We start from the raw sequence: 144179 nt of genomic DNA, 5'->3' as shown, positions 1-144179 counted from the left end.
CCTTACTATACATGGTCGTTTAAAAAAAAAAAGGCCTTACTATACATAGTCGTTAAAAAAAAAAAAAAAACGCCTTACTATACATGGTCGTTTAAAAAAAAAACAAAAAAAAACGCCTTACTATACATGGTCGTTTAAAAAAATGCCTTACTATACATGGTCGTTTAAAAAAATGCCTTACTATACATGGTCGTTTAAAAAAAAAAAAAAACGCCTTACTATACATGGTCGTTTAAAAAAATGCCTTACTATACATGGTCGTTTAAAAAAAATGCCTTACTATACATGGTCGTTTAAAAAAAATGCCTTACTATACATGGTCGTTTAAAAAAAATGCCTTACTAAACATGGTCCTTTAAAAAAAAAAAAAAAAAAAAAACACGCCTTACTATACATGGTCGTTTAAAAAAAAAAAAACGCCTTACTATACATGGTCGTTTAAAAAAAAAACAAAAAAAACGCCTTACTATACATGGTCGTTTAAAAAAATGCCTTACTATACATGGTCGTTTAAAAAAAATGCCTTACTATACATGGTCGTTTTTTGGGGGAGAAAAAAATGCCTTACTATACATGGTCGTTTTTTTGGGGAGAAAAAAAATGCCTTATACATGGTCTTTTTTTTTTGGAAAAAAAAATGCCTTACTATACATGGTCGTTTTTTTGGGAGAAAAACAATGGCTTACTATACATGGTCATTTTTTTGGGAGAAAAAAAATGCCTTACTATACATGCTCGTTTTTTTGGGGAGAAAAAAATGCCTTACTCTACATGGTCGTTTTTTTTAGGAGCAAAAAAAACGCCTTACTATACATGCTCGTTTTTTTAGGGGCAAAAAAAACGCCTTACTATACATGGTCGTTTTTTAGGGAGAAAAAAATGCCTTACTATACATGGTCGTTTTTTTGGGAGAAAAAAAATGCATTACTATACATGGTCGTTTTTTAGGGAGAAAAAAATGCCTTAGTATACATGGTCGTTTTTTTGGGAGAAAAAAAAAAAAGCCTTACTATACATGGTCGTTTTTTTGGGAGAAAAAAAACGCCTTACTATACATGGTCGTTTAAAAAAAAAAAAAAAACGCCTTACTATACATGGTCGTTTAAAAAAAAAAAAAACGCCTTACTATACATGGTCGTTTAAAAAATAAAAAGATGCCTTACTATACATGGTCGTTTAAACAAAAAACAAAACAAAACCAAAAACGCCTTACTGTACATGGTCGTTAAAAAAAAAAAAAAAGCCTTACTATACATGGTCGTTTAAAAAAATAAAAAGATGCCTTACTATACATGGTCGTTTATAAAAAAAAAAAAAAAAAAACAAAAAAACGCCTTACTGTACATGGTTGTTTAAAAAAAAAAAAGATGTCTTACTAAACATGGTCCTTTAAAAAAAAAAAAAAAAAAAAAAAAAAAACACGCCTTACTATACATGGTAGTTTTAAAAAAATGCCTTACTACACATGGTCGTTTAAAAAAAAAAAAAGAAAACGCCTTACTATACATGGTCGTTTAAAAAAAAAAACACGCCTAACTATACATGGTTGTTTAAAAAAAAAAAAAAAAAAGATGCCTTACTATACATGGTCGTTTAAAAAAAAATGCCTTACTGTACATGGTCGTTAAAAAAAAAAAAAACGCCTTACTATACATGGTCGTTTAAAAAAAAAACCTGCCTTACTACACATGGTCGTTTAAAAAAAAAAAAAAAACGCCTTACTATACATGGTCGTTTAAAAAAAAAAAAAAAAAAAAAAAAAAAAAAACGCCTTACTACACATGGTCGTTTAAAAAAAAAAAAAAAAACACCTTACTATACATGGTCGTTTAAAAAAAAATGCCTTACTGTACATGGTCGTTAAAAAAAAAAAAAACGCCTTACTATACATGGTCGTTTAAAAAAAAAAACACGCCTAACTATACATGGTTGTTTAAAAAAAAAAAAAAAAAAGATGCCTTACTATACATGGTCGTTTAAAAAAAAATGCCTTACTGTACATGGTCGTTAAAAAAAAAAAAAAACGCCTTACTATACATGGTCGTTTAAAAAAAAAACCTGCCTTACTACACATGGTCGTTTAAAAAAAAAAAAAAAACGCCTTACTATACATGGTCGTTTAAAAAAAAAAAAAAAAAAAAAAAAAACGCCTTACTACACATGGTCGTTTAAAAAAAAAAAAAAAAACACCTTACTATACATGGTCATTTAAAAAATAAAAAGATGCCTTACTAAACATGGTCCTTTAAAAAAAAAAAAAAAAAAAAAAACACGCCTTACTATACATGGTAGTTTTAAAAAAATGCCTTACTATACATGGTCGTTCAAAAAAAAAACCCGCCTTACTATACATGGTCGTTTTAAAAAAACAAAAAAAAAACAAACAAAAAAACGCCTTACTATACATGGTCGTTTAAAAAATAAAAAGATGCCTTACTAAACATGGTCCTTTAAAAAAACAAAAAAAACAAAACCACGCCTTACTATACATGGTCGTTCAAAAAAACCCAAAAAAAACCGCCTTACTATACATGGTTGTTTAAAAAAAAAAAACGCCTTACTATACATGGTCGTTTAAAAAATAAAAAGATGCCTTACTATACATGTTCGTTTAAACAAAAAACAAAACAAAACAAAAAACGCCTTACTGTACATGGTCGTTAAAAAAAAAAAAGCCTTACTATACATGGTCGTTTAAAAAAAACAAAAAAAAACGCCTTACTATACATGGTCGTTTAAAAAAAAAAAAGGCCTTACTATACATAGTCGTTTAAAAAAAAAAAAAACGCCTTACTACACATGGTCGTTTAAAAAAAACAAAAAACGCCTTACTATACATGGTCGTTTAAAAAAAAAAAAAACGCCTTACTATACATGGTCGTTGAAAAAAAAAAAAACGCCTTACTATACATGATCGTTTAAAAAATAAAAAGATGCCTTACTATACATGGTCGTTTAAACAAAAAACAAAACAAAACAAAAAACGCCTTACTGTACATGGTCGTTAAAAAAAAAAAAAAGCCTTACTATACATGGTCGTTTAAAAAAATAAAAAGATGCCTTACTATACATGGTCGTTTAAAAAAAAAACAAAAAACAAAAAAAAAACGCCTTACTGTACATGGTTGTTTAAAAAAAAAAAAAAGATGTCTTACTAAACATGGTCCTTTAAAAAAAAAAAAAAAAAAAAAACACGCCTTACTATACATGGTCGTTTAAAAAAAAAACACGCCTAACTATACATGGTTGTTTAAAAAAAAAAAAAAAAAGATGCCTTACTATACATGGTCGTTTAAAAAAAAATGCCTTACTGTACATGGTCGTTAAAAAAAAAAAAAAACGCCTTACTATACATGGTCGTTTAAAAAAAAACCTGCCTTACTACACATGGTCGTTTAAAAAAAAAAAAAAAAAACGCCTTACTACATGGTCGTTTAAAAAAAAAAAAAAAAAAAAAAAAAAAAAAAAAAAAACGCCTTACTACACATGGTCGTTTAAAAAAAAAAAAAAAACGCCTTACTATACATGGTCGTTTAAAAAATAAAAAGATGCCTTACTAAACATGGTCCTTTAAAAAAAAAACAAAAAAAAAACCACGCCTTACTATACATGGTAGTTTTAAAAAAATGCCTTACTATACATGGTCGTTCAAAAAAAAAAACGCCTTACTATACATGGTCGTTTAAAAAAAAAAAAAAAAAAAAAAAAAAAAAAAAAAAACGCCTTACTATACATGGTCGTTTAAAAAATAAAAAGATGCCTTACTAAACATGGTCCTTTAAAAAAACAAAAAAAACAAAACCCCGCCTTACTATACATGGTAGTTTAAAAAAAATGCCTTACTATACATGGTCGTTCAAAAAAAAACAAAAAAAAACGCCTTACTATACATGGTTGTTTAAAAAAAAAAACGCCTTACTATACATGGTCGTTTAAAAAATAAAATGATGCCTTACTATACATGGTCGTTTAAACAAAAAACAAAACAAAACAAAAAACGCCTTACTGTAGATGGTCGTTAAAAAAAAAAAAAGCCTTACTATACATGGTCGTTTAAAAAAATACAAAGATGCCTTACTATACATGGTCGTTTAAAAAAAAAACAACAAAAAAAAACAAAAAACAAAACGCCTTACTGTACATGGTTGTTTAAAAAAAAAAGATGCCTTACTAAACATGGTCCTTTAAAAAAAAAAAAAAAAAAAAAAAACACGCCTTACTATACATGGTAGTTTAAAAAAAACCGACTTACTATACATGGTTGTTTAAAAAAAAAAAACCGCCTTACTATACATGGTTGTTTAAAAAAAAAAAAAAAAGATGCCTTACTATACATCCATCCATCCATCCATTTTCTTGACCGCTTATTCCTCACAAGGGTCGCGGGGGCTGCTGGTGCCTATCTCAGCTGGCTCTGGGCAGTAGGCGGGGGACACCCTGGACTGGTTGCCAACCAATCGCAGGGTACACAGAGACGAACAACCATACACACTCACACGCACCCTTACTATACATGGTCGTTTTAAAAAAAAAAACGCCTGAATATACATGGTCGTTTAAAAAAAACAAAAAAAAACGCCTTACTATACATGGTCGTTTAAAAAAAAAAAAGGCCTTACTATACATAGTCGTTTAAAAAAAAAAAAAACGCCTTACTATACATGGTCGTTTAAAAAAAAAAAAAAACACGCCTTACTATACATGGTTGTTTAAAAAAAAAAAAAAGATGCCTTACTATACATGGTCGTTTAAAAAAAAAGCCTTATTATACATGGTCGTTTAAAAAAAAAAAAAAAGCCTTACTATACATGGTCGTTTAAAAAAAAACAAAAAAAACCGCCTTACTATACATGGTCGTTTAAAAAAATGCCTTACTATACATGGTCGTTTAAAAAAATGCCTTACTATACATGGTCGTTTAAAAAAATGCCTTACTATACATGGTCGTTTAAAAAAAATGCCTTACTAAACATGGTCCTTTAAAAAAACAAAAACAAAAAAAAACACGCCTTACTATACATGGTTGTTTAAAAAAAAAAAAAAGATGCCTTACTATACATGGTCGTTTAAAAAAAACAAAAAAAAAACGCCTTACTATACATGGTCGTTTAAAAAAATGCCTTACTATACATGGTCATTTAAAATAAATGCCTTACTATACATGGTCGTTTTTTTGGGGAGAAAAAAATGCCTTACTATACATGGTCGTTTTTTTTGGGAGAAAAAAAATGCCTTATACATGGTCTTTTTTTTTGGGAAAAAAAAATGCCTTACTATACATGGTCGTTTTTTTGGGAGAAAAACAATGGCTTACTATACATGGTCATTTTTTTGGGAGAAAAAAAATGCCTTACTATACATGCTCGTTTTTTTGGGGAGAAAAAAATGCCTTACTATACATGGTCGTTTTTTTTAGGAGCAAAAAAAAACGCCTTACTATACATGCTCGTTTTTTTAGGGGCAAAAAAAACGCCTTACTATACATGGTCGTTTTTTAGGGAGAAAAAAATGCCTTACTATACATGGTCGTTTTTTTGGGAGAAAAAAATGCCTTAGTATACATGGTCGTTTTTTTGGGAGAAAAAAAAAAAAGCCTTACTATACATGGTCGTTTTTTTGGGAGAAAAAAAATGCCTTACTATACATGGTCGTTTTTTGGGGAGAAAAAAAATGCCTTACTATACATGGTCATTTTTTTAGGAGAAAAAAAAAGCCTTACTATACATGGGTGTTTTTTTGGGAGAGAAAAAAATGCCTTACTATACATGGTCGTTTTTTTGGGAGAAAAAAATGCCTTACTATACATGGGTGTTTTTTTGGGAGAGAAAAAAATGCCTTACTATACATGGTCGTTTTTTTGGGAGAAAAAAAATGCCTTACTATACATGGTCGTTTTTTTTGGGAGAAAAAAATGCCTTACTATACATGGTCGTTTAAAAAAAAAAACGCCTGACTATACATGGTCGTTTAAAAAAAAAAAAAAAAACGCCTTACTATACATGGTCGTTTAAAAAAAAAAAAGGCCTTACTATACATAGTCGTTTAAAAAAAAAAAAAAAACGCCTTACTATACATGGTCGTTTAAAAAAAAAAAAGAAACACGCCTTACTATACATGGTTGTTTAAAAAAAAAAAAAAAGATGCCTTACTATACATGGTCGTTTAAAAAAAAAAGCCTTACTATACATGGTCGTTTTTTTGGGAGAAAAAAAACGCCTTACTATACATGGTCGTTTAAAAAAAAAAAAAAACGCCTTACTATACATGGTTGTTTAAAAAAAAAAAACGCCTTACTATACATGGTCGTTTAAAAAATAAAATGATGCCTTACTATACATGGTCGTTTAAACAAAAAACAAAACAAAACAAAAAACGCCTTATTGTACATGGTCGTTAAAAAAAAAAAAAGCCTTACTATACATGGTCGTTTAAAAAAATACAAAGATGCCTTACTATACATGGTCGTTTAAAAAAAAAAAACAACAAAAAAAAACAAAAAACAAAACGCCTTACTGTACATGGTTGTTTAAAAAAAAAAGATGCCTTACTAAACATGGTCCTTTAAAAAAAAAAAAAAAAAAAAAAAACACGCCTTACTATACATGGTAGTTTAAAAAAAAACAAAAAAAAAAACGACTTACTATACATGGTCGTTTAAAAAAAAAAAAAAACGCCTTACTATACATGGTTGTTAAAAAAAAAAAAAAAAAAAGATGCCTTACTATACATGGTCGTTTTAAAAAAAAAAAACGCCTGAATATACATGGTCGTTTAAAAAAAACAAAAAAAAACGCCTTACTATACATGGTCGTTTAAAAAAAAAAAAGGCCTTACTATACATAGTCGTTTAAAAAAAAAAAAAACGCCTTACTATACATGGTCGTTTAAAAAAAAAAAAAAAAACACGCCTTACTATACATGGTTGTTTAAAAAAAAAAAAAGATGCCTTACTATACATGGTCGTTTAAAAAAATGCCTTACTATACATGGTCGTTTAAAAAAATGCCTTACTATACATGGTCGTTTAAAAAAATGCCTTACTATACATGGTCGTTTAAAAAAAATGCCTTACTAAACATGGTCCTTTAAAAAAAAAAAAAAAAAAAAAACACGCCTTACTATACATGGTTGTTTAAAAAAAAAAAAAAAGATGCCTTACTATACATGGTCGTTTAAAAAAAACAAAAAAAAAACGCCTTACTATACATGGTCGTTTTTTAGGGAGAAAAAAATGCCTTACTATACATGGTCGTTTTTTTGGGAGAAAAAAATGCCTTAGTATACATGGTCGTTTTTTTGGGAGAAAAAAAAAAAAGCCTTACTATACATGGTCGTTTTTTTGGGAGAAAAAAAATGCCTTACTATACATGGTCGTTTTTTGGGGAGAAAAAAAATGCCTTACTATACATGGTCGTTTTTTTAGGAGAAAAAAAAAGCCTTACTATACATGGGTGTTTTTTTGGGAGAGAAAAAAATGCCTTACTATACATGGTCGTTTAAAAAAAAAAAAAAAAAAAAAAACACGCCTTACTATACATGGTTGTTTAAAAAAAATGCCTTACTGTACATGGTCGTTAAAAAAAAAAAAACGCCTTACTATACATGGTCGTTTAAAAAAAAAAACATGCCTAACTATACATGGTTGTTTAAAAAAAAAAAAAAAAAGATGCCTTACTATACATGGTCGTTTAAAAAAAAATGCCTTACTGTACATGGTCGTTAAAAAAAAAAAAAAAACGCCTTACTATACATGGTCGTTTAAAAAAAAAACCTGCCTTACTACACATGGTCGTTTAAAAAAAAAAAAAAAAACGCCTTACTATACATGGTCGTTTAAAAAAAAAAAAAAAACACACAAAAAAAACACAAAAAAAAAACGCCTTACTACACATGGTCGTTTAAAAAAAAAAAAAAAACGCCTTACTATACATGGTCGTTTAAAAAATAAAAAGATGCCTTACTAAACATGGTCCTTTAAAAAAAAACAACAAAAAAAACCACGCCTTACTATACATGGTAGTTTTAAAAAAATGCCTTACTATACATGGTCGTTCAAAAAAAAAAAACGCCTTACTATACATGGTCGTTTAAAAAAAAAAAAAGCCTTACTATACATGGTTGTTTAAAAAAAAAAAAGATGTCTTACTAAACATGGTCCTTTAAAAAAAAAAAAAAAAAAAAAAAACACGCCTTACTATACATGGTAGTTTTAAAAAAATGCCTTACTATACACATGGTCGTTTAAAAAAAAAAAAGAAAACGCCTTACTATACATGGTTGTTTAAAAAAAATGCCTTACTGTACATGGTCGTTAAAAAAAAAAAAAACGCCTTACTATACATGGTCGTTTAAAAAAAAAAACACGCCTAACTATACATGGTTGTTTAAAAAAAAAAAAAAAAAGATGCCTTACTATACATGGTCGTTTAAAAAAAAATGCCTTACTGTACATGGTCGTTAAAAAAAAAACCTGCCTTACTACACATGGTCGTTTAAAAAAAAAAAAAAAAACGCCTTACTACATGGTCGTTTAAAAAAAAAAAAAAAAAAAAAAAAAAAAACGCCTTACTACACATGGTCGTTTAAAAAAAAAAAAAAAAACGCCTTACTATACATGGTCGTTTAAAAAAAAAAAAAAAAAAAAAAAACACGCCTTACTACACATGGTCGTTTAAAAAAAAAAAAAAAACGCCTTACTATACATGGTCGTTTAAAAAATAAAAAGATGCCTTACTAAACATGGTCCTTTAAAAAAAAACAACAAAAAAAACCACGCCTTACTATACATGGTAGTTTTAAAAAAATGCCTTACTATACATGGTCGTTCAAAAAAAAAAACGCCTTACTATACATGGTCGTTTAAAAAAAAACAAAAAAAAAAAAAAAAAACGCCTTACTATACATGGTCGTACAAAAAAAAACGCCTTACTATACATGGTCGTTTAAAAAATAAAATGATGCCTTACTATACATGGTCGTTTAAACAAAAAACAAAACAAAACAAAAAACGCCTTATTGTACATGGTCGTTAAAAAAAAAAAAAGCCTTACTATACATGGTCGTTTAAAAAAATAGATAGATGCCTTACTATACATGGTCGTTTAAAAAAAAAAAAACAACAAAAAAAAACAAAAAAAAAACGCCTTACTGTACATGGTTGTTTAAAAAAAAAAGATGCCTTACTACACATGGTCGTTTAAAAAAAAAAAAAAAAACGCCTTACTATACATGGTCGTTTAAAAAAAAAAAAAAAAACGCCTTACTATACATGGTCGTTTAAAAAAAAAAAAAAAACACAAAAAAAAAACACAAAAAAAAAACGCCTTACTACACATGGTCGTTTAAAAAAAAAAAAAAAACGCCTTACTATACATGGTCGTTTAAAAAATAAAAAGATGCCTTACTAAACATGGTCCTTTAAAAAAAAAAAAAAAAAAAAAAAAAAACCACGCCTTACTATACATGGTAGTTTTAAAAAAATGCCTTACTATACATGGTCGTTCAAAAAAAAAAAACGCCTTACTATACATGGTCGTTTAAAAAAAAAAAAAGCCTTACTATACATGGTCGTTTAAAAAAATAAAAAGATGCCTTACTATACATGGTCGTTTAAAAAAACAAAAAAAAACAAAAAAAAAACCGCCTTACTGTACATGGTTGTTTAAAAAAAAAAAAGATGTCTTACTAAACATGGTCCTTTAAAAAAAAAAAAAAAAAAAAAAACACGCCTTACTATACATGGTAGTTTTAAAAAAATGCCTTACTACACATGGTCGTTTAAAAAAAAAAAAGAAAACGCCTTACTATACATGGTTGTTTAAAAAAAAGATGCCTTACTATACATGGTCGTTTAAAAAAAAAAGCCTTACTATACATGGTCGTTTTTTTGGGAGAAAAAAAACGCCTTACTATACATGGTCGTTTAAAAAAAAAAAAAAACGCCTTACTATACATGGTTGTTTAAAAAAAAAAAACGCCTTACTATACATGGTCGTTTAAAAAATAAAATGATGCCTTACTATACATGGTCGTTTAAACAAAAAACAAAACAAAACAAAAAACGCCTTATTGTACATGGTCGTTAAAAAAAAAAAAAGCCTTACTATACATGGTCGTTTAAAAAAATACAAAGATGCCTTACTATACATGGTCGTTTAAAAAAAAAAACAACAAAAAAAAACAAAAAACAAAACGCCTTACTGTACATGGTTGTTTAAAAAAAAAAAGATGCCTTACTAAACATGGTCCTTTAAAAAAAAAAAAAAAAAAAAAAACACGCCTTACTATACATGGTAGTTTAAAAAAAAACAAAAAAAAAAACGACTTACTATACATGGTCGTTTAAAAAAAAAAAAAACGCCTTACTATACATGGTTGTTAAAAAAAAAAAAAAAAAAAGATGCCTTACTATACATGGTCGTTTTAAAAAAAAAAAACGCCTGAATATACATGGTCGTTTAAAAAAAACAAAAAAAAACGCATTACTATACATGGTCGTTTAAAAAAAAAAAAGGCCTTACTATACATAGTCGTTTAAAAAAAAAAAAAACGCCTTACTATACATGGTCGTTTAAAAAAAAAAAAAAAAACACGCCTTACTATACATGGTTGTTTAAAAAAAAAAAAAGATGCCTTACTATACATGGTCGTTTAAAAAAATGCCTTACTATACATGGTCGTTTAAAAAAATGCCTTACTATACATGGTCGTTTAAAAAAATGCCTTACTATACATGGTCGTTTAAAAAAAATGCCTTACTAAACATGGTCCTTTAAAAAAAAAAAAAAAAAAAAAACACGCCTTACTATACATGGTTGTTTAAAAAAAAAAAAAAGATGCCTTACTATACATGGTCGTTTAAAAAAAACAAAAAAAAAACGCCTTACTATACATGGTCGTTTTTTAGGGAGAAAAAAATGCCTTACTATACATGGTCGTTTTTTTGGGAGAAAAAAATGCCTTAGTATACATGGTCGTTTTTTTGGGAGAAAAAAAAAAAAGCCTTACTATACATGGTCGTTTTTTTGGGAGAAAAAAAATGCCTTACTATACATGGTCGTTTTTTGGGGAGAAAAAAAATGCCTTACTATACATGGTCGTTTTTTTAGGAGAAAAAAAAAGCCTTACTATACATGGGTGTTTTTTTGGGAGAGAAAAAAATGCCTTACTATACATGGTCGTTTAAAAAAAAAAAAAAAAAAAAAAACACGCCTTACTATACATGGTTGTTTAAAAAAAATGCCTTACTGTACATGGTCGTTAAAAAAAAAAAAACGCCTTACTATACATGGTCGTTTAAAAAAAAAAACATGCCTAACTATACATGGTTGTTTAAAAAAAAAAAAAAAAAGATGCCTTACTATACATGGTCGTTTAAAAAAAAATGCCTTACTGTACATGGTCGTTAAAAAAAAAAAAAAAACGCCTTACTATACATGGTCGTTTAAAAAAAAAACCTGCCTTACTACACATGGTCGTTTAAAAAAAAAAAAAAAAACGCCTTACTATACATGGTCGTTTAAAAAAAAAAAAAAACACAAAAAAAAAACACAAAAAAAAAACGCCTTACTACACATGGTCGTTTAAAAAAAAAAAAAAAAACGCCTTACTATACATGGTCGTTTAAAAAATAAAAAGATGCCTTACTAAACATGGTCCTTTAAAAAAAAACAACAAAAAAAACCACGCCTTACTATACATGGTAGTTTTAAAAAAATGCCTTACTATACATGGTCGTTCAAAAAAAAAAAACGCCTTACTATACATGGTCGTTTAAAAAAAAAAAAAGCCTTACTATACATGGTTGTTTAAAAAAAAAAAAGATGTCTTACTAAACATGGTCCTTTAAAAAAAAAAAAAAAAAAAAAAAACACGCCTTACTATACATGGTAGTTTTAAAAAAATGCCTTACTATACACATGGTCGTTTAAAAAAAAAAAAGAAAACGCCTTACTATACATGGTTGTTTAAAAAAAATGCCTTACTGTACATGGTCGTTAAAAAAAAAAAAAACGCCTTACTATACATGGTCGTTTAAAAAAAAAAACACGCCTAACTATACATGGTTGTTTAAAAAAAAAAAAAAAAAGATGCCTTACTATACATGGTCGTTTAAAAAAAAATGCCTTACTGTACATGGTCGTTAAAAAAAAAAAAAAACGCCTTACTATACATGGTCGTTTAAAAAAAAACCTGCCTTACTACACATGGTCGTTTAAAAAAAAAAAAAAAAACGCCTTACTACATGGTCGTTTAAAAAAAAAAAAAAAAAAAAAAAAAAAAAACGCCTTACTACACATGGTCGTTTAAAAAAAAAAACAAAAAACGCCTTACTATACATGGTCGTTTAAAAAAAAAAAAAAAAAAAAAAAAAAACGCCTTACTACACATGGTCGTTTAAAAAAAGAAAAAAAACGCCTTACTATACATGGTCGTTTAAAAAATAAAAAGATGCCTTACTAAACATGGTCCTTTAAAAAAAAACAACAAAAAAAACCACGCCTTACTATACATGGTAGTTTTAAAAAAATGCCTTACTATACATGGTCGTTCAAAAAAAAAAACGCCTTACTATACATGGTCGTTTAAAAAAAAAAAAAAAAAAACAAAAAAAACGCCTTACTATACATGGTCGTACAAAAAAAAACGGCTTACTATACATGGTCGTTTAAAAAATAAAATGATGCCTTACTATACATGGTCGTTTAAACAAAAAACAAAACAAAACAAAAAACGCCTTATTGTACATGGTCGTTAAAAAAAAAAAAAGCCTTACTATACATGGTCATTTAAAAAAATAGATAGATGCCTTACTATACATGGTCGTTTAAAAAAAAAAAAACAACAAAAAAAAACAAAAAAAAAACGCCTTACTGTACATGGTTGTTTAAAAAAAAAAGATGCCTTACTACACATGGTCGTTTAAAAAAAAAAAAAAAAACGCCTTACTATACATGGTCGTTTAAAAAAAAAAAAAAAACGCCTTACTATACATGGTCGTTTAAAAAAAAAAAAAAAACACAAAAAAAAAACACAAAAAAAAAACGCCTTACTACACATGGTCGTTTAAAAAAAAAAAAAAAACGCCTTACTATACATGGTCGTTTAAAAAATAAAAAGATGCCTTACTAAACATGGTCCTTTAAAAAAAAAAAAAAAAAAAAACCACGCCTTACTATACATGGTAGTTTTAAAAAAATGCCTTACTATACATGGTCGTTCAAAAAAAAAAAAACGCCTTACTATACATGGTCGTTTAAAAAAAAAAAAAGCCTTACTATACATGGTCGTTTAAAAAAATAAAAAGATGCCTTACTATACATGGTCGTTTAAAAAAACAAAAAAAAACAAAAAAAAAACCGCCTTACTGTACATGGTTGTTTAAAAAAAAAAAGATGTCTTACTAAACATGGTCCTTTAAAAAAAAAAAAAAAAAAAAAAACACGCCTTACTATACATGGTAGTTTTAAAAAAATGCCTTACTACACATGGTCGTTTAAAAAAAAAAAAAGAAAACGCCTTACTATACATGGTTGTTTAAAAAAAATGCCTTACTGTACATGGTCGTTAAAAAAAAAAAAAACGCCTTACTATACATGGTCGTTTAAAAAAAAAAAACACGCCTAACTATACATGGTTGTTTAAAAAAAAAAAAAAAAGATGCCTTACTATACATGGTCGTTTAAAAAAAAATGCCTTACTGTACATGGTCGTTAAAAAAAAAAAAAAACGCCTTACTATACATGGTCGTTTAAAAAAAAACCTGCCTTACTACACATGGTCGTTTAAAAAAAAAAAAAAAAACGCCTTACTACATGGTCGTTTAAAAAAAAAAAAAAAAAAAAAACGCCTTACTACACATGGTCGTTTAAAAAAAAAAAAAAAACGCCTTACTATACATGGTCGTTTAAAAAATAAAAAGATGCCTTACTAAACATGGTCCTTTAAAAAAAAAAACAAAAAAAAAAACACGCCTTACTATACATGGTAGTTTTTAAAAAATGCCTTACTATACATGGTCGTTCAAAAAAAAAAACGCCTTACTATACATGGTCATTTTTTTTGGGAGAAAAAAAATGCCTTATACATGGTCTTTTTTTTGGGGAAAAAAAAATGCCTTACTATACATGGTCGTTTTTTTGGGGAGAAAAAAATGCCTTACTATACATGGTCGTTTTTTTTGGGAGAAAAAAAATGCCTTATACATGGTCTTTTTTTTGGGGAAAAAAAAATGCCTTACTATACATGGTCGTTTTTTTTGGGAGAAAAACAATGGCTTACTATACATGGTCATTTTTTTGGGAGAAAAAAAATGCCTTACTATACATGCTCGTTTTTTTGGGGAGAAAAAAATGCCTTACTATACATGGTCGTTTTTTTTAGGAGCAAAAAAAAACGCCTTACTATACATGGTCGTTTTTTAGGGAGAAAAAAATGCCTTACTATACATGGTCGTTTTTTTGGGAGAAAAAAATGCCTTAGTATACATGGTCGTTTTTTTGGGAGAAAAAAAAAAAGCCTTACTATACATGGTCGTTTTTTTGGGAGAAAAAAAATGCCTTACTATACATGGTCGTTTTTTGGGGAGAAAAAAAATGCCTTACTATACATGGTCATTTTTTTAGGAGAAAAAAAAAAGCCTTACTATACATGGGTGTTTTTTTGGGAGAGAAAAAAATGCCTTACTATACATGGTCGTTTTTTTGGGAGAAAAAAATGCCTTACTATACATGGTCGTTTTTTTGGGAGAAAAAAATGCCTTACTATACATGGGTGTTTTTTTGGGAGAGAAAAAAATGCCTTACTATACATGGTCGTTTTTTTGGGAGAAAAAAAATGCCTTACTATACATGGTCGTTTTTTTTGGGAGAAAAAAATGCCTTACTATACATGGTCGTTTAAAAAAAAAAACGCCTGACTATACATGGTCGTTTAAAAAAAAAAAAAAAAAACGCCTTACTATACATGGTCGTTTAAAAAAAAAAAAAAAAGGCCTTACTATACATAGTCGTTAAAAAAAAAAAAAAACGCCTTACTATACATGGTCGTTTAAAAAAAAAAAAGAAACACGCCTTACTATACATGGTTGTTTAAAAAAAAAAAAAAAGATGCCTTACTATACATGGTCGTTTAAAAAAAAAAGCCTTACTATACATGGTCGTTTTTTTGGGAGAAAAAAAACGCCTTACTATACATGGTCGTTTAAAAAAAAAAAAAAACGCCTTACTATACATGGTCGTTTAAAAAAAAAAAAAACGCCTTACTATACATGGTCGTTTAAAAAATAAAATGATGCCTTACTATACATGGTCGTTTAAACAAAAAACAAAACAAAACAAAAAACGCCTTACTGTACATGGTCGTTAAAAAAAAAAAAATCCTTACTATACATGGTCGTTTAAAAAAATACAAAGATGCCTTACTATACATGGTCGTTTAAAAAAAAAAAACAACAAAAAAAAACAAAACGCCTTACTGTACATGGTTGTTTAAAAAAAAAAAGATGCCTTACTAAACATGGTCCTTTAAAAAAAAAAACAAAAAAAAAAACCACGCCTTACTATACATGGTAGTTTAAAAAAAAACAAAAAAAAAACGACTTACTATACATGGTCGTTTAAAAAAAAAAACGCCTTACTATACATGGTTGTTTAAAAAAAAAAAAAAAAGATGCCTTACTATACATGGTCGTTTTAAAAAAAAAACGCCTGAATATACATGGTCGTTTAAAAAAAAAAAAGGCCTTACTATACATAGTCGTTTAAAAAAAAAAAAAACGCCTTACTATACATGGTCGTTTAAAAAAAAAAAAAAAACACGCCTTACTATACATGGTTGTTTAAAAAAAAAAAAAAGATGCCTTACTATACATGGTCGTTTAAAAAAAAAGCTTTATTATACATGGTCGTTTAAAAAAAAAAAAAAAAGCCTTACTATACATGGTCGTTTAAAAAAAAACAAAAAAAAACGCCTTACTATACATGGTCGTTTAAAAAAATGCCTTACTATACATGGTCGTTTAAAAAAATGCCTTACTATACATGGTCGTTTAAAAAAATGCCTTACTATACATGGTCGTTTAAAAAAAATGCCTTACTAAACATGGTCCTTTAAAAAAACAAAAACAAAAAAAAACACGCCTTACTATACATGGTTGTTTAAAAAAAAAAAAAGATGCCTTACTATACATGGTCGTTTAAAAAAAACAAAAAAAAAAACGCCTTACTATATATGGTCGTTTAAAAAAATGCCTTACTATACATGGTCATTTAAAAAAAATGCCTTACTATACATGGTCGTTTTTTTGGGGAGAAAAAAATGCCTTACTATACATGGTCGTTTTTTTTGGGAGAAAAAAAATGCCTTATACATGGTCTTTTTTTTTTGGGAAAAAAAAATGCCTTACTATACATGGTCGTTTTTTTTGGGAGAAAAACAATGGCTTACTATACATGGTCATTTTTTTGGGAGAAAAAAAATGCCTTAGTATACATGGTCGTTTTTTTGGGAGAAAAAAAAAAAAGCCTTACTATACATGGTCGTTTTTTTGGGAGAAAAAAAATGCCTTACTATACATGGTCGTTTTTTGGGGAGAAAAAAAATGCCTTACTATACATGGTCATTTTTTTAGGAGAAAAAAAAAGCCTTACTATACATGGGTGTTTTTTTGGGAGAGAAAAAAATGCCTTACTATACATGGTCGTTTTTTTGGGAGAAAAAAAATGCCTTACTATACATGGTCGTTTTTTTGGGAGAAAAAAATGCCTTACTATACATGGTCGTTTTTTTGGGAGAAAAAAATGCCTTACTATACATGGGTGTTTTTTTGGGAGAGAAAAAAATGCCTTACTATACATGGTCGTTTTTTTGGGAGAAAAAAAATGCCTTACTATACATGGTCGTTTTTTTTGGGAGAAAAAAATGCCTTACTATACATGGTCGTTTAAAAAAAAAAACGCCTGACTATACATGGTCGTTTAAAAAAAAACAAAAAAAACGCCTTACTATACATGGTCGTTAAAAAAAAAAAAAAGGCCTTACTATACATAGTCGTTTAAAAAAAAAAAAAACGCCTTACTATACATGGTCGTTTAAAAAAAAAAAAGAAACACGCCTTACTATACATGGTTGTTTAAAAAAAAAAAAAAAGATGCCTTACTATACATGGTCGTTTAAAAAAAAAAGCCTTATTATACATGGTCGTTTAAAAAAAAACAAAAACGCCTTACTATACATGGTCGTTTAAAAAAAACAAAAAAAAAACGCCTTACTATACATGGTCGTTTAAAAAAATGCCTTACTATACATGGTCGTTTAAAAAAAATGCCTTACTAAACATGGTCCTTTAAAAAAACAAAAACAAAAAAAAACACGCCTTACTATACATGGTCGTTTAAAAAAAAATGCCTTATTATACATGGTCGTTTAAAAAAAAAAAAACGCCTTACTATACATGGTCGTTTAAAAAAAAACCAAAAAAAACGCCTTACTATACATGGTCGTTTAAAAAAAATGCCTTACTATACATGGTCGTTTAAAAAAAATGCCTTACTATACATGGTCGTTTTTTGGGGGAGAAAACAATGCCTTACTATACATGGTCGTTTTTTTGGGGAGAAAAAAAATGCCTTATACATGGTCTTTTTTTTGGGGAAAAAAAAATGCCTTACTATACATGGTCGTTTTTTTGGGAGAAAAACAATGGCTTACTATACATGGTAATTTTTTTGGGAGAAAAAAAATGCCTTACTATACATGCTCGTTTTTTTGGGGAGAAAAAAATGCCTTACTCTACATGGTCGTTTTTTTTAGGAGCAAAAAAAACGCCTTACTATACATGCTCGTTTTTTTAGGGGCAAAAAAAACGCCTTACTATACATGGTCGTTTTTTAGGGAGAAAAAAATGCCTTACTATACATGGTCGTTTTTTTGGGAGAAAAAAAATGCATTACTATACATGGTCGTTTTTTAGGGAGAAAAAAATGCCTTAGTATACATGGTCGTTTTTTTGGGAGAAAAAAAAAAAAGCCTTACTATACATGGTCGTTTTTTTGGGAGAAAAAAAACGCCTTACTATACATGGTCGTTTAAAAAAAAAAAAAAAACGCCTTACTATACATGGTCGTTTAAAAAAAAAAAAAACGCCTTACTATACATGGTCGTTTAAAAAATAAAAAGATGCCTTACTATACATGGTCGTTTAAACAAAAAACAAAACAAAACAAAAAACGCCTTACTGTACATGGTCGTTAAAAAAAAAAAAAGCCTTACTATACATGGTCGTTTAAAAAAATAAAAAGATGCCTTACTATACATGGTCGTTTAAAAAAAAAAAAAAAAAAAAAAAAAAACGCCTTACTGTACATGGTTGTTTAAAAAAAAAAAAGATGTCTTACTAAACATGGTCCTTTAAAAAAAAAAAAAAAAAAAAAAAAACACGCCTTACTATACATGGTAGTTTTAAAAAAATGCCTTACTACACATGGTCGTTTAAAAAAAAAAAAAAGAAAACGCCTTACTATACATGGTCGTTTAAAAAAAAAAACACGCCTAACTATACATGGTTGTTTAAAAAAAAAAAAAAAAAAGATGCCTTACTATACATGGTCGTTTAAAAAAAAAAAAAAAACGCCTTACTATACATGGTCGTTTAAAAAAAAAAAAAAAAACGCCTTACTACACATGGTCGTTTAAAAAAAAAACAAAAAAAACGCCTTACTATACATGGTCGTTTAAAAAATAAAAAGATGCCTTACTAAACATGGTCCTTTAAAAAAAAACAAAACAAAACAAAAAACGCCTTACTGTACATGGTCGTTAAAAAAAAAAAAAAACCTTACTATACATGGTCGTTTAAAAAAATAAAAAGATGCCTTACTATACATGGTCGTTTAAAAAACAAAAAAAAAAAAAAAAAAAAAAAAAAAAAAAAAAAAAAACGCCTTACTGTACATGGTTGTTTAAAAAAAAAAAAAAGATGTCTTACTAAACATGGTCCTTTAAAAAAAAAAAAAAAAAAAAACACGCCTTACTATACATGGTAGTTTTAAAAAAATGCCTTACTACACATGGTCGTTTAAAAAAAAAAAAAGAAAACGCCTTACTATACATGGTTGTTTAAAAAAAATGCCTTACTGTACATGGTCGTTAAAAAAAAAAAAAACGCCTTACTATACATGGTCGTTTAAAAAAAAAACACGCCTAACTATACATGGTTGTTTAAAAAACAAACAAAAAAGATGCCTTACTATACATGGTCGTTTAAAAGAAAATGCCTTACTGTACATGGTCGTTAAAAAAAAAAAAAAAACGCCTTACTATACATGGTCGTTTAAAAAAAAAACCTGCCTTACTACACATGGTCGTTTAAAAAAACAAAAAAAAAACAAAAAAAAAAAACGCCTTACTACACATGGTCGTTTAAAAAAAAAAAAAAAACGCCTTACTATACATGGTCGTTTAAAAAATAAAAAGATGCCTTACTAAACATGGTCCTTTAAAAAAAAACAACAAAAAAAACCACGCCTTACTATACATGGTAGTTTTAAAAAAATGCCTTACTATACATGGTCGTTCAAAAAAAAAAAACGCCTTACTATACATGGTCGTTTAAAAAAAAAACAAAAAAAAAAAAAAAAACGCCTTACTATACATGGTCGTTTAAAAAATAAAAAGATGCCTTACTAAACATGGTCCTTTAAAAAAACAAAAAAAACAAAACCACGCCTTACTATACATGGTAGTTTATAAAAAATGCCTTACTATACATGGTCGTACAAAAAAAAACGCCTTACTATACATGGTTGTTTAAAAAAAAAAAACGCCTTACTATACATGGTCGTTTAAAAAATAAAATGATGCCTTACTATACATGGTCGTTTAAACAAAAAACAAAACAAAACAAAAAACGCCTTACTGTACATGGTCGTTAAAAAAAAAAAAAGCCTTACTATACATGGTCGTTTAAAAAAATACAAAGATGCCTTACTATACATGGTCGTTTAAAAAAAAAAAACAACAAAAAACAAAAAAAAACAAAACGCCTTACTGTACATGGTTGTTTAAAAAAAAAAGATGCCTTACTAGACATGGTCCTTTAAAAAAAAAAAAAAAAAAAAAAACCACGCCTTACTATACATGGTAGTTTAAAAAAAAAAAAAAAAAAAACGACTTACTATACATGGTCGTTTAAAAAACAAAAAACGCCTTACTATACATGGTTGTTAAAAAAAAAAAAAAAAGATGCCTTACTATACATGGTCGTTTTAAAAAAAAAAAACGCCTGAATATACATGGTCGTTTAAAAAAAACAAAAAAAAAACGCCTTACTATACATGGTCGTTTAAAAAAAAAAAAGGCCTTACTATACATAGTCGTTTAAAAAAAAAAAAACGCCTTACTATACATGGTTGTTTAAAAAAAAAAAAGATGCCTTACTATACATGGTCGTTTAAAAAAAAAAGCCTTATTATACATGGTCGTTTAAAAAAAAAAAAAAAAGCCTTACTATACATGGTCGTTTAAAAAAAAAACAAAAAAAAAACGCCTTACTATACATGGTCGTTTAAAAAAATGCCTTACTATACATGGTCGTTTAAAAAAATGCCTTACTATACATGGTCGTTTAAAAAAATGCCTTACTATACATGGTCGTTTAAAAAAAATGCCTTACTAAACATGGTCCTTTAAAAAAAAAAAAAAAAAAAAACACGCCTTACTATACATGGTTGTTTAAAAAAAAAAAAAAGATGCCTTACTATACATGGTCGTTTAAAAAAAACAAAAAAAAAACGCCTTACTATACATGGTCGTTTAAAAAAATGCCTTACTATACATGGTCATTTAAAAAAAATGCCTTACTATACATGGTCGTTTTTTTGGGGAGAAAAAAATGCCTTACTATACATGGTCGTTTTTTTGGGAGAAAAAAAATGCCTTATACATGGTCTTTTTTTTGGGGAAAAAAAAATGCCTTACTATACATGGTCGTTTTTTTGGGGGAAAAACAATGGCTTACTATACATGGTCATTTTTTTGGGAGAAAAAAAATGCCTTACTATACATGCTCGTTTTTTTGGGGAGAAAAAAATGCCTTACTATACATGGTCGTTTTTTTTAGGAGCAAAAAAAACGCCTTACTATACATGCTCGTTTTTTTAGGGGCAAAAAAAACGCCTTACTATACATGGTCGTTTTTTAGGGAGAAAAAAATGCCTTACTATACATGGTCGTTTTTTTGGGAGAAAAAAATGCCTTAGTATACATGGTCGTTTTTTTGGGAGAAAAAAAAAAAAGCCTTACTATACATGGTCGTTTTTTTGGGAGAAAAAAAATGCCTTACTATACATGGTCGTTTTTTGGGGAGAAAAAAAATGCCTTACTATACATGGTCGTTTTTTTAGGAGAAAAAAAAAGCCTTACTATACATGGGTGTTTTTTTGGGAGAGAAAAAAATGCCTTACTATACATGGTCGTTTAAAAAAAACAAACAAAAAAAAAACACGCCTTACTATACATGGTAGTTTTAAAAAAATGCCTTACTACACATGGTCGTTTAAAAAAAAAAAAGAAAACGCCTTACTATACATGGTTGTTTAAAAAAAATGCCTTACTGTACATGGTCGTTAAAAAAAAAAAAAAACGCCTTACTATACATGGTCGTTTAAAAAAAAAAACATGCCTAACTATACATGGTTGTTTAAAAAAAAAAAAAAAAGATGCCTTACTATACATGGTCGTTTAAACAAAAAACAAAACAAAAAAAAAGGCCTTACTATACATGGTCGTTTAAAAAAAAAAAAAGAAACACGCCTTACTATACATGGTTGTTAAAAAAAAAAAAGATGCCTTACTATACATGGTCGTTTAAAAAAAAAAGCCTTACTATACATGGTCGTTTTTTTGGGAGAAAAAAAACGCCTTACTATACATGGTCGTTTAAAAAAAAAAAAAAACGCCTTACTATACATGGTCGTTTAAAAAAAAAAAAAACGCCTTACTATACATGGTCGTTTAAAAAATAAAATGATGCCTTACTATACATGGTCGTTTAAACAAAAAACAAAACAAAACAAAAAACGCCTTACCGTACATGGTCGTTAAAAAAAAAAAAAAGCCTTACTATACATGGTCGTTTAAAAAAATACAAAGATGCCTTACTATACATGGTCGTTTAAAAAAAAAAAAAACAACAAAAAAAAACAAAAAACAAAACGCCTTACTTTACATGGTTGTTTAAAAAAAAAAGATGCCTTACTAAACATGGTCCTTTAAAAAAACAAAAACAAAAAAAAAACACGCCTTACTATACATGGTAGTTTAAAAAAAAACAAAAAAAAAACGACTTACTATACATGGTCGTTTAAAAAAAAAAAAACGCCTTACTATACATGGTTGTTTAAAAAAAAAAAAAAGATGCCTTACTATACATGGTCGTTTTAAAAAAAAAAACGCCTTACTATACATGGTTGTTTAAAAAAAAAAAAGATGCCTTACTATACATGGTCGTTTAAAAAAAAAGCCTTATTATACATGGTCGTTTAAAAAAAAAAAAACGCCTTACTATACATGGTTGTTTAAAAAAAAAAAAGATGCCTTACTATACATGGTCGTTTAAAAAAAAAAGCCTTATTATACATGGTCGTTTAAAAAAAAAAAAAAAAGCCTTACTATACATGGTCGTTTAAAAAAAAACAAAAAAAAAACGCCTTACTATACATGGTCGTTTAAAAAAATGCCTTACTATACATGGTCGTTTAAAAAAATGCCTTACTATACATGGTCGTTTAAAAAAATGCCTTACTATACATGGTCGTTTAAAAAAAATGCCTTACTAAACATGGTCCTTTAAAAAAAAAAAAAAAAAAAACACGCCTTACTATACATGGTTGTTTAAAAAAAAAAAAAAGATGCCTTACTATACATGGTCGTTTAAAAAAAACAAAAAAAAAACGCCTTACTATACATGGTCGTTTAAAAAAATGCCTTACTATACATGGTCATTTAAAAAAATGCCTTACTATACATGGTCGTTTTTTTGGGGAGAAAAAAATGCCTTACTATACATGGTCGTTTTTTTGGGAGAAAAAAAATGCCTTATACATGGTCTTTTTTTTGGGGAAAAAAAAATGCCTTACTATACATGGTCGTTTTTTTGGGGGAAAAACAATGGCTTACTATACATGGTCATTTTTTTGGGAGAAAAAAAATGCCTTACTATACATGCTCGTTTTTTTGGGGAGAAAAAAATGCCTTACTATACATGGTCGTTTTTTTTAGGAGCAAAAAAAACGCCTTACTATACATGTTCGTTTTTTTAGGGGCAAAAAAAACGCCTTACTATACATGGTCGTTTTTTAGGGAGAAAAAAATGCCTTACTATACATTGTCGTTTTTTTGGGAGAAAAAAATGCCTTAGTATACATGGTCGTTTTTTTGGGAGAAAAAAAAAAAAGCCTTACTATACATGGTCGTTTTTTTGGGAGAAAAAAAATGCCTTACTATACATGGTCGTTTTTTGGGGAGAAAAAAAATGCCTTACTATACATGGTCGTTTTTTTAGGAGAAAAAAAAAGCCTTACTATACATGGGTGTTTTTTTGGGAGAGAAAAAAATGCCTTACTATACATGGTCGTTTAAAAAAAACAAACAAAAAAAAAACACGCCTTACTATACATGGTAGTTTTAAAAAAATGCCTTACTACACATGGTCGTTTAAAAAAAAAAAAGAAAACGCCTTACTATACATGGTTGTTTAAAAAAAATGCCTTACTGTACATGGTCGTTAAAAAAAAAAAAAAACGCCTTACTATACATGGTCGTTTAAAAAAAAAAAACATGCCTAACTATACATGGTTGTTTAAAAAAAAAAAAAAAAGATGCCTTACTATACATGGTCGTTTAAACAAAAAACAAAACAAAAAAAAAGGCCTTACTATACATGGTCGTTTAAAAAAAAAAAAAGAAACACGCCTTACTATACATGGTTGTTAAAAAAAAAAAAGATGCCTTACTATACATGGTCGTTTAAAAAAAAAAGCCTTACTATACATGGTCGTTTTTTTGGGAGAAAAAAAACGCCTTACTATACATGGTCGTTTAAAAAAAAAAAAAAACGCCTTACTATACATGGTCGTTTAAAAAAAAAAAAAACGCCTTACTATACATGGTCGTTTAAAAAATAAAATGATGCCTTACTATACATGGTCGTTTAAACAAAAAACAAAACAAAACAAAAAACGCCTTACCGTACATGGTCGTTAAAAAAAAAAAAAAAGCCTTACTATACATGGTCGTTTAAAAAAATACAAAGATGCCTTACTATACATGGTCGTTTAAAAAAAAAAAAAACAACAAAAAAAAACAAAAAACAAAACGCCTTACTTTACATGGTTGTTTAAAAAAAAAAGATGCCTTACTAAACATGGTCCTTTAAAAAAACAAAAACAAAAAAAAACCACGCCTTACTATACATGGTAGTTTAAAAAAAAACAAAAAAAAAACGACTTACTATACATGGTCGTTTAAAAAAAAAAAAACGCCTTACTATACATGGTTGTTTAAAAAAAAAAAAAAAGATGCCTTACTATACATGGTCGTTTTAAAAAAAAAAACGCCTGAATATACATGGTCGTTAAAAAAAAACAAAAAAAAACGCCTTACTATACATGGTCGTTTAAAAAAAAAAAAGGCCTTACTATACATAGTCGTTTAAAAAAAAAAAACACGCCTTACTATACATGGTTGTTTAAAAAAAAAAAAAGATGCCTTACTATACATGGTCGTTTAAAAAAAAAAGCCTTATTATACATGGTCGTTTAAAAAAAAAAAAAAAGCCTTACTATACATGGTCGTTTAAAAAACAAACAAAAAAAAACGCCTTACTATACATGGTCGTTTAAAAAAATGCCTTACTATACATGGTCGTTTAAAAAAATGCCTTACTATACATGGTCGTTTAAAAAAATGCCTTACTATACATGGTCGTTTAAAAAAATGGCTTACTAAACATGGTCCTTTAAAAAAACAAAAACAAAAAAAAACACGCCTTACTATACATGGTTGTTTAAAAAAAAAAAAAAGATGCCTTACTATACATGGTCGTTTAAAAAAAACAAAAAAAAACGCCTTACTATATATGGTCGTTTAAAAAAATGCCTTACTATACATGGTCATTTAAAAAAAATGCCTTACTATACATGGTCGTTTTTTTGGGGAGAAAAAAATGCCTTACTATACATGGTCGTTTTTTTTGGGAGAAAAAAAATGCCTTATACATGGTCTTTTTTTTGGGGAAAAAAAAATGCCTTACTATACATGGTCGTTTTTTTGGGGAGAAAAACAATGGCTTACTATACATGGTCATTTTTTTGGGAGAAAAAAAATGCCTTACTATACATGCTCGTTTTTTTGGGGAGAAAAAAATGCCTTACTATACATGGTCGTTTTTTTTAGGAGCAAAAAAAACGCCTTACTATACATGCTCGTTTTTTTAGGGGCAAAAAAAACGCCTTACTATACATGGTCGTTTTTTAGGGAGAAAAAAATGCCTTACTATACATGGTCGTTTTTTTGGGAGAAAAAAATGCCTTAGTATACATGGTCGTTTTTTTTGGGAGAAAAAAAAAAAAGCCTTACTATACATGGTCGTTTTTTTGGGAGAAAAAAAATGCCTTACTATACATGGTCGTTTTTTGGGGAGAAAAAAAATGCCTTACTATACATGGTCATTTTTTTTAGGAGAAAAAAAAAGCCTTACTATACATGGGTGTTTTTTTGGGAGAGAAAAAAATGCCTTACTATACATGGTCGTTTTTTTGGGAGAAAAAAAATGCCTTACTATACATGGTCGTTTTTTTGGGAGAAAAAAATGCCTTACTATACATGGTCGTTTTTTTGGGAGAAAAAAATGCCTTACTATACATGGGTGTTTTTTTGGGAGAGAAAAAAATGCCTTACTATACATGGTCGTTTTTTTTGGGAGAAAAAAAATGCCTTACTATACATGGTCGTTTTTTTTGGGAGAAAAAAATGCCTTACTATACATGGTCGTTTAAAAAAAAAAACGCCTGACTATACATGGTCGTTTAAAAAAAAAACAAAAAAACGCCTTACTATACATGGTCGTTTAAAAAAAAAAAGGCCTTACTATACATAGTCGTTTAAAAAAAAAAAAAAAACGCCTTACTATACATGGTCGTTTAAAAAAAAAAAAAGAAACACGCCTTACTATACATGGTTGTTTAAAAAAAAAAAAAAGATGCCTTACTATACATGGTCGTTTAAAAAAAAAAGCCTTATTATACATGGTCGTTTAAAAAAAAAAAAAAAACGCCTTACTATACATGGTCGTTTAAAAAAAAAAAAAAAAAAACACCTTACTATACATGGTCGTTTAAAAAAATGCCTTACTATACATGGTCGTTTAAAAAAAATGCCTTACTAAACATGGTCCTTTAAAAAAACAAAAACAAAAAAAAACACGCCTTACTATACATGGTCGTTTAAAAAAAAATGCCTTACTATACATGGTCGTTTAAAAAAAAAAACGCCTGACTATACATGGTCGTTTAAAAAAAACAAAAAAAAACGCCTTACTATACATGGTCGTTTAAAAAAAAAAAGGCCTTACTATACATAGTCGTTTAAAAAAAAACAAAAAACGCCTTACTATACATGGTCGTTTAAAAAAAAAAAAGAAACACGCCTTACTATACATGGTTGTTTAAAAAAAAAAAAAAAGATGCCTTACTATACATGGTCGTTTAAAAAAAAAAGCCTTATTATACATGGTCGTTTAAAAAAAAAAAAAACGCCTTACTATACATGGTCGTTTAAAAAAAACAAAAAAAAAACGCCTTACTATACATGGTCGTTTAAAAAAATGCCTTACTATACATGGTCGTTTAAAAAAAATGCCTTACTAAACATGGTCCTTTAAAAAAAAAAAAAAAAAAAAAAAACACGCCTTACTATACATGGTCGTTTAAAAAAAAATGCCTTATTATACATGGTCGTTTAAAAAAAAAAAAACGCCTTACTATACATGGTCGTTTAAAAAAAAACCAAAAAAAACGCCTTACTATACATGGTCGTTTAAAAAAATGCCTTACTATACATGGTCGTTTAAAAAAAATGCCTTACTATACATGGTCGTTTTTTGGGGGAGAAAACAATGCCTTACTATACATGGTCGTTTTTTTGGGGAGAAAAAAAATGCCTTATACATGGTCTTTTTTTTGGGGAAAAAAAAATGCCTTACTATACATGGTCGTTTTTTTGGGAGAAAAACAATGGCTTACTATACATGGTCATTTTTTGGGGAGAAAAAAAATGCCTTACTATACATGCTCGTTTTTTTGGGGAGAAAAAAATGCCTTACTCTACATGGTCGTTTTTTTTAGGAGCAAAAAAAAACGCCTTACTATACATGCTCGTTTTTTTAGGGGCAAAAAAAACGCCTTACTATACATGGTCGTTTTTTAGGGAGAAAAAAATGCCTTACTATACATGGTCGTTTTTTTGGGAGAAAAAAAATGCATTACTATACATGGTCGTTTTTTAGGGAGAAAAAAATGACTTAGTATACATGGTCGTTTTTTTGGGAGAAAAAAAAAAAAGCCTTACTATACATGGTCGTTTTTTTGGGAGAAAAAAAACGCCTTACTATACATGGTCGTTTAAAAAAAAAAAAAAACGCCTTACTATACATGGTCGTTTAAAAAAAAAAAAACGCCTTACTATACATGGTCGTTTAAAAAATAAAAAGATGCCTTACTATACATGGTCGTTTAAAAAAACAAAAAAAAAAAACAAAAAAAAACGCCTTACTGTACATGGTTGTTTAAAAAAAAAAAAAGATGTCTTACTAAACATGGTCCTTTAAAAAAAAAAAAAAAAAACACGCCTTACTATACATGGTAGTTTTAAAAAAAATGCCTTACTACACATGGTCGTTTAAAAAAAAAAAAAGAAAACGCCTTACTATACATGGTCGTTTAAAAAAAAAAACACGCCTAACTATACATGGTTGTTTAAAAAAAAAAAAAAAAGATGCCTTACTATACATGGTCGTTTAAAAAAAAATGCCTTACTGTACATGGTCGTTAAAAAAAAAAAAAACGCCTTACTATACATGGTCGTTTAAAAAAAAAAAAAAAAAACGCCTTACTACACATGGTCGTTTAAAAAAAAAAAAAAAAAAACGCCTTACTATACATGGTCGTTTAAAAAAAAAAAACGCCTTACTATACATGGTCGTTTAAAAAAAAATGCCTTACTGTACATGGTCGTTAAAAAAAAAAAAACGCCTTACTATACATGGTCGTTTAAAAAAAAAAAGAAAAACGCCTTACTATACATGGTCGTTTAAAAAAAAAAAACGCCTTACTATACATGGTCGTTTAAAAAAAAATGCCTTACTGTACATGGTCGTTAAAAAAAAAAAAAACGCCTTACTATACATGGTCGTTTAAAAAAAAAATGCCTTACTGTACATGGTCGTTAAAAAAAAAAAAAACGCCTTACTATACATGGTCGTTTAAAAAAAAAAAACGCCTTACTATACATGGTCGTTTAAAAAAAAATGCCTTACTGTACATGGTCGTTAAAAAAAAAAAAAACGCCTTACTATACATGGTCGTTTAAAAAAAAAAAAAAAACGCCTTACTATACATGGTCGTTTAAAAAAAAAAAAAAAAAACGCCTTACTACACATGGTCGTTTAAAAAAAAAAAAAAAAAACGCCTTACTATACATGGTCGTTTAAAAAAAAAAAACGCCTTACTATACATGGTCGTTTAAAAAAAAATGCCTTATTGTACATGGTCGTTAAAAAAAAAAAAACGCCTTACTATACATGGTCGTTTAAAAAAAAAAAGAAAAACGCCTTACTATACATGGTCGTTTAAAAAAAAAAAACGCCTTACTATACATGGTCGTTTAAAAAAAAATGCCTTACTGTACATGGTCGTTAAAAAAAAACAAAACGCCTTACTAAACATGGTCCTTTAAAAAAAAAAAAAAAAAAAAACACGCCTTACTATACATGGTAGTTTTAAAAAAATGCCTTACTATACATGGTCGTTCAAAAAAAAACCCGCCTTACTATACATGGTCGTTTTAAAAAAACAAAAAAACAAAAAACAAAAAAACGCCTTACTATACATGGTCGTTTAAAAAATAAAAAGATGCCTTACTAAACATGGTCCTTTAAAAAAACAAAAAAAACAAAACCACGCCTTACTATACATGGTAGTTTTAAAAAAATGCCTTACTATACATGGTCGTTCAAAAAAAAACCAAAAAAACCGCCTTACTATACATGGTTGTTTAAAAAAAAAAAACGCCTTACTATACATGGTCGTTTAAAAAATAAAAAGATGCCTTACTATACATGGTCGTTTAAACAAAAAACAAAACAAAACAAAAAACGCCTTACTGTACATGGTCGTTAAAAAAAAAAAAAAGCCTTACTATACATGGTCGTTTAAAAAAAACAAAAAAAAAGGCCTTACTATACATGGTCGTTTAAAAAAAAAAAAAGGCCTTACTATACATAGTCGTTTAAAAAAAAAAAAAGCGCCTTACTACACATGGTCGTTTAAAAAAAAAAAAAAACGCCTTACTATACATGGTCGTTTAAAAAAAAAAAAAACGCCTTACTATACATGGTCGTTTAAAAAAAAAAAAACGCCTTACTATACATGGTCGTTTAAAAAATAAAAAGATGCCTTACTATACATGGTCGTTTAAAAAAAAAACAAAAAACAAAAAAAAAACGCCTTACTGTACATGGTTGTTTAAAAAAAAAAAAAAAGATGTCTTACTAAACATGGTCCTTTAAAAAAAAAAAAAAAAAAAAAAACACGCCTTACTATACATGGTAGTTTTAAAAAAATGCCTTACTACACATGGTCGTTTAAAAAAAAGAAAAGAAAACGCCTTACTATACATGGTTGTTTAAAAAAAATGCCTTACTGTACATGGTCGTTAAAAAAAAAAAAAAACGCCTTAATATACATGGTCGTTTAAAAAAAAAACACGCCTAACTATACATGGTTGTTTAAAAAAAAAAAAAAAAAAGATGCCTTACTATACATGGTCGTTTAAAAAAAAATGCCTTACTGTACATGGTCGTTAAAAAAAAAAAAAAACGCCTTACTATACATGGTCGTATAAAAAAAAAAAACCTGCCTTACTACACATGGTCGTTTAAAAAAAAACAAAAAACGCCTTACTATACATGGTCGTTTAAAAAAAAAAAAAAAAACGCCTTACTACACATGGTCGTTTAAAAAAAACAAAAAAACGCCTTACTATACATGGTCGTTTAAAAAAAACAAAAAAACGCCTTACTAAACATGGTCCTTTAAAAAAAAACAACAAAAAAAACCACGCCTTACTATACATGGTAGTTTTAAAAAAATGCCTTACTATACATGGTCGTTCAAAAAAAAAAAACGCCTTACTATACATGGTCGTTTAAAAAAAAACAAAAAACAAAAAAAAAACGCCTTACTATACATGGTCGTTTAAAAAATAAAAAGATGCCTTACTAAACATGGTCCTTTAAAAAAACAAAAAAAACAAAACCACGCCTTACTATACATGGTAGTTTAAAAAAAATGCCTTACTATACATGGTCGTTAAAAAAAAAACAAAAAAAAACGCCTTACTATACATGGTTGTTTAAAAAAAAAAACGCCTTACTATACATGGTCGTTTAAAAAATAAAATGATGCCTTACTATACATGGTCGTTTAAACAAAAAACAAAACAAAACAAAAAACGCCTTACTGTACATGGTCGTTAAAAAAAAAAAAAAGCCTTACTATACATGGTCGTTTAAAAAAATACAAAGATGCCTTACTATACATGGTCGTTTAAAAAAAAAAAATAACAAAAAAAAACAAAAAACAAAACGCCTTACTGTACATGGTTGTTTAAAAAAAAAAGATGCCTTACTAAACATGGTCCTTTAAAAAAAAAAAAAAAACAAAAAAACCACGCCTTACTATACATGGTAGTTTAAAAAAAAACAAAAAAAAAACGACTTACTATACATGGTCGTTTAAAAAAAAAAAAACGCCTTACTATACATGGTTGTTTAAAAAAAAAAAAAAGATGCCTTACTATACATGGTCATTTAAAAAAAAAAACCGCCTGAATATACATGGTCGTTTAAAAAAAACAAAAAAAAACGCCTTACTATACATGGTCGTTTAAAAAAAAAAAAACGCCTTACTATACATGGTCGTTTAAAAAAAAAAAAAAAACACGCCTTACTATACATGGTTGTTTAAAAAAAAAAAAAGATGCCTTACTATACATGGTCGTTTAAAAAAAAAAGCCTTATTATACATGGTCGTTTAAAAAAAAAAAAAAAAGCCTTACTATACATGGTCGTTTAAAAAAAAACAAAAAAAAAACGCCTTACTATACATGGTCGTTTAAAAAAATGCCTTACTATACATGGTCGTTTAAAAAAATGCCTTACTATACATGGTCGTTTAAAAAAATGCCTTACTATACATGGTCGTTTAAAAAAATGCCTTACTATACATGGTCGTTTAAAAAAAATGCCTTACTAAACATGGTCCTTTAAAAAAAAAAAAAAAAAAAACACGCCTTACTATACATGGTTGTTTAAAAAAAAAAAAAAAGATGCCTTACTATACATGGTCGTTTAAAAAAAACAAAAAAAAAACGCCTTACTATACATGGTCGTTTAAAAAAATGCCTTACTATACATGGTCATTTAAAAAAAATGCCTTACTATACATGGTCGTTTTTTTGGGGAGAAAAAAATGCCTTACTATACATGGTCGTTTTTTTGGGAGAAAAAAAATGCCTTATACATGGTCTTTTTTTTTGGGAAAAAAAAATGCCTTACTATACATGGTCGTTTTTTTGGGGGAAAAACAATGGCTTACTATACATGGTCATTTTTTTGGGAGAAAAAAAATGCCTTACTATACATGCTCGTTTTTTTGGGGAGAAAAAAATGCCTTACTATACATGGTCGTTTTTTTTAGGAGCAAAAAAAACGCCTTACTATACATGGTCGTTTAAAAAAAAAAAAAAAAAACGCCTTACTACACATGGTCGTTTAAAAAAAAAAAAAAAAAAACGCCTTACTATACATGGTCGTTTAAAAAAAAAAAACGCCTTACTATACATGGTCGTTTAAAAAAAAATGCCTTACTGTACATGGTCGTTAAAAAAAAAAAAAACGCCTTACTATACATGGTCGTTTAAAAAAAAAAAGAAAAACGCCTTACTATACATGGTCGTTTAAAAAAAAAAAACGCCTTACTATACATGGTCGTTTAAAAAAAAATGCCTTACTGTACATGGTCGTTAAAAAAAAAAAAAAAACGCCTTACTATACATGGTCGTTTAAAAAAAAAATGCCTTACTGTACATGGTCGTTAAAAAAAAAAAAAACGCCTTACTATACATGGTCGTTTAAAAAAAAAAAACGCCTTACTATACATGGTCGTTTAAAAAAAAATGCCTTACTGTACATGGTCGTTAAAAAAAAAAAAAACGCCTTACTATACATGGTCGTTTAAAAAAAAAAAAAAAACGCCTTACTATACATGGTCGTTTAAAAAAAAAAAAAAAAAACGCCTTACTACACATGGTCGTTTAAAAAAAAAAAAAAAAAACGCCTTACGATACATGGTCGTTTAAAAAAAAAAAACGCCTTACTATACATGGTCGTTTAAAAAAAAATGCCTTACTGTACATGGTCGTTAAAAAAAAAAAAAACGCCTTACTATACATGGTCGTTTAAAAAAAAAAAGAAAAACGCCTTACTATACATGGTCGTTTAAAAAAAAAAAACGCCTTACTATACATGGTCGTTTAAAAAAAAATGCCTTACTGTACATGGTCGTTAAAAAAAAAAAAAACGCCTTACTAAACATGGTCCTTTAAAAAAAAAAAAAAAAAAAAACACGCCTTACTATACATGGTAGTTTTAAAAAAATGCCTTACTATACATGGTCGTTCAAAAAAAAACCCGCCTTACTATACATGGTCGTTTTAAAAAAACAAAAAAAACAAAAAACAAAAAAACGCCTTACTATACATGGTCGTTTAAAAAATAAAAAGATGCCTTACTAAACATGGTCCTTTAAAAAAACAAAAAAAACAAAACCACGCCTTACTATACATGGTAGTTTTAAAAAAATGCCTTACTATACATGGTCGTTCAAAAAAAACCCAAAAAAACCGCCTTACTATACATGGTTGTTTAAAAAAAAAAAACGCCTTACTATACATGGTCGTTTAAAAAATAAAAAGATGCCTTACTATACATGGTCGTTTAAACAAAAAACAAAACAAAACAAAAAACGCCTTACTGTACATGGTCGTTAAAAAAAAAAAAAAGCCTTACTATACATGGTCGTTTAAAAAAAACAAAAAAAAAGGCCTTACTATACATGGTCGTTTAAAAAAAAAAAAGGCCTTACTATACATAGTCGTTTAAAAAAAAAAAAAGCGCCTTACTACACATGGTCGTTTAAAAAAAAAAAAAAACGGCTTACTATACATGGTCGTTTAAAAAAAAAAAAAACGCCTTACTATACATGGTCGTTTAAAAAAAAAAAAACGCCTTACTATACATGGTCGTTTAAAAAAAAAACAAAAAACAAAAAAAAAACGCCTTACTGTACATGGTTGTTTAAAAAAAAAAAAAAAGATGTCTTACTAAACATGGTCCTTTAAAAAAAACAAAAAAAAAAAAAACACGCCTTACTATACATGGTAGTTTTAAAAAAATGCCTTACTACACATGGTCGTTTAAAAAAAAGAAAAGAAAACGCCTTACTATACATGGTTGTTTAAAAAAAATGCCTTACTGTACATGGTCGTTAAAAAAAAAAAAAAACGCCTTACTATACATGGTCGTTTAAAAAAAAAACACGCCTAACTATACATGGTTGTTTAAAAAAAAAAAAAAAAAAGATGCCTTACTATACATGGTCGTTTAAAAAAAAATGCCTTACTGTACATGGTCGTTAAAAAAAAAAAAAAACGCCTTACTATACATGGTCGTATAAAAAAAAAAAACCTGCCTTACTACACATGGTCGTTTAAAAAAAAACAAAAAACGCCTTACTATACATGGTCGTTTAAAAAAAAACAAAAAAACGCCTTACTACACATGGTCGTTTAAAAAAAACAAAAAAACGCCTTACTATACATGGTCGTTTAAAAAAAAAAAAAAGATGCCTTACTAAACATGGTCCTTTAAAAAAAAACAACAAAAAAAACCACGCCTTACTATACATGGTAGTTTTAAAAAAATGCCTTACTATACATGGTCGTTCAAAAAAAAAAAACGCCTTACTATACATGGTCGTTTAAAAAAAAACAAAAAACAAAAAAAAAACGCCTTACTATACATGGCCGTTTAAAAAATAAAAAGATGCCTTACTAAACATGGTCCTTTAAAAAAACAAAAAAAACAAAACCACGCCTTACTATACATGGTAGTTTAAAAAAAATGCCTTACTATACATGGTCGTTAAAAAAAAAACAAAAAAAAACGCCTTACTATACATGGTTGTTTAAAAAAAAAAACGCCTTACTATACATGGTCGTTTAAAAAATAAAATGATGCCTTACTATACATGGTCGTTTAAACAAAAAACAAAACAAAACAAAAAACGCCTTACTGTACATGGTCGTTAAAAAAAAAAAAAAGCCTTACTATACATGGTCGTTTAAAAAAATACAAAGATGCCTTACTATACATGGTCGTTTAAAAAAAAAAAATAACAAAAAAAAACAAAAAACAAAACGCCTTACTGTACATGGTTGTTTAAAAAAAAAAGATGCCTTACTAAACATGGTCCTTTAAAAAAAAAACAAAAACAAAAAAACCACGCCTTACTATACATGGTAGTTTAAAAAAAAACAAAAAAAAAACGACTTACTATACATGGTCGTTTAAAAAAAAAAAAACGCCTTACTATACATGGTTGTTTAAAAAAAAAAAAAAAAAGATGCCTTACTATACATGGTCATTTAAAAAAAAAAAACGCCTGAATATACATGGTCGTTTAAAAAAAACAAAAAAAAACGCCTTACTATACATGGTCGTTTAAAAAAAAAAAAACGCCTTACTATACATGGTCGTTTAAAAAAAAAAAAAAACACGCCTTACTATACATGGTTGTTTAAAAAAAAAAAAAGATGCCTTACTATACATGGTCGTTTAAAAAAAAAAGCCTTATTATACATGGTCGTTTAAAAAAAAAAAAAAAAGCCTTACTATACATGGTCGTTTAAAAAAAAAACAAAAAAAAAACGCCTTACTATACATGGTCGTTTAAAAAAATGCCTTACTATACATGGTCGTTTAAAAAAATGCCTTACTATACATGGTCGTTTAAAAAAATGCCTTACTATACATGGTCGTTTAAAAAAATGCCTTACTATACATGGTCGTTTAAAAAAAATGCCTTACTAAACATGGTCCTTTAAAAAAACAAAAAAAAAAAAACACGCCTTACTATACATGGTTGTTTAAAAAAAAAAAAAAAGATGCCTTACTATACATGGTCATTTAAAAAAAAAACCCGCCTGAATATACATGGTCGTTTAAAAAAAACAAAAAAAAACGCCTTACTATACATGGTCGTTTAAAAAAAAAAAAGGCCTTACTATACATAGTCGTTTAAAAAAAAAAAAAACGCCTTACTATACATGGTCGTTTAAAAAAAAAAAAAAACACGCCTTACTATACATGGTTGTTTAAAAAAAAAAAAAGATGCCTTACTTTACATGGTCGTTTAAAAAAAAAAGCCTTATTATACATGGTCGTTTAAAAAAAAAAAAAAAAGCCTTACTATACATGGTCGTTTAAAAAAAAACAAAAAAAAAACGCCTTACTATACATGGTCGTTTAAAAAAATGCCTTACTATACATGGTCGTTTAAAAAAATGCCTTACTATACATGGTCGTTTAAAAAAATGCCTTACTATACATGGTCGTTTAAAAAAAATGCCTTACTAAACATGGTCCTTTAAAAAAACAAAAAAAAAAAAACACGCCTTACTATACATGGTTGTTTAAAAAAAAAAAAAAAGATGCCTTACTATACATGGTCGTTTAAAAAAAACAAAAAAAAAACGCCTTACTATACATGGTCATTTAAAAAAATGCCTTACTATACATGGTCATTTAAAAAAAATGCCTTACTATACATGGTCGTTTTTTTGGGGAGAAAAAAATGCCTTACTATACATGGTCGTTTTTTTGGGAGAAAAAAAATGCCTTATACATGGTCTTTTTTTTTGGGAAAAAAAAATGCCTTACTATACATGGTCGTTTTTTTGGGGGAAAAACAATGGCTTACGAAACATGGTCATTTTTTTGGGAGAAAAAAAATGCCTTACTATACATGCTCGTTTTTTTGGGGAGAAAAAAATGCCTTACTATACATGGTCGTTTTTTTTAGGAGCAAAAAAAACGCCTTACTATACATGCTCGTTTTTTTAGGGGCAAAAAAAACGCCTTACTATACATGGTCGTTTTTTAGGGAGAAAAAAATGCCTTACTATACATGGTCGTTTTTTTGGGAGAAAAAAATGCCTTAGTATACATGGTCGTTTTTTTGGGAGAAAAAAAAAAAAGCCTTACTATACATGGTCGTTTTTTTGGGAGAAAAAAAATGCCTTACTATACATGGTCGTTTTTTGGGGAGAAAAAAAATGCCTTACTATACATGGTCGTTTTTTTAGGAGAAAAAAAAAGCCTTACTATACATGGGGGTTTTTTTGGGAGAGAAAAAAATGCCTTACTATACATGGTCGTTTAAAAAAAACAAAAAAAAAAAAAACACGCCTTACTATACATGGTAGTTTTAAAAAAATGCCTTACTACACATGGTCGTTTAAAAAAAAAAAAGAAAACGCCTTACTATACATGGTTGTTTAAAAAAAATGCCTTACTGTACATGGTCGTTAAAAAAAAAAAAAACGCCTAACTATACATGGTCGTTTAAAAAAAAAAACACGCCTAACTATACATGGTTGTTTAAAAAAAAAAAAAAAAGATGCCTTACTATACATGGTCGTTTAAAAAAAAATGCCTTACTGTACATGGTCGTTAAAAAAAAAAAAAAAACGCCTTACTATACATGGTCGTTTAAAAAAAAAACCTGCCTTACTACACATGGTCGTTTAAAAAAAAAAAAAAAAACGCCTTACTATACATGGTCGTTTAAAAAAAAAAAAAAAACACAAAAAAAAAACGCCTTACTACACATGGTCGTTTAAAAAAAAAAAAAAAACGCCTTACTATACATGGTCGTTTAAAAAATAAAAAGATGCCTTACTAAACATGGTCCTTTAAAAAAAAAAAACAAAAAAAACCACGCCTTACTATACATGGTAGTTTTTAAAAAATGCCTTACTATACATGGTCGTTCAAAAAAAAAAAACGCCTTACTATACATGGTCGTTTAAAAAAAAAAAAACAAACAAAAAAAAAACGCCTTACTATACATGGTCGTTTAAAAAATAAAAAGATGCCTTACTAAACATGGTCCTTTAAAAAAAAAAACAAAAAAAAAAAAACGCCTTACTATACATGGTCGTTTAAAAAATAAAAAGATGCCTTACTAAACATGGTCCTTTAAAAAAAAATAACAAAAAAAACCACGCCTTACTATACATGGTAGTTTTAAAAAAATGCCTTACTATACATGGTCGTTCAAAAAAAAAAAAACGCCTTACTATACATGGTTGTTTTAAAAAAAAAAAAAAAGATCCCTTACTATGGTCGTTTTAAAAAAAAAAACGCCTGAATATACATGGTCGTTTAAAAAAAAAAAAAAAACGCCTTACTATACATGGTCGTTAAAAAAAAAAAAAGGCCTTACTATACATAGTCGTTTAAAAAAAAAAAACGCCTTACTATACATGGTCGTTTAAAAAAAAAAAAAAAAACACGCCTTACTATACATGGTTGTTTAAAAAAAAAAAAAAAGATGCCTTACTATACATGGTCGTTTAAAAAAAAAAGCCTTATTATACATGGTCGTTTAAAAAAAAAAAAAAAGCCTTACTATACATGGTCGTTTAAAAAAAAACAAAAAAAAAACGCCTTACTATACATGGTCGTTTAAAAAAATGCCTTACTATACATGGTCGTTTAAAAAAATGCCTTACTATACATGGTCGTTTAAAAAAAATGCCTTACTAAACATGGTCCTTTAAAAAAACAAAAACAAAAAAAAACACGCCTTACTATACATGGTTGTTTAAAAAAAAAAAAAGATGCCTTACTATACATGGTCGTTTAAAAAAAAATGCCTTATTATACATGGTCGTTTAAAAAAAAAAAAACGCCTTACTATACATGGTCGTTTAAAAAAAACAAAAAAAAAACGCCTTACTATACATGGTCGTTTAAAAAAATGCCTTAGTATACATGGTCGTTTTTTTGGGAGAAAAAAAAACAAAGCCTTACTATACATGGTCGTTTTTTTGGGAGAAAAAAAATGCCTTACTATACATGGTCGTTTTTTGGGGAGAAAAAAAATGCCTTACTATACATGGTCGTTTTTTTAGGAGAAAAAAAAAGCCTTACTATACATGGGTGTTTTTTTGGGAGAGAAAAAAATGCCTTACTATACATGGTCGTTTAAAAAAAAAAAAAAAAAAAAAAAAAAAACACGCCTTACTATACATGGTAGTTTTAAAAAAATGCCTTACTACACATGGTCGTTTAAAAAAAAAAAAGAAAACGCCTTACTATACATGGTTGTTTAAAAAAAATGCCTTACTGTACATGGTCGTTAAAAAAAAAAAAAACGCCTTACTATACATGGTCGTTTAAAAAAAAAAACACGCCTAACTATACATGGTTGTTTAAAAAAAAAACAAAAAAGATGCCTTACTATACATGGTCGTTTAAAAAAAAATGCCTTACTGTACATGGTCGTTAAAAAAAAAAAAAAATACGCCTTACTATACATGGTCGTTTAAAAAAAAAACCTGCCTTACTACACATGGTCGTTTAAAAAAAAAAAAAAAAACGCCTTACTATACATGGTCGTTTAAAAAAAAACAAAAAACGCCTTACTATACATGGTCGTTTAAAAAATAAAAAGATGCCTTACAAAACATGGTCCTTTAAAAAAAAACAACAAAAAAAACCACGCCTTACTATACATGGTAGTTTTAAAAAAATGCCTTACTATACATGGTCGTTCAAAAAAAAAAAACGCCTTACTATACATGGTCGTTTAAAAAAAAAAAAAAAAACGCCTTACTATACATGGTCGTTTAAAAAATAAAAAGATGCCTTACTAAACATGGTCCTTTAAAAAAACAAAAAAAACAAAACCACGCCTTACTATACATGGTAGTTTAAAAAAAATGCCTTACTATACATGGTCGTTCAAAAAAAACCCCAAAAAAACGCCTTACTATACATGGTTGTTTAAAAAAAAAAAACGCCTTACTATACATGGTCGTTTAAAAAATAAAATGATGCCTTACTATACATGGTCGTTTAAACAAAAAACAAAACAAAAAAAAACGCCTTACTATACATGGTCGTTAAAAAAAAAAAAAGCCTTACTATACATGGTCGTTTAAAAAAATACAAAGATGCCTTACTATACATGGTCGTTTAAAAAAAAAAAAAAAAAAAAAAAAAAAAAACGCCTTACTGTACATGGTTGTTTAAAAAAAAAAGATGCCTTACTAAACATGGTCCTTTAAAAAAAATAAATAAATAAAAAACCACGCCTTACTATACATGGTCGTTTAAAAACAAAAAACGCCTTACTATACATGGTCGTTTAAAAAATAAAAAGATGCCTTACAAAACATGGTCCTTTAAAAAAAAACAACAAAAAAAACCACGCCTTACTATACATGGTAGTTTTAAAAAAATGCCTTACTATACATGGTCGTTCAAAAAAAAAAAACGCCTTACTATACATGGTCGTTTAAAAAAAAAAAAAAAAAACGCCTTACTATACATGGTCGTTTAAAAAATAAAAAGATGCCTTACTAAACATGGTCCTTTAAAAAAACAAAAAAAACAAAACCACGCCTTACTATACATGGTAGTTTAAAAAAAATGCCTTACTATACATGGTCGTTCAAAAAAACCCCCAAAAAAACGCCTTACTATACATGGTTGTTTAAAAAAAAAAAACGCCTTACTATACATGGTCGTTTAAAAAATAAAATGATGCCTTACTATACATGGTCGTTTAAACAAAAAACAAAACAAAAAAAAACGCCTTACTATACATGGTCGTTAAAAAAAAAAAAAGCCTTACTATACATGGTCGTTTAAAAAAATACAAAGATGCCTTACTATACATGGTCGTTTAAAAAAAAAAAAAAAAAAAAAAAAAAAAAAAAACGCCTTACTGTACATGGTTGTTTAAAAAAAAAAGATGCCTTACTAAACATGGTCCTTTAAAAAAAATAAATAAATAAAAAACCACGCCTTACTATACATGGTCGTTTAAAAAAAAAAAACGCCTTACTATACATAGTCGTTTAAAAAAAAAAAAACGCCTTACTATACATGGTCGTTTAAAAAAAAAAAAAAAAACACGCCTTACTATACATGGTTGTTTAAAAAAAAAAAAGAAACACGCCTTACTATACATGGTTGTTTAAAAAAAAAAAAAAAGATGCCTTACTATACATGGTCGTTTAAAAAAAAAAGCCTTATTATACATGGTCGTTTAAAAAAAAAAAAAACGCCTTACTATACATGGTCGTTTAAAAAAAATGCCTTACTATACATGGTCGTTTAAAAAAAATGCCTTACTATACATGGTCGTTTAAAAAAAATGCCTTACTATACATGGTCGTTTAAAAAAAATGCCTTACTATACATGGTCGTTTAAAAAAAAATGCCGTATTATACATGGTCGTTTAAAAAAAAAAAAACGCCTTACTATACATGGTCGTTTAAAAAAAAAAAAAAAAAAACGGCTTACTATACATGGTCGTTTAAAAAAATGCCTTACTATACATGGTCGTTTTTTTGGGGAGAAAAAAATGCCTTACTATACATGGTCGTTTTTTTTGGGAGAAAAAAAATGCCTTATACATGGTCTTTTTTTTTGGGGAAAAAAAATGCCTTACTATACATGGTCGTTTTTTTGGGAGAAAAACAATGGCTTACTATACATGGTCATTTTTTTGGGAGAAAAAAAATGCCTTACTATACATGCTCGTTTTTTTGGGGAGAAAAAAATGCCTTACTATACATGGTCGTTTTTTTTAGGAGCAAAAAAAACGCCTTACTATACATGCTCGTTTTTTTAGGGGCAAAAAAAAACGCCTTACTATACATGGTCGTTTTTTAGGGAGAAAAAAATGCCTTACTATACATGGTCGTTTTTTTGGGAGAAAAAAATGCCTTAGTATACATGGTCGTTTTTTTGGGAGAAAAAAAAAAAAGCCTTACTATACATGGTCGTTTTTTGGGGAGAAAAAAAATGCCTTACTATACATGGTCGTTTTTTTAGGAGAAAAAAAATGCCTTATACATGGTCTTTTTTTTTTGGGAAAAAAAATGCCTTACTATACATGGTCGTTTTTTTGGGAGAAAAACAATGGCTTACTATACATGGTCATTTTTTTGGGAGAAAAAAAATGCCTTACTATACATGCTCGTTTTTTTGGGGAGAAAAAAATGCCTTACTATACATGGTCGTTTTTTTTAGGAGCAAAAAAAACGCCTTACTATACATGCTCGTTTTTTTAGGGGCAAAAAAAAACGCCTTACTATACATGGTCGTTTTTTAGGGAGAAAAAAATGCCTTACTATACATGGTCGTTTTTTTGGGAGAAAAAAATGCCTTAGTATACATGGTCGTTTTTTTGGGAGAAAAAAAATGCCTTACTATACATGGTCGTTTTTTGGGGAGAAAAAAAATGCCTTACTATACATGGTCGTTTTTTTAGGAGAAAAAAAAAAGCCTTACTATACATGGGTGTTTTTTTGGGAGAGAAAAAAATGCCTTACTATACATGGTCGTTTTTTTGGGAGAAAAAAAATGCCTTACTATACATGGTCGTTTTTTTGGGAGAAAAAAATGCCTTACTATACATGGTCGTTTTTTTGGGAGAAAAAAATGCCTTACTATACATGGTCGTTTTTTGGGGAGAAAAAAATGCCTTACTATACATGGGTGTTTTTTTGGGAGAGAAAAAAATGCCTTACTATACATGGTCGTTTTTTTGGGAGAAAAAAAATGCCTTACTATTCATGGTCGTTTTTTTTGGGAGAAAAAAATGCCTTACTATACATGGTCGTTTAAAAAAAAAAACGCCTGACTATACATGGTCGTTTAAAAAAAAAAAAAAAAAAACGCCTTACTATACATGGTCGTTTAAAAAAAAAAAGGCCTTACTATACATAGTCGTTTAAAAAAAAAAAAACGCCTTACTATACATGGTCGTTTAAAAAAAAAAAGAAACACGCCTTACTATACATGGTTGTTTAAAAAAAAAACCTGCCTTGCTACACATGGTCGTTTAAAAAAAAAAAAAAAAACGCCTTACTATACATGGTCGTTTAAAAAAAAAAAAAAACGCCTTACTATACATGGTCGTTTTTTAGGGAGAAAAAAATGCCTTACTATACATGCTCGTTTTTTTAGGGGCAAAAAAAAACGCCTTACTATACATGGTCGTTTTTTAGGGAGAAAAAAATGCCTTACTATACATGGTCGTTTTTTTGGGAGAAAAAAATGCCTTAGTATACATGGTCGTTTTTTTGGGAGAAAAAAAAAAAGCCTTACTATACATGGTCGTTTTTTTGGGAGAAAAAAAATGCCTTACTATACATGGTCGTTTTTTGGGGAGAAAAAAAATGCCTTACTATACATGGTCGTTTTTTTAGGAGAAAAAAAAAAGCCTTACTATACATGGGTGTTTTTTTGGGAGAGAAAAAAATGCCTTACTATACATGGTCGTTTTTTTGGGAGAAAAAAAATGCCTTACTATACATGGTCGTTTTTTTGGGAGAAAAAAATGCCTTACTATACATGGTCGTTTTTTTGGGAGAAAAAAATGCCTTACTATACATGGTCGTTTTTTGGGGAGAAAAAAATGCCTTACTATACATGGGTGTTTTTTTGGGAGAGAAAAAAATGCCTTACTATACATGGTCGTTTTTTTGGGAGAAAAAAAATGCCTTACTATACATGGTCGTTTTTTTTGGGAGAAAAAAATGCCTTACTATACATGGTCGTTTAAAAAAAAAAACGCCTGACTATACATGGTCGTTTAAAAAAAAAAAAAAAAAACGCCTTACTATACATGGTCGTTCAAAAAAAAAAAGGCCTTCCTATACATAGTCGTTTAAAAAAAAAAAAACGCCTTACTATACATGGTCGTTTAAAAAAAAAAAGAAACACGCCTTACTATACATGGTTGTTTAAAAAAAAAAAAAAAGATGCCTTACTATACATGGTCGTTTAAAAAAAAAGCCTTATTATACATGGTCGTTTAAAAAAAAAAAAAAACGCCTTACTATACATGGTCGTTTAAAAAAAACAAAAAAAAAACGCCTTACTATACATGGTCGTTTAAAAAAAATGCCTTACTATACATGGTCGTTTAAAAAAAATGCCTTACTATACATGGTCGTTTAAAAAAAATGCCTTACTATACATGGTCGTTTAAAAAAAATGCCTTACTAAACATGGTCCTTTAAAAAAACAAAAACAAAAAAAAACACGCCTTACTATACATGGTCGTTTAAAAAAAAAAGCCTTATTATACATGGTCGTTTAAAAAAAAAAAAACGCCTTACTATACATGGTCGTTTAAAAAAAAACAAAAAAAAAACACCTTACTATACATGGTCGTTTAAAAAAATGCCTTACTATACATGGTCGTTTAAAAAAAATGCCTTACTATACATGGTCATTTAAAAAAAATGCCTTACTATACATGGTCGTTTTTTGGGGGAGAAAAAAATGCCTTACTATACATGGTCGTTTTTTTGGGGAGAAAAAAAATGCCTTATACATGGTCTTTTTTTTGGGGAAAAAAAAATGCCTTACCATACATGGTCGTTTTTTTGGGAGAAAAACAATGGCTTACTATACATGGTCATTTTTTTGGGAGAAAAAAAATGCCTTACTATACATGCTCGTTTTTTTGGGGAGAAAAAAATGCCTTACTCTACATGGTCGTTTTTTTAGGAGCAAAAAAAACGCCTTACTATACATGCTCTTTTTTCTAGGGGCAAAAAAAACGCCTTACTATACATGGTCGTTTTTTAGGGAGAAAAAAATGCCTTACTATACATGGTCGTTTTTTTGGGAGAAAAAAAATGCATTACTATACATGGTCGTTTTTTCGGGAGAAAAAAATGCCTTAGTATACATGGTCGTTTTTTTGGGAGAAAAAAAAAAAGCCTTACTATACATGGTCGTTTTTTTGGGAGAAAAAAAACGCCTTACTATACATGGTCGTTTAAAAAAAAAAAAAACGCCTTACTATACATGGTCGTTTAAAAAAAAAAAAAACGCCTTACTATACATGGTCGTTTAAAAAAAACAAAAAAAAAACGCCTTACTATACATGGTCGTTTAAAAAAAATGCCTTACTATACATGGTCGTTTAAAAAAAATGCCTTACTATACATGGTCGTTTAAAAAAAATGCCTTACTATACATGGTCGTTTAAAAAAAATGCCTTACTAAACATGGTCCTTTAAAAAAACAAAAACAAAAAAAAACACGCCTTACTATACATGGTCGTTTAAAAAAAAAAGCCTTATTATACATGGTCGTTTAAAAAAAAAAAAACGCCTTACTATACATGGTCGTTTAAAAAAAAAAAAAAAAAAAACACCTTACTATACATGGTCGTTTAAAAAAATGCCTTACTATACATGGTCGTTTAAAAAAAATGCCTTACTATACATGGTCATTTAAAAAAAATGCCTTACTATACATGGTCGTTTTTTGGGGGAGAAAAAAATGCCTTACTATACATGGTCGTTTTTTTGGGGAGAAAAAAAATGCCTTATACATGGTCTTTTTTTTGGGGAAAAAAAAATGCCTTACCATACATGGTCGTTTTTTTGGGAGAAAAACAATGGCTTACTATACATGGTCATTTTTTTGGGAGAAAAAAAATGCCTTACTATACATGCTCGTTTTTTTGGGGAGAAAAAAATGCCTTACTCTACATGGTCGTTTTTTTAGGAGCAAAAAAAACGCCTTACTATACATGCTCTTTTTTCTAGGGGCAAAAAAAACGCCTTACTATACATGGTCGTTTTTTAGGGAGAAAAAAATGCCTTACTATACATGGTCGTTTTTTTGGGAGAAAAAAAATGCATTACTATACATGGTCGTTTTTTCGGGAGAAAAAAATGCCTTAGTATACATGGTCGTTTTTTTGGGAGAAAAAAAAAAAGCCTTACTATACATGGTCGTTTTTTTGGGAGAAAAAAAACGCCTTACTATACATGGTCGTTTAAAAAAAAAAAAAACGCCTTACTATACATGGTCGTTTAAAAAAAAAAAAAACGCCTTACTATACATGGTCGTTTAAAAAATAAAAAGATGCCTTACTATACATGGTCGTTTAAACAAAAAACAAAACAAAACAAAAAACGCCTTACTGTACATGGTCGTTAAAAAAAAAAAAAGCCTTACTATACATGGTCGTTTAAAAAAATAAAAAGATGCCTTACTATACATGGTCGTTTAAAAAAAAAAAAAAAAAAAAAAAAAAAAAAACGCTTACTGTACATGGTTGTTTAAAAAAAAAAAAAGATGTCTTACTAAACATGGTCCTTTAAAAAAAAAAAAAAAAAAAAACACGCCTTACTATACATGGTAGTTTTAAAAAAATGCCTTACTACACATGGTCGTTTAAAAAAAAAAAAAGAAAACGCCTTACTATACATGGTTGTTTAAAAAAAATGCCTTACTGTACATGGTCGTTAAAAAAAAAAAAAACGCCTTACTATACATGGTCGTTTAAAAAAAAAAACACGCCTAACTATACATGGTTGTTTAAAAAAAAAAAAAAAAAGATGCCTTACTATACATGGTCGTTTAAAAAAAAATGCCTTACTGTACATGGTCGTTAAAAAAAAAAAAAAAACGCCTTACTATACATGGTCGTTTAAAAAAAAAACCTGCCTTACTACACATGGTCGTTTAAAAAAAAAAAAAAAAACGCCTTACTATACATGGTCGTTAAAAAAAAAAAAACGCCTTACTACACATGGTCGTTTAAAAAAAACAAAAAAACGCCTTACTATACATGGTCGTTTAAAAAATAAAAAGATGCCTTACTAAACATGGTCCTTTAAAAAAAAAAACAACAAAAAAAACCACGCCTTACTATACATGGTAGTTTTAAAAAAATGCCTTACTATACATGGTCGTTCAAAAAAAAAACCGCCTTACTATACATGGTCGTTTTAAAAAAACAAAAAAAAAACAAACAAAAAAACGCCTTACTATACATGGTCGTTTAAAAAATAAAAAGATGCCTTACTAAACATGGTCCTTTAAAAAAACAAAAAAAACAAAACCACGCCTTACTATACATGGTAGTTTAAAAAAAATGCCTTACTATACATGGTCGTTCAAAAAAAAACAAAAAAAAACGCCTTACTATACATGGTTGTTTAAAAAAAAAAAACGCCTTACTATACATGGTCGTGTAAAAAATAAAAAGATGCCTTACTATACATGGTCGTTTAAACAAAAAACAAAACAAAACAAAAAACGCCTTACTGTACATGGTCGTTAAAAAAAAAAAAGCCTTACTATACATGGTCGTTTAAAAAAATAAAAAGATGCCTTACTATACATGGTCGTTTAAAAAAAAAAAAAAAACAAAAAAAAAAAACGCCTTACTGTACATGGTTGTTTAAAAAAAAAAAAGATGTCTTACTAAACATGGTCCTTTAAAAAAAAAAAACAAAAAAAAAAACACGCCTTACTATACATGGTAGTTTTAAAAAAATGCCTTACTACACATGGTCGTTTAAAAAAAAAAAAGAAAACGCCTTACTATACATGGTTGTTTAAAAAAATGCCTTACTGTACATGGTCGTTAAAAAAAAAAAAAACGCCTAACTATACATGGTTGTTTAAAAAAAAAAAAAAAGATGCCTTACTATACATGGTCGTTTAAAAAAAAATGCCTTACTGTACATGGTCGTTAAAAAAAAAAAAAAAACGCCTTACTATACATGGTCGTTTAAAAAAAAAACCTGCCTTACTACACATGGTCGTTTAAAAAAAAACAAAAAAACGCCTTACTATACATGGTCGTTTAAAAAAAAACAAAAAACAAAAAAAAAAAACGCCTTGCTACACATGGTCGTTAAAAAAAATAAAATAAAAACGCCTTACTATACATGGTCGTTTAAAAAATAAAAAGATGCCTTACTAAACATGGTCCTTTAAAAAAAAACAACAAAAAAAACCACGCCTTACTATACATGGTAGTTTTAAAAAAATGCCTTACTATACATGGTCGTTCAAAAAAAAACCCGCCTTACTATACATGGTCGTTTTAAAAAAACAAACCAAAAAAAAAAAAAAAACGCCTTACTATATATGGTCGTTTAAAAAATAAAAAGATGCCTTACTAAACATGGTCCTTTAAAAAAACAAAAAAAACAAAACCACGCCTTACTATACATGGTAGTTTTAAAAAAATGCCTTACTATACATGGTCATTCAAAAAAAAACAAAAAAAAACGCCTTACTATACATGGTTGTTTAAAAAAAAAAACCGCCTTACTATACATGGTCGTTTAAAAAATAAAAAGATGCCTTACTATACATGGTCGTTTAAACAAAAAACAAAACAAAACAAAAAACGCCTTACTGTACATGGTCGTTAAAAAAAAAAAAAAGCCTTACTATACATGGTCGTTTAAAAAAATACAAAGATGCCTTACCATACATGGTCCTTTAAAAACAAAAAAAAACAAAAAAACACGCCTTACTATACATGGTAGTTTAAAAAAAAACAAAAAAAAAACGACTTACTATACATGGTCGTTTTAAAAAAAAAAACGCCTTACTATACATGGTTTTTAAAAAAAAAAAAAAAAAAGATGCCTTACTATACATGGTCGTTTTAAAAAAAAAAACGCCTGAATATACATGGTCGTTTAAAAAAAAACAAAAAAAAACGCCTTACTATACATGGTCGTTTAAAAAAAAAAAGGCCTTACTATACATAGTCGTTTAAAAAAAAAAAAAAACGCCTTACTATACATGGTCGTTTAAAAAAAAAAAAAAAAACACGCCTTACTATACATGGTTGTTTAAAAAAAAAAAAAAGATGCCTTACTATACATGGTCGTTTAAAAAAAAAAGCCTTATTAAACATGGTCGTTTAAAAAAAAAAAAAAAAGCCTTACTATACATGGTCGTTTAAAAAAAAACAAAAAAAAAACGCCTTACTATACATGGTCGTTTAAAAAAATGCCTTACTATACATGGCCGTTTAAAAAAATGCCTTACTATACATGGTCGTTTAAAAAAATGCCTTACTATACATGGTCGTTTAAAAAAAATGCCTTACTAAACATGGTCCTTTAAAAAAACAAAAACAAAAAAAAAACACGCCTTACTATACATGGTTGTTTAAAAAAAAAAAAAAAGATGCCTTACTATACATAGTCGTTTAAAAAAAATGCCTTACTAAACATGGTCCTTTAAAAAAAAAAAAAAAAAAAAAAACACGCCTTACTATACATGGTCGTTTAAAAAAAATGCCTTATTATATATGGTCGTTTAAAAAAAAAAAAACGCCTTACTATACATGGTCGTTTAAAAAAAAACAAAAAAAAACGCCTTACTATACATGGTCGTTTAAAAAAATGCCTTACTATACATGGTCATTTAAAAAAAATGCCTTACTATACATGGTCGTTTTTTTGGGGAGAAAAAAATGCCTTACTATACATGGTCGTTTTTTTTGGGAGAAAAAAAATGCCTTATACATGGTCTTTTTTTTTGGGAAAAAAAAATGCCTTACTATACATGGTCGTTTTTTTGGGAGAAAAACAATGGCTTACTATACATGGTCATTTTTTTGGGAGAAAAAAAATGCCTTACTATACATGCTCGTTTTTTTGGGGAGAAAAAAATGCCTTACTATACATGGTCGTTTTTTTTAGGAGCAAAAAAAACGCCTTACTATACATGCTCGTTTTTTTAGGGGCAAAAAAAACGCCTTACTATACATGGTCGTTTTTTAGGGAGAAAAAAATGCCTTACTATACATGGTCGTTTTTTTGGGAGAAAAAAATGCCTTAGTATACATGGTCGTTTTTTTGGGAGAAAAAAAAAAAAGCCTTACTATACATGGTCGTTTTTTTGGGAGAAAAAAAATGCCTTACTATACATGGTCATTTTTTGGGGAGAAAAAAAATGCCTTACTATACATGGTCGTTTTTTTAGGAGAAAAAAAAAGCCTTACTATACATGGTCATTTTTTGGGGAGAAAAAAAATGCCTTACTATACATGGTCGTTTTTTTGGGAGAAAAAAATGCCTTACTATACATGGTCGTTTTTTTGGGAGAAAACAATGCCTTACTATACATGGGTGTTTTTTTGGGAGAGAAAAAAATGCCTTACTATACATGGTCGTTTTTTTGGGAGAAAAAAAATGCCTTACTATACATGGTCGTTTTTTTTGGGAGAAAAAAATGCCTTACTATACATGGTCGTTTAAAAAAAAAAACGCCTGACTATACATGGTCGTTTAAAAAAAAACAAAAAAAAACGCCTTACTATACATGGTCGTTTAAAAAAAAAAAGGCCTTACTATACATAGTCGTTTAAAAAAAAACAAAAAACGCCTTACTATACATGGTCGTTTAAAAAAAAAAAAGAAACACGCCTTACTATACATGGTTGTTTAAAAAAAAAAAAAAGATGCCTTACTATACATGGTCGTTTAAAAAAAAAAGCCTTATTATACATGGTCGTTTAAAAAAAAAAAAAAAACGCCTTACTATACATGGTCGTTTAAAAAAAACAAAAAAAAACGCCTTACTATACATGGTCGTTTAAAAAAATGCCTTACTATACATGGTCGTTTTAAAAAAATGCCTTACTATACATGGTCGTTTAAAAAAAAATGCCTTACTATACATGGTCGTTTAAAAAAAAATGCCTTACTAAACATGGTCCTTTAAAAAAACAAAAACAAAAAAAAACGCCTTACTATACATGGTCGTTTAAAAAAAAAACCAAAAAAAACGCCTTACTATACATGGTCGTTTAAAAAAATGCCTTACTATACATGGTCGTTTAAAAAAAAAAAAAAGATACGCCTTACTATACATGGTCGTTTAAAAAAAAAAAGGCCTTACTAGACATAGTCGTTTAAAAAAAAAAAAAAAACGCCTTACTATACATGGTCGTTTAAAAAAAAAAAAGAAACACGCCTTACTATACATGGTTGTTTAAAAAAAAAAAAAAAGATGCCTTACTATACATGGTCGTTTAAAAAAAAAAGCCTTATTATACATGGTCGTTTAAAAAAAAAAAAAAACGCCTTACTATACATGGTCGTTTAAAAAAAACAAAAAAAAACGCCTTACTATACATGGTCGTTTAAAAAAATGCCTTACTATACATGGTCGTTTAAAAAAAATGCCTTACTATACATGGTCGTTTAAAAAAAAATGCCTTACTATACATGGTCGTTTAAAAAAAATGCCTTACTAAACATGGTCCTTTAAAAAAACAAAAACAAAAAAAAACGCCTTACTATACATGGTCGTTTAAAAAAAAACCCCAAAAAAACGCCTTACTATACATGGTCGTTTAAAAAAATGCCTTACTATACATGGTCGTTTAAAAAAAATGCCTTACTATACATGGTCATTTAAAAAAAATGCCTTACTATACAAGGTCGTTTTTTGGGGGAGAAAAAAATGCCTTACTATACATGGTCGTTTTTTTGGGGAGAAAAAAAATGACTTATACATGGTCTTTTTTTTGGGGAAAAAAAAATGCCTTACTATACATGGTCGTTTTTTTGGGAGAAAAACAATGGCTTACTATACATGGTCATTTTTTTGGGAGAAAAAAAATGCCTTACTATACATGCTCGTTTTTTTGGGGAGAAAAAAATGCCTTACTCTACATGGTCGTTTTTTTTAGGAGCAAAAAAACGCCTTACTATACATGCTCGTTTTTTTAGGGGCAAAAAAAACGCCTTACTATACATGGTCGTTTTTTAGGGAGAAAAAAATGCCTTACTATACATGGTCGTTTTTTTGGGAGAAAAAAAATGCATTACTATACATGGTCGTTTTTTAGGGAGAAAAAAATGCCTTAGTATACATGGTCGTTTTTTTTGGGAGAAAAAAAAAAAGGCCTTACTATACATGGTCGTTTTTTTGGGAGAAAAAAAATGCCTTGCTATACATGGTCGTTTTTTTGGGAGAAAAAAAATGCCTTACTATACATGGTCGTTTTTTTAGGAGAAAAAAAAAGCCTTACTATACATGGTCATTTTTTTGGGAGAAAAAAAATGCCTTACTATACATGGTCGTTTTTTTGGGAGAAAAAAAATGCCTTACTATACATGGTCGTTTTTTTGGGAGAAAAAAATGCCTTACTATTCATGGGTGTTTTTTTGGGAGAGAAAAAAATGCCTTACTATACATGGTCGTTTTTTTGGGAGAAAAAAAATGCCTTACTATACATGGTCGTTTTTTTGGGAGAAAAAAATGCCTTACTATACATGGTCGTTTTTTTGGGAGAAAAAAATGCCTTACTATACATGGGTGTTTTTTTGGGAGAGAAAAAAATGCCTTACTATACATGGTCGTTTTTTTGGGAGAAAAAAATGCCTTACTATACATGGGTGTTTTTTTGGGAGAGAAAAAAATGCCTTACTATACATGGTCGTTTTTTTGGGAGAAAAAAAATGCCTTACTATACATGGTCGTTTTTTTTGGGAGAAAAAAATGCCTTACTATACATGGTCGTTTAAAAAAAAAAACGCCTGACTATACATGGTCGTTTAAAAAAAAAAAAACGCCTTACTATACATGGTCGTTTAAAAAAAAAAAAGGCCTTACTATACATGGTCGTTTAAAAAAAAAAACGCCTGACTATACATGGTCGTTTAAAAAAAAAAAAACGCCTTACTATACATGGTCGTTTAAAAAAAAAAAAGGCCTTACTATACATGGTCGTTTAAAAAAAAAAAAAAAACATGCCTTACTATACATGGTTGTTTAAAAAAAAAAAAAAAAGATGCCTTACTATACATGGTCGTTTAAAAAAAAAAGCCTTATTATACATGGTCGTTTAAAAAAAAAAAAAACGCCTTACTATACATGGTCGTTTAAAAAAAACAAAAAAAACCCGCCTTACTATACATGGTCGTTTAAAAAAATGCCTTACTAAACATGGTCCTTTAAAAAAACAAAAACAAAAAAAAACACGCCTTACTATGCATGGTCGTTTTTTTTAGGAGCAAAAAAACGCCTTACTATACATGCTCGTTTTTTTAGGGGCAAAAAAAACGCCTTACTATACATGGTCGTTTTTTAGGGAGAAAAAAATGCCTTACTATACATGGTCGTTTTTTTGGGAGAAAAAAAATGCATTACTATACATGGTCGTTTTTTAGGGAGAAAAAAATGCCTTAGTATACATGGTCGTTTTTTTTGGGAGAAAAAAAAAAAGCCTTACTATACATGGTCGTTTTTTTGGGAGAAAAAAAATGCCTTGCTATACATGGTCGTTTTTTTGGGAGAAAAAAAATGCCTTACTATACATGGTCGTTTTTTTAGGAGAAAAAAAAAGCCTTACTATACATGGTCGTTTTTTTGGGAGAAAAAAAATGCCTTACTATACATGGTCGTTTTTTTGGGAGAAAAAAAATGCCTTACTATACATGGTCGTTTTTTTGGGAGAAAAAAATGCCTTACTATACATGGTCGTTTTTTTGGGAGAAAAAAATGCCTTACTATACATGGTCGTTTTTTTGGGAGACAAAAATGCCTTACTATACATGGTCGTTTTTTTGGGAGAAAAAAATGCCTTACTATACATGGGTGTTTTTTTGGGAGAGAAAAAAATGCCTTACTATACATGGTCGTTTTTTTGGGAGAAAAAAATGCCTTACTATACATGGGTGTTTTTTTGGGAGAGAAAAAAATGCCTTACTATACATGGTCGTTTTTTTGGGAGAAAAAAAATGCCTTACTATACATGGTCGTTTTTTTTGGGAGAAAAAAATAATGCCTTACTATACATGGTCGTTTAAAAAAAAAAACGCCTGACTATACATGGTCGTTTAAAAAAAAAAAAGGCCTTACTATACATAGTCGTTTAAAAAAAAAAAAAACGCCTTACTATACATGGTCGTTTAAAAAAAACAAAAAAACATGCCTTACTATACATGGTTGTTTAAAAAAAAAAAAAAAAGATGCCTTACTATACATGGTCGTTTAAAAAAAAAAGCCTTATTATACATGGTCGTTTAAAAAAAAACAAAAAACGCCTTACTATACATGGTCGTTTAAAAAAAAAAAAAAAAAAAACACCTTACTATACATGGTCGTTTAAAAAAATGCCTTACTATACATGGTCGTTTAAAAAAATGCCTTACTATACATGGTCATTTAAAAAAAATGCCTTACTATACATGGTCGTTTTTTGGGGGAGAAAAAAATGCCTTACTATACATGGTCGTTTTTTTGGGGAGAAAAAAAATGCCTTATACATGGTCTTTTTTTTGGGGAAAAAAAAATGCCTTACTATACATGGTCGTTTTTTTGGGAGAAAAACAATGGCTTACTATACATGGTCATTTTTTTGGGAGAAAAAAAATGCCTTACTATACATGCTCGTTTTTTTGGGGAGAAAAAAATGCCTTACTCTACATGGTCGTTTTTTTAGGAGCAAAAAAAACGCCTTACTATACATGCTCTTTTTTCTAGGGGCAAAAAAAACGCCTTACTATACATGGTCGTTTTTTAGGGAGAAAAAAATGCCTTACTATACATGGTCGTTTTTTTGGGAGAAAAAAAATGCATTACTATACATGGTCGTTTTTTCGGGAGAAAAAAATGCCTTAGTATACATGGTCGTTTTTTTGGGAGAAAAAAAAAAAGCCTTACTATACATGGTCGTTTTTTGGGGAGAAAAAAAACGCCTTACTATACATGGTCGTTTAAAAAAAAAAAAAAACGCCTTACTATACATGGTCGTTTAAAAAAAAAAAAAAAACGCCTTACTATACATGGTCGTTTAAAAAATAAAAAGATGCCTTACTATACATGGTCGTTTAAACAAAAAACAAAACAAAACAAAAAACGCCTTACTGTACATGGTCGTTAAAAAAAAAAAAAAGCCTTACTATACATGGTCGTTTAAAAAAATAAAAAGATGCCTTACTATACATGGTCGTTTAAAAAAAAAAACGCCTTACTGTACATGGTTGTTTAAAAAAAAAAAAAGATGTCTTACTAAACATGGTCCTTTAAAAAAAAAAAAAAAAAAAAAAACACGCCTTACTATACATGGTAGTTTTAAAAAAATGCCTTACTACACATGGTCGTTTAAAAAAAAAAAAAGAAAACGCCTTACTATACATGGTTGTTTAAAAAAAATGCCTTACTGTACATGGTCGTTAAAAAAAAAAAAAAACGCCTTACTATACATGGTCGTTTAAAAAAAAAAACACGCCTAACTATACATGGTTGTTTAAAAAAAAAAAAAAAAAAAGATGCCTTACTATACATGGTCGTTTAAAAAAAAATGCCTTACTGTACATGGTCGTTAAAAAAAAAAAAAAAACGCCTTACTATACATGGTCGTTTAAAAAATAAAAAGATGCCTTACTAAACATGGTCCTTTAAAAAAAAAACAACAAAAAAAACCACGCCTTACTATACATGGTAGTTTTAAAAAAATGCCTTACTATACATGGTCGTTCAAAAAAAAAACCGCCTTACTATACATGGTCGTTTTAAAAAAACAAAAAAAAAACAAAAAAAAAACGCCTTACTATACATGGTCGTTTAAAAAATAAAAAGATGCCTTACTAAACATGGTCCTTTAAAAAAACAAAAAAAACAAAACCACGCCTTACTATACATGGTAGTTTAAAAAAAATGCCTTACTATACATGGTCGTTCAAAAAAAAACAAAAAAAAACGCCTTACTATACATGGTTGTTTAAAAAAAAAAAACGCCTTACTATACATGGTCGTTTAAAAAATAAAAAGATGCCTTACTATACATGGTCGTTTAAACAAAAAACAAAACAAAACAAAAAACGCCTTACTGTACATGGTCGTTAAAAAAAAAAAAGCCTTACTATACATGGTCGTTTAAAAAAATACAAAGATGCCTTACTATACATGGTCGTTTAAAAAAAAAAAAAAAACAAAAAAAAAAAACGCCTTACTGTACATGGTTGTTTAAAAAAAAAAAAGATGTCTTACTAAACATGGTCCTTTAAAAAAAAAAACAAAAAAAAAAACACGCCTTACTATACATGGTAGTTTTAAAAAAATGCCTTACTACACATGGTCGTTTAAAAAAAAAAAAGAAAACGCCTTACTATACATGGTTGTTTAAAAAAAATGCCTTACTGTACATGGTCGTTAAAAAAAAACAAAACGCCTAACTATACATGGTTGTTTAAAAAAAAAAAAAAAAGATGCCTTACTATACATGGTCGTTTAAAAAAAAATGCCTTACTGTACATGGTCGTTAAAAAAAAAAAAAAAACGCCTTACTATACATGGTCGTTTAAAAAAAAAACCTGCCTTACTACACATGGTCGTTTAAAAAAAAAAAAAAAACGCCTTACTACACATGGTCGTTAAAAAAAAAAAAAAAAAACGCCTTACTATACATGGTCGTTTAAAAAATAAAAAGATGCCTTACTAAACATGGTCCTTTAAAAAAAAACAACAAAAAAAACCACGCCTTACTATACATGGTAGTTTTAAAAAAATGCCTTACTATACATGGTCGTTCAAAAAAAAACCCGCCTTACTATACATGGTCGTTTTAAAAAAACAAACAAACAAAAAAAAAAACAACGCCTTACTATATATGGTCGTTTAAAAAATAAAAAGATGCCTTACTAAACATGGTCCTTTAAAAAAACAAAAAAAACAAAACCACGCCTTACTATACATGGTAGTTTTAAAAAAATGCCTTACTATACATGGTCATTCAAAAAAAAACAAAAAAAAACGCCTTACTATACATGGTTGTTTAAAAAAAAAAAACGCCTTACTATACATGGTCGTTTAAAAAATAAAAAGATGCCTTACTATACATGGTCGTTTAAACAAAAAACAAAACAAAACAAAAAACGCCTTACTGTACATGGTCGTTAAAAAAAAAAAAAGCCTTACTATACATGGTTGTTTAAAAAAATACAAAGATGCCTTACCATACATGGTCCTTTAAAAACAAAAAAAAACAAAAAAACACGCCTTACTATACATGGTTGTTTAAAAAAAAAAAAAAAAAAGATGCCTTACTATACATGGTCGTTTTAAAAAAAAAAAAACGCCTGAATATACATGGTCGTTTAAAAAAAAAAAAAAAAAACGCCTTACTATACATGGTCGTTTAAAAAAAAAAAGGCCTTACTATACATAGTCGTTTAAAAAAAAAAAAAAACGCCTTACTATACATGGTCGTTTAAAAAAAAAAAAAAAAAACACGCCTTACTATACATGGTTGTTTAAAAAAAAAAAAAAGATGCCTTACTATACATGGTCGTTTAAAAAAAAAAGCCTTATTATACATGGTCGTTTAAAAAAAAAAGCCTTATTATACATGGTCGTTTAAAAAAAAACGCCTTACTATTCATGGTCGTTTAAAAAAATGCCTTACTATACATGGTCGTTTAAAAAAATGCCTTACTATACATGGTCGTTTAAAAAAATGCCTTACTATACATGGTCGTTTAAAAAAAATGCCTTACTAAACATGGTCCTTTAAAAAAACAAAAACAAAAAAAAAACACGCCTTACTATACATGGTTGTTTAAAAAAAAAAAAAAAGATGCCTTACTATACATAGTCGTTTAAAAAAAATGCCTTACTAAACATGGTCCTTTAAAAAAAAACAAAAAAAAAAAAACACGCCTTACTATACATGGTCGTTTAAAAAAAATGCCTTATTATATATGGTCGTTTAAAAAAAAAAAAACGCCTTACTATACATGGTCGTTTAAAAAAAAACAAAAAAAAACGCCTTACTATACATGGTCGTTTAAAAAAATGCCTTACTATACATGGTCATTTAAAAAAAATGCCTTACTATACATGGTCGTTTTTTTGGGGAGAAAAAAATGCCTTACTATACATGGTCGTTTTTTTTGGGAGAAAAAAAATGCCTTATACATGGTTTTTTTTTTGGGAAAAAAAAATGCCTTACTATACATGGTCGTTTTTTTGGGAGAAAAACAATGGCTTACTATACATGGTCATTTTTTTGGGAGAAAAAAAATGCCTTACTATACATGCTCGTTTTTTGGGGGAGAAATAAATGCCTTACTATACATGGTCGTTTTTTTTAGGAGCAAAAAAAACGCCTTACTATACATGCTCGTTTTTTTAGGGGCAAAAAAAACGCCTTACTATACATGGTCGTTTTTTAGGGAGAAAAAAATGCCTTACTATACATGGTCGTTTTTTTGGGAGAAAAAAATGCCTTAGTATACATGGTCGTTTTTTTGGGAGAAAAAAAAAAAAGCCTTACTATACATGGTCGTTTTTTTGGGAGAAAAAAAATGCCTTACTATACATGGTCATTTTTTGGGGAGAAAAAAAATGCCTTACTATACATGGTCGTTTTTTTAGGAGAAAAAAAAAGCCTTACTATACATGGTCATTTTTTGGGGAGAAAAAAAATGCCTTACTATACATGGTCGTTTTTTTGGGAGAAAAAAATGCCTTACTATACATGGTCGTTTTTTTGGGAGAAAACAATGCCTTACTATACATGGGTGTTTTTTTGGGAGAGAAAAAAATGCCTTACTATACATGGTCGTTTTTTTTGGGAGAAAAAAATGCCTTACTATACATGGTCGTTTAAAAAAAAAAACGCCTGACTATACATGGTCGTTTAAAAAAAAACAAAAAAAAACGCCTTACTATACATGGTCGTTTAAAAAAAAAAAAGGCCTTACTATACATAGTCGTTTAAAAAAAAACAAAAAACGCCTTACTATACATGGTCGTTAAAAAAAAAAAAAGAAACACGCCTTACTATACATGGTTGTTTAAAAAAAAAAAAAAAAGATGCCTTACTATACATGGTCGTTTAAAAAAAAAAGCCTTATTATACATGGTCGTTTAAAAAAAAAAAAAAACGCCTTACTATACATGGTCGTTTAAAAAAAACAAAAAAAAACGCCTTACTATACATGGTCGTTTAAAAAAATGCCTTACTATACATGGTCGTTTAAAAAAAATGCCTTACTATACATGGTCGTTTAAAAAAAAATGCCTTACTATACATGGTCGTTTAAAAAAAATGCCTTACTAAACATGGTCCTTTAAAAAAACAAAAACAAAAAAAAACGCCTTACTATACATGGTCGTTTAAAAAACCCCCCAAAAAAAACGCCTTACTATACATGGTCGTTTAAAAAAATGCCTTACTATACATGGTCGTTTAAAAAAAATGCCTTACTATACATGGTCATTTAAAAAAAATGCCTTACTATACATGGTCGTTTTTTGGGGGAGAAAAAAATGCCTTACTATACATGGTCGTTTTTTTGGGGAGAAAAAAAATGACTTATACATGGTCTTTTTTTGGGGGAAAAAAAAATGCCTTACTATACATGGTCGTTTTTTGGGGAGAAAAACAATGGCTTACTATACATGGTCATTTTTTTGGGAGAAAAAAAATGCCTTACTATACATGCTCGTTTTTTTGGGGAGAAAAAAATGCCTTACTCTACATGGTCGTTTTTTTTAGGAGCAAAAAAACGCCTTACTATACATGCTCGTTTTTTTAGGGGCAAAAAAAACGCCTTACTATACATGGTCGTTTTTTAGGGAGAAAAAAATGCCTTACTATACATGGTCGTTTTTTTGGGAGAAAAAAAATGCATTACTATACATGGTCGTTTTTTAGGGAGAAAAAAATGCCTTAGTATACATGGTTGTTTTTTTGGGGAGAAAAAAAAAAAGCCTTACTATACATGGTCGTTTTTTTGGGAGAAAAAAAATGCCTTGCTATACATGGTCGTTTTTTTGGGAGAAAAAAAATGCCTTACTATACATGGTCGTTTTTTTAGGAGAAAAAAAAGCCTTACTATACATGGTCGTTTTTTTGGGAGAAAAAAAATGCCTTACTATACATGGTCGTTTTTTTGGGAGAAAAAAAAATGCCTTACTATACATGGTCGTTTTTTTGGGAGAAAAAAATGCCTTACTATTCATGGGTGTTTTTTTGGGAGAGAAAAAAATGCCTTACTATACATGGTCGTTTTTTTGGGAGAAAAAAAATGCCTTACTATACATGGTCGTTTTTTTGGGAGAAAAAAATGCCTTACTATACATGGTCGTTTTTTTGGGAGAAAAAAATGCCTTACTATACATGGGTGTTTTTTTGGGAGAGAAAAAAATGCCTTACTATACATGGTCGTTTTTTTGGGAGAAAAAAATGCCTTACTATACATGGTCGTTTTTTTTGGGAGAAAAAAATGCCTTACTATACATGGTTGTTTATTTTGGGAGAGAAAAATAATGCCTTACTATACATGGTCGTTTAAAAAAAAAAACGCCTGACTATACATGGTCGTTTAAAAAAAAAAAAACGCCTTACTATACATGGTCGTTTAAAAAAAAAAAAAGGCCTTACTATACATAGTCGTTTAAAAAAAAAAAAAACGCCTTACTATACATGGTCGTTTAAAAAAAAAAAAAAAACATGCCTTACTATACATGGTTGTTTAAAAAAAAAAAAAAAGATGCCTTACTATACATGGTCGTTTAAAAAAAAAAGCCTTATTATACATGGTCGTTTAAAAAAAAAAAAAAACGCCTTACTATACATGGTCGTTTTAAAAAAAACAAAAAAAAACCGCCTTACTATACATGGTCGTTTAAAAAAATGCCTTACTATACATGGTCGTTTAAAAAAAATGCCTTACTATACATGGTCGTTTAAAAAAAATGCCTTACTATACATGGTCGTTTAAAAGAAATGCCTTACTAAACATGGTCATTTAAAAAAAATGCCTTACTATACATGGTCGTTTTTTGGGGGAGAAAAAAATGCCTTACTATACATGGTCGTTTTTTTGGGGAGAAAAAAAATGCCTTATACATGGTCTTTTTTTTTTGGGAAAAAAAATGCCTTTCTATACATGGTCGTTTTTTTGGGAGAAAAAAATGCCTTACTATACATGGTCGTTTAAAAAAAAATGCCTTATTATACATGGTCGTTTAAAAAAAAAAAACGCCTTACTATACATGGTCGTGTAAAAAAAAACAAAAAAAAACGCCTTACTATACATGGTCGTTTAAAAAAATGCCTTACTATACATGGTCGTTTAAAAAAAATGCCTTACTATACATGGTCGTTTTTTGGGGGAGAAAAAAATGCCTTACTATACATGGTCGTTTTTTTGGGGAGAAAAAAAATGCCTTATACATGGTCTTTTTTTTGGGAAAAAAAATGCCTTTCTATACATGGTCGTTTTTTTGGGAGAAAAAAATGCCTTACTATACATGGTCGTTTTTTTGGGAGAAAAAAAATGCCTTACTATACATGGTCGTTTTTTTGGGAGAAAAAAAATGCCTTACTATACATGGTCGTTTTTTTAGGAGAAAAAAAAAAGCCTTACTATACATGGTCGTTTTTTTGGGAGAAAAAAAATGCCTTACTATACATGGTCGTTTTTTTGGGAGAAAAAAAATGCCTTACTATACATGGTCGTTTTTTTGGGAGAAAAAAATGCCTTACTATTCATGGGTGTTTTTTTGGGAGAGAAAAAAATGCCTTACTATACATGGTCGTTTTTTTGGGAGAAAAAAAATGCCTTACTATACATGGTCGTTTTTTTGGGAGAAAAAAATGCCTTACTATACATGGTCGTTTTTTTGGGAGAAAAAAATGCCTTACTATACATGGGTGTTTTTTTGGGAGAGAAAAAAATGCCTTACTATACATGGTCGTTTTTTTGGGAGAAAAAAATGCCTTACTATACATGGTCGTTTTTTTTGGGAGAAAAAAATGCCTTACTATACATGGTCGTTTTTTTTGGGAGAGAAAAATAATGCCTTACTATACATGGTCGTTTTTTTGGGAGAAAAAAAAAATGCCTTACTATACATGGTCGTTTTTTTGGGAGAAAAAAATGCCTGACTATACATGGTCTTTTTTTCGGAGAGAAAAAAATGCCTTACTATACATGGTCGGTTTTTTTGGGAGAAAAAAATGCCTTACTATACATGGTCTTTTTTTGGGGGGGAGAAAAAAAATGCCTTACTATACATGGTCGTTTTTTTGGGAGAAAAAAATGCCTTACTCTACATGGTCGTTTTTTTTAGGAGCAAAAAAACGCCTTACTATACATGCTCGTTTTTTTAGGGGCAAAAAAAACGCCTTACTATACATGGTCGTTTTTTAGGGAGAAAAAAATGCCTTACTATACATGGTCGTTTTTTTGGGAGAAAAAAAATGCATTACTATACATGGTCGTTTTTTAGGGAGAAAAAAATGCCTTAGTATACATGGTTGTTTTTTTGGGGAGAAAAAAAAAAAGCCTTACTATACATGGTCGTTTTTTTGGGAGAAAAAAAATGCCTTGCTATACATGGTCGTTTTTTTGGGAGAAAAAAAATGCCTTACTATACATGGTCGTTTTTTTAGGAGAAAAAAAAGCCTTACTATACATGGTCGTTTTTTTGGGAGAAAAAAAATGCCTTACTATACATGGTCGTTTTTTTGGGAGAAAAAAACGCCTTACTATACATGGTCGTTTTTTAGGGAGAAAAAAATGCCTTACTATACATGGTCGTTTTTTTGGGAGAAAAAAAATGCATTACTATACATGGTCGTTTTTTAGGGAGAAAAAAATGCCTTAGTATACATGGTTGTTTTTTTGGGGAGAAAAAAAAAAAGCCTTACTATACATGGTCGTTTTTTTGGGAGAAAAACAATGGCTTACTATACATGGTCATTTTTTTGGGAGAAAAAAAATGCCTTACTATACATGCTCGTTTTTTTGGGGAGAAAAAAATGCCTTACTCTACATGGTCGTTTTTTTTTAGGAGCAAAAAAACGCCTTACTATACATGCTCGTTTTTTTAGGGGCAAAAAAAACGCCTTACTATACATGGTCGTTTTTTAGGGAGAAAAAAATGCCTTACTATACATGGTCGTTTTTTTGGGAGAAAAAAAATGCATTACTATACATGGTCGTTTTTTAGGGAGAAAAAAATGCCTTAGTATACATGGTTGTTTTTTTGGGGAGAAAAAAAAAAAGCCTTACTATACATGGTCGTTTTTTTGGGAGAAAAAAAATGCCTTGCTATACATGGTCGTTTTTTTGGGAGAAAAAAAATGCCTTACTATACATGGTCGTTTTTTTAGGAGAAAAAAAAGCCTTACTATACATGGTCGTTTTTTTGGGAGAAAAAAAATGCCTTACTATACATGGTCGTTTTTTTGGGAGAAAAAAAAATGCCTTACTATACATGGTCGTTTTTTTGGGAGAAAAAAATGCCTTACTATTCATGGGTGTTTTTTTGGGAGAGAAAAAAATGCCTTACTATACATGGTCGTTTTTTTGGGAGAAAAAAAATGCCTTACTATACATGGTCGTTTTTTTGGGAGAAAAAAATGCCTTACTATACATGGTCGTTTTTTTGGGAGAAAAAAATGCCTTACTATACATGGGTGTTTTTTTGGGAGAGAAAAAAATGCCTTACTATACATGGTCGTTTTTTTGGGAGAAAAAAATGCCTTACTATACATGGTCGTTTTTTTTGGGAGAAAAAAATGCCTTACTATACATGGTTGTTTATTTTGGGAGAGAAAAATAATGCCTTACTATACATGGTCGTTTAAAAAAAAAAACGCCTGACTATACATGGTCGTTTAAAAAAAAAAAAACGCCTTACTATACATGGTCGTTTAAAAAAAAAAAAAGGCCTTACTATACATAGTCGTTTAAAAAAAAAAAAAACGCCTTACTATACATGGTCGTTTAAAAAAAAAAAAAAAACATGCCTTACTATACATGGTTGTTTAAAAAAAAAAAAAAAGATGCCTTACTATACATGGTCGTTTAAAAAAAAAAGCCTTATTATACATGGTCGTTTAAAAAAAAAAAAAAACGCCTTACTATACATGGTCGTTTTAAAAAAAACAAAAAAAACCCGCCTTACTATACATGGTCGTTTAAAAAATGCCTTACTATACATGGTCGTTTAAAAAAAATGCCTTACTATACATGGTCGTTTAAAAAAAATGCCTTACTATACATGGTCGTTTAAAAGAAATGCCTTACTAAACATGGTCATTTAAAAAAAATGCCTTACTATACATGGTCGTTTTTTGGGGGAGAAAAAAATGCCTTACTATACATGGTCGTTTTTTTGGGGAGAAAAAAAATGCCTTATACATGGTCTTTTTTTTTGGGAAAAAAAAATGCCTTTCTATACATGGTCGTTTTTTTGGGAGAAAAAAATGCCTTACTATACATGGTCGTTTAAAAAAAAATGCCTTATTATACATGGTCGTTTAAAAAAAAAAAACGCCTTACTATACATGGTCGTGTAAAAAAAAACAAAAAAAAACGCCTTACTATACATGGTCGTTTAAAAAAATGCCTTACTATACATGGTCGTTTAAAAAAAATGCCTTACTATACATGGTCGTTTTTTGGGGGAGAAAAAAATGCCTTACTATACATGGTCGTTTTTTTGGGGAGAAAAAAAATGCCTTATACATGGTCTTTTTTTTTGGGAAAAAAAATGCCTTTCTATACATGGTCGTTTTTTTGGGAGAAAAAAATGCCTTACTATACATGGTCGTTTTTTTTTGGGAGAAAAAAAATGCCTTACTATACATGGTCGTTTTTTTGGGAGAAAAAAAATGCCTTACTATACATGGTCGTTTTTTTAGGAGAAAAAAAAAAGCCTTACTATACATGGTCGTTTTTTTGGGAGAAAAAAAATGCCTTACTATACATGGTCGTTTTTTTGGGAGAAAAAAAATGCCTTACTATACATGGTCGTTTTTTTGGGAGAAAAAAATGCCTTACTATTCATGGGTGTTTTTTTGGGAGAGAAAAAAATGCCTTACTATACATGGTCGTTTTTTTGGGAGAAAAAAAATGCCTTACTATACATGGTCGTTTTTTTGGGAGAAAAAAATGCCTTACTATACATGGTCGTTTTTTTGGGAGAAAAAAATGCCTTACTATACATGGGTGTTTTTTTGGGAGAGAAAAAAATGCCTTACTATACATGGTCGTTTTTTTGGGAGAAAAAAATGCCTTACTATACATGGTCGTTTTTTTTGGGAGAAAAAAATGCCTTACTATACATGGTCGTTTTTTTTGGGAGAGAAAAATAATGCCTTACTATACATGGTCGTTTTTTTGGGAGAAAAAAAAAATGCCTTACTATACATGGTCGTTTTTTTTGGGAGAAAAAAATGCCTGACTATACATGGTCTTTTTTTCGGAGAGAAAAAAATGCCTTACTATACATGGTCGTTTTTTTTGGGAGAAAAAAATGCCTTACTATACATGGTCTTTTTTTGGGGGGGAGAAAAAAAATGCCTTACTATACATGGTCGTTTTTTTGGGAGAAAAAAATGCCTTACTCTACATGGTCGTTTTTTTTAGGAGCAAAAAAACGCCTTACTATACATGCTCGTTTTTTTAGGGGCAAAAAAAACGCCTTACTATACATGGTCGTTTTTTAGGGAGAAAAAAATGCCTTACTATACATGGTCGTTTTTTTGGGAGAAAAAAAATGCATTACTATACATGGTCGTTTTTTAGGGAGAAAAAAATGCCTTAGTATACATGGTTGTTTTTTTGGGGAGAAAAAAAAAAAGCCTTACTATACATGGTCGTTTTTTTGGGAGAAAAAAAATGCCTTGCTATACATGGTCGTTTTTTTGGGAGAAAAAAAATGCCTTACTATACATGGTCGTTTTTTTAGGAGAAAAAAAAGCCTTACTATACATGGTCGTTTTTTTGGGAGAAAAAAAATGCCTTACTATACATGGTCGTTTTTTTGGGAGAAAAAAAAATGCCTTACTATACATGGTCGTTTTTTTGGGAGAAAAAAATGCCTTACTATTCATGGGTGTTTTTTTGGGAGAGAAAAAAATGCCTTACTATACATGGTCGTTTTTTTGGGAGAAAAAAAATGCCTTACTATACATGGTCGTTTTTTTGGGAGAAAAAAATGCCTTACTATACATGGTCGTTTTTTTGGGAGAAAAAAATGCCTTACTATACATGGGTGTTTTTTTGGGAGAGAAAAAAATGCCTTACTATACATGGTCGTTTTTTTGGGAGAAAAAAATGCCTTACTATACATGGTCGTTTTTTTTGGGAGAAAAAAATGCCTTACTATACATGGTTGTTTATTTTGGGAGAGAAAAATAATGCCTTACTATACATGGTCGTTTAAAAAAAAAAACGCCTGACTATACATGGTCGTTTAAAAAAAAAAAAACGCCTTACTATACATGGTCGTTTAAAAAAAAAAAAAGGCCTTACTATACATAGTCGTTTAAAAAAAAAAAAAACGCCTTACTATACATGGTCGTTTAAAAAAAACAAAAAAACATGCCTTACTATACATGGTTGTTTAAAAAAAAAAAAAAAGATGCCTTACTATACATGGTCGTTTAAAAAAAAAAGCCTTATTATACATGGTCGTTTAAAAAAAAAAAAAAACGCCTTACTATACATGGTCGTTTTAAAAAAAACAAAAAAAACCCGCCTTACTATACATGGTCGTTTAAAAAAATGCCTTACTATACATGGTCGTTTAAAAAAAATGCCTTACTATACATGGTCGTTTAAAAAAAATGCCTTACTATACATGGTCGTTTAAAAGAAATGCCTTACTAAACATGGTCATTTAAAAAAAATGCCTTACTATACATGGTCGTTTTTTGGGGGAGAAAAAAATGCCTTACTATACATGGTCGTTTTTTTGGGGAGAAAAAAAATGCCTTATACATGGTCTTTTTTTTTGGGAAAAAAAAATGCCTTTCTATACATGGTCGTTTTTTTGGGAGAAAAAAATGCCTTACTATACATGGTCGTTTAAAAAAAAATGCCTTATTATACATGGTCGTTTAAAAAAAAAAAACGCCTTACTATACATGGTCGTGTAAAAAAAAACAAAAAAAAACGCCTTACTATACATGGTCGTTTAAAAAAATGCCTTACTATACATGGTCGTTTAAAAAAAATGCCTTACTATACATGGTCGTTTTTTGGGGGAGAAAAAAATGCCTTACTATACATGGTCGTTTTTTTGGGGAGAAAAAAAATGCCTTATACATGGTCTTTTTTTTTGGGAAAAAAAATGCCTTTCTATACATGGTCGTTTTTTTGGGAGAAAAAAATGCCTTACTATACATGGTCGTTTTTTTGGGAGAAAAAAAATGCCTTACTATACATGGTCGTTTTTTTGGGAGAAAAAAAATGCCTTACTATACATGGTCGTTTTTTTAGGAGAAAAAAAAAAGCCTTACTATACATGGTCGTTTTTTTGGGAGAAAAAAAATGCCTTACTATACATGGTCGTTTTTTTGGGAGAAAAAAAATGCCTTACTATACATGGTCGTTTTTTTGGGAGAAAAAAATGCCTTACTATTCATGGGTGTTTTTTTGGGAGAGAAAAAAATGCCTTACTATACATGGTCGTTTTTTTGGGAGAAAAAAAATGCCTTACTATACATGGTCGTTTTTTTGGGAGAAAAAAATGCCTTACTATACATGGTCGTTTTTTTGGGAGAAAAAAATGCCTTACTATACATGGGTGTTTTTTTGGGAGAGAAAAAAATGCCTTACTATACATGGTCGTTTTTTTGGGAGAAAAAAATGCCTTACTATACATGGTCGTTTTTTTTGGGAGAAAAAAATGCCTTACTATACATGGTCGTTTTTTTTGGGAGAGAAAAATAATGCCTTACTATACATGGTCGTTTTTTTGGGAGAAAAAAAAAATGCCTTACTATACATGGTCGTTTTTTTGGGAGAAAAAAATGCCTGACTATACATGGTCTTTTTTTCGGAGAGAAAAAAATGCCTGACTATACATGGTCGTTTTTTTGGGAGAAAAGAAATGCCTTACTTTACATGGTCGTTTTTTTTGGGAGAAAAAAATGCCTTACTATACATGGTCGTTTTTTTTGGGAGAGAAAAATAATGCCTTACTATACATGGTTGTTTTTTTGGGAGAAAAAAAATGCCTTACTATACATGGTCATTTTCTTTTGGGAGAAAAAAAAATGCCTTACTATACATGGTCGTTTTTTGGGGGGGGGGGGAAATGCGTTACAAAACATGGTCGTTTTTTGGGGAGAAAAAAAATGCCTTACTATACATGGTCGTTTTTTTTGGGAGAGAAAAAAAATACCTTACTATACATGGTGGGGGGTTTTTTGAGGGGGGGGGATGCCTTACTATACATGGTCGTTTTTTTGGGAGAAAAAAAATGCCTTACTATACATGGGTGTTTTTTTGGGAGGAAAAAAAATGCCTTACTATATATACATGGTCGTTTTTCTGGGAGTAAAAAATGCCTTACTATACATGGTCGTTTTTTTGGGGAAAAAAAAAAGCCTTACTATACATGGTCGTTTTTTTGGGAGAAAAAAAAATGCCTTACTACACATGGTCGTTTTTGTGGGAAAAAAAAAAAAGCCTTACTATACATGGTCGTTTTTTTGGGGGGGAAAAATGCCTTACATGGCATGGTTTTTTTTTTGGGAGAAAAAAAAATGCCTTACTATACATGGTCGTTTTTTTGGGCGAAAAAAAATGCCTTCCTATACATGGGTGTTTTTTTGGGAGAAAAAAAATGCCTTACTATACATGGTCGTTTTTTTGGGAAAAAAAAAAAGCCTTATTATACATGGTCGTTTTTTGGGAGAAAAAAAATGCCTTACTATACATGGTCATTTTTTTGGGAGAAAAAAATACCTTACTATACATGGGTGTTTTTTGGGGAGGAAAAAAAATGCCTTACTATACATGGTCATTTTTTTGGGAGAAAAAAATGCCTTACTATACATGGTCGTTTTTTTGGGAGAAAAAATATGCCTTACTATACATGGTCGGTTTTTTGGGAGGAAAAAAAATGCCTTACTATACATGGTCTTTTTTTTTGGGAGCAAAAAATGCCTTACTATACATGGTCATTTTTTTGGGAGAAAAAATGCCTTACTAAACATGGTCATTTTTTTGGGGAGAAAAAAAATGCCTTACTATACATGGTCGTTTTTTTGGGAGAAAAAAATGACTTACTATACATGGTCGGTTTTTTTGGGAGAAAAAAATGCCTTACTATACATGGTCGTTTTTTGAGGGAGAAAAAAAATGCCTTACTTTACATGGTCGTTTTTTTGGGAGAAAAAAAATGCCTTACTATACATGGTCGGTTTTTTTGGGAGAGAAAAAAAAAAGCCTTACTATACATCGTCGTTTTTTTGGGGGGTGAGAAAAAAAAAGCCTTACGATACATGGTCGTTTTTTTGGGAGAAAAAAAAAGTGCCTTACTATACATGGTCGTTTTTTTGGGAGAAAAAAATGCCTTTCTATACATGGTCGTTTTTTTGGGAGAAAAAAAATGCCTTACTATACATGGTCGTTTTTTTGGGAGAGAAAAAAAATGCCTTACTATACATGGTCTTTTTTTTTGGGGAGAAGAAAATGCCTTAATAAAAATGCCTTACTCTACATGGTCGTTTTTTTGGGAGAAAAAAATGCCTTACTATACATGGTCGTTTTTTTGGGAGAAATAAAATGCCTTACTATACATGGTCGTTTTTTTGGGAGAAAAAAATGCCTTACTATACATGGTCGTTTTTTTGGGAGAAATAAAATGCCTTACTATACATGGTCGTTTTTTTGGGAGAAAAAAAATGCCTTACTATACATGGTCGTTTTTTTTTGGGAGAAAAAAATGCCTTACTATACATGGTCTTTTTTTGGGGGGGAGAAAAAAAATGCCTTACTATACATGGTCGTTTTTTTGGGAGAAAAAAATGCCTTACTATACATGGTCTTTTTTTGGGGGGGATAAAAAAAAATGCCTTACTATACATGATCGTTTTTTTTTTGGGAGAAAAAAATGCCTTACTATACATGGTCGTTTTTTTGGGAGAGAAAAAAACGCCTTACTATACATGCTCGTTTTTTTAGGGGCAAAAAAAACGCCTTACTATACATGGTCGTTTTTTAGGGAGAAAAAAATGCCTTACTATACATGGTCGTTTTTTTGGGAGAAAAAAATGCCTTAGTATACATGGTCGTTTTTTTGGGAGAAAAAAAAAATGCCTTACTATACATGGTCGTTTTTTGGGGAGAAAAAAAATGCCTTACTATACATGGTCGTTTTTTTAGGAAAAAAAAAAGCCTTACTATACATGGGTGTTTTTTTGGGAGAGAAAAAAATGCCTTACTATACATGGTCGTTTTTTTGGGAGAAAAAAAATGCCTTACTATACATGGTCGTTTTTTTGGGAGAAAAAAAAAAAAGCCTTACTATACATGGTCGTTTTTTTGGGAGAAAAAAAATGCCTTACTATACATGGTCGTTTAAAAAAAACAAAAAAAAACGCCTTACTATACATGGTCGTTTAAAAAAAAAAAAAGGCCTTACTATACATAGTCGTTTAAAAAAAAAAAAAAACGCCTTACTATACATGGTCGTTTAAAAAAAAAAAAGAAACACGCTTTACTATACATGGTTGTTTAAAAAAAAAAAAAAAGATGCCTTACTATACATGGTCGTTTAAAAAAAAAAGCCTTATTATACATGGTCGTTTAAAAAAAAAAAAACGCCTTACTATACATGGTCGTTTAAAAAAAATGCCTTACTATACATGGTCCTTTAAAAAAACAAAAACAAAAAAAAACACGCCTTACTATACATGGTCGTTTAAAAAAAAATGCCTTATTATACATGGTCGTTTAAAAAAAAAAAAACGCCTTACTATACATGGTCGTTTAAAAAAAAAACCAAAAAAACGCCTTACTATACATGGTCGTTTAAAAAAATGCCTTACTATACATGGTCGTTTAAAAAAAATGCCTTACTATACATGGTCATTTAAAAAAAATGCCTTACTATACATGGTCGTTTTTTGGGGGAGAAAAAAATGCCTTACTATACATGGTCGTTTTTTTGGGGAGAAAAAAAATGCCTTATACATGGTCTTTTTTTTTGGGAAAAAAAAATGCCTTACTATACATGGTCGTTTTTTTGGGAGAAAAACAATGGCTTACTATACATGGTCATTTTTTTGGGAGAAAAAAAATGCCTTGCTATACATGCTCGTTTTTTTGGGGAGAAGAAAATGCCTTACTCTACATGGTCGTTTTTTTTAGGAGCAAAAAAAACGCCTTACTATACATGCTCGTTTTTTTAGGGGCAAAAAAAACGCCTTACTATACATGGTCGTTTTTTAGGGAGAAAAAAATGCCTTACTATACATGGTCGTTTTTTTGGGAGAAAAAAAATGCATTACTATACATGGTCGTTTTTTCGGGAGAAAAAAATGCCTTAGTATACATGGTCGTTTTTTTGGGAGAAAAAAAAAAAGCCTTACTATACATGGTCGTTTTTTTGGGAGAAAAAAAACGCCTTACTATACATGGTCGTTTAAAAAAAAAAAAAACGCCTTACTATACATGGTCGTTTAAAAAAAAAAAAAACGCCTTACTATACATGGTCGTTTAAAAAATAAAAAGATGCCTTACTATACATGGTCGTTTAAACAAAAAACAAAACAAAACAAAAAACGCCTTACTGTACATGGTCGTAAAAAAAAAAAAAAGCCTTACTATACATGGTCGTTTAAAAAAATAAAAAGATGCCTTACTATACATGGTCGTTTAAAAAAAAAAAAAAAAAAAAAAAACGCCTTACTGTACATGCTTGTTTAAAAAAAAAAAAGATGTCTTACTAAACATGGTCCTTTAAAAAAAAAAAAAAAAAAAAAACATGCCTTACTATACATGGTAGTTTTAAAAAAATGCCTTACTACACATGGTCGTTTAAAAAAAAAGAAAAGAAAACGCCTTACATGGTTGTTTAAAAAAAATGCCTTACTGTACATGGTCGTTAAAAAAAAAAAAAACGCCTTACTATACATGGTCGTTTAAAAAAAAAAAACACGCCTAACTATACATGGTTGTTTAAAAAAAAAAAAAAAGATGCCTTACTATACATGGTCGTTTAAAAAAAAAACCTGCCTTACTACACATGGTCGTTTAAAAAAAAAAAAAAAAACGCCTTACTATACATGGTCGTTTAAAAAAAAAAAAAAAAAAAAAAAAAAAAAAAAAAAAACGCCTTACTACACATGGTCGTTTAAAAAAAAACAAAAAAAACGCCTTACTATACATGGTCGTTTAAAAAATAAAAAGATGCCTTACTAAACATGGTCCTTTAAAAAAAAACAAAAAAAAAAAACACGCCTTACTATACATGGTAGTTTAAAAAAAATGCCTTACTATACATGGTCGTTCAAAAAAAAACCCGCCTTACTATACATGGTCGTTTTAAAAAAAACAAACAAAAAAAAACAAAAAAACGCCTTACTATACATGGTCGTTTAAAAAATAAAAAGATGCCTTACTAAACATGGTCCTTTAAAAAAACAAAAAAAACAAAACCACGCCTTACTATACATGGTAGTTTAAAAAAAATGCCTTACTATACATGGTCGTTCAAAAAAAAAACAAAAAACGCCTTACTATACATGGTTGTTTAAAAAAAAAACGCCTTACTATACATGGTCGTTTAAAAAATAAAAAGATGCCTTACTATACATGGTCGTTTAAACAAAAAACAAAACAAAACAAAAAACGCCTTACTGTACATGGTCGTTAAAAAAAAAAAAAGCCTTACTATACATGGTCGTTTAAAAAAATACAAAGATGCCTTACTATACATGGTCGTTTAAAAAAAAAAAAAAAAAAAAAACGCCTTACTGTACATGGTTGTTTAAAAAAAAAAAGATGCCTTACTAAACATGGTCCTTTAAAAAAAAACCAAAAAAAAAACCACGCCTTACTATACATGGTAGTTTAAAAAAAAAAAAAAAAAACGCCTTACTATACATGGTCGTTTAAAAAAAAAAAACGCCTTACTATACATGGTTGTTTAAAAAAAAAAAAAAAAAAGATGCCTTACTATACATGGTCGTTTTAAAAAAAAAAAACGCCTGAATATACATGGTCGTTTAAAAAAAAAAAAAAACACGCCTTACTATACATGGTTGTTTAAAAAAAAAAAAAGATGCCTTACTATACATGGTCGTTTAAAAAAAAACGCCTTACTATACATGGTCGTTTAAAAAAATGCCTTACTATACATGGTCGTTTAAAAAAATGCCTTACTATACATGGTCGTTTAAAAAAATGCCTTACTATACATGGTCGTTTAAAAAAACAAAAACAAAAAAAAACACGCCTTACTATACATCCATCCATCCATTTTCTTGACCGCTTATTCCTCACAAGGGTCGCGGGGGCTGCTGGCGCCTATCTCAGCTGGCTCTGGGCAGTAGGCGGGGGACACCCTGGACTGGTTGCCAACCAATCGCAGGGCACACAGAGACGAACAACCATCCACACTCACACGCACACCTAGGGACAATTCGGAGCGCCCAATTAACCTGCCATGCATGTCTTTGGAATGTGGGAGGAGACCGGAGTACCCGGAGAAGCCTTACTATACATGGCTGTTTAAAAAAAAAAAAAAAGATGCCTTACTATACATGGTCGTTTAAAAAAAATGCCTTACCAAACATGGTCCTTTAAAAAAACAAAAACAAAAAAAAACACGCCTTACTATACATGGTCGTTTAAAAAAAATGCCTTATTATACATGGTCGTTTAAAAAAAAAAAAAACGCCTTACTATACATCCATCCATCCATTTTCTTGACCGCTTATTCCTCACAAGGGTCGCGGGGGCTGCTGGCGCCTATCTCAGCTGGCTCTGGGCAGTAGGCGGGGGACACCCTGGACTGGTTGCCAACCAATCGCAGGGCACACAGAGACGAACAACCATCCACACTCACACGCACACCTAGGGACAATTCGGAGCGCCCAATTAACCTGCCATGCATGTCTTTGGAATGTGGGAGGAGACCGGAGTACCCGGAGAAGCCTTACTATACATGGCTGTTTAAAAAAAAAAAAAAACACGCCTTACTATACATGGTCGTTTAAAAAAAATGCCTTACCAAACATGGTCCTTTAAAAAAACAAAAACAAAAAAAAACACGCCTTACTATACATGGTCGTTTAAAAAAAATGCCTTACTATACATGGTCGTTTAAAAAAAACAAAAAAAAACGCCTTACTATACATGGTCGTTTAAAAAAAAAAAAGGCCTTACTATACATAGTCGTTAAAAAAAAAAAACCCGCCTTACTATACATGGTCGTTTAAAAAAAAAAAAAAAACATGCCTTACTATACATGGTTGTTTAAAAAAAAAAAAAAAAATGCCTTACTATACATGGTCGTTTAAAAAAAACAAAAAAAAAACGCCTTACTATACATGGTCGTTTTTTAGGGAGAAAAAAATGCCTTACTATACATGGGTGTTTTTTTGGGAGAGAAAAAAATGCCTTACTATACATGGTCGTTTTTTTGGGAGAAAAAAAATGCCTTACTATACATGGTCGTTTTTTTTTGGGAGAAAAAAATGCCTTACTATACATGGTCGTTTTTTTTGGGAGAGAAAAATAATGCCTTACTATACATGGTCTTTTAAAAAAAATGCCTTACTATACATGGTCGTTTAAAAAAAATGCCTTACTATACATGGTCGTTTAAAAAAAACAAAAAAAAAACGCCTTACTATACATGGTCGTTTAAAAAAATGCCTTACTATACATGGTCATTTAAAAAAAATGCCTTACTATGCATGGTTGTTTTTTTGGGGAGAAAAAAATGCCTTACTATACATGGTCGTTTTTTTTGGGAGAAAAAAAATGCCTTATACATGGTCTTTTTTTTTGGGAAAAAAAAATGCCTTACTATACATGGTTGTTTTTTTGGGAGAAAAACAATGGCTTACTATACATGGTCATTTTTTTGGGAGAAAAAAAATGCCTTACTATACATGCTCGTTTTTTTGGGGAGAAAAAAATGCCTTACTATACATGGTCGTTTTTTTTAGGAGCAAAAAAAACGCCTTACTATACATGCTCGTTTTTTTAGGGGCAAAAAAAACGCCTTACTATACATGGTCGTTTTTTAGGGAGAAAAAAAGGCCTTACTATACATGGTCGTTTTTTTTGGGAGAAAAAAAATGCTTTATACATGGTCTTTTTTTTGGGGAAAAAAAAATGCCTTACTATACATGGTCGTTTTTTTGGGAGAAAAACAATGGCTTACTATACATGGTCATTTTTTTGGGAGAAAAAAAATGCCTTACTATACATGCTCGTTTTTTTGGGGAGAAAAAAATGCCTTACTATACATGGTCGTTTTTTTTAGGAGCAAAAAAAACGCCTTACTATACATGCTCGTTTTTTTAGGGGCAAAAAAAACGCCTTACTATACATGGTCGTTTTTTAGGGAGAAAAAAATGCCTTACTATACATGGTCGTTTTTTTGGGAGAAAAAAATGCCTTACTATACATGGTCGTTTTTTGGGGAGAAAAGAAATGCCTTACTATACATGGTCGTTTTTTTAGGAGAAAAAAAAAGCCTTACTATACATGGGTGTTTTTTTGGGAGAAAAACAATGGCTTACTATACATGGTCATTTTTTTGGGAGAAAAAAAATGCCTTACTATACATGCTCGTTTTTTTGGGGAGAAAAAAATGCCTTACTATACATGGTCGTTTTTTTTAGGAGCAAAAAAAACGCCTTACTATACATGCTCGTTTTTTTAGGGGCAAAAAAAACGCCTTACTATACATGGTCGTTTTTTAGGGAGAAAAAAATGCCTTACTATACATGGTCGTTTTTTTGGGAGAAAAAAATGCCTTACTATACATGGTCGTTTTTTGGGGAGAAAAGAAATGCCTTACTATACATGGTCGTTTTTTTAGGAGAGAAAAAAAGCCTTACTATACATGGGTGTTTTTTTGGGAGAGAAAAAAATGCCTTACTATACATGGTCGTTTTTTTGGGAGAAAAAAAATGCCTTACTATACATGGTCGTTTTTTTGGGAGAAAAAAATGCCTTACTATACATGGTCGTTTTTTTGGGAGAAAAAAATGCCTTACTATACATGGGTGTTTTTTTGGGAGAGAAAAAAATGCCTTACTATACATGGTCGTTTTTTTGGGAGAAAAAAAATGCCTTACTATACATGGTCGTTTTTTTTGGGAGAAAAAAATGCCTTACTATACATGGTCGTTTAAAAAAAAAAACGCCTGACTATACATGGTCGTTTAAAAAAAAACAAAAAAAAACGCCTTACTATACATGGTCGTTTAAAAAAAAAAAGGCCTTACTATACATAGTCGTTTAAAAAAAAAAAAAAACGCCTTACTATACATGGTCGTTTAAAAAAAAAAAAGAAACACGCCTTACTATACATGGTTGTTTAAAAAAAAAAAAAGATGCCTTACTATACATGGTCGTTTAAAAAAAAAAAGCCTTATTATACATGGTCGTTTAAAAAAAAACAAAAACGCCTTACTATACATGGTCGTTTAAAAAAAACAAAAAAAAACGCCTTACTATACATGGTCGTTTAAAAAAATGCCTTACTATACATGGTCGTTTAAAAAAAATGCCTTACTATACATGGTCTTTTAAAAAAAATGCCTTACTATACATGGTCGTTTAAAAAAAATGCCTTACTAAACATGGTCCTTTAAAAAAACAAAAACAAAAAAAAACACGCCTTACTATACATGGTCGTTTAAAAAAAAAAGCCTTATTATACATGGTCGTTTAAAAAAAAAAAAACGCCTTACTATACATGGTCGTTTAAAAAAAAAAAAAAAAAAACGCCTTACTATACATGGTCGTTTAAAAAAATGCCTTACTATACATGGTCGTTTAAAAAAAATGCCTTACTATACATGGTCATTTAAAAAAAATGCCTTACTATACATGGTCGTTTTTTGGGGGAGAAAAAAATGCCTTACTATACATGGTCGTTTTTTTGGGGAGAAAAAAAATGCCTTATACATGGTCTTTTTTTTTGGGGAAAAAAAATGCCTTACTATACATGGTCGTTTTTTTGGGAGAAAAACAATGGCTTACTATACATGGTCATTTTTTTGGGAGAAAAAAAATGCCTTACTATACATGCTCGTTTTTTTGGGGAGAAAAAAATGCCTTACTCTACATGGTCGTTTTTTTTAGGAGCAAAAAAAACGCCTTACTATACATGCTCGTTTTTTTAGGGGCAAAAAAAACGCCTTACTATACATGGTCGTTTTTTAGGGAGAAAAAAATGCCTTACTATACATGGTCGTTTTTTTGGGAGAAAAAAAATGCATTACTATACATGGTCGTTTTTTAGGGAGAAAAAAATGCCTTAGTATACATGGTCGTTTTTTGGGGAGAAAAAAAAAAAGCCTTACTATACATGGTCGTTTTTTTGGGAGAAAAAAAATGCCTTACTATACATGGTCGTTTTTTTGGGAGAAAAAAAATGCCTTACTATACATGGTCGTTTTTTTAGGAGAAAAAAAAAAGCCTTACTATACATGGTCGTTTTTTTGGGAGAAAAAAAATGCCTTACTATACATGGTCGTTTTTTTGGGAGAAAAAAAATGCCTTACTATACATGGTCGTTTTTTTGGGAGAAAAAAATGCCTTACTATACATGGGTGTTTTTTTGGGAGAGAAAAAAATGCCTTACTATACATGGTCGTTTTTTTGGGAGAAAAAAATGCCTTACTATACATGGGTGTTTTTTTGGGAGAGAAAAAAATGCCTTACTATACATGGTCGTTTTTTTGGGAGAAAAAAAATGCCTTACTATACATGGTCGTTTTTTTTTGGGAGAAAAAAATGCCTTACTATACATGGTCGTTTTTTTTGGGAGAGAAAAATAATGCCTTACTATACATGGTCGTTTAAAAAAAACAAAAAAAAACGCCTTATTATACATGGTCGTTTAAAAAAAAAAAAGGCCTTACTATACATAGTCGTTAAAAAAAAAAAACCCGCCTTACTATACATGGTCGTTTAAAAAAAAAAAAAAAACATGCCTTACTATACATGGTTGTTTAAAAAAAAAAAAAAAGATGCCTTACTATACATGGTCGTTTAAAAAAAAAAGCCTTATTATACATGGTCGTTTAAAAAAAAAAAAAAAACGCCTTACTATACATGGTCGTTAAAAAAAAACAAAAAAAAAACGCCTTACTATACATGGTCGTTTAAAAAAATGCCTTACTATACATGGTCGTTTAAAAAAAATGCCTTACTATACATGGTCGTTTAAAAAAAATGCCTTACTATACATGGTCGTTTAAAAAAAATGCCTTACTAAACATGGTCCTTTAAAAAAACAAAAACAAAAAAAAACACGCCTTACTATACATGGTCGTTTAAAAAAAAAAGCCTTATTATACATGGTCGTTTAAAAAAAAAAAACGCCTTACTATACATGGTCGTGTAAAAAAAAACAAAAAAAAACGCCTTACTATACATGGTCGTTTAAAAAAATGCCTTACTATACATGGTCATTTAAAAAAAATGCCTTACTATACATGGTCGTTTTTTGGGGGAGAAAAAAATGCCTTACTATACATGGTCGTTTTTTTGGGGAGAAAAAAAATGCCTTATACATGGTCTTTTTTTTTGGGGAAAAAAAATGCCTTTCTATACATGGTCGTTTTTTTGGGAGAAAAAAATGCCTTACTATACATGGTCGTTTTTTTGGGAGAAAAAAAATGCCTTACTATACATGGTCGTTTTTTTTGGGATAAAAAAAATGCCTTACTATACATGGTCGTTTTTTTAGGAGAAAAAAAAAGCCTTACTATACATGGTCGTTTTTTTGGGAGAAAAAAAATGCCTTACTATACATGGTCGTTTTTTGGGGAGAAAAAAAATGCCTTACTATACATGGTCGTTTTTTTGGGAGAAAAAAATGCCTTACTATTCATGGGTGTTTTTTTGGGAGAGAAAAAAATGCCTTACTATACATGGTCGTTTTTTTGGGAGAAAAAAAATGCCTTACTATACATGGTCGTTTTTTTGGGAGAAAAAAATGCCTTACTATACATGGTCGTTTTTTTGGGAGAAAAAAATGCCTTACTATACATGGGTGTTTTTTTGGGAGAGAAAAAAATGCCTTACTATACATGGTCGTTTTTTTGGGAGAAAAAAATGCCTTACTATACATGGGTGTTTTTTTGGGAGAGAAAAAAATGCCTTACTATACATGGTCGTTTTTTTGGGAGAAAAAAAATGCCTTACTATACATGGTCGTTTTTTTGGGAGAAAAAAAATGCCTTACTATACATGGTCGTTTTTTTAGGAGAAAAAAAAAAGCCTTACTATACATGGTCGTTTTTTTGGGAGAAAAAAAATGCCTTACTATACATGGTCGTTTTTTTGGGAGAAAAAAAATGCCTTACTATACATGGTCGTTTTTTTGGGAGAAAAAAATGCCTTACTATACATGGGTGTTTTTTTGGGAGAGAAAAAAATGCCTTACTATACATGGTCGTTTTTTTGGGAGAAAAAAATGCCTTACTATACATGGGTGTTTTTTTGGGAGAGAAAAAAATGCCTTACTATACATGGTCGTTTTTTTGGGAGAAAAAAAATGCCTTACTATACATGGTCGTTTTTTTTTGGGAGAAAAAAATGCCTTACTATACATGGTCGTTTTTTTTGGGAGAGAAAAATAATGCCTTACTATACATGGTCGTTTAAAAAAAACAAAAAAAAACGCCTTACTATACATGGTCGTTTAAAAAAAAAAAAGGCCTTACTATACATAGTCGTTAAAAAAAAAAAAAACCCGCCTTACTATACATGGTCGTTTAAAAAAAAAAAAAAAACATGCCTTACTATACATGGTTGTTTAAAAAAAAAAAAAAAGATGCCTTACTATACATGGTCGTTTAAAAAAAAAAGCCTTATTATACATGGTCGTTTAAAAAAAAAAAAAAAACGCCTTACTATACATGGTCGTTAAAAAAAAACAAAAAAAAAACGCCTTACTATACATGGTCGTTTAAAAAAATGCCTTACTATACATGGTCGTTTAAAAAAAATGCCTTACTATACATGGTCGTTTAAAAAAAATGCCTTACTATACATGGTCGTTTAAAAAAAATGCCTTACTAAACATGGTCCTTTAAAAAAACAAAAACAAAAAAAAACACGCCTTACTATACATGGTCGTTTAAAAAAAAAAAGCCTTATTATACATGGTCGTTTAAAAAAAAAAAACGCCTTACTATACATGGTCGTGTAAAAAAAAACAAAAAAAAACGCCTTACTATACATGGTCGTTTAAAAAAATGCCTTACTATACATGGTCATTTAAAAAAAATGCCTTACTATACATGGTCGTTTTTTGGGGGAGAAAAAAATGCCTTACTATACATGGTCGTTTTTTTGGGGAGAAAAAAAATGCCTTATACATGGTCTTTTTTTTGGGGGAAAAAAAATGCCTTTCTATACATGGTCGTTTTTTTGGGAGAAAAAAATGCCTTACTATACATGGTCGTTTTTTTGGGAGAAAAAAAATGCCTTACTATACATGGTCGTTTTTTTTGGGATAAAAAAAATGCCTTACTATACATGGTCGTTTTTTTAGGAGAAAAAAAAAGCCTTACTATACATGGTCGTTTTTTTGGGAGAAAAAAAATGCCTTACTATACATGGTCGTTTTTTGGGGAGAAAAAAAATGCCTTACTATACATGGTCGTTTTTTTGGGAGAAAAAAATGCCTTACTATTCATGGGTGTTTTTTTGGGAGAGAAAAAAATGCCTTACTATACATGGTCGTTTTTTTGGGAGAAAAAAAATGCCTTACTATACATGGTCGTTTTTTTGGGAGAAAAAAATGCCTTACTATACATGGTCGTTTTTTTGGGAGAAAAAAATGCCTTACTATACATGGGTGTTTTTTTGGGAGAGAAAAAAATGCCTTACTATACATGGTCGTTTTTTTGGGAGAAAAAAATGCCTTACTATACATGGGTGTTTTTTTGGGAGAGAAAAAAATGCCTTACTATACATGGTCGTTTTTTTGGGAGAAAAAAAATGCCTTACTATACATGGTCGTTTTTTTGGGAGAAAAAAATGCCTTACTATACATGGTCGTTTTTTTGGGAGAAAAAAATGCCTTACTATACATGGGTGTTTTTTTGGGAGAGAAAAAAACGCCTTACTATACATGGTCGTTTTTTTGGGAGAAAAAAATGCCTTACTATACATGGGTGTTTTTTTGGGAGAGAAAAAAATGCCTTACTATACATGGTCGTTTTTTTGGGAGAAAAAAATGCCTTACTATACATGGTCGTTTTTTTGGGAGAAAAAAAATGCCTTACTATACATGGTCGTTTTTTTTGGGAGAAAAAAAATGCCTTACTATACATGGTCGTTTTTTTAGGAGAAAAAAAAAGCCTTACTATACATGGTCGTTTTTTTGGGAGAAAAAAAATGCCTTACTATACATGGTCGTTTTTTGGGGAGAAAAAAAATGCCTTACTATACATGGTCGTTTTTTTGGGAGAGAAAAAAATGCCTTACTATACATGGTCGTTTTTTTGGGAGAAAAAAAATGCCTTACTATACATGGTCGTTTTTTTGGGAGAAAAAAATGCCTTACTATACATGGTCGTTTTTTTGGGAGAAAAAAATGCCTTACTATACATGGGTGTTTTTTTGGGAGAGAAAAAAATGCCTTACTATACATGGTCGTTTTTTTGGGAGAAAAAAATGCCTTACTATACATGGTCGTTTTTTTGGGAGAAAAAAAATGCCTTACTATACATGGTCGTTTTTTTGGGAGAAAAAAATGCCTGACTATACATGGTCTTTTTTTCGGAGAGAAAAAAATGCCTTACTATACATGGTCGTTTTTTGGGGAGAAAAAAAATGCCTTACTATACATGGTCGTTTTTTTTGGGAGAAAAAAATGCCTTACTATACATGGTCGTTTTTTTTGGGAGAGAAAAATAATGCCTTACTATACATGGTTGTTTTTTTGGGAGAAAAAAAATGCCTTACTATACATGGTCATTTTTTTTTGGGAGAAAAAAAATGCCTTACTATACATGGTCGTTTTTTGGGGGGGGGGGGGGGGGGGGAAATGCGTTACAAAACATGGTCGTTTTTTGGGGAGAAAAAAAATGCCTTACTATACATGGTCGTTTTTTTTGGGAGAGAAAAAAAATGCCTTACTATACATGGTGGGGTTTTTTTTTGAGGGGGGGGATGCCTTACTATACATGGTCGTTTTTTTGGGAGAAAAAAAATGCCTTACTATACATGGGTGTTTTTTTGGGAGGAAAAAAAATGCCTTACTATATATACATGGTCGTTTTTCTGGGAGTAAAAAATGCCTTACTATACATGGTCGTTTTTTTGGGAAAAAAAAAAAGCCTTACTATACATGGTCGTTTTTTTGGGAGAAAAAAAAAGCCTTACTATACATGGTCGTTTTTGTGGGAGAAAAAAAAATGCCTTACTACACATGGTCGTTTTTGTGGGAGAAAAAAATGCCTTACTATACATGGTCGTTTTTTTGGGAGAAAAAAATGCCTTACTATACATGGTCGTTTAAAAAAATGCCTTACTATACATGGTCGTTTAAAAAAAATGCCTTACTATACATGGTCATTTAAAAAAAATGCCTTACTATACATGGTCGTTTAAAAAAAATGCCTTACTAAACATGGTCCTTTAAAAAAACAAAAACAAAAAAAAACACGCCTTACTATACATGGTCGTTTAAAAAAAAATGCCTTATTATACATGGTCGTTTAAAAAAAAAAAACGCCTTACTATACATGGTCGTGTAAAAAAAAACAAAAAAAAACGCCTTACTATACATGGTCGTTTAAAAAAATGCCTTACTATACATGGTCATTTAAAAAAAATGCCTTACTATACATGGTCGTTTTTTGGGGGAGAAAAAAATGCCTTACTATACATGGTCGTTTTTTTTGGGAGAAAAAAAATGCCTTATACATGGTCTTTTTTTTTTGGGAAAAAAAAAATGCCTTTCTATACATGGTCGTTTTTTTGGGAGAAAAAAATGCCTTACTATACATGGTCGTTTTTTTGGGAGAAAAAAAATGCCTTACTATACATGGTCGTTTTTTTTGGGATAAAAAAAATGCCTTACTATACATGGTCGTTTTTTTAGGAGAAAAAAAAAGCCTTACTATACATGGTCGTTTTTTTGGGAGAAAAAAATGCCTTACTATACATGGTCGTTTTTTGGGGAGAAAAAAAATGCCTTACTATACATGGTCGTTTTTTTGGGAGAAAAAAATGCCTTACTATTCATTGGTGTTTTTTTGGGAGAGAAAAAAATGCCTTACTATACATGGTTGTTTTTTTGGGAGAAAAAAAATGCCTTACTATACATGGTCGTTTTTTTGGGAGAAAAAAATGCCTTACTATACATGGTCGTTTTTTTGGGAGAAAAAAATGCCTTACTATACATGGGTGTTTTTTTGGGAGAGAAAAAAATGCCTTACTATACATGGTCGTTTTTTTGGGAGAAAAAAATGCCTTACTATACATGGGTGTTTTTTTGGGAGAGAAAAAAATGCCTTACTATACATGGTCGTTTTTTTGGGAGAAAAAAAATGCCTTACTATACATGGTCGTTTTTTTTGGGAGAAAAAAATGCCTTACTATACATGGTCGTTTTTTTTGGGAGAGAAAAATAATGCCTTACTATACATGGTCGTTTTTTTGGGAGAAAAAAAAAATGCCTTACTATACATGGTCGTTTTTTTGGGAGAAAAAAATGCCTGACTATACATGGTCTTTTTTTTGGAGAGAAAAAAATGCCTTACTATACATGGTCGTTTTTTTGGGAGAAAAAAAATGCCTTACTATACATGGTCGTTTTTTTTGGGAGAAAAAAATGCCTTACTATACATGGTCGTTTTTTTTGGGAGAGAAAAATAATGCCTTACTATACATGGTTGTTTTTTTGGGAGAAAAAAAATGCCTTACTATACATGGTCGTTTTTTGGGGGGGGGGGGAAATGCGTTACAAAACATGGTCGTTTTTTGGGGAGAAAAAAAATGCCTTACTATACATGGTCGTTTTTTTGGGAGAGAAAAAAAATGCCTTACTATACATGGTGGGGGTTTTTTTTGAGGGGGGGTATGCCTTACTATACATGGTCGTTTTTTTGGGAGAAAAAAAATGCCTTACTATACATGGGTGTTTTTTTTGGGAGGAAAAAAAATGCCTTACTATATATACATGGTCGTTTTTCTGGGAGTAAAAAATGCCTTACTATACATGGTCGTTTTTTTTGGGAAAAAAAAAAGCCTTACTATACATGGTCGTTTTTTTGGGAGAAAAAAAAAGCCTTACTATACATGGTCGTTTTTGTGGGAGAAAAAAAAATGCCTTACTACACATGGTCGTTTTTGTGGGAGAAAAAAAAAAGCCTTACTATACATGGTCGTTTTTTTGGGGGGGAAAAATGCCTTACATGGCATGGTTTTTTTTGGGGGAGAAAAAAAAATGCCTTACTATACATGGTCGTTTTTTTGGGGGAAAAAAATGCCTTCCTATACATGGGTGTTTTTTTGGGAGAAAAAAAATGCCTTACTATACATGGTCGTTTTTTTGGGAGAAAAAAATGCCTTACTATACATGGGTGTTTTTTTGGGAGAGAAAAAAATGCCTTACTATACATGGTCGTTTTTTTTGGGAGAAAAAAAATGCCTTACTATACATGGTCGTTTTTTTTGGGAGAAAAAAATGCCTTACTATACATGGTCGTTTTTTTTGGGAGAGAAAAATAATGCCTTACTATACATGGTCGTTTTTTTGGGAGAAAAAAAAATGCCTTACTATACATGGTCGTTTTTTTGGGAGAAAAAAATGCCTGACTATACATGGTCTTTTTTTCGGAGAGAAAAAAATGCCTTACTATACATGGTCGTTTTTTTGGGAGAAAAAAAATGCCTTACTATACATGGTCGTTTTTTTTGGGAGAAAAAAATGCCTTACTATACATGGTCGTTTTTTTTGGGAGAGAAAAATAATGCCTTACTATACATGGTTGTTTTTTTGGGAGAAAAAAAATGCCTTACTATACATGGTCGTTTTTTGGGGGGGGGGGGGGGAAATGCGTTACAAAACATGGTCGTTTTTTGGGGAGAAAAAAAATGCCTTAATATACATGGTCGTTTTTTTTGGGAGAGAAAAAAAATGCCTTACTATACATGGTGGGGGTTTTTTTTGAGGGGGGGGGATGCCTTACTATACATGGTCGTTTTTTTGGGAGAAAAAAAATGCCTTACTATACATGGGTGTTTTTTTGGGAGGAAAAAAAATGCCTTACTATATATACATGGTCGTTTTTCTGGGAGTAAAAAATGCCTTACTATACATGGTCGTTTTTTTTGGGAAAAAAAAAAGCCTTACTATACATGGTCGTTTTTTTGGGAGAAAAAAAAAGCCTTACTATACATGGTCGTTTTTGTGGGAGAAAAAAAAATGCCTTACTACACATGGTCGTTTTTGTGGGAGAAAAAAAAAAGCCTTACTATACATGGTCGTTTTTTGGGGGGGGGGAAATGCCTTACATGGCATTGTTTTTTTTTGGGGAGAAAAAAAAATGCCTTACTATACATGGTCGTTTTTTTGGGCGAAAAAAAATGCCTTCCTATACATGGGTGTTTTTTTGGGAGAAAAAAAATGCCTTACTATACATGGTCGTTTTTTTGGGAGAAAAAAAAAGCCTTATTATACATGTTCGTTTTTTGGGGGAGAAAAAAATGCCTTACTATACATGGTCGTTTTTTGGGAGAAAAAAAATGCCTTACTATACATGGTCATTTTTTTGGGAGAAAAAAATACCTTACTATACATGAGTGTTTTTTGGGGAGGAAAAAAAATGCCTTACTATACATGGTCATTTTTTTGGGAGAAAAAAATGCCTTACTATACATGGTCGTTTTTTTGGGAGAAAAAAAATGCCTTACTATACATGGTCGGTTTTTTGGGAGGAAAAAAAATGCCTTACTATACATGGTCTTTTTTTTTGGGAGCAAAAAATGCCTTACTATACATGGTCGTTTTTTGGGAGAAAAAAAATGCCTTACTATACATGGTCATTTTTTTTGGGAGAAAAAAAATGCCTTACTATACATGGTCGTTTTTTTGGGAGAAAAAAAATGCCTTACTATACATGGTCGTTTTTTTTGGGAGAGAAAAAAAAAAGCCTTACTATACATCGTCGTTTTTTTGGGGGGTGAGAAAAAAAAAAGCCTTACGATACATGGTTGTTTTTTTGGGAGGAAAAAAAAGTGCCTTACTATACATGGTCGTTTTTTTGGGAGAAAAAAATGCCTTTCTATACATGGTCGTTTTTTTGGGAGAAAAAAAATGCCTTACTATACATGGTCGTTTTTTTGGGAGAGAAAAAAAATGCCTTACTATACATGGTCTTTTTTTTTTGGGAGAAGAAAATGCCTTAAAAAAAATGCCTTACTCTACATGGTCGTTTTTTTGGGAGAAAAAAATGCCTTACTATACATGGTCGTTTTTTTGGGAGAAATAAAATGCCTTACTATACATGGTCGTTTTTTTGGGAGAAAAAAATGCCTTACTATACATGGTCGTTTTTTTGGGAGAAATAAAATGCCTTACTATACATGGTCGTTTTTTTGGGAGAAAAAAAATGCCTTACTATACATGGTCGTTTTTTTTGGGAGAAAAAAATGCCTTACTATACATGGTCTTTTTTTGGGGGGGAGAAAAAAAATGCCTTACTATACATGGTCGTTTTTTTGGGAGAAAAAAATGCCTTACTATACATGGTCTTTTTTGGGGGGGGATAAAAAAATGCCTTACTATACATGATCGGTTTTTTTTTGGGAGAAAAAAATGCCTTACTATACATGGTCTTTTTTTGGGGGAGCAAAAAAATGCCTTACTATACATGGTCATTATTTTGGGAGAAAAAATGCCTTACTAAACATGGTCATTTTTTTTGGGAGAAAAAAAATGCCTTACTATACATGGTCTTTTTTTTGGGGAGAAAAAAAAATGCCTTCCTATACATGGTCGTTTTTTTGGGAGAAAAAAATGCCTTACTATACATGGTCGTTTTTTTGGGAGAGAAAAAATGCCTTACTATACATGGTCGGTTTTTTGGGAGGAAAAAAAATGCCTTACTATACATGGTCTTTTTTTTGGGAGCAAAAAATGCCTTACTATACATGGTCATTTTTTTGGGAGAAAAAATGCCTTACTAAACATGGTCATTTTTTTTGGGAGAAAAGAAATGCCTTACTATACATGGTCTTTTTTTTGGGGAGAAAAAAAAATGCCTTCCTATACATGGTCGTTTTTTTGGGAGAAAAAAATGCCTTACTATACATGGTCGTTTTTTTTGGGAGAAAAAAATGCCTTACTATACATGGTCGTTTTTTGAGGGAGAAAAAAATGCCTTACTATACATGGTCGTTTTTTGGGAGAAAAAAAATGCCTTACTATACATGGTCATTTTTTTGGGAGAAAAAAATACCTTACTATACATGGGTGTTTTTTGGGTAGGAAAAAAAATGCCTTACTATACATGGTCATTTTTTTGGGAGAAAAAAATGCCTTACTATACATGGTCGTTTTTTTGGGAGAAAAAAAATGCCTTACTATACATGGTCTTTTTTTTGCGGAGAAAAAAAATGCCTTACCATACATGGTCATTTTTTTGGGGAGAAAAAAATGCCTTACTATACATGGTCGTTTTTTTGGGAGAAAAAAATGCCTTTCTATACATGGTCTTTTTTTTGGGAGAAAAAAAAGTGCCTTACTATACATGGTCGTTTTTTTGGGAGAAAAAAAATGCCTTACTATACATGGTCGTTTTTTTGGGAGAAAAAAATGCCTTACTATACATGGTCATTTTTTTGGGAGAAAAAAATGCCTTACTATACATGGTCGTTTTTTTGGGAGAAAAAAATGCCTTACTATACATGGTCTTTTTTTTGGGAGAAAAAAATGCCTGACTATACATGGTCGTTTTTTTGGGAGAAAAAAAAAAGTGCCTTACTATACATGGTCGTTTTTTTGGGAGAAAAAAATGCCTTTCTATACATGGTCGTTTTTTTGGGAGAAAAAAAATGCCTTACTATACATGGTCGTTTTTTTGGGAGAGAAAAAAAATGCCTTACTATACATGGTCTTTTTTTTTTGGGAGAAGAAAATGCCTTAAAAAAATGCCTTACTCTACATGGTCGTTTTTTGGGGAGAAAAAAATGCCTTACTATACATGGTCGTTTTTTTGGGAGAAATAAAATGCCTTACTATACATGGTCGTTTTTTTGGGAGAGAAAAATGCCTTACTATACATGGTCGTTTTTTTGGGAGAAATAAAATGCCTTACTATACATGGTCGTTTTTTTGGGAGAAAAAAAAAGGCCTTACTATACATGGTCGTTTTTTTGGGGAGAAAAAAATGCCTTACTATACATGGTCGTTTTTTGGGAGAAAAAAAATACCTTACTATACATGGTCATTTTTTTGGGAGAAAAAAATACCTTACTATACATGGGTGTTTTTTGGGTAGGAAAAAAAATGCCTTACTATACATGGTCATTTTTTTGGGAGAAAAAAATGCCTTACTATACATGGTCGTTTTTTTGGGAGAAAAAAAATGCCTTACTATACATGGTCTTTTTTTTGCGGAGAAAAAAAATGCCTTACCATACATGGTCATTTTTTTGGGGAGAAAAAAATGCCTTACTATACATGGTCGTTTTTTTGGGAGAAAAAAATGCCTTTCTATACATGGTCTTTTTTTTGGGAGAAAAAAAAGTGCCTTACTATACATGGTCGTTTTTTTGGTAGAAAAAAAATGCCTTACTATACATGGCCGTTTTTTTGGGAGAAAAAAATGCCTTACTATACATGGTCATTTTTTTGGGAGAAAAAAATGCCTTACTATACATGGTCGTTTTTTTGGGAGAAAAAAATGCCTTACTATACATGGTCTTTTTTTTTGGGAGAAAAAAATGCCTGACTATACATGGTCGTTTTTTTGGGAGAAAAAAAAAGTGCCTTACTATACATGGTCGTTTTTTTGGGAGAAAAAAATGCCTTTCTATACATGGTCGTTTTTTTGGGAGAAAAAAAATGCCTTACTATACATGGTCGTTTTTTTGGGAGAGAAAAAAAATGCCTTACTATACATGGTCTTTTTTTTTTGGGAGAAGAAAATGCCTTAAAAAAATGCCTTACTCTACATGGTCGTTTTTTTGGGAGAAAAAAATGCCTTACTATACATGGTCGTTTTTTTGGGAGAAATAAAATGCCTTACTATACATGGTCGTTTTTTTGGGAGAGAAAAATGCCTTACTATACATGGTCGTTTTTTTGGGAGAAATAAAATGCCTTACTATACATGGTCGTTTTTTTGGGAGAAAAAAAAGGCCTTACTATACATGGTCGTTTTTTTGGGGAGAAAAAAATGCCTTACTATACATGGTCTTTTTTTGGGGGGGAGAAAAAAAATGCCTTACTATACATGGTCGTTTTTTTGGGAGAAAAAAATGCCTTACTATACATGGTCTTTTTTTGGGGGGAGAAAAAAATGCCTTACTATACATGATCGGTTTTTTTTTGGGAGAAAAAAATGCCTTCCTATACATGGTCGTTTTTTTGGGAGAAAAAAAATGCCTTACTATACATGGTCGTTTTTTTGGGAGAAAAAAATGCCTTACTATACATGGTCGTTTATTTGGGAGAAAAAAATGCCTTACTATACATGGTCGTTTTTTTGGGAGAAAAAAATGCCTTACTATACATGGTCGGTTTTTTGGGAGGAAAAAAAATGCCTTACTATACATGGTCTTTTTTTTTGGGAGCAAAAAATGCCTTACTATACATGGTCATTTTTTTGGGAGAAAAAATGCCTTACTAAACATGGTCATTTTTTTGGGAGAAAAAAATGCCTTATTATACATGGTCTTTTTTTTGGGGAGAAAAAAAAATGCCTTCCTATACATGGTCGTTTTTTTGGGAGAAAAAAATGCCTTACTATACATGGTCGGTTTTTTTGGGAGAAAAAAATGCCTTACTATACATGGTCTTTTTTTTGGGAGAAAAAAATGCCTTTCTATACATGGTCGTTTTTTTGGGAGAAAATAAATGCCTAACTATACATGGTCGTTTTTTTTGGGAGAGAAAAAAAATGCCTTACTATACATGGTCTTTTTTTTTTGGGAGAAGAAAATGCCTTAAAAAAAATGCCTTACTCTACATGGTCGTTTTTTTGGGAGAAAAAAATGCCTTACTATACATGGTCGTTTTTTTGGGAGAAATAAAATGCCTTACTATACATGGTCGTTTTTTTGGGAGAAAAAAAATGCCTTACTATACATGGTCGTTTTTTTTGGGAGAAAAAAATGCCTTACTATACATGGTCTTTTTTTGGGGGGGAGAAAAAAAATGCCTTACTATACATGGTCGTTTTTTTGGGAGAAAAAAATGCCTTACTATACATGGTCTTTTTTGGGGGGGGATAAAAAAATGCCTTACTATACATGATCGGGGTTTTTTTGGGAGAAAAAAATGCCTTACTATACATGGTCGTTTTTTTGGGAGAAAAAAAATGCCTTACTATACATGGTCGTTTTTTTGGGGAGAAAAAAATGCCTTACTATACATGGTCGTTTTTTTGGGAGAAAAAAATGCCTTACTATACATGGTCTTTTTTTTGGGGAGCAAAAAAATGCCTTACTATACATGGTCATTTTTTTGGGAGAAAAAATGCCTTACTAAACATGGTCATTTTTTTTGGGAGAAAAAAAATGCCTTACTATACATGGTCTTTTTTTTGGGGAGAAAAAAAAATGCCTTCCTATACATGGTCGTTTTTTTGGGAGAAAAAAATGCCTTACTATACATGGTCATTTTTTTGGGAGAAAAAAAATGCCTTACTATACATGGTCGGTTTTTTGGGAGGAAAAAAAATGCCTTACTATACATGGTCGTTTTTTTGGGAGAAAAAAATGCCTTACTATACATGGTCGGTTTTTTTGGGAGAAAAAAATGCCTTACTATACATGGTCTTTTTTTTGGGAGAAAAAAATGCCTTTCTATACATGGTCGTTTTTTTGGGAGAAAATAAATGCCTAACTATACATGGTCGTTTTTTTGGGAGAGAAAAAAAATGCCTTACTATACATGGTCTTTTTTTTTTGGGAGAAGAAAATGCCTTAAAAAAATGCCTTACTCTACATGGTCGTTTTTTGGGGAGAAAAAAATGCCTTACTATACATGGTCGTTTTTTTGGGAGAAATAAAATGCCTTACTATACATGGTCGTTTTTTTGGGAGAGAAAAATGCCTTACTATACATGGTCGTTTTTTTGGGAGAAATAAAATGCCTTACTATACATGGTCGTTTTTTTGGGAGAAAAAAAAAGGCCTTACTATACATGGTCGTTTTTTTGGGGAGAAAAAAATGCCTTACTATACATGGTCGTTTTTTGGGAGAAAAAAAATGCCTTACTATACATGGTCATTTTTTTGGGAGAAAAAAATACCTTACTATACATGGGTGTTTTTTGGGTAGGAAAAAAAATGCCTTACTATACATGGTCATTTTTTTGGGAGAAAAAAATGCCTTACTATACATGGTCGTTTTTTTGGGAGAAAAAAAATGCCTTACTATACATGGTCTTTTTTTTGCGGAGAAAAAAAATGCCTTACCATACATGGTCATTTTTTTGGGGAGAAAAAAATGCCTTACTATACATGGTCGTTTTTTTGGGAGAAAAAAATGCCTTTCTATACATGGTCTTTTTTTTGGGAGAAAAAAAAGTGCCTTACTATACATGGTCGTTTTTTTGGTAGAAAAAAAATGCCTTACTATACATGGCCGTTTTTTTGGGAGAAAAAAATGCCTTACTATACATGGTCATTTTTTTGGGAGAAAAAAATGCCTTACTATACATGGTCGTTTTTTTGGGAGAAAAAAATGCCTTACTATACATGGTCTTTTTTTTTGGGAGAAAAAAATGCCTGACTATACATGGTCGTTTTTTTGGGAGAAAAAAAAAGTGCCTTACTATACATGGTCGTTTTTTTGGGAGAAAAAAATGCCTTTCTATACATGGTCGTTTTTTTGGGAGAAAAAAAATGCCTTACTATACATGGTCGTTTTTTTGGGAGAGAAAAAAAATGCCTTACTATACATGGTCTTTTTTTTTTGGGAGAAGAAAATGCCTTAAAAAAATGCCTTACTCTACATGGTCGTTTTTTTGGGAGAAAAAAATGCCTTACTATACATGGTCGTTTTTTTGGGAGAAATAAAATGCCTTACTATACATGGTCGTTTTTTTGGGAGAGAAAAATGCCTTACTATACATGGTCGTTTTTTTGGGAGAAATAAAATGCCTTACTATACATGGTCGTTTTTTTGGGAGAAAAAAAAGGCCTTACTATACATGGTCGTTTTTTTGGGGAGAAAAAAATGCCTTACTATACATGGTCTTTTTTTGGGGGGGAGAAAAAAAATGCCTTACTATACATGGTCGTTTTTTTGGGAGAAAAAAATGCCTTACTATACATGGTCTTTTTTTGGGGGGAGAAAAAAATGCCTTACTATACATGATCGGTTTTTTTTTGGGAGAAAAAAATGCCTTCCTATACATGGTCGTTTTTTTGGGAGAAAAAAAATGCCTTACTATACATGGTCGTTTTTTTGGGAGAAAAAAATGCCTTACTATACATGGTCGTTTATTTGGGAGAAAAAAATGCCTTACTATACATGGTCGTTTTTTTGGGAGAAAAAAATGCCTTACTATACATGGTCGGTTTTTTGGGAGGAAAAAAAATGCCTTACTATACATGGTCTTTTTTTTTGGGAGCAAAAAATGCCTTACTATACATGGTCATTTTTTTGGGAGAAAAAATGCCTTACTAAACATGGTCATTTTTTTGGGAGAAAAAAATGCCTTATTATACATGGTCTTTTTTTTGGGGAGAAAAAAAAATGCCTTCCTATACATGGTCGTTTTTTTGGGAGAAAAAAATGCCTTACTATACATGGTCGGTTTTTTTGGGAGAAAAAAATGCCTTACTATACATGGTCTTTTTTTTGGGAGAAAAAAATGCCTTTCTATACATGGTCGTTTTTTTGGGAGAAAATAAATGCCTAACTATACATGGTCGTTTTTTTGGGAGAGAAAAAAAATGCCTTACTATACATGGTCTTTTTTTTTTGGGAGAAGAAAATGCCTTAAAAAAAATGCCTTACTCTACATGGTCGTTTTTTTGGGAGAAAAAAATGCCTTACTATACATGGTCGTTTTTTTGGGAGAAATAAAATGCCTTACTATACATGGTCGTTTTTTTGGGAGAAAAAAAATGCCTTACTATACATGGTCGTTTTTTTTGGGAGAAAAAAATGCCTTACTATACATGGTCTTTTTTTGGGGGGGAGAAAAAAAATGCCTTACTATACATGGTCGTTTTTTTGGGAGAAAAAAATGCCTTACTATACATGGTCTTTTTTGGGGGGGGATAAAAAAATGCCTTACTATACATGATCGGGTTTTTTTTGGGAGAAAAAAATGCCTTACTATACATGGTCGTTTTTTTGGGAGAAAAAAAATGCCTTACTATACATGGTCGTTTTTTTGGGGAGAAAAAAATGCCTTACTATACATGGTCGTTTTTTTGGGAGAAAAAAATGCCTTACTATACATGGTCTTTTTTTTGGGGAGCAAAAAAATGCCTTACTATACATGGTCATTTTTTTGGGAGAAAAAATGCCTTACTAAACATGGTCATTTTTTTTGGGAGAAAAAAAATGCCTTACTATACATGGTCTTTTTTTTGGGGAGAAAAAAAAATGCCTTCCTATACATGGTCGTTTTTTTGGGAGAAAAAAATGCCTTACTATACATGGTCATTTTTTTGGGAGAAAAAAAATGCCTTACTATACATGGTCGGTTTTTTGGGAGGAAAAAAAATGCCTTACTATACATGGTCGTTTTTTTGGGAGAAAAAAATGCCTTACTATACATGGTCGGTTTTTTTGGGAGAAAAAAATGCCTTACTATACATGGTCTTTTTTTTGGGAGAAAAAAATGCCTTTCTATACATGGTCGTTTTTTTGGGAGAAAATAAATGCCTAACTATACATGGTCGTTTTTTTGGGAGAGAAAAAAAATGCCTTACTATACATGGTCTTTTTTTTTTGGGAGAAGAAAATGCCTTAAAAAAAATGCCTTACTCTACATGGTCGTTTTTTTGGGAGAAAAAAATGCCTTACTATACATGGTCGTTTTTTTGGGAGAAATAAAATGCCTTACTATACATGGTCGTTTTTTTGGGAGAAAAAAAATGCCTTACTATACATGGTCGTTTTTTTTGGGAGAAAAAAATGCCTTACTATACATGGTCTTTTTTTGGGCGGGAGAAAAAAAATGCCTTACTATACATGGTCGTTTTTTTGGGAGAAAAAAATGCCTTACTATACATGGTCTTTTTTGGGGGGGGATAAAAAAATGCCTTACTATACATGATCGGGTTTTTTTTGGGAGAAAAAAATGCCTTACTATACATGGTCGTTTTTTTGGGAGAAAAAAAATGCCTTACTATACATGGTCGTTTTTTTGGGGAGAAAAAAATGCCTTACTATACATGGTCGTTTTTTTGGGAGAAAAAAATGCCTTACTATACATGGTCTTTTTTTTGGGGAGCAAAAAAATGCCTTACTATACATGGTCATTTTTTTGGGAGAAAAAATGCCTTACTAAACATGGTCATTTTTTTTGGGAGAAAAAAAATGCCTTACTATACATGGTCTTTTTTTTGGGGAGAAAAAAAAATGCCTTCCTATACATGGTCGTTTTTTTGGGAGAAAAAAATGCCTTACTATACATGGTCGTTTTTTTGGGAGAAAAAAAATGCCTTACTATACATGGTCGGTTTTTTGGGAGGAAAAAAAATGCCTTACTATACATGGTCTTTTTTTTGGGAGCAAAAAATGCCTTACTATACATGGTCATTTTTTTGGGAGAAAAAATGCCTTACTATACATGGTCGTTTTTTTTTTGGGAGAGAAAAAAAAAGCCTTACTATACATGGTCGTTTTTTTGGGAGAAAAAAAATGCCTTACTATACATGGTCGTTTTTTTTTTGGGGAGAAAAAAATGCCTTACTATACATGGTCTTTTTTTGGGGGGAGAAAAAAATCCCTTACTATACATGGTCGTTTTTTTGGGGGGAGAAAAAAATGCCTTACTATACATGGTCGGGTTTTTTTGGGAGAAAAAAATGCCTTACTATACATGGTCGTTTTTTTTAGGAGAAAAAAATGCCTTACTATACATGGTCGTTTTTTGGGGAGAAAAAAAATGCCTTATTATACATGGTCGTTTTTTGGGGAGAAAAAAGTCTTACTATACATGGTCGTTTTTTTGGGAGAAAAAAATGCCTTACTATACATGGTCGTTTTTTTGGGGAGAAAAAATGCCTTACTATACATGCTCGTTTTTTTTGGGAGAAAAAAAATGCCTTACTATAAATGGTCTTTTTTTTGGGAGAAAAAAAATGCGTTACTATACATGGTCGTTTTTTTTGGGGGAAAAAAATGCCTTACTATACATGGGTGTTTTTTTGGGAAAGAAAAAAAATGCCTTACTATACATGGTCGTTTTTTGGGGGAGAAAAAAAATGCCTTACTATCCATGGTCGTTTTTTTAGGGGCAAAAAAAACGCCTTACTATACATGGTCGTTTTTTTAACAAAATAAAAAATGCTTTACTATACATGGTCGTTTTTTTGGGAGAAAAAAAATGCCTTACTATACATGGTCGTTTTTTTGGGAGAAAAAAATGCCTTACTATGCATGGTCGTTTTTTTGGGAGAAAAAAAAATCCCTTACTATACATGGTCGTTTTTTTGGGAGAAAAAAATGCCTTACTATACATGGTCTTTTTTTTCGGAGAAAAAAATGCCTACATGGTTGTTTTTTTGGGGAAAAAAAATGCCTTACTATACATGGTCATTTTTCTTTGGGGAGAAAAAAAATGCCTTACTATACATGGTCGTTTTATTGGGAGAAAAAAATGCCTTACTATACATGGTCGTTTTTTTGGGGAGAAAAAAAAATGCCTTACTATACATGGTCGTTTTTCTGGGAGAAAAAAAATGCCATACTATGCATGGTCGTTTTTTTGGGAGAAAAAAAATGCCTTACTATACATGGTCGTTTTTTTGGGAGAAAAAAAAATGCCTTACTATACATGGTCGTTTTTCTGGGAGAAAAAAAATGCCTTACTATACATGGTCGTTTTTTTGGGAGAAAAAAAATGCCTTACTATACATGGTCGTTTTTTTGGGAGAAAAAAAATGCCTTACTATACACGGTCATTTTTTTGGGAGAAAAAAAATGCCTTACTATACATGGTCGTTTTTTTGGGAGAAAAAAAATGCCTTACTATACATGGTCGTTTTTTTGGGAGAAAAAAAATGCCTTACTATACACGGTGGTTTTTTTGTGAGAAAAAAAATGCCTTACTATACATGGTCGTTTTTTTGGGAGAAAAAAAATGCTTTACTATACATGGTCGTTTTTTTGGGAGAAAAAAATGCCTTACTATACATGGTCGTTTTTTTGGGAGAAAAAAAAAAGCCTTACTATACATGGTCGTTTTTTGGGGGGGGCAAAAAAAACGCCTTACTATACATGGTCGTTTTTTTAACAAAATAAAGAATGACTTACTATACATGGGTGTTTTTTTGGGAGGAAAAAAAAAAGCCTTACTATACATGGTCGTTTTTTTGGGAGAAAAAAAATGCCTTACTATACATGGTCGTTTTTTTTAGGAGAAAAAAATGCCTTACTATACATGGTCGTTTTTTGGGGAGAAAAAAATGCCTTATTATACATGGTCGTTTTTTTGGGAGAAAAAAGTCTTACTATACATGGTCGTTTTTTTGGGAGAAAAAAAATGCCTTACTATACATGGTCGTTTTTTGGGGGAGAAAAAATGCCTTACTATACATGGTCGTTTTTTTTGGGAGAAAAAAAATGCCTTACTATAAATGGTCTTTTTTTTGGGAGAAAAAAAATGCGTTACTATACATGGTCGTTTTTTTTGGGAGAAAAAAATGCCTTACTATACATGGGTGTTTTTTTGGGAAAGAAAAAAAATGCCTTACTATACATGGTCGTTTTTTTGGGAGAAAAAAAATGCCTTACTATACATGGTCGTTTTTTTTGGGAGAGAAAAAAAAAGCCTTACTATACATGGTCATTTTTTTGGGAGAAAAAAAATGCCTTACTATACATGGTCGTTTTTTTGGGGAGAAAAAAAATGCCTTACTATACATGGTCGTTTTTTTGGGGGGAGAAAAAAAATGCCTTACAATACATGGTCGTTTTTTTTGGGAGAAAAAAATGCCTTACTATACATGGTCGTTTTTTTGGGGAGAAAAAAAATGCCTTACTATCCATGGTCGTTTTTTTAGGGGCAAAAAAAACGCCTTACTATACATGGTCGTTTTTTTAACAAAATAAAAAATGCTTTACTATACATGGTCGTTTTTTTGGGAGAAAAAAAATGCCTTACTATACATGGTCGTTTTTTTGGGAGAAAAAAAATGCCTTACTATGCATGGTCGTTTTTTTGGGAGAAAAAAAAATGCCTTACTATACATGGTCTTTTTTTTTCGGAGAAAAAAATGCCTACATGGTTGTTTTTTTTGGGGAAAAAAAATGCCTTACTATACATGGTCATTTTTCTTTGGGGAGAAAAAAAATGCCTTACTATACATGGTCGTTTTATTGGGAGAAAAAAATGCCTTACTATACATGGTCGTTTTTTTGGGAGAAAAAAAAATGCCTTACTATACATGGTCGTTTTTCTGGAGAAAAAAAATGCCATACTATGCATGGTCGTTTTTTTTGGGAGAAAAAAAATGCCTTACTATACATGGTCGTTTTTTTGGGAGAAAAAATGCCTTACTATACATGGTCGTTTTTTTGGGAGAAAAAATGCCTTACTATACATGGGTGTTTTTTTGGGAGGAAAAAAAAATGCCTTACTATACATGGTCGTTTTTTTGGGAAAAAAATGCCTTACTATACAATGGTCTTTTCTTTTTTTTTTTTTTTGGAGAAAAAAAAATGCCGGCCCACAGTGACTGCAGCCCGCTCCATACACATTGAAGGGAGCCACAGCTCCCCGAAGCCAAGGGGCCCCCGGGACAACTGCCCGCCCGCAGGAGAAGACCAGCGTTCCAATGTGGAGGCTCCCTCATGAGGAAACACTGGCGCTAAAAACTTAATAACTACCAAATAAAAACATTACTATACTTGGCTGTTTTTTTTGGAGAAAAAAAAAGCCTTACTATACATGGTCGTTTTTTTGGGAGAAAAAAAAATGCCTTACTATACATGGTCGTTTTTCTGGGATGAAAAAAAATGCCTTACTATACATGGGTATTTTTTGGGGAGAAAAAAAAATGCCTTACTATACATGGTCGTTTTTTTTGGGAGAAAAAAAATGCCTTACTATACATGGTCGTTTTTTTTGGGAGAGAAAAAAAAAGCCTTACTATACATGGTCATTTTTTTGGGAGAAAAAAAATGCCTTACTATACATGGTCGTTTTTTTGGGAGAAAAAAAAATGCCTTACTATACATGGTCGTTTTTTTTGGGGGGAGAAAAAAAATGCCTTACAATACATGGTCGTTTTTTTTTGGAGAAAAAAATGCCTTACTATACATGGTCGTTTTTTTGGGGAGAAAAAAAATGCCTTACTATCCATGGTCGTTTTTTTAGGGGCAAAAAAAACGCCTTACTATACATGGTCGTTTTTTTAACAAAATAAAAAATGCTTTACTATACATGGTCGTTTTTTTGGGAGAAAAAAAATGCCTTACTATACATGGTCGTTTTTTTGGGAGAAAAAAATGCCTTACTATGCATGGTCGTTTTTTTGGGAGAAAAAAAAATCCCTTACTATACATGGTCGTTTTTTTGGGAGAAAAAAATGCCTTACTATACATGGTCTTTTTTTTTCGGAGAAAAAAATGCCTACATGGTTGTTTTTTTGGGGAAAAAAAATGCCTTACTATACATGGTCATTTTTCTTTGGGGAGAAAAAAAATGCCTTACTATACATGGTCGTTTTATTGGGAGAAAAAAATGCCTTACTATACATGGTCGTTTTTTTTGGGAGAAAAAAAAATGCCATACTATGCATGGTCGTTTTTTTGGGAGAAAAAAAATGCCTTACTATACATGGTCGTTTTTTTGGGAGAAAAAAATGCCTTACTATACATGGTCGTTTTTTTGGGAGAAAAAAATGCCTTACTATACATGGGTGTTTTTTTGGGAGGAAAAAAAAATGCCTTACTATACATGGTCGTTTTTTTGGGGAAAAAATGCCTTACTATACATGGTCGTTTTTTTGGGAGAAAAAAATGCCTTACTATACATGGTCGTTTTTTTTGGGAGAAAAAAATGCCTTACTATACATGGTCGTTTTTTGGGGGAAAAAAATGCCTTACTATACAATGGTCTTTTCTTTTTTTTTTTTTTGGAGAAAAAAAAATGCCGGCCCACAGTGACTGCAGCCCGCTCCATACACATTGAAGGGAGCCACAGCTCCCCGAAGCCAAGGGGCCCCCGGGACAACTGCCCGCCCGCAGGAGAAGACCAGCGTTCCAATGTGGAGGCTCCCTCATGAGGAAACACTGGCGCTAAAAACTTAATAACTACCAAATAAAAACATTACTATACTTGGCTGTTTTTTTTGGAGAAAAAAAAAGCCTTACTATACATGGTCGTTTTTTTGGGAGAAAAAAAAATGCCTTACTATACATGGTCGTTTTTCTGGGAGAAAAAAAATGCCTTACTATACATGGGTATTTTTTGGGGAGAAAAAAAATGCCTTACTATACATGGTCGTTTTTTTGGGAGAAAAAAATGCCTTACTATACATGGTCGTTTTTTTAACAAAATAAAAAATGCCTTACAATACATGGTCGTTTTTTTGGGAGAAAAAAAATGCCTTACTATACATGGTCGTTTTTTTGGGAGAAAAAAAATGCCTTACTATACATGGTCGTTTTTTTGGGAGAAAAAAAATGCCTTACTATACACGGTCATTTTTTTGGGAGAAAAAAAATGCCTTACTATACATGGTCGTTTTTTTGGGAGAAAAAAAATGCCTTACTATACATGGTCGCTTTTTTGGGAGAAAAAAAATGCCTTACTATACACGGTCGTTTTTTTGGGAGAAAAAAAATGCCTTACTATACATGGTCGTTTTTTTGGGAGAAAAAAAATGCTTTACTATACATGGTCGTTTTTTTGGGAGAAAAAAATGCCTTACTATACATGGTCGTTTTTTTGGGAGAAAAAAAAAAGCCTTACTATACATGGTCGTTTTTTGGGGGGGGCAAAAAAAACGCCTTACTATACATGGTCGTTTTTTTAACAAAATAAAGAATGACTTACTATACATGGGTGTTTTTTTGGGAGGAAAAAAAAAAGCCTTACTATACATGGTCGTTTTTTTGGGAGAAAAAAATGCCTGACTATACATGGTCTTTTTTTCGGAGAAAAAAATGCCTACATGGTTGTTTTTTTGGGAGAAAAAAAATGCCTTACTATACATGGTCATTTTTTGGGGGGAGAAAAAAAAATGCCGGCCCACAGTGACTGCAGCCCGCTCCATACACATTGAAGGGAGCCACAGGTCCCCGAAGCCAAGGGGCCCCCGGGACAACTGCCCGCCCGCAGGAGAAGACCAGCGTTCCAATGTGGAGGCTCCCTCATGAGGAAACACTGGCGCTAAAAACTTAATAACTACCAAATAAAAACATTACTATACTTGGCTGGTTTTTTTGGAGAAAAAAAAATGCCTTACTATACATGGTCGTTTTTTTGGGAGAAAAAAATGCCTTACTATACATGGTCGTTTTTTTGGGAGAAAAAAAATGCCTTACTATACATGGTCGTTTTTTTGGGAGAAAAAAAATGCCTTACTATACACGGTCGTTTTTTTGGGAGAAAAAAAATGCCTTACTATACATGGTCGTTTTTTTGGGAGAAAAAAAATGCTTTACTATACATGGTCGTTTTTTTGGGAGAAAAAAATGCCTTACTATATATACATGGTCGTTTTTTTGGGGGGGCAAAAAAAACGCCTTACTATACATGGTCGTTTTTTTAACAAAATAAAGAATGACTTACTATACATGGGTGTTTTTTTGGGAGGAAAAAAAAAAGCCTTACTATACATGGTCGTTTTTTTGGGGGAAAAAATGCCTTACTATACATGGTCTTTTTTTTTTGTTTGTTTGTTTTGTTTTTTTGGGGAGAAAAGAAAATGCCGGCCCACAGTGACTGCAGCCCGCTCCATACACATTGAAGGGAGCCACAGGTCCCCGAAGCCAAGGGGCCCCCGGGACAACTGCCCGCCCGCAGGAGAAGACCAGCGTTCCAATGTGGAGGCTCCCTCATGAGGAAACACTGGCGCTAAAAACTTAATAACTACCAAATAAAAACATTACTATACTTGGCTGGTTTTTTTGGGGAAAAAAAAATGCCTTACTATACATGGTCGTTTTTTTGGGAGAGAAAAAAAAATGCCTTACTATACATGGTCGTTTTTTTGGGAGAAAAAAATGCCTTACTATACATGGTCGTTTTTTGGGGAGAAAAAAAATGCCTTACTATACATGGTCGTTTTTTGGGGAGAAAAAAAATGCCTTACTATACATGGTCGTTTTTTTTAACAAAATAAAAAATGCCTTACTATACATGGTCTTTTTTTTTGGGAGAAAAAAATGGCTTACTATACATGGTCGTTTTTTTTGGGAGAGAAAAATAATGCCTTACTATACATGGTCGTTTTTTTGTGAGAAAAAAAATGCCTTACTATACATGGTCGTTTTTTTTGGGAGAAAAAAATGCCTTACTATACATGGTCGTTTTTTTTGGGAGAGAAAAATAATGCCTTATTATACATGGTCGTTTTTTTGGGAGAAAAAAAAATGCCTTACTATACATGGTCGTTTTTTTGGGAGAAAAAAATGCCTGACTATACATGGTCTTTTTTTCGGAGAAAAAAATGCCTACATGGTTGTTTTTTTGGGAGAAAAAAAATGCCTTACTATACATGGTCATTTTTTTGGGGGAGAAAAAAAATGCCTTACTATACATGGTCGTTTTTTTAGGAGAAAAAAATGCCTTACTATACATCGTGGTTTTTTTTGGGAGAAAAAAAATGCCTTACTATACATGGTCATTTTTTTGGGGAGAAAAAAAATGCCTTACTATACATGGTCGTTTTTTTGGGAGAAAAAAAATGCCTTACTATACATGGTCGTTTTTTTTGGGAGAGAAAAAAAATGCCTTACTATACATGCCGTTTTTTTGGGAGAAAAAAAAAAGCCTTACTTTACATGGTCGTTTTTTTTGGGAGAAAAAAAAACGCCTTACTATACATGGTCGTTTTTTTGGGAGAAAAAAAAATGCCTTACTATACATGGTCATTTTTTTTGGGAGAAAAAAAATGCCTTACTATACATGGTCGTTTTTTTTAGGAGCAAAAAAAAACGCCTTACTATACATGGTCGTTTTTTTGGGAGAAAAAAAAATGCCTTACTATACATGGTCGTTTTTTTGGGAGAAAAAAAATGCCTTACTATACATGGTCGTTTTTTTGGGAGAAAAAAAAATGCCTTACTATACATGGTCATTTTTTTTGGGAGAAAAAAAATGCCTTACTATACATGGTCGTTTTTTGGGGGAGAAAAAAATGCCTTACTATACATGGTCGTTTTTTTTGGGAGAGAAAAAAAATGCCTTACTATACATGGTCGTTTTTTTGGGAGAAAAAAAATGCCTTACTCTACATGGTCGTTTTTTTTGGGAGAGAAAAAAAATGCCTTACTATACATGGTCGTTTTTTGGGGAGAAAAAAAAATGCCTTACTATACATGGTCGTTTTTTTTAGGAGCAAAAAAAAACGCCTTACTATACATGGTCGTTTTTTTGGGAGAAAAAAAAATGCCTTACTATACATGGTCGTTTTTTTAGGGGCAAAAAAAACCGCCTTACTATACATGGTCGTTTTTTAGGGAGAAAAAAATGCCTTACTATACATGGTCGTTTTTTTGGGAGAAAAAAAATGCCTGACTATACATGGTCGTTTTTTAGGGAGATAAAAATGCCTTACTATACATGGTAGTTTTTTGGGGAGAAAAAAAATGCCTTACTATACATGGTCGTTTTTTTGGGAGAAAAAAAATGCCTTACTATACATGGTCATTTTTTTGGGAGAAAAAATGCCTTACTATACATGGTCGTTTTTTTGGGGAGAAAAATATGCCTTACTATACATGGTCGTTTTTTTTTTGGGAGAGAAAAAAAATGCCTTACTATACATGGTCATTTTTTTTTGGGAGAAAAAAAATGCCTTACTATACATGGTTGTTTTTTTGGGAGAAAAAAATGCCTTACTCTACATGGTCGTTTTTTTTAAGGGCAAAAAAAACGCCTTACTATACATGGTCATTTTTTTTGGGAAGAAAAAAAATGCCTTACTATACATGGTTGTTTTTTTGGGAGAAAAAAATGCATTACTCTACATGGTCGTTTTTTTGGGAGAAAAAAAAATGCCTTACTATACATGGTCATTTTTTTTAGGAGCAAAAAAAAACGCCTTACTATACATGGTCGTTTTTTTGGGAGAAAAAAAATGCCTTACTATACATGGTCGTTTTTTTAGGGGCAAAAAAACCCGCCTTACTATACATGGTCGTTTTTTAGGGAGAAAAAAATGCCTTACTATAAATGGTCGTTTTTTTGGGAGAAAAAAAATGCCTTACTATACATGGTCGTTTTTTGGGGAGAAAAAAAATGCCTTACTATACATGGTCGTTTTTTTGGGAGAAAAAAAATGCCTTACTATACATGGTCATTTTTTTGGGAGAAAAAAAAATGCCTTACTATACATGGTCGTTTTTTTGGGGAGAAAAATATGCCTTACTATACATGGTCGTTTTTTTTTTGGGAGAGAAAAAAAATGCCTTACTATACATGGTCATTTTTTTTGGGGAGAAAAAAAATGCCTTACTATACATGGTTGTTTTTTTGGGAGAAAAAAATGCCTTACTCTACATGGTCGTTTTTTTTAAGGGCAAAAAAAACGCCTTACTATACATGGTCATTTTTTGGGGGGAGAAAAAAAATGCCTTACTATACATGGTTGTTTTTTGGGGAGAAAAAAATGCCTTACTCTACATGGTCGTTTTTTTGGGAGAAAAAAAATGCATTACTATACATGGTCATTTTTTTGGGGAGAAAAAAAATGCCTTACTATACATGGTCGTTTTTTTGGGGAGAAAAAAATGCCTTACTATACATGGTCGTTTTTTTTGGGAGAGAAAAAAAATGCCTTACTATACATGGTCGTTTTTTTGGGAGAAAAAAAATGCCTTACTATACATGGTCGTTTTTTTGGGAGAAAAAAAATGCCTTACTATACATGGTCGTTTTTTTTGGGGAGAAAAAAATGCCTTACTATACATGGTCGTTTATTTGGGAAAAAAAAATGCCTTACTATACATGGTCGTTTTTTTGGGAGAAAAACAATGGCTTACTATACATGGTCATTTTTTTGGGAGAAAAAAAATGCCTTACTATACATGCTCGTTTTTTTGGGGAGAAAAAAATGCCTTACTATACATGGTCGTTTTTTTGGGAGAAAAAAAATGCATTACTATACATGGTCGTTTTTTAGGGAGAAAAAAATGCCTTAGTATACATGGTCGTTTTTTTGGGAGAAAAAAAATGCCTTACTATACATGGTCGTTTTTTTGGGGGAGAAAAAAATGCCTTACTATACATGGTCGTTTTTTTGGGAGAAAAACAATGGCTTACTATACATGGTCGTTTTTTTTAGGAGCAAAAAAAACGCCTTACTATACATGGTCGTTTTTTTAGGGGCAAAAAAAACGCCTTACTATACATGGTCGTTTTTTAGGGAGAAAAAAATGCCTTACTATACATGGTCGTTTTTTTGGGAAAAAAAAATGCATTACTATACATGGTCGTTTTTTAGGGAGAAAAAAATGCCTTAGAATACATGGTCGTTTTTTTGGGAGAAAAAAAAGCCTTACTATACATGGTCGTTTTTTTGGGAGAAAAAAAATGCCTTACTATACATGGTCGTTTTTTTAGGAGAAAAAAAAAGCCTTACTATACATGGTCGTTTTTTTGGGAGAAAAAAAATTCCTTACTATACATGGTCGTTTTTTTGGGAGAAAAAAAATGCCTTACTATACATGGTCGTTTTTTTGGGAGAAAAAAATGCCTTACTATTCATGGGTGTTTTCTTGGGAGAGAAAAAAATGCCTTACTATACATGGTCGTTTTTTTGGGAGAAAAAAAATGCCTTACTATACATGGTCGTTTTTTTGGGAGAAAAAAATGCCTAACTATACATGGTCGTTTTTTTGGGAGAAAAAAATGCCTTACTATACATGGGTGTTTTTTTGGGAGAGAAAAAAATGCCTTACTATACATGGTCGTTTTTTTGGGAGAAAAAAAATGCATTACTATACATGGTCGTTTTTTAGGGAGAAAAAATGCCTTAGTATACATGGTCGTTTTTTTGGGAGAAAAAAAATGCCTTACTATACATGGTCGTTTTTTTGGGGGAGAAAAAAATGCCTTACTATACATGGTCATTTTTTTGGAAGAAAAAAAAATGCCTTACTATACATGGTCGTTTTTTTGGGGAGAAAAATATGCCTTACTATACATGGTCGTTTTTTTTTTGGGAGAGAAAAAAAATGCCTTACTATACATGGTCATTTTTTTTGGGGAGAAAAAAAATGCCTTACTATACATGGTTGTTTTTTTGGGAGAAAAAAATGCCTTACTCTACATGGTCGTTTTTTTTAAGGGCAAAAAAAACGCCTTACTATACATGGTCATTTTTTGGGGGGAGAAAAAAAATGCCTTACTATACATGGTTGTTTTTTGGGGAGAAAAAAATGCCTTACTCTACATGGTCGTTTTTTTGGGAGAAAAAAAATGCCTGACTATACATGGTCGTTTTTTTGGGAGAAAAAAATGCCTTACTATACATGGGTGTTTTTTTGGGAGAGAAAAAAATGCCTTACTATACATGGTCGTTTTTTTGGGGAGAAAAAAATGCCTTACTATACATGGTCGTTTTTTTGGGGAGAGAAAAAAAATGCCTTACTATACATGGTCGTTTTTTTGGGAGAAAAAAAATGCCTTACTATACATGGTCGTTTTTTTGGGGAGAGAAAAAAAATGCCTTACTATACATGGTCGTTTTTTTGGGAGAAAAAAAAAAGCCTTACTATACATGGTCGTTTTTTTTAGGAGCAAAAAAAAACGCCTTACTATACATGGTCGTTTTTTTGGGAGAAAAAAAAATGCCTTACTATACATGGTCGTTTTTTTAGGGGCAAAAAAAAACGCCTTACTATACATGGTCGTTTTTTAGGGAGAAAAAAATGCCTTACTATACATGGTCGTTTTTTTGGGAGAAAAAAAATGCCTGACTATACATGGTCGTTTTTTAGGGAGATAAAAATGCCTTACTATACATGGTCGTTTTTTTGGGAGAAAAAAAATGCCTTACTATACATGGTCGTTTTTTTGGGAGAAAAAAAATGCCTTACTATACATGGTCGTTTTTTTGGGAGAAAAAAATGCCTTACTATACATGTTCGCTTTTTTTGGGAGAAAAAAAATGCCTTACTATACATGGTCGTTTTTTTGGGAGAAAAAAATGCCTTACTATACATGGTCGCTTTTTTTGGGAGAAAAAAAATGCCTTACTATACATGGTCGTTTTTTTGGGGAGAAAAAAAACGCCTTACTATACATGGTCGTTTTTTTGGGAGAAAAAAATGCCTTACTATACATGGTCGTTTTTTTTGGTAGAAAAAAAATGCCTTACTATACATGGTCGTTTTTTTGGGAGAAAAAAATGCCTTACTATACATGGTCGTTTTTTTGGGAGAAAAAAAAATGCCTTACTATACATGGTCGTTTTTTTGGGAGAAAAAAATGCCTTACTGTACATGGTCGCTTTTTTTGGGAGAAAAAAAATGCCTTACTATACATGGTCGTTTTTTTGGGAGAAAAAAAACGCCTTACTATACATGGTCGTTTTTTTAACCAAAAAAAAAATGCCTTACTATACATGGTCGTTTTTTTGGGAGAAAAAAATGCCTTACTATACATGGGTGTTTTTTTGGGAGAGAAAAAAATGCCTTACTATACATGGTCGTTTTTTTGGGGAGAAAAAAATGCCTTACTATACATGGTCGTTTTTTTGGGGAGAGAAAAAAAATGCCTTACTATACATGGTCGTTTTTTTGGGAGAAAAAAAAAGCCTTACTATACATGGTCGTTTTTTTTAGGAGCAAAAAAAAACGCCTTACTATACATGGTCGTTTTTTTGGGAGAAAAAAAAATGCCTTACTATACATGGTCGTTTTTTTAGGGGCAAAAAAAAACGCCTTACTATACATGGTCGTTTTTTAGGGAGAAAAAAATGCCTTACTATACATGGTCGTTTTTTTGGGAGAAAAAAAATGCCTGACTATACATGGTCGTTTTTTAGGGAGATAAAAATGCCTTACTATACATGGTCGTTTTTTTGGGAGAAAAAAATGCCTTACTATACATGGTCGCTTTTTTTGGGAGAAAAAAAATGCCTTACTATACATGGTCGTTTTTTTGGGAGAAAAAAAACGCCTTACTATACATGGTCGTTTTTTTAACCAAATAAAAAATGCCTTACTATACATGGTCGTTTTTTTGGTAGAAAAAAAATGCCTTACTATACATGGTCGTTTTTTTGGGAGAAAAAAAATACCTTACTATACATGGTCATTTTTTTTGGGAGAAAAAAAAATGCCTTACTATACATGGTCGTTTTTTGGGGGAGAAAAAAATGCCTTACTATACATGGTCGTTTTTTTGGGAGAAAAAAAAAGCCTTACTATACATGGTCGTTTTTTAGGGAGAAAAAAATGCCTTACTATACATGGTCGTTTTTTTTGGGAGAGAAAAAAAATGCCTTACTATACATGGTCGTTTTTTTGGGAGAAAAAAAAAAGCCTTACTATACATGGTCGTTTTTTTGGGAGAAAAAAAAATGCCTTACTATACATGGTCGTTTTTTTTAGGAGCAAAAAAAAACGCCTTACTATACATGGTCGCTTTTTTCGGAGAAAAAAAAATGCCTTACTGTACATGGTCGTTTTTTTAGGGGAAAAAAAAAACGCCTTACTATACATGGTCGTTTTTTAGGGAGAAAAAAATGCCTTACTATACATGGTCGTTTTTTTGGGAGAAAAAAAATGCCTGACTATACATGGTCGTTTTTTAGGGAGATAAAAATGCCTTACTATACATGGTCGTTTTTTTGGGAGAAGAAAAATGCCTTACTATACATGGTCGTTTTTTTGGGAGAAAAAAATGCCTTACTATACATGGTCGCTTTTTTTGGGAGAAAAAAATGCCTTACTATACATGGTCGTTTTTTTTGGGAGAAAAAAAACGCCTTACTATACATGGTCGTTTTTTTAACAAAATAAAAAATGCCTTACTATACATGGTCGGTTTTTTTGGTAGAAAAAAAATGCCTTACTATACATGGTCGTTTTTTTGGGAGAAAAAAATGCCTTACTATACATGGTCGTTTTTTTGGGAGAAAAAAAAATGCCTTACTATACATGGTCGTTTTTTTGGGAGAAAAAAATGCCTTACTATACATGGTCGCTTTTTTTGGGAGAAAAAAAATGCCTTACTATACATGGTCGTTTTTTTGGGAGAAAAAAAACGCCTTACTATACATGGTCGTTTTTTTATCCAAATAAAAAATGCCTTACTATACATGGTCGTTTTTTTGGTAGAAAAAAAATGCCTTACTATACATGGTCGTTTTTTTTAGGAGCAAAAAAAAAACGCCTTACTATACATGGTCGCTTTTTTGGGAGAAAAAAAAATGCCTTACTGTACATGGTCGTTTTTTTAGGGGAAAAAAAAAACGCCTTACTATACATGGTCGTTTTTTAGGGAGAAAAAAATGCCTTACTATACATGGTCGTTTTTTGGGGGAGAAAAAAATGCCTTACTATACATGGTCGTTTTTTTTGGGAGAGAAAAAAAATGCCTTACTATACATGGTCGTTTTTTTGGGAGAAAAAAAATGCCTTACTATACATGGTCGTTTTTTAGGGAGAAAAAAATGCCTTACTATACATGGTCGTTTTTTTTGGGAGAGAAAAAAAATGCCTTACTATACATGGTCGTTTTTTTGGGAGAAAAAAAAATGCCTTACTATACATGGTCGTTTTTTTGGGAGAAAAAAAAATGCCTTACTATACATGGTCGGTTTTTTTAGGAGCAAAAAAAAACGCCTTACTATACATGGTGGCTTTTTTGGGAGAAAAAAAAATGCCTTACTGTACATGGTCGTTTTTTTAGGGGAAAAAAAAACGCCTTACTATACATGGTCGTTTTTTAGGGAGAAAAAAATGCCTTCTATACATGGTCGTTTTTTTGGGAGAAAAAAAATGCCTGACTATACATGGTCGTTTTTTAGGGAGATAAAAATGCCTTACTATACATGGTCGTTTTCTTGGGAGAAGAAAAATGCCTTACTATACATGGTCGTTTTTTTGGGAGAAAAAAATGCCTTACTATACATGGTCGCTTTTTTTGGGAGAAAAAAAATGCCTTACTATACATGGTCGTTTTTTTGGGAGAAAAAAAATGCCTTACTATACATGGTCATTTTTTTGGGAGAAAAAAAATGCCTTACTATACATGGTCGTTTTTTTGGGGAGAAAAATATGCCTTACTATACATGGTCGTTTTTTTTAAGGGCAAAAAAAAACGCCTTACTATACATGGTCATTTTTTTTTGGGAGAGAAAAAAAATGCCTTACTATACATGGTCGTTTTTTTGGGAGAAAAAAAAATGCCTTACTATACATGGTCGTTTTTTTAGGAGCAAAAAAAAACGCCTTACTATACATGGTCGTTTTTTTGGGAGAAAAAAATGCCTTACTATACATGGTCGTTTTTTTGGGAGAAAAAAATGCCTTACTATACATGGTCGGTTTTTTTGGTAGAAAAAAAATGCCTTACTATACATGGTCGTTTTTTTGGGAGAAAAAAATGCCTTACTATACATGGTCGTTTTTTTGGGAGAAAAAAAAATGCCTTACTATACATGGTCATTTTTTTGGGAGAAAAAAATGCCTTACTATACATGGTCGCTTTTTTTGGGAGAAAAAAAATGCCTTACTATACATGGTCGTTTTTTTGGGAGAAAAAAAACGCCTTACTATACATGGTCGTTTTTTTAACCAAATAAAAAATGCCTTACTATACATGGTCGTTTTTTTGGTTGAAAAAAAATGCCTTACTATACATGGTCGTTTTTTTTAGGAGCAAAAAAAAACGCCTTACTATACATGGTCGCTTTTTTGGGAGAAAAAAAAATGCCTTACTGTACATGGTCGTTTTTTTAGGGGAAAAAAAAAACGCCTTACTATACATGGTCGTTTTTTAGGGAGAAAAAAATCCCTTACTATACATGGTCGTTTTTTGGGGAGAAAAAAATGCCTTACTATACATGGTTGTTTTTTTTGGGAGAGAAAAAAAATGCCTTACTATACATGGTCGTTTTTTTGGGAGAAAAAAAATGCCTTACTATACATGGTCGTTTTTTAGGGAGAAAAAAATGCCTTACTATACATGGTCGTTTTTTTTGGGAGAGAAAAAAAATGCCTTACTATACATGGTCGTTTTTTTGGGAGAAAAAAAAATGCCTTACTATACATGGTCGTTTTTTTGGGAGAAAAAAAAATGCCTTACTATACATGGTCGTTTTTTTTAGGAGCAAAAAAAAACGCCTTACTATACATGGTCGCTTTTTTGGGAGAAAAAAAAATGCCTTACTGTACATGGTCGTTTTTTTAGGGGAAAAAAAAACGCCTTACTATACATGGTCGTTTTTTAGGGAGAAAAAAATGCCTTACTATACATGGTCGTTTTTTTGGGAGAAAAAAAATGCCTGACTATACATGGTCGTTTTTTAGGGAGATAAAAATGCCTTACTATACATGGTCGTTTTTTTGGGAGAAGAAAAATGCCTGACTATACATGGTCGTTTTTTAGGGAGATAAAAATGACTTACTATACATGGTCGTTTTTTTGGGAGAAGAAAAATGCCTTACTATACATGGTCATTTTTTTGGGAGAAAAAAATGCCTTACTATACATGGTCGCTTTTTTTGGGAGAAAAAAAATGCCTTACTATACATGGTCGTTTTTTTGGGAGAAAAAAAATGCCTTACTATACATGGTCATTTTTTTGGGAGAAAAAAAATGCCTTACTATACATGGTCGTTTTTTTGGGGAGAAAAATATGCCTTACTATACATGGTCGTTTTTTTTAAGGGCAAAAAAACCCGCCTTACTATACATGGTCATTTTTTTTTGGGAGAGAAAAAAAATGCCTTACTATACATGGTCGTTTTTTTGGGAGAAAAAAAAATGCCTTACTATACATGGTCGTTTTTTTTAGGAGCAAAAAAAAACGCCTTACTATACATGGTCATTTTTTTGGGAGAAAAAAAAATGCCTTACTGTACATGGTCGTTTTTTTAGGGGCAAAAAAAAACGCCTTACTATACATGGTCGTTTTTTAGGGAGAAAAAAATGCCTTACTATACATGGTCGTTTTTTTGGGAGAAAAAAAATGCCTGACTATACATGGTCGTTTTTTAGGGAGATAAAAATGCCTTACTATACATGGTCGTTTTTTTGGGAGAAAAAAAATGCCTTACTATACATGGTCGTTTTTTTGGGAGAAAAAAATGCCTTACTATACATGGTCGCTTTTTTTGGGAGAAAAAAAAATGCCTTACTGTACATGGTCGTTTTTTTAGGGGAAAAAAAAAAACGCCTTTCTATACATGGTCGTTTTTTAGGGAGAAAAAAATGCCTTACTATACATGGTCGTTTTTTGGGGGAGAAAAAAATGCCTTACTATACATGGTCGTTTTTTTTGGAAGAGAAAAAAAATGCCTTACTATACATGGTCGTTTTTTTGGGAGAAAAAAAATGCCTTACTATACATGGTCGTTTTTTAGGGAGAAAAAAATGCCTTACTATACATGGTCGTTTTTTTTGGGAGAGAAAAAAAATGCCTTACTATACATGGTCGTTTTTTTGGGAGAAAAAAAAATGCCTTACTATACATGGTCGTTTTTTTGGGAGAAAAAAAAATGCCTTACTATACATGGTCGTTTTTTTTAGGAGCAAAAAAAAACGCCTTACTATACATGGTCGCTTTTTTGGGAGAAAAAAAAAAAGCCTTACTGTACATGGTCGTTTTTTTAGGGGAAAAAAAAACGCCTTACTATACATGGTCGTTTTTTAGGGAGAAAAAAATGCCTTACTATACATGGTCGTTTTTTTGGGAGAAGAAAAATGCCTTACTATACATGGTCGTTTTTTTGGGAGAAAAAAATGCCTTACTATACATGGTCGCTTTTTTTGGGAGAAAAAAAAATGCCTTACTGTACATGGTCGTTTTTTTAGGGGAAAAAAAAAACGCCTTACTATACATGGTCGTTTTTTAGGGAGAAAAAAATGCCTTACTATACATGGTCGTTTTTTTGGGAGAAAAAAAATGCCTTACTATACATGGTCGTTTTTTTGGGAGAAAAAAATGCCTTACTATACATGGTCGCTTTTTTTGGGAGAAAAAAAAATGCCTTACTGTACATGGTCGTTTTTTTAGGGGGAAAAAAAAACGCCTTACTATACATGGTCGTTTTTTAGGGAGAAAAAAATGCCTTACTATACATGGTCGTTTTTTGGGGGAGAAAAAAATGCCTTACTATACATGGTCGTTTTTTTTGGGAGAGAAAAAAAATGCCTTACTATACATGGTCGTTTTTTGGGAGAAAAAAAATGCCTTACTATACATGGTCGTTTTTTAGGGAGAAAAAAATGCCTTGCTATACATGGTCGTTTTTTTTGGGAGAGAAAAAAAATGCCTTACTATACATGGTCGTTTTTTTGGGAGAAAAAAAAATGCCTTACTATACATGGTCGTTTTTTTGGGAGAAAAAAAAATGCCTTACTATACATGGTCGTTTTTTTTAGGAGCAAAAAAAAACGCCTTACTATACATGGTCGCTTTTTTGGGAGAAAAAAAAATGCCTTACTGTACATGGTCGTTTTTTTAGGGGAAAAAAAAACGCCTTACTATACATGGTCGTTTTTTAGGGAGAAAAAAATGCCTTACTATACATGGTCGTTTTTTTGGGAGAAAAAAAATGCCTGACTATACATGGTCGTTTTTTAGGGAGATAAAAATGCCTTACTATACATGGTCGTTTTTTTGGGAGAAGAAAAATGCCTTACTATACATGGTCGTTTTTTTGGGAGAAAAAAATGCCTTACTATACATGGTCGCTTTTTTTGGGAGAAAAAAAAAGCCTTACTATACATGGTCGTTTTTTTGGGAGAAAAAAAATGCCTTACTATACATGGTCATTTTTTTGGGAGAAAAAAAATGCCTTACTATACATGGTCGTTTTTTTGGGGAGAAAAATATGCCTTACTATACATGGTCGTTTTTTTTAAGGGCAAAAAAAAACGCCTTACTATACATGGTCATTTTTTTGGGAGAAAAAAAATGCCTTACTATACATGGTCGTTTTTTGGGGGAGAAAAATATGCCTTACTATACATGGTCGTTTTTTTGGGAGAAAAAAAATGCCTTACTATACATGGTCATTTTTTTGGGAGAAAAAAAATGCCTTACTATACATGGTCGTTTTTTTGGGGAGAAAAATATGCCTTACTATACATGGTCATTTTTTTTTGGGAGAGAAAAAAAATGCCTTACTATACATGGTCGTTTTTTTGGGAGAAAAAAAAATGCCTTACTATACATGGTCGTTTTTTTTAAGGGCAAAAAAAACGCCTTACTATACATGGTCATTTTTTTGGGGGAGAAAAAAAATGCCTTACTCTACATGGTCGTTTTTTTGGGAGAAAAAAAATGCCTTACTATACATGGTCATTTTTTTGGGGAGAAAAAAAATGCCTTACTATACATGGTCGTTTTTTTGGGGAGAAAAAAATGCCTTACTATACATGGTCGTTTTTTGGGGGAGAAAAAAATGCCTTACTATACATGGTCGTTTTTTTTGGGAGAGAAAAAAAATGCCTTACTATACATGGTCGTTTTTTTGGGAGAAAAAAAATGCCTTACTATACATGGTCGTTTTTTTTGGTAGAGAAAAAAAATGCCTTACTATACATGGTCGTTTTTTTGGGAGAAAAAAAAAAGCCTTACTATACATGGTCGTTTTTTTTAGGAGCAAAAAAAAACGCCTTACTATACATGGTCGTTTTTTTGGGAGAAAAAAAAATGCCTTACTGTACATGGTCGTTTTTTTAGGGGCAAAAAAAAACGCCTTACTATACATGGTCGTTTTTTAGGGAGAAAAAAATGCCTTACTATACATGGTCGTTTTTTTGGGAGAAAAAAAATGCCTGACTATACATGGTCGTTTTTTTGGTAGAAAAAAAATGCCTTACTATACATGGTCGTTTTTTTGGGAGAAAAAAAAATACCTTACTATACATGGTCATTTTTTTTGGGAGAAAAAAAATGCCTTACTATACATGGTCGTTTTTTGGGGGAGAAAAAAATGCCTTACTATACATGGTCGTTTTTTTTGGGAGAGAAAAAAAATGCCTTACTATACATGGTCGTTTTTTTGGGAGAAAAAAAATGCCTTACTATACATGGTCGTTTTTTTTGGGAGAGAAAAAAAATGCCTTACTATACATGGTCGTTTTTTGGGAGAAAAAAAAAAACCTTATTATACATGGTCGTTTTTTTTAGGAGCAAAAAAAAACGCCTTACTATACATGGTCGTTTTTTTTAAGGGCAAAAAAAACGCCTTACTATACATGGTCATTTTTTTGGGGGAGAAAAAAAATGCCTTACTCTACATGGTCGTTTTTTTGGGAGAAAAAAAATGCCTTACTATACATGGTCATTTTTTTGGGGAGAAAAAAAATGCCTTACTATACATGGTCGTTTTTTTGGGGAGAAAAAAATGCCTTACTATACATGGTCGTTTTTTGGGGGAGAAAAAAATGCCTTACTATACATGGTCGTTTTTTTTGGGAGAGAAAAAAAATGCCTTACTATACATGGTCGTTTTTTTGGGAGAAAAAAAATGCCTTACTATACATGGTCGTTTTTTTTGGTAGAGAAAAAAAATGCCTTACTATACATGGTCGTTTTTTTGGGAGAAAAAAAAAAGCCTTACTATACATGGTCGTTTTTTTTAGGAGCAAAAAAAAACGCCTTACTATACATGGTCGTTTTTTTGGGAGAAAAAAAAAATGCCTTACTGTACATGGTCGTTTTTTTAGGGGCAAAAAAAACGCCTTACTATACATGGTCGTTTTTTAGGGAGAAAAAAATGCCTTACTATACATGGTCGTTTTTTTGGGAGAAAAAAAATGCCTGACTATACATGGTCGTTTTTTTGGTAGAAAAAAAATGCCTTACTATACATGGTCGTTTTTTTGGGAGAAAAAAATGCCTTACTATACATGGTCGTTTTTTTGGGAGAAAAAAAAAATACCTTACTATACATGGTCATTTTTTTTGGGAGAAAAAAAATGCCTTACTATACATGGTCGTTTTTTGGGGGAGAAAAAAATGCCTTACTATACATGGTCGTTTTTTTTGGGAGAGAAAAAAAATGCCTTACTATACATGGTCGTTTTTTTGGGAGAAAAAAAATGCCTTACTATACATGGTCGTTTTTTTTGGGAGAGAAAAAAAATGCCTTACTATACATGGTCGTTTTTTGGGAGAAAAAAAAATGCCTTATTATACATGGTCGTTTTTTTTAGGAGCAAAAAAAAACGCCTTACTATACATGGTCGTTTTTTTGGGAGAAAAAAATGCCTTACTATACATGGTCGTTTTTTTGGGAGAAAAAAAATGCCTGACTATACATGGTCGTTTTTTTGGGAGAAGAAAAATGCCTTACTATACATGGTCGTTTTTTTGGGAGAAAAAAATGCCTTACTATACATGGTCGCTTTTTTTGGGAGAAAAAAAATGCCTTACTATACATGGTCGTTTTTTTGGGAGAAAAAAAATGCCTTACTATACATGGTCATTTTTTTGGGAGAAAAAAAATGCCTTACTATACATGGTCGTTTTTTTGGGGAGAAAAATATGCCTTACTATACATGGTCGTTTTTTTTGGGAGAGAAAAAAAATGCCTTACTATACATGGTCGTTTTTTTGGGAGAAAAAAAAATGCCTTACTATACATGGTCGTTTTTTTTAAGGGCAAAAAAAACGCCTTACTCTACATGGTCGTTTTTTTGGCAGAAAAAAAATGCCTTACTCTACATGGTCATTTTTTTGGGAGAAAAAAAATGCCTTACTATACATGGTCGTTTTTTTTGGGAGAGAAAAAAAATGCCTTACTATACATGGTCGTTTTTTTGGGAGAAAAAAAATGCCTTACTATACATGGTCGTTTTTTTGGGGAGAGAAAAAAAATGCCTTACTATACATGGTCGTTTTTTGGGGAGAAAAAAAATGCCTTACTATACATGGTCATTTTTTTGGGAGAAAAAAAATGCCTTACTATACATGGTCGTTTTTTTGGGGAGAAAAATATGCCTTACTATACATGGTCATTTTTTTTTGGGAGAGAAAAAAAATGCCTTACTATACATGGTCGTTTTTTTGGGAGAAAAAAAAATGCCTTACTATACATGGTCGTTTTTTTTAAGGGCAAAAAAAACGCCTTACTATACATGGTCATTTTTTTTGGGAGAAAAAAAATGCCTTACTCTACATGGTCGTTTTTTTGGGAGAAAAAAAATGCCTTACTATACATGGTCATTTTTTTGGGGAGAAAAAAAATGCCTTACTATACATGGTCGTTTTTTTGGGGAGAAAAAAATGCCTTACTATACATGGTCGTTTTTTAGGGAGAAAAAAATGCCTTAATATACATGGTCGTTTTTTTGGGAGAAAAAAAATGCCTGACTATACATGGTCGTTTTTTAGGGAGATAAAAATGCCTTACTATACATGGTCGTTTTTTTGGGAGAAAAAAAATGCCTTACTATACATGGTCATTTTTTTGGGAGAAAAAAATGCCTTACTATACATGGTCGCTTTTTTTGGGAGAAAAAAAAATGCCTTACTGTACATGGTCGTTTTTTTAGGGGAAAAAAAAAAACGCCTTTCTATACATGGTCGTTTTTTAGGGAGAAAAAAATGCCTTACTATACATGGTCGTTTTTTGGGGGAGAAAAAAATGCCTTACTATACATGGTCGTTTTTTTTGGAAGAGAAAAAAAATGCCTTACTATACATGGTCGTTTTTTTGGGAGAAAAAAAATGCCTTACTATACATGGTCGTTTTTTAAGGAGAAAAAAATGCCTTACTATACATGGTCGTTTTTTTTGGGAGAGAAAAAAAATGCCTTACTATACATGGTCGTTTTTTTGGGAGAAAAAAAAATGCCTTACTATACATGGTCGTTTTTTTGGGAGAAAAAAAAATGCCTTACTATACATGGTCGTTTTTTTTAGGAGCAAAAAAAAACGCCTTACTATACATGGTCGCTTTTTTGGGAGAAAAAAAAATGCCTTACTGTACATGGTCGTTTTTTTAGGGGAAAAAAAAACGCCTTACTATACATGGTCGTTTTTTAGGGAGAAAAAAATGCCTTACTATACATGGTCGTTTTTTTGGGAGAAAAAAAATGCCTGACTATACATGGTCGTTTTTTAGGGAGATAAAAATGCCTTACTATACATGGTCGTTTTTTTGGGAGAAGAAAAATGCCTTACTATACATGGTCGTTTTTTTGGGAGAAAAAAATGCCTTACTATACATGGTCGCTTTTTTTGGGAGAAAAAAAAATGCCTTACTGTACATGGTCGTTTTTTTAGGGGAAAAAAAAACGCCTTACTATACATGGTCGTTTTTTAGGGAGAAAAAAATGCCTTACTATACATGGTCGTTTTTTTGGGAGAAAAAAAATGCCTTACTATACATGGTCGTTTTTTTGGGAGAAAAAAATGCCTTACTATACATGGTCGCTTTTTTTGGGAGAAAAAAAAATGCCTTACTGTACATGGTCGTTTTTTTAGGGGAAAAAAAAAACGCCTTACTATACATGGTCGTTTTTTAGGGAGAAAAAAATGCCTTACTATACATGGTCGTTTTTTGGGGGAGAAAAAAATGCCTTACTATACATGGTCGTTTTTTTTGGGAGAGAAAAAAAATGCCTTACTATACATGGTCGTTTTTTGGGAGAAAAAAAATGCCTTACTATACATGGTCGTTTTTTAGGGAGAAAAAAATGCCTTACTATACATGGTCGTTTTTTTTGGGAGAGAAAAAAAATGCCTTACTATACATGGTCGTTTTTTTGGGAGAAAAAAAAATGCCTTACTATACATGGTCGTTTTTTTGGGAGAAAAAAAAATGCCTTACTATACATGGTCGTTTTTTTTAGGAGCAAAAAAAAACGCCTTACTATACATGGTCGCTTTTTTGGGAGAAAAAAAAATGCCTTACTGTACATGGTCGTTTTTTTAGGGGGGAAAAAAAACGCCTTACTATACATGGTCGTTTTTTAGGGAGAAAAAAATGCCTTACTATACATGGTCGTTTTTTTGGGAGAAAAAAAATGCCTGACTATACATGGTCGTTTTTTAGGGAGATAAAAATGCCTTACTATACATGGTCGTTTTTTTGGGAGAAGAAAAATGCCTTACTATACATGGTCGTTTTTTTGGGAGAAAAAAATGCCTTACTATACATGGTCGCTTTTTTTGGGAGAAAAAAAATGCCTTACTATACATGGTCGTTTTTTTGGGAGAAAAAAAATGCCTTACTATACATGGTCATTTTTTTGGGAGAAAAAAAATGCCTTACTATACATGGTCGTTTTTTTGGGGAGAAAAATATGCCTTACTATACATGGTCGTTTTTTTTAAGGGCAAAAAAAAACGCCTTACTATACATGGTCATTTTTTTGGGAGAAAAAAAATGCCTTACTATACATGGTCGTTTTTTTTAAGGGCAAAAAAAACGCCTTACTATACATGGTCATTTTTTTGGGGGAGAAAAAAAATGCCTTACTCTACATGGTCGTTTTTTTGGGAGAAAAAAAATGCCTTACTATACATGGTAATTTTTTGGGGGAGAAAAAAAATGCCTTACTATACATGGTCGTTTTTTTGGGGAGAAAAAAATGCCTTACTATACATGGTCGTTTTTTGGGGGAGAAAAAAATGCCTTACTATACATGGTCGTTTTTTTTGGGAGAGAAAAAAAATGCCTTACTATACATGGTCGTTTTTTTGGGAGAAAAAAAATGCCTTACTATACATGGTCGTTTTTTTTGGTAGAGAAAAAAAATGCCTTACTATACATGGTCGTTTTTTTGGGAGAAAAAAAAAAGCCTTACTATACATGGTCGTTTTTTTTAGGAGCAAAAAAAAACGCCTTACTATACATGGTCGTTTTTTTGGGAGAAAAAAAAATGCCTTACTGTACATGGTCGTTTTTTTAGGGGCAAAAAAAAACGCCTTACTATACATGGTCGTTTTTTAGGGAGAAAAAAATGCCTTACTATACATGGTCGTTTTTTTTGGGAGAAAAAAAATGCCTGACTATACATGGTCGTTTTTTTGGTAGAAAAAAAATGCCTTACTATACATGGTCGTTTTTTTGGGAGAAAAAAATGCCTTACTATACATGGTCGTTTTTTTGGGAGAAAAAAAAATACCTTACTATACATGGTCATTTTTTTTGGGAGAAAAAAAATGCCTTACTATACATGGTCGTTTTTTGGGGGAGAAAAAAATGCCTTACTATTAGGGGTGTGAATTGCCTAGTACCTGACGATTCGATTCGTATCACGATTCACAGGTCACGATTCGATTCGATACCGATTAATCCCGATACGAATGGTCACGATTCGATACCGATTAATCCCGATACGAATTTATAAGTCGATTGTTGCGATTTTTTTCCATTCAAATTTAGAAAATACTATCAGTAAATTTGTACATGTACACTGTAAGATTTGTATGAATATATTTATCTAAAACTTGAGGCTTATAACCGTGAGCCACTGTACACAAACAGTTTGTAATCTGTTTCACATTTGAACAGCATTAAAATAAAAATATTAAGGCTTAATGTGCCGTTCATATAACATTCTTCCATGCTCAAGGTGTGAATCCTAAAAAAAAAAAAAAAAAAAAAAAAAAAAAAAAAAAAAATCGATTCTGCTGATTATTGAATCGATTCGAGAATCGCGCGATGTAGTATCGCGATATATCGCCGAATCGATTTTTTTTAACACCCCTACTTACTATACATGGTCGTTTTTTTTGGGAGAGAAAAAAAATGCCTTACTATACATGGTCGTTTTTTGGGAGAAAAAAAAAAAGCCTTATTATACATGGTCGTTTTTTTTAGGAGCAAAAAAAAACGCCTTACTATACATGGTCGTTTTTTTGGGAGAAAAAAAAATGCCTTACTGTACATGGTCGTTTTTTTAGGGGCAAAAAAAAACGCCTTACTATACATGGTCGTTTTTTAGGGAGAAAAAAAATGCCTTACTATACATGGTCGTTTTTTTGGGAGAAAAAAAATGCCTGACTATACATGGTCGTTTTTTAGGGAGATAAAAATGCCTTACTATACATGGTCGTTTTTTTGGGAGAAGAAAAATGCCTTACTATACATGGTCGTTTTTTTGGGAGAAAAAAATGCCTTACTATACATGGTCGTTTTTTGGGGGAGAAAAAAATGCCTTACTATACATGGTCGTTTTTTTTGGGAGAGAAAAAAAATGCCTTACTATACATGGTCATTTTTTTGGGAGAAAAAAAATGCCTTACTATACATGGTCGTTTTTTTGGGGAGAAAAATATGCCTTACTATACATGGTCGTTTTTTTTGGGAGAGAAAAAAAATGCCTTACTATACATGGTCGTTTTTTTGGGAGAAAAAAAAATGCCTTACTATACATGGTCGTTTTTTTTAAGGGCAAAAAAAACGCCTTACTCTACATGGTCGTTTTTTTGGCAGAAAAAAAATGCCTTACTCTACATGGTCATTTTTTTGGGAGAAAAAAAATGCCTTACTATACATGGTCGTTTTTTTTGGGAGAGAAAAAAAATGCCTTACTATACATGGTCGTTTTTTTGGGAGAAAAAAAATGCCTTACTATACATGGTCGTTTTTTTGGGGAGAGAAAAAAAATGCCTTACTATACATGGTCGTTTTTTGGGGAGAAAAAAAATGCCTTACTATACATGGTCATTTTTTTGGGAGAAAAAAAATGCCTTACTATACATGGTCGTTTTTTTGGGGAGAAAAATATGCCTTACTATACATGGTCATTTTTTTTTGGGAGAGAAAAAAAATGCCTTACTATACATGGTCGTTTTTTTGGGAGAAAAAAAAATGCCTTACTATACATGGTCGTTTTTTTTAAGGGCAAAAAAAACGCCTTACTATACATGGTCATTTTTTTTGGGAGAAAAAAAATGCCTTACTCTACATGGTCGTTTTTTTGGGAGAAAAAAAATGCCTTACTATACATGGTCATTTTTTTGGGGAGAAAAAAAATGCCTTACTATACATGGTCGTTTTTTTGGGGAGAAAAAAATGCCTTACTATACATGGTCGTTTTTTAGGGAGAAAAAAATGCCTTAATATACATGGTCGTTTTTTTGGGAGAAAAAAAATGCCTGACTATACATGGTCGTTTTTTAGGGAGATAAAAATGCCTTACTATACATGGTCGTTTTTTTGGGAGAAAAAAAATGCCTTACTATACATGGTCATTTTTTTGGGAGAAAAAAATGCCTTACTATACATGGTCGCTTTTTTTGGGAGAAAAAAAAATGCCTTACTGTACATGGTCGTTTTTTTAGGGGAAAAAAAAAAACGCCTTTCTATACATGGTCGTTTTTTAGGGAGAAAAAAATGCCTTACTATACATGGTCGTTTTTTGGGGGAGAAAAAAATGCCTTACTATACATGGTCGTTTTTTTTGGAAGAGAAAAAAAATGCCTTACTATACATGGTCGTTTTTTTGGGAGAAAAAAATGCCTTACTATACATGGTCGTTTTTTAGGGAGAAAAAAATGCCTTACTATACATGGTCGTTTTTTTTGGGAGAGAAAAAAAATGCCTTACTATACATGGTCGTTTTTTTGGGAGAAAAAAAAATGCCTTACTATACATGGTCGTTTTTTTGGGAGAAAAAAAAATGCCTTACTATACATGGTCGTTTTTTTTAGGAGCAAAAAAAAACGCCTTACTATACATGGTCGCTTTTTTGGGAGAAAAAAAAATGCCTTACTGTACATGGTCGTTTTTTTAGGGGAAAAAAAAACGCCTTACTATACATGGTCGTTTTTTAGGGAGAAAAAAATGCCTTACTATACATGGTCGTTTTTTTGGGAGAAAAAAAATGCCTGACTATACATGGTCGTTTTTTAGGGAGATAAAAATGCCTTACTATACATGGTCGTTTTTTTGGGAGAAGAAAAATGCCTTACTATACATGGTCGTTTTTTTGGGAGAAAAAAATGCCTTACTATACATGGTCGCTTTTTTTGGGAGAAAAAAAAATGCCTTACTGTACATGGTCGTTTTTTTAGGGGAAAAAAAAACGCCTTACTATACATGGTCGTTTTTTAGGGAGAAAAAAATGCCTTACTATACATGGTCGTTTTTTTGGGAGAAAAAAAATGCCTTACTATACATGGTCGTTTTTTTGGGAGAAAAAAATGCCTTACTATACATGGTCGCTTTTTTTGGGAGAAAAAAAAATGCCTTACTGTACATGGTCGTTTTTTTAGGGGAAAAAAAAAACGCCTTACTATACATGGTCGTTTTTTAGGGAGAAAAAAATGCCTTACTATACATGGTCGTTTTTTGGGGGAGAAAAAAATGCCTTACTATACATGGTCGTTTTTTTTGGGAGAGAAAAAAAATGCCTTACTATACATGGTCGTTTTTTGGGAGAAAAAAAATGCCTTACTATACATGGTCGTTTTTTAGGGAGAAAAAAATGCCTTACTATACATGGTCGTTTTTTTTGGGAGAGAAAAAAAATGCCTTACTATACATGGTCGTTTTTTTGGGAGAAAAAAAAATGCCTTACTATACATGGTCGTTTTTTTGGGAGAAAAAAAAATGCCTTACTATACATGGTCGTTTTTTTTAGGAGCAAAAAAAAACGCCTTACTATACATGGTCGCTTTTTTGGGAGAAAAAAAAATGCCTTACTGTACATGGTCGTTTTTTTAGGGGGGAAAAAAAACGCCTTACTATACATGGTCGTTTTTTAGGGAGAAAAAAATGCCTTACTATACATGGTCGTTTTTTTGGGAGAAAAAAAATGCCTGACTATACATGGTCGTTTTTTAGGGAGATAAAAATGCCTTACTATACATGGTCGTTTTTTTGGGAGAAGAAAAATGCCTTACTATACATGGTCGTTTTTTTGGGAGAAAAAAATGCCTTACTATACATGGTCGCTTTTTTTGGGAGAAAAAAAATGCCTTACTATACATGGTCGTTTTTTTGGGAGAAAAAAAATGCCTTACTATACATGGTCATTTTTTTGGGAGAAAAAAAATGCCTTACTATACATGGTCGTTTTTTTGGGGAGAAAAATATGCCTTACTATACATGGTCGTTTTTTTTAAGGGCAAAAAAAAACGCCTTACTATACATGGTCATTTTTTTGGGAGAAAAAAAATGCCTTACTATACATGGTCGTTTTTTTTAAGGGCAAAAAAAACGCCTTACTATACATGGTCATTTTTTTTGGGGAGAAAAAAAATGCCTTACTCTACATGGTCGTTTTTTTGGGAGAAAAAAAATGCCTTACTATACATGGTAATTTTTTGGGGGAGAAAAAAAATGCCTTACTATACATGGTCGTTTTTTTGGGGAGAAAAAAATGCCTTACTATACATGGTCGTTTTTTGGGGGAGAAAAAAATGCCTTACTATACATGGTCGTTTTTTTTGGGAGAGAAAAAAAATGCCTTACTATACATGGTCGTTTTTTTGGGAGAAAAAAAATGCCTTACTATACATGGTCGTTTTTTTTGGTAGAGAAAAAAAATGCCTTACTATACATGGTCGTTTTTTTGGGAGAAAAAAAAAAGCCTTACTATACATGGTCGTTTTTTTTAGGAGCAAAAAAAAACGCCTTACTATACATGGTCGTTTTTTTGGGAGAAAAAAAAATGCCTTACTGTACATGGTCGTTTTTTTAGGGGCAAAAAAAAACGCCTTACTATACATGGTCGTTTTTTAGGGAGAAAAAAATGCCTTACTATACATGGTCGTTTTTTTTGGGAGAAAAAAAATGCCTGACTATACATGGTCGTTTTTTTGGTAGAAAAAAAATGCCTTACTATACATGGTCGTTTTTTTGGGAGAAAAAAATGCCTTACTATACATGGTCGTTTTTTTGGGAGAAAAAAAAATACCTTACTATACATGGTCATTTTTTTTGGGAGAAAAAAAATGCCTTACTATACATGGTCGTTTTTTGGGGGAGAAAAAAATGCCTTACTATACATGGTCGTTTTTTTTGGGAGAGAAAAAAAATGCCTTACTATACATGGTCGTTTTTTGGGAGAAAAAAAAAAAGCCTTATTATACATGGTCGTTTTTTTTAGGAGCAAAAAAAAACGCCTTACTATACATGGTCGTTTTTTTGGGAGAAAAAAAAATGCCTTACTGTACATGGTCGTTTTTTTAGGGGCAAAAAAAAACGCCTTACTATACATGGTCGTTTTTTAGGGAGAAAAAAAATGCCTTACTATACATGGTCGTTTTTTTGGGAGAAAAAAAATGCCTGACTATACATGGTCGTTTTTTAGGGAGATAAAAATGCCTTACTATACATGGTCGTTTTTTTGGGAGAAGAAAAATGCCTTACTATACATGGTCGTTTTTTTGGGAGAAAAAAATGCCTTACTATACATGGTCGCTTTTTTTGGGAGAAAAAAAATGCCTTACTATACATGGTCGTTTTTTTGGGAGAAAAAAAATGCCTTACTATACATGGTCATTTTTTTGGGAGAAAAAAAATGCCTTACTATACATGGTCGTTTTTTTGGGGAGAAAAATATGCCTTACTATACATGGTCGTTTTTTTTGGGAGAGAAAAAAAATGCCTTACTATACATGGTCGTTTTTTTGGGAGAAAAAAAAATGCCTTACTATACATGGTCGTTTTTTTTAAGGGCAAAAAAAACGCCTTACTCTACATGGTCGTTTTTTTGGCAGAAAAAAAATGCCTTACTCTACATGGTCATTTTTTTGGCAGAAAAAAAATGCCTTACTATACATGGTCGTTTTTTTTGGGAGAGAAAAAAAATGCCTTACTATACATGGTCGTTTTTTTGGGAGAAAAAAAATGCCTTACTATACATGGTCGTTTTTTTGGGGAGAGAAAAAAAATGCCTTACTATACATGGTCGTTTTTTGGGGAGAAAAAAAATGCCTTACTATACATGGTCATTTTTTTGGGAGAAAAAAAATGCCTTACTATACATGGTCGTTTTTTTGGGGAGAAAAATATGCCTTACTATACATGGTCGTTTTTTTTGGTAGAGAAAAAAAATGCCTTACTGTACATGGTCGTTTTTTTAGGGGCAAAAAAAAAACGCCTTACTATACATAGTCGTTTTTTTGGGAGAAAAAAAAATGCCTTACTGTACATGGTCGTTTTTTTTAGGGGCAAAAAAAAACGCCTTACTATACATGGTCGTTTTTTAGGGAGAAAAAAATGCCTTACTATACATGGTCGTTTTTTTGGGAGAAAAAAAATGCCTTACTATACATGGTCGTTTTTTTGGGAGAAAAAAAATGCCTTACTATACATGGTCATTTTTTTGGGAGAAAAAAATGCCTTACTATACATGGTCGTTTTTTTGGGGAGAAAAATATGCCTTACTCTACATGGTCATTTTTTTTTGGGAGAGAAAAAAAATGCCTTACTATACATGGTCGTTTTTTTGGGAGAAAAAAAAATGCCTTACTATACATGGTCGTTTTTTTTAAGGGCAAAAAAAACGCCTTACTATACATGGTCATTTTTTTTGGGAGAAAAAAAATGCCTTACTCTACATGGTCGTTTTTTTGGGAGAAAAAAAATGCCTTACTATACATGGTCATTTTTTGGGGGAGAAAAAAATGCCTTACTATACATGGTCGTTTTTTTGGGGAGAAAAAAATGCCTTACTATACATGGTCGCTTTTTTTGGGAGAAAAAAAATGCCTTACTATACATGGTCGTTTTTTTGGGAGAAAAAAAATGCCTTACTATACATGGTCGTTTTTTTTGGTAGAGAAAAAAAATGCCTTACTATACATGGTCGTTTTTTTGGGAGAAAAAAAAATGCCTTACTATACATGGTCGTTTTTTTTAGGAGCAAAAAAAAAACGCCTTACTATACATGGTCGTTTTTTTGGGAGAAAAAAAAATGCCTTACTGTACATGGTCGTTTTTTTAGGGGCAAAAACAACCGCCTTACTATACATGGTCGTTTTTTAGGGAGAAAAAAATGCCTTACTATACATGGTCGTTTTTTTGGGAGAAAAAAAATGCCTGACTATACATGGTCGTTTTTTTGGTAGAAAAAAAATGCCTTACTATACATGGTCGTTTTTTTGGGAGAAAAAAATGCCTTACTATACATGGTCGTTTTTTTGGGAGAAAAAAAAATACCTTACTATACATGGTCATTTTTTTTGGGAGAAAAAAAATGCCTTACTATACATGGTCGTTTTTTGGGGGAGAAAAAAATGCCTTACTATACATGGTCGTTTTTTTTGGGAGAGAAAAAAAATGCCTTACTATACATGGTCGTTTTTTTGGGAGAAAAAAAATGCCTTACTATACATGGTCGTTTTTTTTGGGAGAGAAAAAAAATGCCTTACTATACATGGTCGTTTTTTTGGGAGAAAGAAAAAATGCCTTACTATACATGGTCGTTTTTTTGAGGAGCAAAAAAAAACGCCTTACTATACATGGTCGTTTTTTTGGGAGAAAAAAAAATGCCTTACTGTACATGGTCGTTTTTTTAGGGGCAAAAAAAAACGCCTTACTATACATGGTCGTTTTTTAGGGAGAAAAAAATGCCTTACTATACATGGTCGTTTTTTTGGGAGAAAAAAAATGCCTGACTATACATGGTCGTTTTTTAGGGAGATAAAAATGCCTTACTATACATGGTCGTTTTTTTGGGAGAAGAAAAATGCCTTACTATACATGGTCGTTTTTTTGGGAGAAAAAAATGCCTTACTATACATGGTCGCTTTTTTTGGGAGAAAAAAAATGCCTTACTATACATGGTCGTTTTTTTGGGAGAAAAAAATGCCTTACTATACATGGTCATTTTTTTGGGAGAAAAAAAATGCCTTACTATACATGGTCGTTTTTTTGGGGAGAAAAATATGCCTTACTATACATGGTCGTTTTTTTTTGGGGAGAGAAAAAAAATGCCTTACTATACATGGTCGTTTTTTTGGGAGAAAAAAAAATGCCTTACTATACATGGTCGTTTTTTTTAGGAGCAAAAAAAAACGCCTTACTATACATGGTCGTTTTTTAGGGAGAAAAAAATGCCTTACTATACATGGTCGTTTTTTTGGGAGAAAAAAAATGCCTGACTATACATGGTCGTTTTTTAGGGAGATAAAAATGCCTTACTATACATGGTCGTTTTTTTGGGAGAAAAAAAATGCCTTACTATACATGGTCGTTTTTTTGGGAGAAAAAAAATGCCTTACTATACATGGTCGTTTTTTTTGGTAGAGAAAAAAAATGCCTTACTATACATGGTCGTTTTTTTGGGAGAAAAAAAAATGGCTTACTATACATGGTCGTTTTTTTTAGGAGCAAAAAAAACCGCCTTACTATACATGGTCGTTTTTTTGGGAGAAAAAAAAATGCCTTACTGTACATTGTCGTTTTTTTAGGGGCAAAAACAACCGCCTTACTATACATGGTCGTTTTTTAGGGAGAAAAAAATGCCTTACTATACATGGTCGTTTTTTTGGGAGAAAAAAAATGCCTGACTATACATGGTCGTTTTTTTGGTAGAAAAAAAATGCCTTACTATACATGGTCGTTTTTTGGGGAGAAAAAAATGCCTTACTATACATGGTCGTTTTTTTGGGAGAAAAAAAAAAACCTTACTATACATGGTCATTTTTTTTGGGAGAAAAAAAATGCCTTACTATACATGGTCGTTTTTTGGGGGAGAAAAAAATGCCTTACTATACATGGTCGTTTTTTTTGGGAGAGAAAAAAAATGCCTTACTATACATGGTCGTTTTTTTGGGAGAAAAAAAATGCCTTACTATACATGGTCGTTTTTTTTGGGAGAGAAAAAAAATGCCTTACTATACATGGTCGTTTTTTTGGGAGAAAGAAAAAATGCCTTACTATACATGGTCGTTTTTTTGAGGAGCAAAAAAAAACGCCTTACTATACATGGTCGTTTTTTTGGGAGAAAAAAAAATGCCTTACTGTACATGGTCGTTTTTTTAGGGGCAAAAAAAAACGCCTTACTATACATGGTCGTTTTTTAGGGAGAAAAAAATGCCTTACTATACATGGTCGTTTTTTTGGGAGAAAAAAAATGCCTGACTATACATGGTCGTTTTTTAGGGAGATAAAAATGCCTTACTATACATGGTCGTTTTTTTGGGAGAAGAAAAATGCCTTACTATACATGGTCGTTTTTTTGGGAGAAAAAAATGCCTTACTATACATGGTCGCTTTTTTTGGGAGAAAAAAAATGCCTTACTATACATGGTCGTTTTTTTGGGAGAAAAAAATGCCTTACTATACATGGTCATTTTTTTGGGAGAAAAAAAATGCCTTACTATACATGGTCGTTTTTTGGGGGAGAAAAATATGCCTTACTATACATGGTCGTTTTTTTTTGGGGAGAGAAAAAAAATGCCTTACTATACATGGTCGTTTTTTTGGGAGAAAAAAAAATGCCTTACTATACATGGTCGTTTTTTTTAGGAGCAAAAAAAAACGCCTTACTATACATGGTCGTTTTTTAGGGAGAAAAAAATGCCTTACTATACATGGTCGTTTTTTTGGGAGAAAAAAAATGCCTGACTATACATGGTCGTTTTTTAGGGAGATAAAAATGCCTTACTATACATGGTCGTTTTTTTGGGAGAAAAAAAATGCCTTACTATACATGGTCGCTTTTTTGGGAGAAAAAAATGCCTTACTATACATGGTCGCTTTTTTTGGGAGAAAAAAAATGCCTTACTATACATGGTCGTTTTTTTGGGAGAAAAAAAATGCCTTACTATACATGGTCATTTTTTGGGGAGAAAAAAAATGCCTTACTATACATGGTCATTTTTTTGGGGAGAAAAATATGCCTTACTATACATGGTCGTTTTTTTTTGGGAGAGAAAAAAAATGCCTTACTATACATGGTCGTTTTTTTGGTAGAGAAAAAAAATGCCTTACTATACATGGTCGTTTTTTTGGTAGAAAAAAAATGCCTTACTATACATGGTCGTTTTTTTGGGAGAAAAAAATGCCTTACTATACATGGTCGTTTTTTTGGGAGAAAAAAAAATACCTTACTATACATGGTCATTTTTTTTGGGAGAAAAAAAATGCCTTACTATACATGGTCGTTTTTTGGGGGAGAAAAAAATGCCTTACTATACATGGTCGTTTTTTTTGGGAGAGAAAAAAAATGCCTTACTATACATGGTCGTTTTTTTGGGAGAAAAAAAATGCCTTACTATACATGGTCGTTTTTTTTGGGAGAGAAAAAAAATGCCTTACTATACATGGTCGTTTTTTTGGGAGAAAGAAAAAATGCCTTACTATACATGGTCGTTTTTTTGAGGAGCAAAAAAAAACGCCTTACTATACATGGTCGTTTTTTTGGGAGAAAAAAAAATGCCTTACTGTACATGGTCGTTTTTTTAGGGGCAAAAAAAAACGCCTTACTATACATGGTCGTTTTTTAGGGAGAAAAAAATGCCTTACTATACATGGTCGTTTTTTTGGGAGAAAAAAAATGCCTGACTATACATGGTCGTTTTTTAGGGAGATAAAAATGCCTTACTATACATGGTCGTTTTTTTGGGAGAAGAAAAATGCCTTACTATACATGGTCGTTTTTTTGGGAGAAAAAAATGCCTTACTATACATGGTCGCTTTTTTTGGGAGAAAAAAAATGCCTTACTATACATGGTCGTTTTTTGGGAGAAAAAAATGCCTTACTATACATGGTCATTTTTTTTGGGAGAAAAAAAAGGCCTTACTATACATGGTCGTTTTTTTGGGGAGAAAAATATGCCTTACTATACATGGTCGTTTTTTTTTTGGGAGAGAAAAAAAATGCCTTACTATACATGGTCGTTTTTTTTGGGAGAAAAAAAAATGCCTTACTATACATGGTCGTTTTTTTTAGGAGCAAAAAAAAACGCCTTACTATACATGGTCGTTTTTTAGGGAGAAAAAAATGCCTTACTATACATGGTCGTTTTTTTGGGAGAAAAAAAATGCCTGACTATACATGGTCGTTTTTTAGGGAGATAAAAATGCCTTACTATACATGGTCGTTTTTTTGGGAGAAAAAAAATGCCTTACTATACATGGTCGCTTTTTTGGGAGAAAAAAATGCCTTACTATACATGGTCGCTTTTTTTGGGAGAAAAAAAATGCCTTACTATACATGGTCGTTTTTTTGGGAGAAAAAAAATGCCTTACTATACATGGTCATTTTTTTGGGAGAAAAAAAATGCCTTACTATACATGGTCATTTTTTTGGGGAGAAAAATATGCCTTACTATACATGGTCGTTTTTTTTTGGGAGAGAAAAAAAATGCCTTACTATACATGGTCGTTTTTTTGGGAGAAAAAAAATGCCTTACTATACATGGTCATTTTTTTTGGTAGAGAAAAAAAATGCCTTACTATACATGGTCGTTTTTTTGGGAGAAAAAAAAATGCCTTACTATACATGGTCGTTTTTTTTAGGAGCAAAAAAAAACGCCTTACTATACATGGTCGTTTTTTTGGGAGAAAAAAAAATGCCTTACTGTACATGGTCGTTTTTTTAGGGGCAAAAAAAAACGCCTTACTATACATGGTCGTTTTTTAGGGAGAAAAAAATGCCTTACTATACATGGTCGTCTTTTTGGGAGCAAAAAAAAACGCCTTACTATACATGGTCGTTTTTTTGGGAGAAAAAAAAATGCCTTACTGTACATGGTCGTTTTTTTAGGGGCAAAAAAAAACGCCTTACTATACATGGTCGTTTTTTAGGGAGAAAAAAATGCCTTACTATACATGGTCGTTTTTTTGGGAGAAAAAAAATGCCTGACTATACATGGTCATTTTTTAGGGAGATAAAAATGCCTTACTATACATGGTCGTTTTTTTGGGAGAAAAAAAAATGCCTTACTATACATGGTCGTTTTTTTGGGAGAAAAAAATGCCTTACTATACATGGTCGCTTTTTTTGGGAGAAAAAAAATGCCTTACTATACATGGTCGTTTTTTTGGGAGAAAAAAAAATGCCTTACTATACATGGTCGTTTTTTTTAGGAGCAAAAAAAAACGCCTTACTATACATGGTCGTTTTTTTGGGAGAAAAAAAAATGCCTTACTGTACATGGTCGTTTTTTTAGGGGCAAAAAAAAACGCCTTACTATACATGGTCGTTTTTTAGGGAGAAAAAAATGCCTTACTATACATGGTCGTTTTTTTGGGAGCAAAAAAAAACGCCTTACTATACATGGTCGTTTTTTTGGGAGAAAAAAAAATGCCTTACTGTACATGGTCGTTTTTTTAGGGGCAAAAAAAAACGCCTTACTATACATGGTCGTTTTTTAGGGAGAAAAAAATGCCTTACTATACATGGTCGTTTTTTTGGGAGAAAAAAAATGCCTGACTATACATGGTCATTTTTTAGGGAGATAAAAATGCCTTACTATACATGGTCGTTTTTTTGGGAGAAAAAAAAATGCCTTACTATACATGGTCGTTTTTTTGGGAGAAAAAAATGCCTTACTATACATGGTCGCTTTTTTTGGGAGAAAAAAAATGCCTTACTATACATGGTCGTTTTTTTGGGAGAAAAAAAATGCCTTACTATACATGGTCGTTTTTTTTGGTAGAGAAAAAAAATGCCTTACTATACATGGTCGTTTTTTTGGGAGAAAAAAAAATGCCTTACTGTACATGGTCGTTTTTTTAGGGGCAAAAAAAAACGCCTTACTATACATGGTCGTTTTTTAGGGAGAAAAAAATGCCTGACTATACATGGTCGCTTATTTTGGGAGAAAAAAAATGCCTTACTATACATGGTCGTTTTTTTGGGAGAAAAAAAGATGCCTTACTATACATGGTCATTTTTTTGGGAGAAAAAAATTGCCTTACTCTACATGGTCGTTTTTTTGGGGAGAAAAATATGCCTTACTATACATGGTCGTTTTTTTTTGGGAGAAAAAAAAATGCCTTACTATACATGGTCGTTTTTTTGGGAGAAAAAAAAATGCCTTACTATACATGGTCGTTTTTTTTAAGGGCAAAAAAAACGCCTTACTATACATGGTCATTTTTTTTTGGGAGAAAAAAAATGCCTTACTATACATGGTTGTTTTTTTCGGAGAAAAAAATGCCTTACTCTACATGGTCGTTTTTTTGGGAGAAAAAAAATGCCTTACTATACATGGTCGTTTTTTTGGGAAAAAAAAATGCCTTACTATACATGGTCGTTTTTTTGGGAGAAAAACAATGGCTTACTATATACATGGTCATTTTTTTGGGAGAAAAAAAATGCATTACTATACATGGTCGTTTTTTAGGGAGAAAAAAAATGCATTACTATACATGGTCGTTTTTTAGGGAGAAAAAAATGCCTTAGTATACATGGTCGTTTTTTTGGGAGAAAACAAATGCCTTACTATATACATGGTCGTTTTTTTTGGGGAGAAAAAAATGCCTTACTATACATGGTCGTTTTTTTGGGAGAAAAACAATGGCTTACTATACATGGTCGTTTTTTTAGGGGCAAAAAAAACGCCTTACTATACATGGTCGTTTTTTAGGGAGAAAAAAATGCCTTACTATACATGGTCGTTTTTTTGGGAGAAAAAAAATGCCTTACTATACATGGTCATTTTTTTGGGAGAAAAAAAAATGCCTTACTATACATGGTCGTTTTTTTGGGAGAAAAAAAAATGCCTTACTATACATGGTCGTTTTTTTTAAGGGCAAAAAAAACGCCTTACTATACATGGTCATTTTTTTTTGGGAGAAAAAAAATGCCTTACTATACATGGTTGTTTTTTTCGGAGAAAAAAATGCCTTACTCTACATGGTCGTTTTTTTGGGAGAAAAAAAATGCCTTACTATACATGGTCATTTTTTTGGGGAGAAAAAAAATGCCTTACTATACATGGTCGTTTTTTTGGGGAGAAAAAAATGCCTTACTATACATGGTCGTTTTTTTTGGGAGAGAAAAAAAATGCCTTACTATACATGGTCGTTTTTTTGGGAGAAAAAAATGCCTTACTATACATGGTCGTTTTTTTTGGGAGAAAAAAAAATGCCTTACTATACATGGTCGTTTTTTTGGGAAAAAAAATGCCTTACTATACATGGTCGTTTTTTTGGGAGAAAAACAATGGCTTACTATACATGGTCATTTTTTTGGGAGAAAAAAAATGCATTACTATACATGGTCGTTTTTTAGGGAGAAAAAAAATGCATTACGATACATGGTCGTTTTTTAGGGAGAAAAAAAATGCCTTAGTATACATGGTCGTTTTTTTGGGAGAAAAAAAATGCCTTACTATACATGGTCGTTTTTTTGGGAGAAAAACAATGGCTTACTATACATGGTCATTTTTTTTAGGAGCAAAAAAAACGCCTTACTATACATGGTCGTTTTTTTAGGGGCAAAAAAACCGCCTTACTATATACACGGTCGTTTTTTAGGGAGAAAAAAATGCCTTACTATACATGGTCGTTTTTTTGGGAGAAAAAAAATGCCTTACTATACATGGTCATTTTTTTGGGGAGAAAAAAAATGCCTTACTATACATGGTCGTTTTTTGGGGGAGAAAAAAATGCCTTACTATACATGGTTGTTTTTTTTTGGGAGAGAAAAAAAATGCCTTACTATACATGGCGTTTTTTTGGGAGAAAAAAAAAAGCCTTACTTTACATGGTCGTTTTTTTTGGGAGAAAAAAAAACGCCTTACTATACATGGTCGTTTTTTTAACAAAATAAAAAATGCCTTACTATACATGGCCGTTTTTTTGGGAGAAAAAAAATGCCTTACTATACATGGTCATTTTTTTGGGGAGAAAAAAAATGCCTTACTATACATGGTCGTTTTTTTGGGGAGAAAAAAATGCCTTACTATACATGTTCGTTTTTTTTTGGGAGAGAAAAAAAATGCCTTACTATACATGGTCGTTTTTTTGGGAGAAAAAAATGCCTTACTATACATGGTCGTTTTTTTTGGGAGAAAAAAAAATGCCTTACTATACATGGTCGTTTTTTTGGGAAAAAAAATGCCTTACTATACATGGTCGTTTTTTTGGGAGAAAAACAATGGCTTACTATACATGGTCATTTTTTTGGGAGAAAAAAAATGCATTACTATACATGGTCGTTTTTTAGGGAGAAAAAAAATGCATTACTATACATGGTCGTTTTTTAGGGAGAAAAAAAATGCCTTAGTATACATGGTCGTTTTTTTGGGAGAAAAAAAATGCCTTACTATACATGGTCGTTTTTTTGGGAGAAAAACAATGGCTTACTATACATGGTCATTTTTTTTAGGAGCAAAAAAAACGCCTTACTATACATGGTCGTTTTTTTAGGGGCAAAAAAACCGCCTTACTATATACATGGTCGTTTTTTAGGGAGAAAAAAATGCCTTACTATACATGGTCGTTTTTTTGGGAGAAAAAAAATGCCTTACTATACATGGTCATTTTTTTGGGGAGAAAAAAAATGCCTTACTATACATGGTCGTTTTTTGGGGGAGAAAAAAATGCCTTACTATACATGGTTGTTTTTTTTGGGAGAGAAAAAAAATGCCTTACTATACATGGCGTTTTTTTGGGAGAAAAAAAAAAAGCCTTACTTTACATGGTCGTTTTTTTTGGGAGAAAAAAAAACGCCTTACTATACATGGTCGTTTTTTTAACAAAATAAAAAATGCCTTACTATACATGGTCGTTTTTTTGGGAGAAAAAAAATGCCTTACTATACATGGTCGTTTTTTTGGGAGAAAAAAATGCCTTACTATACATGGTCGTTTTTTTGGGAGAAAAAAAAAAGCCTTACTATACATGGTCATTTTTTTGGGGAGAAAAAAAATGCCTTACTATACATGGTCGTTTTTTTGGGGAGAAAAAAATGCCTTACTATACATGGTCGTTTTTTTGGGAGAGAAAAAAAATGCCTTACTATACATGGTCGTTTTTTTGGGAGAAAAAAAATGCCTTACTATACATGGTCGTTTTTTTAGGGGCAAAAAAACCCGCCTTACTATACATGGTCGTTTTTTTGGGAGAAAAAAAATGCCTGACTATACATGGTCATTTTTTAGGGAGATAAAAATGCCTTACTATACATGGTCGTTTTTTTGGGAGAAAAAAAATGCCTTACTATACATGGTCGTTTTTTTGGGTGGAAAAAAAATGCCTTACTATACATGATCGTTTTTTTGGGAGAAAAAAATGCCTTACTATACATGGTCGCTTTTTTTGGGAGAAAAAAAATGCCTTACTATACATGGTCGTTTTTTTGGGAGAAAAAAAACGCCTTACTAAACATGGTCGTTTTTTTAACAAAATAAAAAATGCCTTACTATACATGGTCGTTTTTTTGGGAGAAAAAAAATGCCTTACTATACATGGTCGTTTTTTTGGGAGAAAAAAATGCCTTACTATACATGGTCGTTTTTTTGGGAGAAAAAAAAATGCCTTACTATACATGGTCATTTTTTTTGGGAGAAAAAAAATGCCTTACTATACATGGTCGTTTTTTGGGGGAGAAAAAAATGCCTTACTATACATGGTCGTTTTTTTTGGGAGAGAAAAAAAATGCCTTACTATACATGGTCGTTTTTTTGGGAGAAAAAAAATGCCTTACTCTACATGGTCGTTTTTTTTGGGAGAGAAAAAAAATGCCTTACTATACATGGTCGTTTTTTTGGGAGAAAAAAACCCGCCTTACTATACATGGTCGTTTTTTTTAGGAGCAAAAAAAAACGCCTTACGATACATGATCGTTTTTTTGGGAGAAAAAAAATGCCTTACTATACATGGTCGTTTTTTTAGGGGCAAAAAAAAACGCCTTACTATACATGGTCGTTTTTTAGGGAGAAAAAAATGCCTTACTATACATGGTCGTTTTTTTGGGAGAAAAAAAATGCCTGACTATACATGGTCGTTTTTTAGGGAGATAAAAATGCCTTACTATACATGGTCGTTTTTTGGGGAGAAAAAAAATGCCTTACTATACATGGTCGTTTTTTTGGGAGAAAAAAATGCCTTACTATACATGGTCGCTTTTATTGGGGAGAAAAATATGCCTTACTATACATGGTCGTTTTTTTTTGGGAGAGAAAAAAAATGCCTTACTATACATGGTCTTTTTTTTGGGAGAAAAAAAAATGCCTTACTATACATGGTCGTTTTTTTTAAGGGCAAAAAAAACGCCTTACTATACATGGTCATTTTTTTTTGGGAGAAAAAAAATGCCTTACTCTACATGGTCGTTTTTTTTAAGGGCAAAAAAAACGCCTTACTATACATGGTCATTTTTTTGGGGGAGAAAAAAAATGCCATGGTTGTTTTTTTGGGAGAAAAAAATGCCTTACTCTACATGGTCGTTTTTTTGGGAGAAAAAAAATGCCTTACTATACATGGTCATTTTTTTGGGGAGAAAAAAAATGCCTTACTATACATGGTCGTTTTTTTGGGGAGAAAAAAATGCCTTACTATACATGGTCGTTTTTTTTGGGAGAGAAAAAAAATGCCTTACTATACATGGTCGTTTTTTTGGGTGGAAAAAAAATGCCTTACTATACATGGTCGTTTTTTTGGGAGAAAAAAATGCCTTACTATACATGGTCGCTTTTTTGGGGAGAAAAAAAATGCCTTACTATACATGGTCGTTTTTTTTGGGAGAAAAAAAACGCCTTACTAAACATGGTCGTTTTTTTAACAAAATAAAAAATGCCTTACTATACATGGTCGTTTTTTTGGGAGAAAAAAAATGCCTTACTATACATGGTCGTTTTTTTGGGAGAAAAAAATGCCTTACTATACATGGTCGTTTTTTGGGAGAAAAAAAAATGCCTTACTATACATGGTCATTTTTTTTTGGGAGAAAAAAAATGCCTTACTATACATGGTCGTTTTTTGGGGGAGAAAAAAATGCCTTACTATACATGGTCGTTTTTTTTGGGAGAGAAAAAAAATGCCTTACTATACATGGTCGTTTTTTTGGGAGAAAAAAAATGCCTTACTCTACATGGTCGTTTTTTTTGGGAGAGAAAAAAAATGCCTTACTATACATGGTCGTTTTTTTGGGAGAAAAAAACCCGCCTTACTATACATGGTCGTTTTTTTTAGGAGCAAAAAAAAACGCCTTACGATACATGATCGTTTTTTTGGGAGAAAAAAAATGCCTGACTATACATGGTCGTTTTTTAGGGAGATAAAAATGCCTTACTATACATGGTCGTTTTTTTGGGAGAAAAAAAATGCCTTACTATACATGGTCGTTTTTTTAGGGGCAAAAAAAAACGCCTTACGATACATGATCGTTTTTTTGGGAGAAAAAAAATGCCTTACTATACATGGTCGTTTTTTAGGGAGAAAAAAATGCCTTACTATACATGGTCGTTTTTTTGGGAGAAAAAAAATGCCTGACTATACATGGTCGTTTTTTAGGGAGATAAAAATGCCTTACTATACATGGTCGTTTTTTGGGGAGAAAAAAAATGCCTTACTATACATGGTCGTTTTTTTGGGAGAAAAAAATGCCTTACTATACATGGTCGCTTTTTTTGGGGAGAAAAATATGCCTTACTATACATGGTCGTTTTTTTTTGGGAGAGAAAAAAAATGCCTTACTATACATGGTCTTTTTTTTGGGAGAAAAAAAAAATGCCTTACTATACATGGTCGTTTTTTTTAAGGGCAAAAAAAACGCCTTACTATACATGGTCATTTTTTTGGGGGAGAAAAAAAATGCCTTACTCTACATGGTCGTTTTTTTTAAGGGCAAAAAAAACGCCTTACTATACATGGTCGTTTTTTTGGGGAGAAAAAAATGCCTTACTATACATGGTCGTTTTTTTTGGGAGAGAAAAAAAATGCCTTACTATACATGGTCGTTTTTTTGGGAGAAAAAAAATGCCTTACTATACATGGTCGTTTTTTTGGGAGAAAAAAAATGCCTTACTATACATGGTCGTTTTTTTTGGGGAGAAAAAAATGCCTTACTATACATGGTCGTTTTTTGGGGAGAAAAAAAATGCCTTACTATACATGGTCGTTTTTTTGGGAGAAAAAAATGCCTTACTATACATGGTCGCTTTTTTTGGGGAGAAAAATATGCCTTACTATACATGGTCGTTTTTTTTTGGGAGAGAAAAAAAATGCCTTACTATACATGGTCTTTTTTTTGGGAGAAAAAAAAATGCCTTACTATACATGGTCGTTTTTTTTAAGGGCAAAAAAAACGCCTTACTATACATGGTCATTTTTTTTTGGGAGAAAAAAAATGCCTTACTCTACATGGTCGTTTTTTTTAAGGGCAAAAAAAACGCCTTACTATACATGGTCATTTTTTTGGGGGAGAAAAAAAATGCCATGGTTGTTTTTTTGGGAGAAAAAAATGCCTTACTCTACATGGTCGTTTTTTTGGGAGAAAAAAAATGCCTTACTATACATGGTCATTTTTTTGGGGAGAAAAAAAATGCCTTACTATACATGGTCGTTTTTTTGGGGAGAAAAAAATGCCTTACTATACATGGTCGTTTTTTTTGGGAGAGAAAAAAAATGCCTTACTATACATGGTCGTTTTTTTGGGTGGAAAAAAAATGCCTTACTATACATGGTCGTTTTTTTGGGAGAAAAAAATGCCTTACTATACATGGTCGCTTTTTTTGGGAGAAAAAAAATGCCTTACTATACATGGTCGTTTTTTTGGGAGAAAAAAAACGCCTTACTAAACATGGTCGTTTTTTTAACAAAATAAAAAATGCCTTACTATACATGGTCGTTTTTTTGGGAGAAAAAAAATGCCTTACTATACATGGTCGTTTTTTTGGGAGAAAAAAATGCCTTACTATACATGGTCGTTTTTTTGGGAGAAAAAAAAATGCCTTACTATACATGGTCATTTTTTTTGGGAGAAAAAAAATGCCTTACTATACATGGTCGTTTTTTGGGGGAGAAAAAAATGCCTTACTATACATGGTCGTTTTTTTTGGGAGAGAAAAAAAATGCCTTACTATACATGGTCGTTTTTTTGGGAGAAAAAAAATGCCTTACTCTACATGGTCGTTTTTTTTGGGAGAGAAAAAAAATGCCTTACTATACATGGTCGTTTTTTTGGGAGAAAAAAACCCGCCTTACTATACATGGTCGTTTTTTTTAGGAGCAAAAAAAAACGCCTTACGATACATGATCGTTTTTTTGGGAGAAAAAAAATGCCTGACTATACATGGTCGTTTTTTAGGGAGATAAAAATGCCTTACTATACATGGTCGTTTTTTTGGGAGAAAAAAAATGCCTTACTATACATGGTCGTTTTTTTAGGGGCAAAAAAAAACGCCTTACTATACATGGTCGTTTTTTAGGGAGAAAAAAATGCCTTACTATACATGGTCGTTTTTTTGGGAGAAAAAAAATGCCTGACTATACATGGTCGTTTTTTAGGGAGATAAAAATGCCTTACTATACATGGTCGTTTTTTTGGGAGAAAAAAATGCCTTACTATACATGGTCGCTTTTTTTGGGGAGAAAAATATGCCTTACTATACATGGTCGTTTTTTTTTGGGAGAGAAAAAAAATGCCTTACTATACATGGTCTTTTTTTTGGGAGAAAAAAAAAATGCCTTACTATACATGGTCGTTTTTTTTAAGGGCAAAAAAAACGCCTTACTATACATGGTCATTTTTTTTGGGGAGAAAAAAAATGCCTTACTCTACATGGTCGTTTTTTTTAAGGGCAAAAAAAACGCCTTACTATACATGGTCGTTTTTTTGGGGAGAAAAAAATGCCTTACTATACATGGTCGTTTTTTTGGGAGAGAAAAAAAATGCCTTACTATACATGGTCGTTTTTTTGGGAGAAAAAAAATGCCTTACTATACATGGTCGTTTTTTTGGGAGAAAAAAAATGCCTTACTATACATGGTCGTTTTTTTTGGGGAGAAAAAAATGCCTTACTATACATGGTCGTTTATTTGGGAAAAAAAAATGCCTTACTATACATGGTCGTTTTTTTGGGAGAAAAACAATGGCTTACTATACATTGTCATTTTTTTGGGAGAAAAAAAATGCCTTACTATACATGGTCGTTTTTTTAGGGGCAAAAAAAACGCCTTACTATACATGGTCGTTTTTTAGGGAGAAAAAAATGCCTTACGATACATGGTCGTTTTTTTGGGGAAAAAAAATGCATTACTATACATGGTCGTTTTTTAGGGAGAAAAAAATGCCTTAGTATACATGGTCGTTTTTTTGGGAGAAAAAAAAAGCCTTACTATACATGGTCGTTTTTTTTTTGGGAGAGAAAAAAAATGCCTTACTATACATGGTCGTTTTTTTTGGGAGAAAAAAAAATGCCTTACTATACATGGTCGTTTTTTTTAGGAGCAAAAAAAAACGCCTTACTATACATGGTCGTTTTTTAGGGAGAAAAAAATGCCTTACTATACATGGTCGTTTTTTTGGGAGAAAAAAAATGCCTGACTATACATGGTCGTTTTTTAGGGAGATAAAAATGCCTTACTATACATGGTCGTTTTTTTGGGAGAAAAAAAATGCCTTACTATACATGGTCGCTTTTTTGGGAGAAAAAAATGCCTTACTATACATGGTCGCTTTTTTTGGGAGAAAAAAAATGCCTTACTATACATGGTCGTTTTTTTGGGAGAAAAAAAATGCCTTACTATACATGGTCATTTTTTTGGGAGAAAAAAAATGCCTTACTATACATGGTCATTTTTTTGGGGAGAAAAATATGCCTTACTATACATGGTCGTTTTTTTTTGGGAGAGAAAAAAAATGCCTTACTATACATGGTCGTTTTTTTGGGAGAAAAAAAATGCCTTACTATACATGGTCATTTTTTTTGGTAGAGAAAAAAAATGCCTTACTATACATGGTCGTTTTTTTGGGAGAAAAAAAATGCCTTACTATACATGGTCGTTTTTTTTAGGAGCAAAAAAAAACGCCTTACTATACATGGTCGTTTTTTTGGGAGAAAAAAAAATGCCTTACTGTACATGGTCGTTTTTTTAGGGGCAAAAAAAAACGCCTTACTATACATGGTCGTTTTTTAGGGAGAAAAAAATGCCTTACTATACATGGTCGTCTTTTTGGGAGCAAAAAAAAACGCCTTACTATACATGGTCGTTTTTTTGGGAGAAAAAAAAATGCCTTACTGTACATGGTCGTTTTTTTAGGGGCAAAAAAAAACGCCTTACTATACATGGTCGTTTTTTAGGGAGAAAAAAATGCCTTACTATACATGGTCGTTTTTTTGGGAGAAAAAAAATGCCTGACTATACATGGTCATTTTTTAGGGAGATAAAAATGCCTTACTATACATGGTCGTTTTTTTGGGAGAAAAAAAAATGCCTTACTATACATGGTCGTTTTTTTGGGAGAAAAAAATGCCTTACTATACATGGTCGCTTTTTTTGGGAGAAAAAAAATGCCTTACTATACATGGTCGTTTTTTTGGGAGAAAAAAAAATGCCTTACTATACATGGTCGTTTTTTTTAGGAGCAAAAAAAAACGCCTTACTATACATGGTCGTTTTTTTGGGAGAAAAAAAAATGCCTTACTGTACATGGTCGTTTTTTTAGGGGCAAAAAAAAACGCCTTACTATACATGGTCGTTTTTTAGGGAGAAAAAAATGCCTTACTATACATGGTCGTTTTTTTGGGAGCAAAAAAAAACGCCTTACTATACATGGTCGTTTTTTTGGGAGAAAAAAAAATGCCTTACTGTACATGGTCGTTTTTTTAGGGGCAAAAAAAAACGCCTTACTATACATGGTCGTTTTTTAGGGAGAAAAAAATGCCTTACTATACATGGTCGTTTTTTTGGGAGAAAAAAAATGCCTGACTATACATGGTCATTTTTTAGGGAGATAAAAATGCCTTACTATACATGGTCGTTTTTTTGGGAGAAAAAAAAATGCCTTACTATACATGGTCGTTTTTTTGGGAGAAAAAAATGCCTTACTATACATGGTCGCTTTTTTTGGGAGAAAAAAAATGCCTTACTATACATGGTCGTTTTTTTGGGAGAAAAAAAATGCCTTACTATACATGGTCGTTTTTTTTGGTAGAGAAAAAAAATGCCTTACTATACATGGTCGTTTTTTTGGGAGAAAAAAAAATGCCTTACTGTACATGGTCGTTTTTTTAGGGGCAAAAAAAAACGCCTTACTATACATGGTCGTTTTTTAGGGAGAAAAAAATGCCTGACTATACATGGTCGCTTATTTTGGGAGAAAAAAAATGCCTTACTATACATGGTCGTTTTTTTGGGAGAAAAAAAGATGCCTTACTATACATGGTCATTTTTTTGGGAGAAAAAAATTGCCTTACTCTACATGGTCGTTTTTTTGGGGAGAAAAATATGCCTTACTATACATGGTCGTTTTTTTTTGGGAGAAAAAAAAATGCCTTACTATACATGGTCGTTTTTTTGGGAGAAAAAAAAATGCCTTACTATACATGGTCGTTTTTTTTAAGGGCAAAAAAAACGCCTTACTATACATGGTCATTTTTTTTTGGGAGAAAAAAAATGCCTTACTATACATGGTTGTTTTTTTCGGAGAAAAAAATGCCTTACTCTACATGGTCGTTTTTTTGGGAGAAAAAAAATGCCTTACTATACATGGTCGTTTTTTTGGGAAAAAAAAATGCCTTACTATACATGGTCGTTTTTTTGGGAGAAAAACAATGGCTTACTATATACATGGTCATTTTTTTGGGAGAAAAAAAATGCATTACTATACATGGTCGTTTTTTAGGGAGAAAAAAAATGCATTACTATACATGGTCGTTTTTTAGGGAGAAAAAAATGCCTTAGTATACATGGTCGTTTTTTTGGGAGAAAACAAATGCCTTACTATATACATGGTCGTTTTTTTTGGGGAGAAAAAAATGCCTTACTATACATGGTCGTTTTTTTGGGAGAAAAACAATGGCTTACTATACATGGTCGTTTTTTTAGGGGCAAAAAAAACGCCTTACTATACATGGTCGTTTTTTAGGGAGAAAAAAATGCCTTACTATACATGGTCGTTTTTTTGGGAGAAAAAAAATGCCTTACTATACATGGTCATTTTTTTGGGAGAAAAAAAAATGCCTTACTATACATGGTCGTTTTTTTGGGAGAAAAAAAAATGCCTTACTATACATGGTCGTTTTTTTTAAGGGCAAAAAAAACGCCTTACTATACATGGTCATTTTTTTTTGGGAGAAAAAAAATGCCTTACTATACATGGTTGTTTTTTTCGGAGAAAAAAATGCCTTACTCTACATGGTCGTTTTTTTGGGAGAAAAAAAATGCCTTACTATACATGGTCATTTTTTTGGGGAGAAAAAAAATGCCTTACTATACATGGTCGTTTTTTTGGGGAGAAAAAAATGCCTTACTATACATGGTCGTTTTTTTTGGGAGAGAAAAAAAATGCCTTACTATACATGGTCGTTTTTTTGGGAGAAAAAAATGCCTTACTATACATGGTCGTTTTTTTTGGGAGAAAAAAAAATGCCTTACTATACATGGTCGTTTTTTTGGGAAAAAAAATGCCTTACTATACATGGTCGTTTTTTTGGGAGAAAAACAATGGCTTACTATACATGGTCATTTTTTTGGGAGAAAAAAAATGCATTACTATACATGGTCGTTTTTTAGGGAGAAAAAAAATGCATTACTATACATGGTCGTTTTTTAGGGAGAAAAAAAATGCCTTAGTATACATGGTCGTTTTTTTGGGAGAAAAAAAATGCCTTACTATACATGGTCGTTTTTTTGGGAGAAAAACAATGGCTTACTATACATGGTCATTTTTTTTAGGAGCAAAAAAAACGCCTTACTATACATGGTCGTTTTTTTAGGGGCAAAAAAAACGCCTTACTATATACACGGTCGTTTTTTAGGGAGAAAAAAATGCCTTACTATACATGGTCGTTTTTTTGGGAGAAAAAAAATGCCTTACTATACATGGTCATTTTTTTGGGGAGAAAAAAAATGCCTTACTATACATGGTCGTTTTTTTGGGGAGAA

This window comes from Festucalex cinctus, chromosome 21 (assembly GCF_051991245.1).
Source record: "Festucalex cinctus isolate MCC-2025b chromosome 21, RoL_Fcin_1.0, whole genome shotgun sequence".
In the NCBI taxonomy this organism is placed as follows: Eukaryota; Metazoa; Chordata; class Actinopteri; order Syngnathiformes; family Syngnathidae; genus Festucalex; species Festucalex cinctus.
This window is presented reverse-complemented; position numbering follows the sequence as displayed.